General features: G+C 44.0%; 5 protein-coding genes and 1 non-coding gene across 8 annotated transcripts; 2 read left to right on the forward strand and 4 right to left on the reverse strand.

The window, feature by feature from the left end:
- The first annotated feature begins 48,499 nt into the window (after nucleotides 1-48,499).
- Nucleotides 48,500-54,732, forward strand: NANOS1 (nanos C2HC-type zinc finger 1). The gene is made up of 2 exons (XM_005520891.3): nucleotides 48,500-49,473; nucleotides 50,006-54,732. The coding sequence occupies exon 1, from the start codon at nucleotides 48,572-48,574 to the stop codon at nucleotides 49,346-49,348; it is 777 nt and encodes a 258-aa protein (XP_005520948.1). The 5' UTR covers nucleotides 48,500-48,571; the 3' UTR covers nucleotides 49,349-49,473; nucleotides 50,006-54,732.
- A 1,241-nt stretch (nucleotides 54,733-55,973) lies between these two features.
- EIF3A (eukaryotic translation initiation factor 3 subunit A) lies at nucleotides 55,974-84,505 on the reverse strand. Its single transcript, XM_005520786.3, has 22 exons — nucleotides 84,361-84,505; nucleotides 80,588-80,778; nucleotides 80,209-80,345; nucleotides 78,144-78,307; nucleotides 76,886-77,085; nucleotides 76,182-76,390; nucleotides 75,516-75,687; nucleotides 74,846-74,950; nucleotides 73,978-74,076; nucleotides 73,140-73,256; nucleotides 72,596-72,781; nucleotides 70,186-70,533; nucleotides 69,834-69,938; nucleotides 67,982-68,095; nucleotides 67,591-67,713; nucleotides 66,694-66,847; nucleotides 65,568-65,752; nucleotides 63,774-63,862; nucleotides 60,546-61,333; nucleotides 59,097-59,271; nucleotides 58,501-58,670; nucleotides 55,974-57,233 (listed from the first exon to the last, which is right to left on the reverse strand). The coding sequence occupies exons 1-22, from the start codon at nucleotides 84,407-84,409 to the stop codon at nucleotides 56,992-56,994; spliced, it is 4,122 nt and encodes a 1,373-aa protein (XP_005520843.2). The 5' UTR covers nucleotides 84,410-84,505; the 3' UTR covers nucleotides 55,974-56,991.
- LOC148183805 (small nucleolar RNA SNORA19) lies at nucleotides 73,495-73,627 on the reverse strand. Its single transcript, XR_015773311.1, has one exon. It is a non-coding gene; the product is annotated as a small nucleolar RNA SNORA19 (small nucleolar RNA).
- A 2,136-nt stretch (nucleotides 84,506-86,641) lies between the features above and the next one.
- DENND10 (DENN domain containing 10) lies at nucleotides 86,642-97,620 on the forward strand. Its single transcript, XM_005520787.3, has 9 exons — nucleotides 86,642-86,716; nucleotides 87,228-87,424; nucleotides 88,527-88,606; nucleotides 90,098-90,246; nucleotides 90,428-90,539; nucleotides 90,937-91,037; nucleotides 92,114-92,221; nucleotides 92,775-92,869; nucleotides 93,535-97,620. Exons 1-9 carry the CDS (start codon nucleotides 86,671-86,673, stop codon nucleotides 93,709-93,711), a joined length of 1,065 nt encoding a protein of 354 aa, XP_005520844.1. The 5' UTR covers nucleotides 86,642-86,670; the 3' UTR covers nucleotides 93,712-97,620.
- Nucleotides 97,621-97,794: 174 nt separating this feature from the next.
- Nucleotides 97,795-110,267, reverse strand: SFXN4 (sideroflexin 4). Of its 3 annotated transcripts, XR_001331323.2 has the most exons (15): nucleotides 110,158-110,267; nucleotides 110,002-110,067; nucleotides 109,164-109,238; nucleotides 108,800-108,826; nucleotides 108,653-108,707; nucleotides 107,861-107,886; nucleotides 106,379-106,429; nucleotides 106,228-106,293; nucleotides 106,047-106,115; nucleotides 104,724-104,814; nucleotides 103,385-103,500; nucleotides 102,604-102,689; nucleotides 101,397-101,511; nucleotides 99,884-100,213; nucleotides 97,795-99,803 (listed from the first exon to the last, which is right to left on the reverse strand). XR_001331323.2 is itself a non-coding variant. In XM_014250150.2 (14 exons), the coding sequence occupies exons 1-14, from the start codon at nucleotides 110,194-110,196 to the stop codon at nucleotides 100,136-100,138; spliced, it is 960 nt and encodes a 319-aa protein (XP_014105625.1). In that variant the 5' UTR covers nucleotides 110,197-110,267; the 3' UTR covers nucleotides 99,848-100,135. The 3 variants fall into 3 exon arrangements, 2 of the variants coding, with proteins under 2 accessions (XP_014105625.1, XP_087915706.1); XM_014250150.2 differs by lacking the exon at nucleotides 97,795-99,803 and having other exon boundaries at nucleotides 99,848-100,213; XM_088059580.1 differs by lacking the exons at nucleotides 97,795-99,803; nucleotides 101,397-101,511 and having other exon boundaries at nucleotides 99,848-100,213.
- Nucleotides 110,268-111,533: 1,266 nt separating this feature from the next.
- Nucleotides 111,534-116,808, reverse strand: PRDX3 (peroxiredoxin 3). Its single transcript, XM_005520789.3, has 7 exons — nucleotides 116,754-116,808; nucleotides 116,590-116,665; nucleotides 116,365-116,506; nucleotides 115,500-115,635; nucleotides 113,220-113,323; nucleotides 112,242-112,407; nucleotides 111,534-111,731 (listed from the first exon to the last, which is right to left on the reverse strand). Exons 1-7 carry the CDS (start codon nucleotides 116,787-116,789, stop codon nucleotides 111,678-111,680), a joined length of 714 nt encoding a protein of 237 aa, XP_005520846.1. The 5' UTR covers nucleotides 116,790-116,808; the 3' UTR covers nucleotides 111,534-111,677.
- Between the last annotated feature and the right edge of the window lie 5,088 nt (nucleotides 116,809-121,896).

Here is a 121,896-nt window from a genome sequence, read left to right on the forward strand (position 1 = left end):
TACTCTTAATGAAGGACAGATGTGAATGCAGCTCATATGAAAGTGGTCTCAAGAGACACACGCAGCGAGCTAAACAACAGACTAAACTTAGTGCGTGGGCTTGTGGCTTTGTGTTTCTCTCAGCTGTGAGTCATTGTGTGGGGTACAAAACTGCCTTCCTCCCCCAAAATATCAAGGAAAGTAAGCAATGGCTCACGCTACAGTAGGAGAGGCTCTTCACAGCAGGGGCCAGAGCTGTGTCACTCACAGGGAGCCTGAAGTCTTGGCAGCATCGCAGCCAAATCTGTCAATGCCATTTCACACAGGCCATTGAGCAACCAGCAGAAGAAATTCATTTTCAGCCAGTCTTGATCCAGTGAGGTTCAGATAAGAAATAGGATAAAGATCCTTTCAATTCAAGGTCACCTACCTCTTTTCTCTTGGGTTCTTTGAAAGCTCCTTTCCAATCTCCTCCCTTGCACAGCACGGGTCCTTCCCCTGGGGTGATGTGATGTGAGACTGCTGCCTGGGGACTTGGGTGCAGCACCCAGGAAGGCTGCCAGCTGGACAAGGCAAGCAAGCACCTCTTGCAGATGAGCAATGAGTCCAAGCAAGCCATTCTTCTGCACAAATTTGGAAGTTTGAGTGTTGGAGCACGCACGCTAAACACTTCCCAGAAGATTTAACACATTTGCATTGGCAAAGGTTCAGTGATTCAGCTCAGGACTCCTGACCCTCACAAGCAGGCACATCAGGTACCCTGGGCTGTGCTACCTGAGCATGTCCCAGTGGAGCAGGAGCTGCTACACTGCTCTGACTCAGGCACTGCAGCCGTTTTGCAGCAGGAGCATTAAAAAAAAATAAGGTACTGAATAGTCAGCTCAAAGAGAAGGCAAGTCAGAAACCCTGAATATGATTCCTTGGCTTTGATCAGGAGATGGTTTTCACCTGTAGGTGCTTGTCTCCATCAAGGAAAACAAGTTCCTTCATACCTGCTCCAGGATGTGATGCATAAACAGGAGGAGGCAGCCACCAGGGAGAGGTAAGAAATACACACATATGCAGATTGACAGCAGTTTTCTTCATGTTACTGCATAAAAACTATTGTTCACTATGGGACAGTGCAAAAACCCAGCCCCTTGTGTGTCCTCCCTGAACCAGCAGTTAATAATGCAGTGCAAGGAGTCAGGAAAGTCCCAGGTGCCATGACCAAGGCTCAGCTGGAGAGAGTCCCAGTCACACAGTGCAGCAGAAGGACTGAGTCTTGTCCAAAGTCTTGCAAGACCAGCCAGGATGGGCTTCGTACCCAGACCAGGCATTTTCTTAGATAGTTTTGGTACTAATTTCCACTAATTTCCCCCAGCCCATACCCATGAGAAGCACCAGACACTCCTCCACTGTCTCTCACTGAGTATTATCAGCATTTTTTGGATTTACAGAGGCTGCATGGGCAGAGCAGAAGCTTGAGACGAATCACAGCACTTAACCACCCTGTCCCCTAAAAGGCTTTCTGAAATATCTGCTGCTGCTTGAAGAACCTGAATACACAGGATAGGCAAGACCCCAGCACACAATGACCTGCTTTAAATGTCTCTTTGCCTTTGGGAAAAACACAGTGAGGCTTTTGAGAATGAATTATAGAAGGTAAAACTTCTAAAGGAAGATCAATAGTTGGACATCCTTTCCATTACAAAACCATACTGACATTTTTGACATGTGCCTGTATCTCTTTTGTCAATGGAGCTGTAAGTGAGGCTCATGAGAGAGGGTTGAGGGGGATTTTGTGCTGCCCTCAACCTAATATTTTTATGAACATTGCTTTTCATTTCTGACTGCACTGCGAATCCATTATGGCTAAAGAAAGCAGTCCTAAAACACAATTAAGTGATGGAGTCATGAGGTTGTAGCCTTGCAGCTATGAAGCAATGACCTCAGCACAAGAAATAGATAGAAGATAACACTAATCCCTATTGAAGAGGGAAGCTGGGAAATAATGCTTTTTAAATCATTTAAATCTGCAGCACGCTGAGCCAAGGGTGCATGAGGCTGGAGGAGAGCTGATGTAACGGTGCCAATGGATTTCTCTGCTCCCTGGGGCTGAAGAGGCACCCTGCTAGCAGGACACTGGAGAGATGGATGAGCACTGTGTGTCTCAACAAGCACACAAACACACACAGCTTTTGGTCTCATCGTCCAGGGACTGGAGGGGATTTCTGCTGGGGGCCTCCCTGCTGACACAGAGCAGCCTGCTTCTCACAGAGCAGGCACAGCTTTGTGCTCAGGATGGCACAGCTCCAAAGAGATGCTTTATTAAAAAGTTTTTCCCAAGCCTTTACTCCTACCCACATCCTCAGTGCCTGTTTAGTGCTACAGGGGAGCTCGGAGCCCCCCACCAGCTCTCAAGAGCCTTCTGCACACAAGTTACAGCGCAAGATCATCGAGGGCACTTTTCTGGCAGGTTCTTCTCCCTCCCTTCACCCAATTTCAAAGCTTTTGAACAAGTGCAAAGCTTTTGCCTTTGAGAAGTCAGTGGGAAAAAACCCGATGCCACCTGAGGGAGGAAGAGATGTCAGAGGAGAAGCAGCAGAGCAGGGCAAGGTCTCTGCTCACCACAGGTCTGCTGGCAGCCCGAGATTGTGAGGCACAGCTGGGAGGAGAAGTGCCACTGCATAATCACTCAAAGCAGCAGTGTTTCTTTTAGAGGCATTCAGATGCCTGGGCATCCCACTGAGTCTCCAAATAAATAATATTTGATTGTGACAAGTGCCTGGAATGCTTCTGAATGCAGCAAGAAAATAATGCACTGACATTATGAAAATATTAGAGAGGCACAAGTAAGTCCTACTCATCCTATGAAGAACCACAAAAAAAATAAAAAAAATAAAATAAAAAGTACCCAAAAGCCCACACAATTGATTAAATAAAATATCCTCACCAGCATTAACAATCATAAAAAACACTATTCTGGCAAGGCTCAAGCTACCTGCAGAGAATTCACTTTTCTTCTGACAAGAAGCTCAAGGAATAAAAATGGCATCCATCCCTCTTTCTATGCTCTATGCTCTGTTTCTATCCCTATGCTCTGTTCTGCTCCATATGGTGCTGCCTGATAGTAAATGAGAAATTAAAAACATTAGCACCAGCCTCTGCCCTCTCCTCCCCCACTGCTTTCCCCCTGCAGTGGCTGCACAAAATGTGCTGGCCCAAGCTGGAGACAAAACCATTTAACTGCTGAGCTCTGGAGTCACACTCTCTTGTCTCCCTAGTTCATAGATGCCAGTTTTGCCAAGCACCGACTGTGAATTATTTCATTATGTTAAGTCTGAATTATTTCATCTTGGAAAATAACACTATTGACAGACTGAAACTCTCCCCATGGATTATTTCCTTATTTATTTAAAACAGAAAATAAAGATACAGAGACAATCATAAATTAAAACTACAAGCTCTGAGTGTAAGATGTAACATTATATCCCGGTCCTTCCAAAAAAGAATTTGTAGAGACATATTCTTGTTTAAAAAAAAATCAGAACTAAATTTTCCAAGTAAATTCTAGTCACAATCTGCAACTGGCACTTTGCTTTCTGTTTCAGATCCCTTCAAAATCATCTTCAGCATGTGCAGTCATCTCCTTCACAAAAATACTGTAAAACACGATGAAAACATATTTTTTTTTTAATAATACTTGGGAGCAATTGAATGAGAAGCCCAAGAGTTGGGGGAAGCAGTCAGCAGGCACTGAATGGGGTTTTTTACTATTCCTATAGCAGGCAGGGCAGAGGCAGGAGCAGGTGCCAGGTGGCTTGGAGGAAGCTGTCCCTCCCCATCACACTCTGTAGGGTCAAGGTCAAACAGAGGGAGAGGAGGTCACGGTGAAATGGGCACGGTGAACGTGACAAATCACTCATCACCACGTGCAAACACATGATCCCTGGAGATTAACCTTGCAGAAGAGCCATTATAATCATCCCATCTTTGTGGGCATCACAGCCTTTTGCAAAGGTTTGAGGCTGAGGGTAATTAAGCTTTGTTATCAGGCCACCACAACAGGCTTGGCTCTCATAGCCCGGGAGCCTGGGGACATAGAGACCTTGTCCATCACAAAAGTTGTGCTGTGTTTTCAGCAGGAGCTTTCAAGAAATGCTGATTCAATTGCTGCACCAATCTTTCCCTGTTTGTCCATTAATCTGAAGCAGCAGCAGGGCAAATCCTGGTACCTGGCCATTGAGGTTCAGGCTGCCCTTCAGGGTCCCTGTGCAAGGTTTGGGACATAGTTATTGTCACCCTCCACACCAAAATGTTCCAAACAAGGGGATAAGGCCATAAAGTCCCTCGAGCAGAGCTCACTCAAAAGGCCTGGAGAAATGTGCAAAGGAAAGAGTTACAACAGAATGCAATTTTTCATCCATTCTGTGAGAAGAAGCTTGCTTCGAATTAAATAAAAAACAAACACTGATAACTGCCAAAGCTGCCTCAGACTTCTTAACACATCAACAAAATCTATGTCTACAATTCATTTTGCACACTCCAGCCCTGCACAAGCCAAGTGCAGGGAAAGCTGCCTCCTAAAAAGTGACACTGGCTTCATCACTTCACAAAACCAGTACAACCTGAGCAATCACCACTCCTCCCACTCTACTCCCTCCTACAGCAGCCGTGGCAGATATTTCCCATGAAAGAATCATGGAGAACAAGATGCATGGAGTTTGCAAACTGGGGAATAAAAGAGGTGACAGTAGCTTATAAATGCAGGGGACTGGAGAGAATAAATTCATGGATGAAAGTGAGAAGAAGCCTGAAACTGGAAAAATCCGTGCTGAGCATGAAGGAACTCTAGTCAATGCAGAGAACTACAAGGCAAACCATTTACCTGGAGAACCTGACTAGATATGCACAAATAAAACAAAAAACCCCAATAACAAATGAAAAGACACTTGAAGGGAAATAATTCCCTTTCTGAATAGAAGTTTGTTTGTAATAAACTCCAATATTCACTCAATCTCTTACAAAAGGCAGGGACTCCTGCCTAGTCAGAAAAAGAAGCAGAGCCTAGATCAGAAAGTGAGCCCTACCCAGTAAAGCTTTGGACAGAACAGCTTTCAACTACCTGCCACACCAAGGATTTTTAAATTAAACATATTTTTGTCATAAAGACTAAAAGAGAAATCTAGGAACAGGAGAATGCTCCTTCTCACTCCTCAGGTGTCTCTCCAGCTGGAAGGATAAGGTCACATCATGCAGCAGATTCAGGTGGAAACACCCAGGTACCTCCCCTGGGGGAAGGGAGCTTTCAGTCCTCTGGTGGGAAGCCCCAGAAATGAACCTGGGGGTTCTTCGAGGGTCTGTGATGGTTTAGGACCCCTCCCAAACCATGACAGGAGAGCTGAGCCAGTTCTGCCCCTGGGAATGAAGGGATGAGCACCTCAGGTCGAGGTGTGAATGTGACTTTCCCCAGGGAGGTGCAGCAAAGGACAACTGGCATGATAAAAATCTTCTTTTCTGGCCCAAAACCCGGCTTGTCTCCACTGGGGATGGGTGTTCACCCCCTCTGTCCCACGGGCATCACCAGCACACACCCAAAACCTCACCTCCTGCCCACAAATGGCCATTGAGTCACTAACCATCACCATCCCAGTCTCTCTGGGGTACATCCCAACTCTACTTCCCACCCCACCTTCCAGCACAGGGGAATGCAGCCAATAAAACCAGAGCCAAAACCAGAGATGAGATATTCTTCCTGGGGGGAGGAGGGGAGAAAATCATCTGTGGGTTGAAGCTAGGCTGGAAAAAAAAAAGCGTAATTCCTTTGGATCTGCAATGCTATTCCTTCCAGACAGCTGTTTGCCAGCTCAGATGTGTGATGTACCCACCAACCTAAGCTTTTGTGATGTGCTGAAATTAAAGTGTTACAAGCAGAGCCTGTGCAAACCTGACACACACAGGAAGGCAGGCAGACCCCATCCCTCCCAAATCCAGGCACTGAGCCCTGCCATGGCCTGAGCTCCAGAAGCACTGGCAGATGTCCCCAGGGCTTTCCCAGGCCTTTGAGGCTGTCCAGTCAAGTGTAGATGCTGTCTGTGAGCCCCAGCATTGCTTTGGCTTCTCTGTTTGCAGGGTTCTGTGGACTTGGGGCCCAGTGCTAATGCAGCACAGGGCTGGAACAGCTCTAAGGGAAGCTTAAGATCAGGATAAACAACTTATTACGGGTAATGATTTTCTCAGTATTTCAACCAATGCAGTGCCAGTCACCCAAAGGCAGGGCTGTGAGGCTCGACATTAGCACAGGCATAACACAAAGTGCTTTTCAAGGTCTGTCTTCCTGCTAATACAGTATTGCATAATACAGTATCATAAAAATTGTCTGAATGGCAGTTCAACAAGCCAGGACTTTGTTCACAGATCTACCGTGTTACTGATGCATGTGAGGTCAAGAAGTACAAATAGAGCAGATAATTAGAAGGGAAGTGTGTGGTGCTGAGCAAACACCTCAGGCATGGGAAGATTTTCTGCCCTGAAAAGGTAGAGAAGTTGCATTTACAAAACTACCTCGTGTTGGTTTGAGCATTCATGAAAAAACCGAGGACTTGCAGATTTACAAATACAAGGTTATCAGCCTGTAGCATTGCAGTTCCTCCTCTAGGGCTCTTTATACACCTGAAAGACCAAACTCACCAGTGGCATAACACAATGCAGGCAGCCCTTAGCAGAGCTGTCCCCTTCTTTCCTAGGAAAATGAGATATCAGGGACAACCCTTGGAGACTAACAGATCACATTCATTGCTAGAAGAAATGAAGAGAAATGCTTTGCAGCAAGCAGAGCTGTGCACAGCTTCCACCAGCAGAAAACATCAGCCTTTGTTTTACCCCCTGGAAAGCAGAGCATGGATACCTCCCACTTGGAAAAACCCCATTGACCTGTCTGCTGGGAGAAAAATCCTTACTTTGGCACAGAAGCAAAACATCAAAAGCTTTTCATTCAGCTTGCCTCAGCCATGAGTTCTGCTGGCTTCTGTGTCATTTCAAGATCCGGTTAAATTTTGTTACACTTCCCCTCAAAAGCAGCTGCCCACCTGTTTTGGGTGCACCTTTGTGAGTGAGGGTGTGGTAGACAAACAGTGCATTTCTGCTGGTAAGAGACCCTGTCCTGTGACATCAGCAGTGTTCAGAGGCTGCAGAAGACACACAATCCACATAACTCACCTGGTCAGAGGGGTAAAGCTATGCCATTGACAGAACCCCTACATAAACACGCAGCTGGTAATATCATTATGTCCTGAGGGAAAAAAGATTGATAGTCCTGGTGATTTTACTGTGCAATAACCACAGAAGCTGTCTTTGTCCACGTTGTTCTCTAATCCTTTCCTGAAACATTACTAAATACCCTTGCTCACAAAGGTGAGCTCTCCAAGTTAATAACACGTCACAGAAAGAACAAGCTGAAACCTCTATGTTCAGCTGGAAGCTGTAACCCTTTTGCTCACTAATGAAGCTGCAGACACCAGAGATATTTTTAGGATGCCTGCAAAACTCGTTACAATCCACAACGAAAAGTTCAGCTACAATAGGAAGACAGAGAATGTTACAGAAAAATAAAAAGTAAAATATTTCCCAGTGCTATTAAAATAGCCAAACAGTCAACACAAAAAGCCTTACCTGACATAAGGCAAAAAATTAAACAAATATTCTTCAGTGTTGTAATACCTGGAACAAAATTTATTAGCAAATTAAAATTAATTCTGCTCCAGGCATTAGGATACACTATCAGTTACTCCCTTACCCTCCACCCCCTGGGAAATATTTCCCTATTGCTGTCAGTCAACTGCTTGAATGCTTGGAGTTTACCAGCTGCATAACATATATTGATTTTTGATGAATGACATCTCTCTCTGGGCCATTACGGTTTTGTTTTCAAACCTTATTTAATTGTTCGCCTATTTTTCAGTGAAATAAATGCAAAGTGTTTATTCTCCAAAGGCTGTAAACAGAGATCTCAGGTCTAGTTTCTATGACAACCTCACTTGATACAGCAAACCTAGATTATCTCTAATGACAGACATGAAGTTTAAATTGCACATTCTGCACAAACAGTGCACTGTTGACCTTTTATTGAAAAATGGAATACAGTGTGATTAGCATAATGTGTTATGTGAAAGGAAAAATTGTGGAATAATGCAGATTGTACTTTAATCATAACTACAGTGCTAATCTCTAGCAAACTGTTTGCCAGAACATGAAGCTTTAAGAATTAGGATTTTTCCCAGGCACCATTTTCTAATTCTGTTAGATAGTAACGCTACCACATTAAATAGTTATCAGATAACACTTGCTGCTCCTGCTATTTCTCTCCCATTGCAGTTTTTAACAGGGGAGTAAAAGTGGATAAGCTTATGCAGAAATACGATACAAAAATTCCAGCTATGAGAACTATTTTTAAACCTCCTGAAGGCATTTTTTTGCTTCATGCTTACAAATTCATTTGGAAGTGAGAGCCAAAAGACATAGCCCTTTCTGTCGGGTGCTGTCTTCCAAAACCTGCATGTTTTCCTAGGAGGGAAATTTGCATGTATGTTAGTGAATAAATCCCAGCTCATCCACAGAGACAGAAGCTGCAGGAGACACTCTGCTTTGCAAGAGCAGAGATGGAAAACATCTTGCCTTCATATTCAGCAAGTTTTGGCAGGCTTTGATTTTGCCAGCTTCGATTTGTTGTTGCTCACAGAAATGTTTGCAGCAGTTTACAAAATGTGAATTCTTTGGGGAGTTTGCTGCATGAATTGAGGGTCCCCCTGGAGCTGAAGGAGTCACATGCTGCTGTAAGGGGACAGCAGGCTGTTCAATCTGTCCTTCCCTCTGTAGAATACTTTTATTTCTTTTAAACTTTCATGAAACAATAGGACACATTTCTATTTACTGAATGATATGTCAGCTCACTAGTATTCAGCATAATCAGTGAACAGTCTCCAGACAGTGAACAGTCTGGAGACAACCAAGCAAGCAAACAAAACCCTAATTAATATAAAAATACAGATTTAGATGGTAAAACTGAGAGGTTAATGAATTGGGAATGAGGCAGAGAAACTTTCATCTCTGCAGTACCCAAAAGAAATGCCAAGTTATTATTGTTTTCTTCCCTGCATTTATAGAAAAAAAAAATCAAAATGGCAAATACAGAGGAAAAATTTTGAGGTAGATCTCCCTTGTGTAGTACAAAGCGTTGGATTATTCAAGGCTGGTCACAAACACTGAAGAGTCACAGGCACTCAGCTACCACCCCTTTTTCTTCCAGAGGATGATATTCAGCAAATAGATCTTATTAGCATCACATCAAGGTGGTCTCTTCATCCTCCCTATTCAGCAAACAAGCTAAAAATTATATTCAGGTGCTTGACTACAGAGCAATGCCATTAGAGAAAACCTATTCCCTCATTTCTCTCTCACTCTAATGGATTTATGCCCTTAATCCTGTCAGCTGAGTTGTTTTTAACCAGCAGTTAAGGCAGCAGCAATAATAAAGGATTTTTTTTTAGTCCAGGCAACCCCCAGTGCACTTCTGTTTTATGCAGCTATTCCCCACCACTGCTATTCTCTGCATATCAAGAAAACTCTGGTTTTCAGTGTTTTCCATTTGGCACTTGAACATTTTTCTTAACAAGCATTTTCTTCCACTACAGCAACTGACAGGAAGGAATCAATTAATTTAAAAGGCATCTACTTGCTTCCACATGGAATTTTTACACTTGTAAATGTAATCCTGTCATTTGATATATCAGATAGCAAACTGTGTGTTTGGGAAGATGATGTGTCCCACGCTTAGGTATTTTTAAACCCTTCAACGCTGCCCAAACTTGTCCAGTGAAATTTAAACTTCACTGCCTCATGTGATGGCAAAGAACATTTTTGGTGCTGCTCACCTTGTGGGTTGTGGGATAGAGACTGTATTGACCATACCTGCACAGCCATTCAAAGGTGATCACACATTTTATAAATCCTAAAAAAAAAAAAAAATCAAGGTAAATATTGACAAAAAATTGGCAGCAGAAGCCAACATGTCTGAAGAGTTATGCTGCAGGCAGCCTCCCTGCCTACTGCTATGCCTAAACACAAATAAATTAGTGCTGTAAAAGACATTGTAAATCATAAACCCATTTAAAGCTCTCACCACTAGCCTCTCTGTCAGACAAGTACATACCCTGGATGTTTGCTTCCACAGGTCAAAAGAAGGAAAATACTTCATTTTTCTGGTATATGCCTTCAATTTCCCTTGTAATACTTTTAGTTAGGACACTGACCAATTTTGGTACCTCCAGTTAATTCTTCTCTGTTTCACAGTTCCTTCAGGCACAGTTTGCATAGCTCTAGTCACTTGTACAAATATTTAAAACCAGCAAGACAAACCAAGCATAACAAAACCAGAAATAAAGCAACTCCCACAGAAGCTAATGTTTACCCAAAAGGGAGCATGAAATATCCACACCTCCCTCCAGAGAGCCTTTTCTGCCTTGCTAATGTGGGACCTGATGGTGCTGTGGGCAATAAGGACCAAAGAGACAAAGTCCTGGCAGCTTCTGCATTCCCACCTTGGATCCTCTGTTTTAGAGCCTTCCCAAGGATATTCCGTGACCCTGGAAGGGCTGCAGCTCCTGCAGGCTGGGTGCAGGTGCAGAATTAGAGATGGTGAAGGTGAATTTGTCAGTCTCACAGTCTCACACTCATCATACAGAAGAGTCTGGACAGCAGACACAGACACTGTCGTCCTCCCCATGGGGCTGAGGTGGTCAGGAATTGCCATCCCCCTCTGCTGTCCCATGTTTTTAACAAAGCTGGGATATGGCTACCCTGGCAAAGTGGATGAAACAGTTCAACTGGGCAAGAAAAAAATTGCCAACAAACCTAATTAAATTTTGCCACCAAAGTAAAGCAGGCTGTTAGGAACACAGAAAATTCATGCTGGCTGCTACAATCACCTTCCTGCAGTAAGTAAACGTCTCCTACAAAAAGTCAGACAGCTGAAAGACCGTTTGTTTTGCAATGAACTTTTAGCCCCATAGCTCAGCCAAGCATCCACTTTTTCTTTTTTTTCCCTCTGAAACATAACCAGCTCTGCGAGATGCCAGACAGCTAGGAGAGCACTCCAGGCTGGAAACAAAAAGATACTATTGTCTTGGGACTGCCAGAGTCACTGTTCCCACCTATACTCATCCCACCACTTCTGTAAGGCTGACAAAACAGTCACAGAGAGCTCTTCCACTCACAGCTGCTTCACAAGGCTGCAAATCCGAGCTGGAGGTGGAATAAGTGGCAGAAGTGAAGCATAACACGTTCAGTTGCTGCTGTAAAGACCAGAATCAGGAGTCCCAAGGAGATGTAAGAATCCAAAGCACATTTACCCAGATATTTATATAGACACAGGTAGCTCGTTCTGCAGCTGGAACTGGTTTGCCATTCGCTTAGAAATATTTCCAGTCCTCCCCAGCACAGGAAGAGGAGATATCCAAAGGGCCACCAAACCTTTAGCTCCCAGCCATGAGTATCTGAGAGACCCCCCCTTGCAATCCCTGTGAGCACAGGGAACAGTGCTGGCTCTCAGATGGCACCCAAATGTTTTCTGGAGCTCCAAAATAAAACATCCTGCAATTCAAGTTCTGTAGTTAATGTATGCTGTTGCTCTACTGATCAATCAGGATGCTGTGCTGTCTACCTTTAAGTTCTTCGACCCAAGTACAAACTAGATTCGTGTAAGTAAAAATCAGCTTGATGTATACAGTTGTATTTTTTAAAAGTGACTTCTAATTTTAAATCTAATTTTAAATTGCAGAGTGTGGCCAAGGGATGGTCAGCCTGGACAGCCCACTAATTTTTTCTAATTTTATTCATAAAAAAAGGCTTCTACCCTTCACAACAGCTTCTGCTTCCCCCATTTGTTGGCACGTTTTTCAAATACTCTTTTAATGGGTAAGGACTGTCCAAGACCTCCAGCATTTATCATTGCATCCTCTGAGATGAGAGTGTTGGATCAAGGGATGTTGGGAAACCAGTGTCCCATCTATGGAGGAGAATCTTAGCCAGGTCAAGAGAAGCATGAGGGTAAGGTCTCTCAAAAAATTAAATAAATTCTTCAAATCTTTTTCTGCTCTATCTTTCTCATTTTCCAGCAGGGTAATGAGTTGACACAACACCATAAATGAGTGAACAGACAGAGCAGTCCCCAGCAGGGTGATGTCGTGTAGTTAGGGTGGCTCCCAGTTGTGCTGGATTCCTGCTCTATTGATGGATCATAGAAGGACTTGAGAATTATATCATTATTCAGAGCCTGTGAAAAACAAGATGAGAGTCAAGCTGCCAGGCATGATAGGAATGTTAGGCAAAGGTGTCTGTAAACTTCTGCTGACCCCTTACACCAACTAGGTCGAGAGCTCTTCTATTAATGCTAATGCTTTTCATATTAGTGCTCACATAAAGAAATCCTGCTGACTGCTGGGGTCAGGGAGGTCACAAGATGCCTTGACCACATCAGCAATACACTGATGATTGTTTCTGACATGACCCTACAGCTAATGAAGGGCCATTTGTGGGAGAATTGCTTTTCACACAGAAAGAGGTCAGTGATGAAGGTATAAAACACATCTGGAGCAGGACAGGCTGCTGTTTGCGTGATGCAGTAATGACAGAGATCTCCACCCCACTGAGACACGGTGTGCCTATGCCAGTGACACGTGGCCCTGGGTTCCTTCTTCCCATACTCCTGTCACTTAATTTTCCCTTGCACAAAGCACTGCTCCCACTCCTTGCTGCTAAATGACCAACACCCCTCTATTTATGACTCCTCCCATCAAGTTCTTCACCTGTAAAATTGGACTTTTTGAAGCCCAGGTCAATACTACAGCTCAGCATTTCTCAGCCAAGTACACATCCTGCATGTTTTTCCTCTGGGGCCCTGTCCAGAGGCTTTTCAAAGGATAAAAGGCTCAGGTGCACCCCAGGACAGGGATGGCAGCAGCAGGAAGGACAAAGGGCTCACCAAGTAGTCCCAACCTGTTGTATCGCTGTGTAATCCTGTGCTAGGCAGCATTTCACTTCCCTTGGTAGAAATCTCTTCCTGTGCTTGCCTGGGCATGAATCTATCACAGAAGAGCAGTCTGGAGAGGGCTTTAGGAGGTCATCCAGAAAGGGACTCTGGCTCTCGTGACAGATGTCTCTAACCTATTCTAAAAACACTCTCTGAAGATGCCCAGGAAGCTGGGCCTGAGAAGCCACCCTTTGTGCCACTGTAAATCAAGATATCCTCTATTACTGTGTCTTTGCAGGATCTCAGGAACATCCTTCATTTCATGTAAATTATCCTGTTTTGTGATAGCCTGGAGGTTCTCTTCCCTAACAGATAACACCTTATCTGTTTACAAAAGACCTTCACAGACCTGCATGTTTAATTTGTTAGTGAATAATGGCTTCATTACAGAATAGGAGGGGCTAAATGTATTAATGAGGGATTGCAGAATTATGGGGAGTTTAATAATTTTCACACTGAGGAGAACAAGTTGCTATAATAATGTATGAGTATATAGGTACTACATGATTATGAGGAGGAAGGGATTGCTTGCAAACCTACAGAACCAACCAAGGAGAAAATCTAGAGATCATAAACAAGAAATAGTCATGCTGAGAAATTTCCCTTCATCACCTTGAAAAGGACCTGCTGGGAGAAAAGAATTCCATGTTATGAAAATGTCAAGATGTCAGATATTCCTTTTCATCCCTCAGAGCAGGGTGAGACCATGTCTTTCTCAGCAAGCCTTTTCTGTTGGATCTGTTGTTCTTTGCACAAATCTGGTATCATATCCAGCAAAGAACAGCAGGCTCAGGATTTCCACCCTACCAGAGACCTGCAAAACCTTGGGTTCTTCTGTGGGAGCTGTTTTTCTCTGTGGTCCAGGAGGAATATGCAATAAAAAACTCTTTCTAAAATTAAAAAAAAAAACAAAAAACAACCTTTTCCACAGAAGGTTTTAACTTTCATGAGCCATTGCTCTCCAGCACAAATACATTTAGTCAACATTCCCAGCTGCATCATTAGCTTCCCACTCAGGTGGGAAGGAGGGGGAATGAGGCAAGGGTTCACAGCTGTATTACTGCTGCTGGTAGGGTTGCCATGGAAAACAGAACTCCAAAATGCAGCAGAGGACAAAGAATTTGAGGCCAGCGTTCAATCTCAGCACGTTTCCCTGGTCTCTCTCATGAGGTCACTTTTCCTTCACAGTACAAGTGGCAGAACTTCCTCCTGCAAACATCTACAGCTCAGCCCACAGCAGGAATGGGGTCAGTCAAGAGGACACAGACCCTTCCTCTTCAGGAAAACCAGCTGCAGCTGACAAAGTGCAAAAGTTTTTAACAAGAGCTGAGCTGCTGCCTCAGCCTAGGGCTGGCACATTAAAAACAGGGGGCCACGTGTCCAAAAGCTTATCTGTTTCATTCAGCTGTATCAGAAAGACATATCTCTCCTTACAGCTCCCCCCATGGAAATGGGAGTCATTTATCAAGAAGGACTTTTCCCTGAGCTACCTTGACCTTTTCTATTTGGTGCTGCTTTTTCACTGTGATTTTTACACATTTAGGGGAGAGTCACACAGACTAATTTTGAATGCATCATAAGCTTACATGCCCTGTATTATAATGGGACCACAAATGCAGAGAGATGTTGGAGCCCTCCAGTGAGATGCTACTGCTATATCTTATGTATTTCTTCTATACATGGATTAAATATGGAGTTAAGTGGATTTACAATTATTTCAGTGTTGTTACAACACACACCAGTATGTATACTTGAAGCAAGTTCATAAAACTTAAAATTATACATATTTTTAAGCAGTCCTAATAGCACCATTTGATGTGGTAATTATTGATATTGGCTTCCTGTAGGAAAAGCACTCAAACAACCAGCTAATTTCACACGTAAAACAGCTGTCACATGGTAATGGCATTAAAAGTCACTAAGCTAATCTACATTCAAAGCCATGCCATAGAGGTGAAAGGCCCTGTAGCCAATTATTACTCCTCTGAGCCAGACAGTCCCCAAACACAAACAACATATGCAGATCCATCCCTCCTTGTCTTTAATTAGACCCTGCCTACCCTCTGTAGCAGCAGGAGTAGAAGTGAGAAGGGCACATGTTAGGCAGTGGGGAGATAATCACAAAGAGATCCCAACACGCTCTGACTGGCGTGCCCTGCATGTTGTACACAGGAGCTAAACCCTGCACCAAGAGACAAAGGTTGTAGTGTCCACACTGCAAAACATCTGATTTTCATGGAGCTAAGAAATCAATGACATCCTCTGCAGAACCTCCCAAGTCTCTTTTTCTAGCTGCAATGACCGTGTCACTGACAGATTAATGATTATTGTTCTTTCTGGTGGTTGTGGGTACACAAGGAATACAGGTTAGCACCCATTGCTTACAATGAAATAGCTTTAAAAACATCACTGGCACAATCTGGCACAGCTTGGGTGAATCTGGTGAATCTACCAAAGTTGCAGTGATTGTGAAATTGGGCAAAAGCTAATTAAAAAAAGGTCCAAAGAAAGGTGCCAGAGCAGCCAAACTATCTTAGAGACTTTTCAGCCAAAAAAAATCTCACCTGGCTGTTGTTGTGGGTTCTGACCTGGAGGACTCCCATGCCCATATCTCTCCTTACTCCCTGCAGGGCTTCCCTGGCTCTGATTCCAGCCTTTCTGGTAGAGGTGGTACAAGTCTGCTTCTGGTTCCAGGAAGAAAGAAGATTTTCTGAAGCTTCCCTAAGAAGCCACTCTGCCACCGAAGGGAGGGAGGCTTGCCCTTGTGTCAGGTGAATCCCCACCATCCCAGCTGCTCCCCACACTCCCTGTCTGGCAGAACCAGGTTTCTGGCATGGAATTGATACAACCTGCTGAAGAGTGTGGCTGAGAGATGCCCAGCCTGGACAGCCCAGTAACCCAGTGCAGGTGTGGCCACAGCAGCACAGGGATTGATCCCCTGAGTATTTACTTCCCAATCCCAGAAAGCAGCTCTAGAAAAGAAACAACCCCCTGCAACCAGCAGACAAGAAGCTCAAGATCAAGCCAAGACACTTGAGTCATACACAGGGATTCTCAGAGAAATCACTGTCCCTCTTTGCAGTACACTGACTTCACCACTGTACTCAGAAACAGATTAAATATTTCAGTTCTGAACTTTGAGGGCAGAAAATTCAACCACCAGCAGAAAGAAAAGGGATTGTAGCATAAATAAACATAGCTGCACCCACAAACTTCAAATAATCTCTTACTTTTATACACTGCAAGTCAGAATTTAGGCATTTTTTTTTCTGTTTTCACTGATCTGCATGAACCTTAGTATGGATTTTAAAAATAAATGGCAGCTTAAGAGTTTCCAAAACAATGCTGTGAATTTCACTGTCAATGAGTCAAGGATGACCAATACCTAAGGAATAAGCAGCAGGAGCAGGATTCTGCCTTTTCCCTCAAAAACAAATGAAGAAGATCTCAGAGCAGAGAGGAACAGAGTGCAGGGAGCAGGAAGGGAGGGTCTGACACCGTGCCCTCAGAGCTATGGCTCAGACTGATGAATTATCTCTGCTTGGTTAAATCTCTGGCATTGCTAATCAGACAAGAAGCATAAAATGGAAGGTTCATTAGCAAGATCATAAAAGAGTCAGACTGACAAAGATCATTCGACTTGGCGATAGGAAGGTCAGCTACAGGAATCGAAAAATCACTTTATTTAGGTTTGACCAGAAGCAACTCAGAGTCCAGAAGAGACCTGCACTGGGATTCTGTGCAATGGTCTGCTTTATTTCTGGAACATAAACAGGGAAACATTTCCTCTGACAGTGGATAAGCTGGATTTTCTTTAATCAACATCATGCTGGCCCAGGGTGAGCTGGACAGTATCAGCTTCCCCCCAGGACTGAGTCATTTACCTCCACCCAGACCCAAACTGCTCCTCTGTAGGAAACACTTCCAGCACAAGTCACAAGATGGTCTCAGAAGCAGAATTTGCTAATTGTGTCAAATTACATGTGAAGGGTTTACAATATGGATCACTGCCCACTTGGGATTTAAAGGAGATTGCTAAAGTAATTTTGAGATTTCAGGATAATTCAGAAACTCTGTTCCCAGAGGTAACTAAATGCTCTTCTTATTACTACTACAGCCATGCTGCACTGGGGGTTGGATTTTGTTTCTTCAGGGGTAGAAGCAAGAGGAGGTGAAATGGTGGTGGTTTTTCTTATAATTGGAAGGGAAGAAAAACCTAGAATGTGTATATTCTCCATATTTAGCCTGGTTTTCTAAAGAAATATTGAATAATAAGGTTTTATATGGATCCTTTTCACTTTTGAGATCACTACTTTATTTCAATCACATTTGGGAGACAAAAAAAAAAAGACAAAAGATTCATACACATCTCATGGACATGAATCATGAATCAGGTAAAAAGAAATTTTTGCTGCCCCTGGGGAAAATGTTACAACCTGAGCTCAGTTAGGAAGACTGCAAAACCAGGAAAAATTCCACTGAGGCCTTTGTAAGCCTTGAATAAACCCCACAAGAGACACAGTTTGTGCTCAGTTTCCTGCAGTGGCAGGAAATTCAGTCACAGCCTTGACACATTCAAAAAACTTCTCCTAGTCCAACACCTCTACCTGGAGCTGCTCCATCAGTCAGAGCAGCCAACTTCCAGCAAGAATTTTCCTTTCCAAAGAAATAGGCCAGCCAGAGTGGACAGAGGCAATTAAGACAGAAAATTTAATATATTTGGCATTGTTTCTATACAAGTCAGCAGTCAAGAAAAAGTCACAAGTCAAGGTTTTCCTGCCTCAGACCTGAACCTTGCTTATGCCACTCTCCCCTAGGACTGAACTGTGTTGAGTTCCATTTTTTTTCCCCTTGAAAAACCAGCACTTTCCCTACCCTACACAAGCAATTGTTACAGTGCACATCAGGAAGGAAGCATTAAATAAATGTGGATGGTTTCTAAGCACCCTGCTCCATGCAGGATTAACTTGTTCAGGATACATTTTGGAGAATGGTCCTTTATGTTTATCGATGTCAAATCTAAATTGCAGTGGGGAGAAGTATCCTGACCACAAAAGAGCTCGACAGCTTTACAGCTAGGACACATAACACAATAACCATTTAGCCAGATTAAAGCATACTGAGAGCTGCAGCAAATATTGTTTAGAGCACATAAAAACTGCTTTAATATTTAAATGTATCCCATGGCTGGGTTCTTTAGATTTGCTAGATTCACTGGGGCTGCACAGCTATTAGCTTCTACATTTCATCTTCAATTCCTCTTCACAGTAGGAGAAACATAAAAATGAGGGTCACTGCTTGGTCATTTCATTACCCCTGGCAGAGAAATGTGCTTTGCACAAATGAGGAAATATTTCAGATGTAGATTGTTGTAATGTTGGTGTGACAAAACCAGAGTTAAAAAAAAAAAACAACTATATTATAATGGTTATTTTGTAGAATAACATTAAAATAATATGCAGTGTAGCAGTGGTTCCCCTATCAAAGAGCCTGGTGTATGTCATTGTCATCATTTAAAAGGTCCATTAGCAAGAACCCTGGAAATGTATGGCTCAAGGTCACACCAAACTAAATGAGACTGAGCAGTAATTCAAAAACATTAAACTGTTTCTGATTAGAAATCTAATAAATAAATTCTCAGTACATACACGCACACACACACAAATCTTAGCAGCAAACTCATCTGCAACTCTTCCTTTATTCCTGCGAAAACAGAAGCTCAGGGAAAGAAATTTATAATCTGCTTAAAGCCAGAAATGGATTGGATAAAATATCACTTGGGGAAATGTGTGACTTCATGCCACGAGCACGGATCAGGCGGCACAAACTGTTTAGCCACGGGCACCCCGTGACCCAAACACAAACAGCGCCTTTGCCCAAAAAGCAGCAGCCACAAGAGAGTGAAAGATGGGCAAGAGGCAGGCAGGGAACAGGGGCTGAGCAGGCACAGAGCCCCCCCGTGCCTCTCTGCCTGGGGACAGCTCCTGTGGCCACGGGATCACCACAGTCCCGAGGAGGAGATCTAGTGCAGAAGAAACAGGAACACAGTCTTACTTACTAATGACAAACTGGGAGGGAAAAATAGTTATCTTACTAACCCTGAGATCTATTTGTGTTATTTAAAGCATAGCATTTAATCTAAATTCTAAATATCTGCATAAAAGAAGCTTGATTTTCAGTCGTATTCTTCTCCCCGAAAGAATCAGTGTGAGGTGCATTTCTCTGCTTTACCAAATATAAATTTAGATGAGAATGCAACATCCAAGAGAATCACTCCTGGCACTGAATGAGAAATTTAACTGACATGAAAATCTCAGCATTATTTACTGCAAGGCTGTTCCTCTACAGCAATCTGGACTGGCCCTGAGCTCACCCTTAGATCCTCACAGTGGTCATGTCACTGGAGGATCAGGGAACATATCTTATGATGATCCTACCAAGAATTCCTGTGTATAAGAATCACTAAAGTTGGGCATGTTCAGCACAATCAAAGTCACAAAAATGTGGGAACAGTAATTTAGGTGGTTTTGAGGATAAATATTTTAGGATATTTAGGATTTTAGGATATTATGCCAAAAGGTTCCCTTATGAGCAATAAATTTTAGAATAGCCTCCAATGCAGAGTATTAGGATCTAAAGACCGAATCCCAGCTGAATATTAACAAGCACAGGAAATCTTTTCCTTATTGTCTTATTGTTTCTGCTTGAAAACCATTCTCCTAAACCTCCTGGTTTAGTATCACTCACTTTCATAAGCCTTATAAAAATACCACAAATGGAAACAAGATTCCCTAACACAGAATTACAGAACTGTGATGGAAACACGTGATGAAACACAAATGCAATCAATCACAGAAACTGATTCTTGGGAGGAAAAAAATGCAGACAGGGTACTCCACTGCCATTCCTGTAAATGGAATTCAGCTTCCAGGTAACTTACATATCTCACTGACAGAATGTTTTATTGATGTCACGGTGTTCTTGTATTTTATTTCCTAGCCGGGCGTGGGTGCAAGGGAAAATGCCTTTGCAGGCAACTGTGCTAACACTTCACATCTGGCTGTGCTCAACAGCTGTTTGAAGGCTGTCAGTGCTGGGAGAACAGCGGCACACCTCTCTGCAGCTTTAATCCGTGGCAGGAGCTGGATGCACATCCAACAAATGATAAGTTACATATGAGGAAAAATATTACTCTGTTAGCAGTTAAGTCACAGCCCTGCAATGAGTAAATTGCAAAGCAATGCAGCGTTGTCTAATGACTATCAGTTGGCCAAAAAGAGCTCAGGGATATGTAGCACATGCAGAAATAAAAGGCCATATATCTTGATTTAGATAAGTTGAAAGCATTTCCTCTGATATGGCTTTGTAGTTTTCCACCAGAACCTTTCATCCAGGCAGCCCCCAGCTCCTCTGCACACAGTAGCACAGCTCCTACACACAAAGCCCCTCTGCTCGGTGGCTCACTCCATCAGGGCTCACATCTTGCCTGCAAACAGGATGTGATTCAAAAGTGACATAATGCACACTCATCCCAGTCTCCCAATAATCCCCTTTCACCACTTGTGGAAATGCTTGGTCAATAAAACGTAATGACATTACAGCAGTAAAGTCATTTTCAAGTTAAGTGCCTGGCTCTCTGTCCCTGGGACCCCACCAACAGCCAGGTTCCAATCCAGCTTGCAAACAAAGGCTTCAATTTTGCAAATGATCTCATTTACTAGGGGTCAATCCAGATTCCATTTGAATCAATGTGAGCCTCCTGTCTGTAAAGGTAGTTGGACCAGACTCCACAAATGTAGGACCCCTCCTTTCACTCACACTCCCTAAATCCTTCCTTTGCAGGATTTGTCAGGTGCCTCACGGTGCCAACTCCTCCTGTGTCACAGAGGCCCCAAGCAATCAGGACATGCTCTGGCAGCCTCCAAGGCTGGTCTCAGAGCAAGCTGCACCCTGGGCAAGGGGGCTGTCCACCAGCTGCTTTTGCTGGTGGTACCCAGCTGGTCCAGCCCCAAATTTAGACACCAAGGAGACACAGCCTGACACCCACAGTGGTACCTGCAAGGCTGGAGGTGGTGTTCCCCAGAGAGATTCAGCTGCATGACCTGTCCTGTTTCACTCATGTCTAAACTCCTTCCTCCCCCCATGCACCAAGGCAAAGCCCCACACCATGGGGCAGGGAAGGGACGAGTGACAGAGCCCAGCCCAGCACCCCAACACCAGAGAGCAGAGCAGGCAGAGCCAGCAGCTCTGTGAGAGCACATCTCACGTGGGATGTGAACATCTCAGCAGGGAAACTGCTCCATGGCTGCCACCATCTTTTCCCCAGTTAGGAAAGGGATGCCAGCAGCTAAAGAGCAAGCTTTTAAAGGAAAACATTTCCAGGCTTGGATCTGACAGAGTTTCCTGGAACAGTAGAGAAAAGTGCTATTATTTATGAGATGGTCAAAATGCTACCTTCAAAACACCAAGTGTCCTTTTCATTCCTTACAAAAACATCTCTTGCTCAGATTTGGAATTGCTGTTGAATTCTCTCCCTTGTAAAGAAAGAAATACTACTGAAAATGAATAACCAACATCAGAGCTGAGGAGGGGAAGGAGGACTCCCCCAAGAAGTGAGAGGAGCAGCAGAAGGTGGCTGAAGGGGAATGAAATCAGGTAGCCCCAAAGTAGGTGGCTCTGGGAATGGGAAAGGGGTGCATAGCCTCTCCCACAAACCACCAAAACTCTTACAAGCAGCCACCCAGAATTTTCTAACAGCAGCCTGACATGGCCCCAGCCTTTCTATTCATCTACCCAAATCCACAAGCCCTCCAGCACCCCCAGAAAGCCACCTGGCAGGAAATGAAGGTAATTGGAGGCTCCCATCCATGCTCTCTGTGGCTCTGCAGGCTCCAGCAGACACCAACACGCACTGCTGGGCTTGCACGGTGCCACCACAGGCTGCTCGTGGCTATCAACACAGAGCACAAGCCCCACAGCACAGGAGCAAGCCCAGGGCTCCACTTCGCCAGGCACAAACATCTCATGGGTATTTCAGGTGTTTCTAATCCCTCCTGTTCTGTAGGAAGTGTTAGATCATTTCTGTCAACACACTCCCACGCTTTCAGGCAGAGGCTTGTGGGGAAATTAATTTATTTTTTGTTTATTCTTCTCTCTTCAATCCTAATTGCGATCGTGTCACTCTGACTTGGAAATCTGAGGGGCTCCCATGGAGACCAGACATTCCCCATCCCCATTTCCCATTTTATCAGTCCCACACACAGAGCTGTCCCCTCCCAGGGACCCACCAGGCAGGGAGCACCAGGGAGCTTTCCACTGAACGTGTGAGGAGCCCCCAGAGCAGAGCTTTGGGCTGGAACAGAGACAATTCCTAAAACCCCAGAGCAGAGAGGCAGTGACTTAATGACAGTTCAGCCCATGAATCCAGAATAGCAACTTGTTTGTTGTCTGAAGCTGGAATCCACTTTGTGTGATGACAGATAGCTTAGGAGAAGCAGATCCTGCCTGCCAAGAGAACTTCAAAAAGGACAAGGGGAATGCAAAAATCTGGCTAGAAACCAAATGCTTTGCTAAACCTAGATAACACACTGTTTACCAACAGCAAACTAGATTAGGGGAGGGAAAAAAAGGATTTATGCAAATGTTCCTAATTTAATAATTATGATCAGATATGGCTTTGTTTCTTCCATGTAATTTGTGTAATACAAATAAAGTACAAGGGCTCTCTTCCCCTATAGGAAATGAGAATTATTAAACATTGCATCGAAAAGCAAAGGAATGTGTTTATTGACATGAAAAATGATCCTGCGGATACAAAAGCTTTTGTATGATAATTGCTAAATGTCAGTGCAATTTAGAAAGTGGTTGCAGAAGGAAAGAATTCCTTTCCAAAACAGAAGTGGCTTCTCCTCATCCACCATCCTGATTCAAGGCTGCATCTTGAAAGTATTTATGGCTGTATTTTGATGGGTGACATTGGGTTAGAACCCAAAAACATCCTCACTTCATATTGATGTGGTTACTTGCTAGGAGGCATAAAGGAAGTGAAGGATTTCCTCCCAGTTTTATTACTGAATGCTCAAAATGTTTCCTGGGGTAAACAGCACTAAAGCCATCTGGTTTTTTTGGTTTTTTTTTCTTTTTGGAAACAAAAGGAGAACAACGGTAGCAACCAGCAAATGGAAAAACACAGAACTAGAGCAGTGCTGTGAAAAAGGCCTTGCTCTGAAAGGGAAGGTGAGCAGCCACAGGTGTCTGGGGATGATAGATACACTCAGCATCACTGAAAGCCTCTGCAGGTGCTGTCCCTGGTCTTCTGTCCTGCTCCACAGAGGAGAAATACAAAATGTGTGATTCAGCTGCCAGGTAGTTAGAGGTGCTTCAGTAAATTAAACTTTGGACTGGAAAATGAAGGAGCTTCTTAACATCTTTAATTACAGCCTGTTGATTTACTGCTCTGGGTGGGGAAACAAAGCAACAAACCTTTGCAGTCCTGATGGAGAAAGACAGACAAAGAAAACTTACCATGCATTCATGAGCATGTTTGCAGAAGGAAATAAATACACTCTATCCAAAACCTGTTTGTGAGCCATGCAAACCCTTCGAGGTGCAGAGCAGCCACCAGCAGAACCAGTAGCTGAGTCAAAAAACCAAACCAAAGCTGAGGCAAAAAAACAGGACATGTTTCACCATGATAAAACAACAGAACCTGCAGAACACCCCGTGGGGTTCTGCCTCATCCAGCATCTCCTGGAGAACCTCTGGCTGTAAAACTTCAGGACACTTTAGCCAACACAGAGGAAAGGTTGATGTGTCAGGGGATGCGTGCCAAGCCATCCCTTCCATGTGCAAAACCTTTCTCTGCCAAGCCAGAGCCAGCCATGGTCATGGAGAACTCTCCTAAGTCTCTCCTCAAAAGATGCCATTTGCACAGCTCTGCAAAAGTGTTGCTCACAGCTACAGACAATCCATGGCTTTCCCAGGAGGAAATCATACAGTTTAATGATTTACCTGGTAAGCTGGGCTTATTCATAAAACATTTATTAATTCCAGTTATAGAGCAAGGGACAAGGTGATGCCAACAGCCGTGCAAGTCTGCATGGGAACAAAGTGCCTCTGGAAGCAGGTCTGCAGCTGCAGTCACACAGCTCCCCTGCCACTGCTGGGGGCTGCACTGGTGCTTCTCCATCAGTCTCAGTGGATTCAGGCAGAAAAACCACAGACAACCCTTGGATCTCTGCTGTCTTATAAGAAACTGCAAAACTTAGAGGATGAAGAAAACTGCCACTAAAACAATTTAAAGGCTGGGGAGGAGGAACTGCTTCCAGTGAGAAATTTGATGGACAGTATTTATTGAGCTTATCAAAGAGAAGGCCAAAGGTGACTTGATTACAGGGTATTAAGCACCTCCATGGAGAGAAAATACCAGCCATAAAGGGCTCTTTAATCTAGCAGGGAAAGGCTTAATAAGAACCCATGGCTGGAAGCTAAGGCAAGACAGCTTCAAATAGCAAATACAGGGGAGATTTTTAACGGCAACAGCAAGCTGGCAAAGGATGCAGTGGATTCCTCAGTCCATCCTGAAAAATGCTGCACAGCTGCCTTCATTCCCAGCAAGGAAGCACTGCTGAGATCCTGCCCCTGCACACAGCAGAGCTGGAGCCATGGGAGGTGCTGGAAAGAGAGAGGGATTGACCTCCCACACCCACCTTGTGAGAGAGCACCTGGCTCTGCACCATGGCCAGGTGAGGTGTGTGCAGCAAGGAGCAGCTACTTCTACACAAGAGGAAAAATTCATTGCAGCTGTTTAACAGATAAATTTGAAGTCAGCCTTCATCAAAAAGAATTCAAGTTTACTGTAACTGATTTTGGCATTCCACCTGCAGAGCAAGATTGGAGGAATATTCAAAGAAGATTAAAATACAGTTTTGGCTACTGCTTTGTAAAGCATTTGGTATCCTAGTCATGTTTGGGATTCTTCCTCCTGCCTGACTAATTACTTCTATTTCCTGTTTTCTTTGAAATTGCTACTATGTTCTGCATTGCTGGAATCTGAAATATTGTTTCATGGAACATGATTGTATTTGTGCATACCACAGACTCCAGAAATGCCAATTTCCTTTTTGAGCTACAGCTCTTGAAAAAATATTTCCCATCTCCAACAAATATCAACGCCTCTCCCCCAAGAAAAGCATGAAAACTTCAAACCCATATAAAACTGTTTATCCAGTAAAACAAAAAAAAAAAAAACAGTGATATAAATTTTATTTCTCTATTTGCCTCACTGCCTGTCTTATCTGCACTCAGACAATTTGGTGAAAACAAATTTTTCTGGTCATTCATTAATTCATTTAATTTCAAAACATGTTAATTTGCTTCAGCTGAAAGAAAAGTCTTCTAATTAAAGCAAAAAACAAGGAAATTGTGGAATTTTCCTAACATTACCACTGATTAAGAGATGATCCCACTATCACATAGGTGATTTCTATTTTACTGAAAAAAAAAATCAAAAAGGTTATAATATTCAATTCCGGGAAATTCACCTTTTTTGCTTTCACATCTACAAAGGAATGCAGCATCAGCTGATGGGAAACCACAACCAGAAACCAAACTCTTAGTTATATTTTCTTGAACAGTAACTTAAGGCCTTTTTTTGGTGTAAAAATCTGTGATTCTGCAAGTAAACTCCCACTGAAATTCCACTTTTTAGGTACTTGCCTTTCCCCAGCCAGTGTCAGGCTGCAGCCTGCACGTGTCTTGTATAATCTTTGTCTCCTCCTCCTATTCAGGATGGTTCTCTGCTGTCTTGCTTTTGTGTCCTTCTCCCCACACACCACTCCTACTCTCACCATTAATGGTTGATAAATAGCTAATGAGTGGCTTGGACATTAGGGCCTCCCTTTCCATCTGGGCTACATGCTATTTTACAGGCCCTGCTAAATCTTTATTAGATTTGGGTGCACATTATTGATTTAGGTAGATGAGGTCGTTGTAACCTCATCTCAAAGAGAAAGGAAGCAGGAGAAGCCAAATGAAATTCAGCTGTTGTTTTCTGTAGCACTGCAAATCGATAGGAGAGAAAAAGTCAAAACAAAAAAAAGTCGTAACTGGACCTTAAACTAAATGCAATGGTCTTACAGGCACTTGGAAACAAAGAACTGAGGCTATAAAAGTTAAGAGTTTTTCCCATTTTTAGCACTACAGAATAGGTGGTAGGTTCTAGTGAAGAGACAACCTTAATAAAATACCAGGCTGTTCCTAGGGCAAAGTGACATCTATTTCTAGAAGAAGAACACTTTACCTAAGACACAGTGATGGCTTAACAAAAGGGCATCTTTTGGTTAAGTTATTTTTACCCCTGTTAAATGCCCCTATCAGCACCTGCAGCTCTAATAAAAGAAGAGCTCAGGCTTTACACTAAGCACTTTTGAGCATCCTGTCAGAGGTAACTTAAGCACAGAAATCCTGCAGAAAGTCTGGCATTCAGGGCTGGTCCCTCTGAAAGATTTCAACCAGACTGTTACCACTTATAATCCTATGGATGTGAACATCAAGCATTCAGAAGACCTTCCATAAATACATTAAAAAGGAGCCTGGAGGCACTTTAGGAAAGAAATCCTAGCACAGATGTGTACAAGGGTTGTGTAAAGCCCATTCCATACACGGGGCAAGGTGAAGCAGGGTGGAGGAGAGCACTGACACAGCTGCTGAGTTCCTGGAGACTCACTGGTGCCTGTGTGCATCTTCCTCCTCTTGCCAGCAGCGGTGTCAGGCCAGCCCTGTCCTCCCCAGCTCCAGCAGACAGCTCACAGCTGCCAGTTCAAAGCAGATGATCCCATGCTGAGCACCTGCCCCTGAGACAGAGGTGCCAGCTCCAGATCAGCCAGATCAGCGTCCCCTCAGCCCTCCCCATCTGGCCCCACCAGGGCCTCTCTCTCCATTCTCTGTTTTGGAGAATGCCACCCAGGGTGGCAAATTCCACCAGGCAGCAGAGCACTTAGCCAAACTCACAAAGGACTTGTGTATTGTATGCCTAATCCATGGGCATTTTGGGAATCCCATCCTAAAGCCACATACCAAATCACACAAAAGCCATTTTCACCTGGACACGGGGGTGTTGTTCCCTCCTAATGCACCTTGACATCCTGCCAGGCTGGGCCCAAATCACAGTTCTTTGATCCCCTCATTCTAAAGGAATATGAAATTCAAGGCTGCTGGTTGTATCCAGGAGCTGTCGAGTTCCACTAATCTCCCTGCCTTTCACATGGCACCCAGCTGGTGTTTACCTCTGCAGCCACATTCTGGCGCGGAATTCCAAAGTCAGGGAGCACGGAGCTGCCGTGACACACAGACACCTGCACACAGACAGATCCTGCAGGACTGTGTCCAGTTTATGCCCAGGTCTGTGCAAACCCCTCTGTCCTATTTAGCAGGTGGATTTGGCTACCTGGCAGAATTCCAGGTTGGCAGCACAGCTCTCTCCCTGCTTGGAGACCGGGCAACTCAGCAAGATCCAAACTCTTTATTCAACCCTGTGCTTCACCTGATATTATCAGTGGTGATGTGAGTGCTCATTTTCCTCCTGCCCACTAATGACCAGCATTAAACACTCACCAGTGTGTGATTACAGTCACACAGGAGTCTCTCTCTCTCTGTTTTCTGGCAACAGAAACCAGGACAGAGCACAATATATTCCATTTTACTGCACCTGTGACCAGCTCCTAACCAGGCACTGCAACCTCACCGCCCACCAAGCACAGGTGCATCTCCAACACTTTGCTTCAAACCACCCTGAGAACACATTTGATTTCTAAGACACTGGAGAAGAACTTGGAGAATTTTCAAGTCATCCACATCTCCAGGCACTTCTGCAAGCGATGCTGAGTGCACCAGCTGGGCTGTTTTGGAGGTCACACCATAGGACCCCTGCTATGCTGCAGAGCACTAAATGCAATCCTGTCCAGCAGTGAACACTCATAAGAAAATGTGACCATATCTATCCAAAATGCAATTGAGAAACTACTGCCACAGGGGCAGCACATCACAGCCTTCATTTACCACTTTGGGCTTTCACACACTAAAAAGGTCAAAACATCCCTTCACCAAACCAATGTGAGTGAAAAGCTGTGTGTTTCTATCTGGTGTCAGGGATCACTAACCTCTCTCCAACTTCATCCAGATGTGCAGAGTTCCTAATTTTTCTCATCTTCCTGAGACCAGAAAGGTCCTTGGATCAAAACCACAAATTCCAGCAGCCACCACCACAGCTGAATGTGCAAGCCACACATGCAGTGACTGTGTGTGAGTTTCATGCCCCTGTGATTGTTCATTTTCTAGATAAAAAGACAAGGAGAAGCTGTAAAGTGAAAGGTTTTTTGTTTGACCCAGTAAGGGTTTCATGCACTCTCCACTCCCCCACTCCAACTTAAACCCAATTCTCTCTTGTTGGACTTTGCTGCTGCTACAGCCAGAATTTCCTTTTTGCCTCATTAGCCAGAGCAGTGTCTAGTTTTAAAGCTTTGCTAACACTTCCTTCCTTCTCCACATCCATAATGCTCCATCAGACATCATCATGGTTCAGTGAGAAAATAATAAAGAAAAATGTACATTTGACAGTTTGCTGAAACTGCTTGCTCTGCTGGTCTCAATTCTGCTTTTTGTTAATTCCTGGAACACTTCTGCCAGGCAATACCTACTCTGCAGGAGGAAGCAGCAGTCCTGGAATCACAGAATCCCAGGTCTGCTTCCACACAGCATCAGAGGCAGATGCTGAAGTGGACCTGGCGGTTCTGGTGCTTGGAGTTCACACTGGCCATGTCTCTGCCCCATTTTACCTGATTTACCTGAACATGTGCATGAATACGGAGCTCAGGGCTCCTCAGACACTGAGCAGCATCTGTGGCAGGGAGACACAAGCTGTGAAAAGAGCCAAAACACCCCACATGCTTGGGAAGAAATACAACATGTAGTTAACCAACAATGTACACAGCTTATTCCCTCCCCACCACCACACATCCAAAGAAATCCTTGAGTCAACGCTGCCAAAACAGCGGTGACATTTCAAAGTAGCCACATGCAGATTAAGCAGCACTTTTGCTGGCTCCAAAAGAGTCAACACAAGCTGATCTCACAGCCCCAGACACACCAGGCCTTCTGCTGCCATTTATGTGGCCACAAAGAGAGATCAGAGTCTTACGTTCTCATCCTTCAGCACTCAGCGCCAGGGCTGGCTCCTTGCTTGGCCAGGACTCAAAACCAACATTGTCTGCAGCACACTCAGAACTTGTGGCCACCTGGGCTGTGGTGCATCACTGGCTCTCGCTCAGAAGTGCTCCCTACACTTACAAGCTGGGGTAAATGAGGGATCACAACAAAACAGACACCAGTAGGTCAACCTTAATTCAGAAATTGTGCTCTGTATTCCCAGCCACCACCAGCAGACACCTCGTCCTTCGGTGTACAGGCACTTTTCAACCTGCAGACCAAGAACCCCGGGGAATCCTGAGATAATTCTACAAAGGGTAATTAAGAAAAGTGAGTCTGTTGTTAATGGACTTAAATTAGCTCTATGGGGATCCACATACTGAAAAGTTTTTTTATTAAGGAAAAAAAAAAAGGTTTACGTGGACATTCAGGTAAATGAGGTAAAATGGATCAGAGACACGGCCAGTGTGAACTCCAAGCACCAGAATTCGTGGTTTCTGTTGCCAGAAAACAGAGAACCAAAATCAAACAGCAAAAGATCACTGCACTGAGCCGTAAGCAGAAGAAAACTTCTTTCCTAAAAGTGATGTTCACAAAATTGAAAACAAGCTAACCTGGAGACAGCTCTCATAACACAATGTCACTGATCAAATATTACAACAGGCTCGCTCTGAAGAGAAGCCCCTTGCCTTGCCACATGTGCCCAGTCCTCTCTAAACTTCATTAAAGTCTAGTAAAAAATAAATAAGATAAATATCATTTGCATGTATTAAACGAATTAGAAGAGCTTGCCAGATGGGGAGCTCTCCTCCAGCAGGGCCCTTGTTTTCCAGGGGAGAGAAGCACTGGCACTGCCCAGCTGTTTGGGGCCTGTGATGTTCCCACTCCTAGAGAACCATCGCCCCTGGCTTCTCCCTGTAATTAGTTCGTGCTAATACCCTTGGCTGGGCCGTGGAAAAGTCACATTCTGGAAGATCACCCTCTCCAACAGCTGCACTCAGGAGACAAAACGTCACCACTCCAAGCTGTCAGCCAATTCATCTCCAGCGAAAGTCAACCGGGCCATAAACTGCGAGTTCTTTATCTCAGGACAGCAGACTGAGCCGGGCTTTAATTGCTGAGCTATGCTAATGAGCCTTGTTTGTGACACGAGGTGCTTCACGGTGGCTCTGTGTGAGAACACGTCCCTGTCAGCCCCCCGAGGATGCACACAATCAGCCTCAAGCAGTCAGGGTACAGAAGAGAAATCATGTAAGGGTCCCCTCAGCACGGCACCTTATCAAAGGCATCATTAACATCTGCTCGTGGAGTGGCAGGAGCCTCTCCTGGGTCAGCTCCCTTCGGCTCCCTCCTGTTCTTTCCTCCCTTCACAGTTTCATTTTCCCGAAATTGGGAGTTCTGTAAACATCGCTGTCAAATCATCTGCAGGGGAACAAAATGATAGTGAGAATTTAGTGTTTCCTCACAGATAGGAGCTGTGTCTGGTTTTAAAAGGAATTAAAACAAATCATGCCCGGGGAAAAGCAAACAGACAAAAGAATATCAGCTGAAGTCTTTCTTGCTGACTTCTTGCGTCAAGCTCCACTTCAGCCTGGATTTCACTTTCTTCTTTTGGCTTAGGGGCTGCAGTAATGAAAACAGTTATTTTAACATTCATATTTTGGAAAATAGTCAGAGAATCACAGAATGGTGTGGGCTGGGAGGGATCATGTAATTTCAACCCCACTGCCATGGGTATGGAACCTTCTGCTAGATCAGATTACTGAGAGCCTGGTCTTCAGTGCCTCCAGGGATGGGGATTCCACAGCCTCCCTGCACAAAATAATAGCTCAGGTGGACACAAGGCTACAGATTTCCTTGTCCACATATCAAATGCTGTTTCTTTTGCCCCATTAATGATGAGGCTTGCTTGCCACAGAAAGCCCAAACCACATTTCCATGGCTAAGGCCATCAACATCTTTAAAAATCATCAGTGTTTAAATGTGGCATTATTATTCCTATGGCAGTACCCAGGGAGGTTCACAGGCATCGCAGACCCCGTGTGCCAGACACTCTGCAAACATCCATTTCCCCAGCCTCTGAGATCTTTTAACCTGGGGGCCCAACCTTGCACACACTTGAGTAACCACCAGCGTCTCATGGCCCTACAGAAATCAACACAACTGATGAATGGAATGAAATCAGTAATTACCCATGTGCTTAATTATTTGCAGAACTGGGGGCTAAGTGCTTCATTTTTAGCTTTACGCTTGAAAATATTGGTTCTAATCTAGTGTGCCTCACTTTGCACTCAATCCCACAAGGAACAGCGCGGTCTGGCCTAATTAAGCAAAAGCACTTAACGAAGGGTTTAATTTTAGGCATGTGAACAAACCCATTGACTGCACATTGTATGTTGGCTCAACCCCTTGCAGGGTGGGAGCCTTCAGCCCAGGTGTTAGGGAGACATAACTGAGGGAAGCATGACCCAAACCCCAAAGCTGTCCAGAACCACGTGCTCAGGGCTTTGGACACCCCAGGGCTCCCCTGGCTCATGTGCTCAGGGTGTTGGACACCCCAGGGCTCCCCTGGCTCGTGTGCTCAGGGTTTTGGACACCCCAGGGCTCCCCTGGCTGCTGCCCAGCAGTGTGGTGGCTGAGGCTGGAGCCCTGGCATGGTTCAGGATCCACCAGTGTGTCCCCTGCTCCCATCCTGGGTGGCATCCAAGTCTGCCCATGCTAGGGGGTGCACAGAGGCAGTGCTGGGATTTAAAGAGAAGCTGCAAATGTTCTCTGTAATTAACTGGCTGGAAGCCTTCATGCTCTAAAGCACATCCCTCATTTAACACTGGCCACAGCTCCCACTGTGCAGCAGAGAAGCAGCCGAGCCCCGCTGCAGCACGGCTGTCCCCGGGGGCTGGAGCAGAGTGGACATCCCTCACTGCCAGCCTGGGAGAGGTCAGGGATGGGGACTTGCAGCCAGACCTCTCTGCACCTCTGCTTCCACCTCCTCTTTTTACCAGTCAGAGGAGTACCTGGAATGGGGCACGTGCATGAGGAGACCCAGCTCTTCCCAGGCCTGGGCTGCCTGGGACAAAGCCTTCAACCAGGGCTTGCTTCTTACAAGCCCTAATTTTAGGCCCTTTAGGACACAAAATAATGATAACACGCTCCCTGGAAAAAAAATCCCCTTGGGCCTGTGTAAAATTAGCAGTGTGCTGACTGTCCCACTTTCACTCCCGCTATGTGGGGCAGCCTGGCTTATTAATACACTGGACTCATTTCAAGATCCTTTGCTTTCCCCCTTGCAAAGGGAGCCTGGAGAAAGCCAGGCTGCTTCTCCCAGCAGAGCCAGAGGTGCCCCTCTTACCCTGCCAGACAAAGCCTCCTGCACACCACCTGGGAAGGTAGCAGGAGAGGACAGGGCAAGGCAGAGGAGCTGCAGGCTGCCCTGGCGTTGCAGGGGAGGAAGAGGAGGGATGTGCCCTTTGCTGGCACTAGAGAACCCCCAACAACGAGGGTGGAGCACATTTTGAACTCTCCAAGGGGGAGAAGATAAACCACAAGTGCTCTCCAGCCTCCAGAGCCTCTGGCAGCAGCCTGGCAAGGCAGCAGGGACTTCAGTGCCACTCCTGGAAGGAGCTGTCTTGTCCTCCACACACAGAAACACATACCCTCCCTTGGAAACAAAGCACAGCTTAACAGGAAAACTTCTCCAAGGTGGCATCATCACCATAATTCAGTATTAGTGTAAAAGACAGCCTCTGCCCAGGAGCTCAGAGGAGATCGGTCCCTGGAGCCCTGTTGTCTGCCCAGGTGAAAACCTCCAGACAGGACTCACCTGGGTAAGGGAATTTCAGAGCTGCTGTGAGATTTCTTCCAGTGTAGAAGAAAATCCCAGGTAAACTGCAGTGTGCAGGGAGAAACCTGGGGAAAAGAGAAAAGGAGAGCTGACCCCCAGACACATCTACATTTAAGGAGAGGGAATCTCAGCTAAAAGAATGAAGTTTTCAGAAATAAGGTTTTTCATGATGTCACACAGTCTGTTCTTTCACTCCAAACTATGATCTGCTCCAACACTGTTTTATGTCACACTGTTCACAGTGACTGTTTTGACACTCCAATCCTGAGCCAGCTTCCCTGTTAAATACTGATTTAACCTCAGCTCAGACAAAACCTCAGAAATTAGTACAACATTTGATTCAGATATGGAGCACAACAACGTATGAAGAGAGAGAGGAAAGGAAAGATCTGGGGGGAAATGATGCTATGTACCTTAAACAAGAGGAGTGTATAAACTGTCCTTGCCCCACACAGCCTCAAGAGCTAAGCCTACGAATCAAATACATTTCAGTAAACAAAAATCTACTGGAATGGCACTGTTTTGCCCTGTGTAGGATTTTCTTTCCTCCCATGGGGACAGCAAGTTGTGTTGCTTGTTTTTGTTTTTCCCTTTCTACGAGGTACATTATTCCATTTAAGTGCTTGTGTGTGTTTATTAATAGAGAAAAAATGAGTGAACGAGGAGCTGCTCTGGGGAGGCTGACAGCCTGCACTGGGGCAATGAATCAGAGGAACAAATCCATTTAGGAAAATGCTCATTTTAAGAAAAATTCCTTTCACATTTGAGTTATTTTCCTCCACACCCCAAACATAATCAGACCCAGCTACATGACAGTCCTACAACACCATGTAAACACCCCAGGCAGGACCCTCCAGCTGCATCTCCTGATGTTGTGCTAAAAAACAATCAGAAAGTGACCAACAGCAGCTCACACTTGCTGGGAAGCAATGAATGATCACTAGAAACGTTTGGAAAACATCCCTCACCCAGTGAGACCCGAGTTGGGCTGTGGAGGAGCCCCGTAAGACTGGCACCATCACAGCTGCTGCTGCCATGTGGTGGATGGAAGACACAAAACCTGAGATGATTCTGGCCCTCCACCATGTATCCTGTACCCACAGGTGAGCCCCAGGGCTGCAAAGACCTCCTGGGCTGGTGGGGAAGGCCCACAGCTGCTTGCAGAGGCACAGGTGACATCACCTCGCTCCGGAGCTGGGAGACCATCCTGTGCTCACTGCTGCTGACAAACCCAGAGGAGAGACCTGACAAAATGCACACACCAAACCAGACACAAATGTGGGCACAATTCCCAAAGCAGTGGAAAAGCAGAGCTGGCCTTGGAAAGGGAGTCAGAAGAAAGTGAAGCACACGGGGAAGACGTGCCAGCAAAGGTCACCAGAGAGGGAAAACACACTTTGTTCACTTGCTAATGAAAGGTGTTTAGTAATGTGAGAAGAAATATTGCCAGACCAGCTCATCACTTATCCCAGCCCCCCCAGTTCTGGCAGTGACACCTGAACTCCTGCTACCTGGGGACCGCAGAGCTCCCTGAGGACGCCAAAGAGCTCGTGCACTTTATTCATTTACTCTTTCCAAAGGACATTGTTATTTACTTGCTGTCAGTATCTGTGCTCCGCAGTTTCAGCTCTCCCTTGGCTTTGCTAAAATATTTTCCCAGCCAGTGAAATCCAGCAGAGCCAGGACAGTCTCTGCTGTGGCCGTATCCCCGGGCAAACCGCAGCACCAAAGCCCGCTGTTTACAGTATCGTCGTTCCCATGCGCACTCAAACGAGATTAGCTGATTTCAGACAGTTCCTAATGAAAGCTGAGTTTTACCATGCCAGCATTTGCCTTTCCAGCCTGAAAACACACGGCTGGAAGGCTGGCCTGGCGTTCAGGCTGCAGCATGTGACTCTTTAATGAGGGAGGTCTCTGAACTGCAGGACTAATGCACACGGGTGCAAAAGCAGCTCCCCGACGTGACCCGCTTCACTGGAGTGGAAGGATCTTTTCTTTTTTTTTCTCATGATTAAGGCCCACTATGGGGAAACAAACCTATTCTTGGCTCTTTCACAGCCCTAGCAGGTGATTATGAACAAATTCTATAACTGTGTTCTACCTCAGGAGTACCCTACCACAATAACGAGATAAAAGTGCCCTTTCTCACAGGAGGATGCAGCAGGTTCAGGCATTAGCGGGATGAATGCCACAGCAATGCTTGTAAAATGTAAAGACTAAAATTGGAGCAAGCCCTGCAGTGTTGGCTTTGAAAGCCTGCGTGGAATAGCTGGATCACAGTGGTCTTCTGGATGTCTGAGCAACACCTGCAGCAAATGTGGCTTCACTGCTTCCCTCCTCCCTGCCATCCTACCCAACAGCAGCCTGCTTGGAAAACACCGGGAAGGAGAAGCCAGCCAGCACAGCACCTGCTACATGGCTGGGTGTCAATAAGCATTTTGTGCCCACACAGGGCACCAAGGGACAGGTTTTCCCTCACTCACTCCCACCTTCAGGTACCACACTGCTGGCTGGGCAGAGGGCAGCTTGCTCCTGAGCTTCCCCCACCTTTGTCACTAAGGAGGAATAAAGACAATGAGGTACTCAGGCACCAACATGGCAGGAAAAGTGTCTTTTTTCCCATTTTTAGTTGAAGATTTGCATACTTATGCCTACAGATGTTACAGCTAGGCCTGAAGGTGCTGCATTGCCCAGAGGCTGAAGGCAGTCCCTGCAGCAAGAGGGATTTCCTCAGACCCTGGCAGGTGGAGGCAGTGCCAAACCCCTCCAGTCCAGGAATGAGGAATGCCAGGCACTGCTCAATCTCCTGGACATTCCCAACAGCCTGCACCACCCTTCTCTAATTCACTTCTGAAAGAAACAGAGAAATTACATTTTCTATCTGCTTTTGCAGGTGAAAGTCACAAAGAAACAAGAGAAAGTGAGTGGCTAACTAGAAAACAGTCAAGCTGCCCCCAGCCCTTGTGCAGACTGTGTCTGTGTCAGTGAAACCCACGTAAAGCCAGCTCTGCCCAGTTCACACAGCTCCACAGCTGATGTCACAGAGTACCAATGTAACTTCTGTGGAAAAGCTTTTGCTGTTCCCCTATCATCCTGATTCAGAAATATTGTCCTATCTGCTTTAAATTGCTCCATACTGGTGGGGTTTTTCTGGCTTATTGCTACATCTCTCTCCTCCCTGTTTATACACATTATCTCCTGGCTTTCTGCAGAGTGAGTAAAAGCCAACCCAGATTTTCATATTTCACACTTCTTTTTTAATTTTCCTTTTTTTTCCCTAAATCACTCCAGGACTCCCACTGTCCTGGGATTAGCCCAGCTTTTTTTTTTTTTCCTTTCATTTTGCAGCCACAGAACACAAATATTATGGTTACATAAAAAAACAGGGCTTTGCATTGCTAAGAGCCATGGGAAGGGAGAAGGGCAGAGTTTGGCCACTGCCACAGTCACAGCCAGTGCTGCCAACGTGCTCCAAACCAAAAAGCTGCTTTGCAAAGACATAAAAATCAATGATACGAAAAAGTGCTGTATTGAAGCATCTTTAAAATCCAACCCACGATCTTTTTTCTCATTATGAAGAATATTTTACAAAAAAAACCCTTCAAGTAGGTGCAGCTGCCTGCATCCAGTGAGCAAGAAGTATCAAGCCTGCCCTCAGACAGCATTTCAGGCAACATTTAATAAAATCCCAAAGATTTGAGTGCTGTTTGCCACACCACCAGAGTTACCAGGAATAGATGTAAACATTTAGATTTAAACATCTCTGTCCTGTTTAAAAAAATCTTATTTTTTATGCTGGAAGCGTGGTTGTGTTTTGCCTGGTACAAATCTGAAAGGAAATGGGGAGAGGAGGGGGATGGAGTGAGGCAGTAAAAAACAGAACAAAAACCAGCACCACCACCCTGACAGTCCAGCATGGGTTATGGATTTACACATTAAAATATTAGCATGGTGTCTCTGGCAAAACTCATTCATGGTGAGTCAAAGACACCATGACCACGTTTGTTTAAGTCCCAGAATTCAAGAACAATTCTCTTTATTTCTACTTGTTTCATTTCATAGTAACTTTGACCCCCAAATACCACTCTTATTTCAAAGCATGTTGAACATCTCCGAATTCCGGTGTTGTGGTGTTTTGAGACATTGCTGAAAAACAACACAGCAGCTCTGTCTGCTGCCTTAAAAAGAAGGAATTCTGGCAATTTTTAAAACTCCATTAATAAGAAGCAACCCTGTTGTGGGAAGGATTTCACCTCTCCCTTCATCTGCAGATGAATGAAGCCCTCTCTTGTTCCTGTTCCCCCTTTTAAAGGACTGCCATCACAGCAGCATTTCTCCACACCACAGCCACAACCAAAATAAATGCTTAAATGAAACCATCTGGACTCTGCACGGGTGGATTTATGTTGTGAGGCTCTCATGAGAGGCAGCAAAACATATCTAGAGATGGGTGAAACCTGGCACGCGTCAAAATAAAACAGCGACATTTTAAAAAAAATTTCTCACGGTTTCTGGGAAAAAGAAATCAGAAATGGTAAAATGAGAGGGTTTAGATGTTTTATTACAACAAGGCCAAGACAACTCGAGCTTTACAGCTCTGATGGCTACAGTTGCTGAAACAGCACTAAGGAGCATTTTGAGCTAACCATAATATTTTAAAGCTGTTGCTCAAATACTGATGAATTCCACGTATTTGAAACACTTCCATTTCAGTAAAAGCTTACAAGTACACTTTTCAAAGGGTACATTTTGCTTCCAATACACAAGTTAATACATATCTAGGCTCTCAGGAGCATCATTTATTTAAAGAAAAATCCAGCCAAATCACAGCACAGGTCATTTTTTTATTATCATTGCTATTTATCACCTTATATAAAATCAGTTCAAAAATCAGTGGCTTTTCAGTAGTGTGCACTTTCAATTTTTATAAACTCTGGGTGTTAAACTTAGAGAAAAGTTGTCCATTAGTTTAAGACATGATGAATACAAATGTTTATTTGTATTCTATTTACTTCAAAAGGGAAAAGCACTCATGTTCATCCAGAAAGCTACAATAATTTGGTACCAGGAAAAAACTGCTGAGGAAACCAAAGATGAACCCTCCAGAAATTTGAATGGTAGAGGAATGTTCTCACAATTGAACATACTTATGAATAGATATTTTTGCTTTTGTCAGCTGCTCTTTTTGCCTGAGTAACAAAAGTGGAATATGTTCTCACTATGGCTCTTTGTGTCTCAATCATCTCAATAAAACCATTATTAGAAATGAATAAATAAGAATAAAACTAGCAGGAGTCTTTTGATTAATTTCAGTGGAAACAGGATATAAAGAGTTTGTCTTTTTAAAGGGTCAGGATCTGCATTTACATTTGTGCTTGTACCTTTATATCTTCTAAGTGGCCTATACCATCAATTGTTCTGCCTATTTAGAAAATGAGATTTAAATATTTCAAAATCAGTTTTTCTCTGTATCTCATCTCTACATTCTCAATGTCCTCACCTCTGCTCTTACTATCAGGTCCTTAAAGCAATGCCTTTTCTGGTCTCCTTCCCCAGCAGTAAAATTTCTTCATCACCACTCTTGTCCACCACTAGCAAGTATGTCCTTGGCAATCTGCATTCCAGCAAAGGTTTGAAATGCAAACATATCCATTTCTCCCTCTAAAGCTGGCTCTGTCTTTGGAAACCTTGTTTTTCCTGTGGAAGTTTCATAAACAAAATTCCATGACACTGAATTATACCTTACTTTAGTTAGTCTGCTACTGGAATGGACTAAAATAACCACTTTTTCATTTCTCCAGCTGCCCGAGGGCTGCAGTAAGACAAGAGTGCCTAAACTTGAAGTGTCCAAGGCCAGGTTGGAAATTGAAGTGTCCAAGGCCAGGTTGGACAGGGCTTAGAGCAATCTGGGATAGTGGGAGGTGTCCCTGCCCATGGCTGGGGGGTGGAATGGGATGAGCCCTAAGGTCCCTCCCAACCCAAACCTTTCTGTGACTGTGTCCACAGCGAGCCTGTGTGTGAGCTGGCTCGGTGCCTGTTCACTTCAGGGTGCTGAAGTGTGTTCACACATGTCCTGACACTGCCACAAAATGCTGCACTCAACCTTACAGACTGAGGAGCAGCACAGAACTGAGCTGGTGCACGGGGCAGGACCTGGAAACCGGCTGACAGAGCTCCAAGTGAGACTGGAAACAAGGAACCCTCACCCAGGAGTTTCCAAGAAGCTCCATGGTGATCTATTCTCAGCTGGGTAACATCCTTCCTGGAAGAAAACATGAAATCATCCTCTAATAAAGCTGCAGATGACACAGCAGAGAGGTAACTGGGGGAGAGGATTTCTCACTGCCAAGGACCTGGCTGTGGAGAGGCAAGGGAGTCCCAGGCACCTGAGTGGGGTAGGATGGAATTCCCCAGCTCCATGGGGAACACAGAGGAGGCAGAGCTTTGTTCTGGGGCTCAGAGATGCTCAGACAGGTTTGGGATGGTGGTGGCTCCTCAGCTGAGCTCACAGACGGAGGCAGGGCTCCTATGGTGAGGACACTGAGCTCCTTCCCTGGATCTGCTGGATCTCAGAGCTTTGGCAGTGCCTGGCAGAGCCCAGGGGCTGCTCCCTCTCCCCTCTGGGGTGCCAGCCCTGGGCACAGCCAGCAGGGCAGCCCTGGGTGAGCCTGGCTGCTGCCGAGCACCGTCCCCACGGGGCAGGGACATGCTGTCCTTCCCTCTGCCCTGCCTCCCCAGGGCCCTGCTGGGATTTAAAAATATCCTTTCCCTGACTCTTAGCAAAGACACAAATCTTCTGCTTTGCAGTTTAACTCCTAGGGCAGCCCATGATACAAATGTTGGGAAGCTACAGGCCTAACAGGCCGTTTGGACACCGAAGACATAAGAATTCCAAAGGCTTTGCATGGAATTTCAGATTGTATCTTTATTTTTTAAAAGATAAGGGGAGGCTGTGCAGGGAAATACAACCCTTCAGAATCCATCCACTACAGCCTAGTGTCAGAAATGAAATGCTGAGCTAGAGGAACCTTGGTCTGAACCTATTTTTATGCTCCTCTTCAGTTGTACACAACATCTGAGGGTTGTACTGCAGCAAAGGATGCAAATCTTCCTGTGCTCCTGGTATTACTGGTGCAATTCCCACTGGAGGGTCACATTAAATTTAGAGCCCACAATTCATAAAGGAAGCTGACAAGCTGCAGAGAGCTCAGAAAGGAAAATGAAGGATGGAAAACCAGCATTTACAGCTGCAGCAGCTTGATCTATTTAGCTTGTGAAGAGAGGAGTTTAGGGGATGACTTGGTTAAAGACTCAGAGCTCACAAGGAGAATTAAATGTTGAGATCAGGGTCCTCAATTAGCACAGGAAAACCTTGACACTGAAAACAGGCAAGTCCTGACTGGAAACACGAGGCACATGTTTACCAGTGTAAATAATGAATTTATTACCAAAGCCAGAGCTGAAGCAGACAGGATGACTCTTCATTACAGGGCTTCTTAATAACATTTGAAGGCTTTTTTCCTGAAAAGACATGTTGAAATTCAAACAAGCACAAACAGAACCAGCCTTGTGACCTGTATTAACCAAGGCAGCAAACAGTAATGCTTCCCTTTTTTCACATTCACAGCCTTCTCTCCCTTCCACCAGCAGTCCTGACAGTAATTCCAAGTGTGTAACAGCTGAGAGCATAATTCTGATCACAGATCCTCCTGGCAGATCTGCTCTGTGTTTGTGCAAGCACCAAGTAGATCCCATCTCTCTGCCAGGAGTCACCTGCACAAACCTTGAGCCATAAAACAGCACCGTAGTGACACTGCTGCTCCCTCCTCGCTGCCTGAAGCCAGGGGCCAGCACACAATCCACCTGCTCACTCCCCTCCTCCTGGCGCCCAGCAGCAGCAGAGAATCCTTTGACATACCCTGCTCCAAGCAATTCCAGCCAGCCCTCAGTTATCCACCCTGCATTTCCCCAATATCCAATGTCCACTGCCCTCGCTGTGTGTAAATCCTCTCCTCTGTGTCCTATCCAACAGGATCATGGAGAACAGATTATTCCCCTCTTTTGAAGGCGTTTAAGACCATTTTCATGCCTCACTAAAGTCTCCTCCTGACTCGACAGCACCAATTCTTTCTCCCTTTCCTGAGCTCTCATTCATTTTTGCCGCTGGACTCCTTCCAAGTGCAGCTCCTCCTGCTCCCAACACACCCCCAAAACCCCACCTGGGGCATCAGGCCCTCCACAAACACTCCCCAAAACCCCAAGCTCTGTCACGTGTTCCTGGGAGCAGAACTTGGCCCTCTTTTAATCCCATTGCACTTATCAGCCATATAATGCTCTGCACATTATCGCCCCAATTATAGAGGGTTGTAGGTGATAATGAGATTGAACTGGATATATTCCAGCAAAGCACATTCTAGGTTTTGCTAACTTCATTAACCAAGAAAAGCTGGTTAATGGCTGAAAAGTGCAATGATGCACATAATCACACCAGTTGCTTTGCTACTACAATTATATTATTAAGATGGATCTTTGAGGAACAATTTTCATGTATAATTAGTGGGTTATCCCTTCAGGAGGAAAAAAGAAAAAAAAGTAATTCAAAAGCACCCAAAGGTTTGAGCAAAATAGTTTTTACTGAAAACACAAATGAAGTCATGTTCTCAGGTCAGATTCTGAATGGGATTTATGAGAAAACAGGAGTGCAAGAGTTTATAAACTTACCACAGGCTTTCTGAGGATGTGAAATGCCAAAGCTGCAATCCACTGACACTCACTGGGAGCACCCAATCCCAGTGGTGTCCATGGGGATCCAGGCTGTGACTTCTGAGAAGACAACAGCTCTCAGAATGTATCAGAAATGTAAAACATTTCAACTAATTCAAAATTATTTACTGGTGTTTTAATGACTGCTGTATCCTTCAGTTGTTTATTTTCTTGGACATCACTCTTCTTCCCAATAGAGACAATTTCAGTTTCAGATTAAGAAAGCCAGCACCACCAAGCAGGCAGGACAATGAAGGACCCTCTGGTTACTCCTTTTACCAAATAACAAAACAGAAAACAAGTGTGAATTTTCACAGCAATTTCAAATTCAAGGCTGATTTTCTTTTCTCTCTGAATTGCTTTTCTCTTTCAGCTAAATTGTGCTTATCAGCTTGACAGAAAATGCAACGACTGTTTTTCGCTAGGAAATTTTTACAAATTTAACTGAGTTGTCAGGAGAAATGCTATTATCCTCACCATGTGAAATTAATATATCAGGAACTTATCTACTGTCTAGCATGTGTGCATGACATTTATACGGATCATTGCAACTAATACATATATATCTCTTCTGCTTGGTAAAATTTCACACAATAAAAAGTCTTCAGAACTGAATTTGTGATTGTCTAAAAGTCCTTGAATTTGGCTGGCTCTGCCAAGGAGCTTAGCAGGAGACTTTGCTGGATTTAATCAGCCAGACAGACCTCAGAAATTCTGCTGGAATTCTTGTTGCTATTAGAAATATGTACTAGCATTTGCTAATTCAGTTCAGAACCGATTCGGAAACTAAAAGCAATAAATCTTCATGCAAGCATTGAGCTCCATCAAGGATATTCTGGAGCAGTGATTTTTGGAGAGGAGGAATACATAAAGGAATGTAGAGTGTCTAGCCAAAATTTTATTTGAAATACTCTTTTCAGTGAATCCAGAAAGCTCTGATTTTTTCCAAATGCACTGAATTGGCCTTCCACTTCCATGATCCTGCACAGGAGACAAGAAAGCAGGGGCAGCAGGAGATGAAATCTGTGCACAAACCCTTGGCCAGCCTCTCTAAGTAAGGAGTTTCATCACTGATATTAAACAGGAGTTTAATCTGCACTGTGAGTCACCAGGACATCTTTCTGTGCCTTAAGAGCTCCATGGTCTCCTGAAATCTAACAAAAACTGCTGACTTTGAGGAAAACTGCAGGTACTGTGGCAAGGCCTGCTGTGATAAGCACATACTTACTGTTTGCTGGACTGGGGTTTCATTTATTATTACCTGGAGTTAAAGGAAAGAGTGAAATGACATTACCTGCAGGTGATGCCAACTAACACTCCAAAATTCGACGTGTGAAACCTCCAAAATACCCCCAAGAGGCACAAACCTGGACAGCTGCTGGGGCAGACTCTGACAGAGGCACATGAGAGCGACCTGCCAGCCACAAAAAGCTCCAAAGATGAACCCCTGGCTGCAGAGGAGTCCAGCAGGCTGGGATTTTAACCTCAGCATTTCCAAATGCACAGACCAGCTCACAGGGTGGTGCCAGCAGAGCCCTGGCCACAGCTGAGCAGCTCAGCTTGGATCAGAGAGCTCCTGCTCCCCAAATACTTGAGCTGGAGGTCACAGAATCACAGAATGGCTTGGGCTGGAAGGGACTTTAAATCTCATTCCAACCCTCCTGCCACAGGCAGGGACACTTTGCACCAGAGCAGGTTGCTCAGAGCTTCATGCAGCCTGACCTTGGACACTTCCAGGGATATCCAGAGATATTCAGTAATATAGACCTGATTTAATTAATACAAAATTGTAAAATTAACACACTGCCCATGCCATTACAGGCTTACAGGATGGTTGCAAAAGAACCTGGTTCTTCATTTCAACATGAGTCTGATTTCCTGTAAAGGGAAATCACATCTGACATTTAGGAACTGAAGTGCTTATAGCATTTATTACATTTCCCTGATACATTAATAAAATGCATAAACACAAAGAAAAGCAACCAAATCTACCTTTCACTTTTCATAAAAGCCATTTGATTTTCTCATAAACAGTACAAATGAATTTCTATGCCACTTTGACATCCCTCTCCATAAGTCAATATATCTTCAGGACAAATATGGTTCTGTTGATAATCATTTGGCTCTTGGCTTTATTTGTGTTCTGCAGTAGTTTGGATGGGCAAGTCTAAACCCTGGCTGGTTGTCTATGACCTTTGCATTCTCCTTTAAATTCCATGCATTTGCAAGAGATGATGGAAGAGCTGATAGTGTCGACTGTTTATCAGCCACGATAACTAGATTAGATACATTTCTGATTGTAAAAATAGTCTTGTAATGGATTTTTATTTTTTTTTATAGCTACTATTTCCAACACCTTCAGCAGTGCTCTGAAGATTTTTAAAAGTCTGTGTCCAGGAAGCACTTTGTCTCCTTCAGCTGACAAACTTTTTTGGGGGGAGAGGAAATTCAGTTTCTCTTCTCTCTGCACTGTCAGTTCCCAGAGCATGAAGTCTCCTCTCCTCCTCCTTGCTGTCAGCCCTGGAGAGGGCTCAGCTGTCCCCTCCAGCCCCCACACCCCACCCTGAGCCCTCCTACAGCTACAGCCAGGCTGATGCTGTCACGTCACAGTCTGGGCTCTGCTCAAAGCTCAGCTTCAGCTGCTCTTGCTTCAAGGTGCCATTGCTGGAGATAAAACAAAATAGGGGAAGTGATGGCATTTTGCTGGAAATTCGAGCACTCGACACTCAAGCAGAGCCATGTTTAGGTTGCCCATATAACTTTCTGCTGTGATGAGCACATTACTTACTTGATGACAATGGTGTATTCTTGGAAGAACCTTTTATTTTCTGCTCTCAGCTCTTTCCAGTTGCCTGCATGCTACGAGGTGGAGCAGCAGTTCTTACAGAGCTGGCTAATGCTGCGTGCTGTTCTGCACTTTCAGTGGCTGAATCAAATTGAGAGACAGCTAAAAATGCATCATATTTTTATATCAGCTCTGTTTGCCTGGGTAAACATTTGCTGCAGTTACCTGAGGACTGTCATGTAACTCTAAAATGAGTGATCTGGACAGTCACTCCTGCCCCCAGTGCAGTGAAAGTTGTGCTCTACACCCTGAATAAGTTTGGTACTCTGTTAAAGAAACCCCTGATGTGTTTGGTTATGCTGAAATAGCCCCCTGGGAGCAGCACAGATCAGGAGAAGGTGAAACCACCAGTGCCTCCTTCACAGTCAGATTTCCACCCTGAAGGATCAGCTGCTTCCACACAACAAAAGCAAAAGCACACCTCCAAAGAAAGGTTCCCAAAACCAAAGTTATGTTTTGCAGCTGGCTTTTACATCCCTAATCCTCCATCCCAGGGAACTTTTTGCCAGTAAAAAGGAGTTAGGATGATTTCTTTATCCTTCTTACCAACATTGTCATGCCAGCTCAGGCTCTCCTTCTCCTGGAGTCTGGGAGACACCGTGCCTGGGATCCCCCACCTTCCCCACACCATTGACAAGGAGCAGAGGCTTCCTCCCCTGCCCCACCACAAGCCCTCGTGCACCCCTCCCTTTTGAGAAGAGAAACACCAGAGAAAGTTCTTCTCCCACAGGCACCTCCAGCATCAGTGTGGGGCCTCTGGGCAGACCCCAGGCTGCAACTCTACTTCCAAGACTTGTGTTTGTATCCTTCACTGAAACCTAACTCACCCATGTCAGTCCCACCAGCTGCTTCCAATCTTCTGAACAGGATTGCTCTGTGCCATAAACTTCAGCTTTCCAAACACAAGCATCATCTGTTAAGCCAAAAGCTTTAGACAGGATTCCTGAACACTAGGCTGAGAGTCCAAGCAGCACAGGGCATATCTTCCCTGTGTCAGCAGACACCTCATGTATTTTTAGTGCTGTCAGAAACAAACCACTCCTTGATATTCCAGAGGGGGGAAAAAAGTCTTCTAGAAGTGGTGGTGAAGCTAATATTTTAAAAGACCCTTCCGAGAACTTGCCATCCTCCTGGGGGAGCTTGTCAACATCTCCCACGTTAAATGAAAGCCACTTTAAAATCCACAGGGGTTTTAAAGAAAAGCTGGAACATATCAAAGCTGCTGGGATGGCAAGCTTCATAACGTGCACAATACATCAACACTTAGAGGCAGTAAATCCTCCCCAGCCTCAGGGGAGCTCACAGCCCCCCAGAGTAAGCCTTTCCTAATGTATCTCTCAAATGAACTGCTAATCTCCTCTATAAACTTGACAGCTGTCCTGCATGCACTCAAACCCCTCTGTGCTTAAATCCTTCTATCGTTCTTGTTAAGTCACTCGTTAGATCATTTTTGCTTTAATACATAGAAAGAAATCTTTCCTCCAACCCCAAACAAAGGCCTCACTCACCTGCAGTTGGCACGTCCACAGATTTCATACATTTGTGTGTGTGTGTGAGTGCATTCCCAGGAGTAATCTTGGACTTTACAAATTCCTGTGGCCAGTGGGAGCTCCCACACCAGTTCCCCCCAAGCAGATTTCTCAGACCCCAGCAGATCTGATGGCTTCCTGTGTTCAGACCAGCTCGAATTTCTGACACAGTTTCTCGTTGCTCTGAGGGAGCAGAAAACTTTCCCCTTGGCTGGGCAGAGCTTGGCCCGTGGTGTTGAATTCCCAGTGCCAACAGCTATTTGTCACTTCTGCTCCAGATGAGAGTTTGCCAGGGTTGCTGTGCAGCCTTGCCACAAGAACTCACATGAGACACCACCAAGACAGCTGTGGTCTTACACTGCCCAAGTCCTGACAAGGATTGCCTAAAGGGTATTTTGGCAGTCAGAAATAATCCCGACTCCCAGCTGTGGACAGAGCAGTAGTTTTTCATGCAGTTCTCAGTGTTTCATAAGAACATTTCAAAGCACACCAAAACACTGATCCTTCCTAGAAGCACCTACTTGTCCATTAGTTCTCCTTGACCACATATTTTGTTTACTGCTTGAAACTGGTGCAGGGTTTCACCAAGACATTGATTCATTCAGTGTCAGTGAGATTCCCTGCTCTTGCACCAGCACTGTGACTGGGTGATCCCAGTCAGCTGGCATGGGGTTGGTGCAAGTCTGACGATGCCTGACAGCTCTGCAGGGACCTGAGTGGAGCTGTTCAGTATTTGCTCAACACCTGGAACATGCAGGTCTGTGGGCAAAAGTCTGGAAGAACTTTTTCTGGAAGAAAAGGAAAGCAATGAAATAACTCCTGCAACATACCTCAAACATTTGGATTGCCAAGGCATGTGAGCCCTGCTGAGCTGTTGGTCAAATAGAGGATGCTGTTACTGCAGTGCTGGTGACAGGTGTCTATCCTTCACAATATTTTCCCAGTGAGGATACTTTTTATGCTGCTCCAGGGTCTCCATCACTCCCTGAATTGGCAGTGAGGGGAACAGGGCCATTTTCCTCTCTGCCTGTAGCTACGTGCACTGCTACAGCAGTGATATGAAATTATTCACTCTGCCTCTTAAAATGTCTACAGAAGATGAGCTACAACAATTGCTCCAGGAAGTGATGCTCAGCCACTCTGATCACCCTGTGCCCTGTCACCCATCTGTTACCTCTGCCATTCCCTGCTGGCTCCAGTGCCAGTCAGGCCCTGAAACACTCTGCTGAAGAGGGCAAAGGTCTGTCCCATAACTGCACCTCAGAGAGGAGCTCTGGGCTGAGCCTGACACCCCGTAACTGTGAAATATCCCTGTGGTCACCCAGAGCAGAACCGTGTCCCACACAAGCACGGAACAGGACTTCCTTTGCCGATGTTTTCAGTACTGGAATGAGTCTCACTTTCCAGCCGGAGAATTCATGCTCTGAAACACTGCTTCCAGCCAGCTCTACTCCCTGCAGCCGTGCTTGCTGCTCCCCGGCCCGTGAAACACCCACTTCCCAGGCACTTCATGCGGATCCAGACTCGCTGTGCCGGGAGGCGGCCCCTGGGGAGGTGTTCCTGATACCTGAGCTCATGGAACCTGCCCATCTCAGATGCAAACAAAACACATTGGAAAGCTGCTCTACCTGCCAGAGGAGCATCTGTTAGACTGACAAATCAGGGCCGTGCACAGGGGAGACACATTTACTTCTGACAGAACTCCACCCACCCTGCTCAGCCCAGCAGCTCTCACCAAGGGCTAGAAATCAATGGGATCTCTGCATTATCAACTCCTCTTGCCGAAATTGGAAGGCACCTTCTGCCCTCCGTGAGCTTACAAGGCTCGTTGGAGCCTCTTCCCGCTCGTACCGCACTAAACTTGTTGTGTCCCCGCATCGCTCTGCTGCGGGGGGACACTCCTCCCTGCCAGTGCCGGGATGCTCGGGGCGGCACCGCTCCTCCCCGCCGGGCCTCTGCCTTGTCGGGTCCGGCTCACACGGGCTGCTCCCGGATCATCCTGCGGCTCCGCTGCCGCTCCCCATTCCGGTCCCGGTCCGGATTCTGATCCCGATCCCGGTCCCGGTCCATATCCTGGTCTCGGTCCCGGTCCCGGTCCCGCCGCACCTGCGGGACCGGAGCGCGCCCCGACCGCGGCCGAGCCACGCCCCCGCCGCCGCTCAGCCAATGAGCGCGAGGGGCTTTAGCCGACAGCCAATGGGAGCGCGGCGGCCGCGCCCCCGCCCCCTACTTGAGGCGCTCCGCGCGGCCCCGCGCTCGCAGAGGCGGCGGGAGCGGGAGCGGCCCCGGAGCGGACGGTGCGCCCGGCGCTGCCCCGCACCGCGCTCGAGGGAGGGGCCGCTCCCATGGAGGCATTCCCGGGCACCAAGCTGGAGCAGCACCGGCACCTCCCGCCCGTGGAGTGCCTGCCGGGCGCCCGCTACGCCGGCCGGAGCCACAGCGCCTGCGGGAACGTCTTCAACTCCTGGAACGACTACCTGGGGCTGGCCACGCTCATCACCAAGGCTGTCCGGCCCGGCAAGAGCTTCGGCGCCGAGCCCCCCTCGGTGGTGGTGGCGGCCGCCGTGCCGCCGGCCGAGGAGGAGGAGGAAGAGGAGGAGGAGGAGGAAGAGGCGGCGGGGCCGTACTTCGAAGGCGCGCTGGACTTGCACGACCTGGACCTGTGCGGGCATCACCATCACCACCACCACGGCGAGGGGCTGCTGGAGGAGCGCTTCGCCGACTTCAGCCCCTTTCCCGGGCGCGGCGGCCCCGCCGCCGTGGTGTTCGACTGCTCGGGAGAGCACCCGGGCCGGGAGGGCTCTGCCCACGCCTGGGGCGGTGTGGTGGTGGCGGGGCGGCTGCCGGCGCACCCGCGGGCCGCTTCCCGCCTGCTCAAGCCCGAGCTGCAGGTCTGCGTCTTCTGCCGGAACAACAAGGAGGCGGTGGCCCTCTACACCACGCACATCCTCAAGGGACCCGACGGCCGCGTCCTGTGCCCGGTGCTACGGCGCTACACCTGCCCCCTCTGCGGCGCCAGCGGCGACAATGCCCACACCATCAAGTACTGTCCCCTCTCCAAAGTGCCGGCGGCCCGGCAGCTCCGGCACGCCCGGACCGCCCTGGGCAGGAAGGGCCGCTAGCGGCCGGGACCCCCGGGCCTCGCCCCGTGCCCCCCACGCTGACACTGCCCCGGCCCCGCTGGAACGCGCGGAGCCCGCGCCGGGCCCGGGGACTGCGAGGCGGAGATGCGCTGTGTTTGTTTATTGTAAGAAAAAATATATCTATATGTGATTTTTACGGAGACGCCGAGATCTGACTGGGTGGATGTGCGCCCGGGGGGGGGTCCCAGGGTTAGAGCCACGGCCGGGGAGGTGGCGGGGGTCCCCGATGGCCGCCGCTTCTGCCGCCCGGCTCTGCCCGTCCCGAGCGCTCCGTGCCGGCGGGGCATCGCCCGGGAGAGCTGCTCTTCGCTGCCAGTTGATAGCACGGCATTTAATTAGGGTACCACACTCCGCCTTTCGGCTCTTGAAGCAAACATCCGAGCGATTTCCTTTGCCGGTTTCAAAACCGGTGAGCAAATCGCGATGGAACCTGTCCCCTCGGTAATTAACAGCTGCTGCCCGAAATCGCAGCATCCGTGCGGTCACCGTTCCTCTCGTGGGCACCGATGGCTCGGGGGGTCCCCGTGTCGAATACTCAGCTTTAGGGAAAGTCTGAGAGGAGAAAACATCCGAGTGCGTGTTTGAAAACGTGATGACTCTGTGCCAGAGTGCAAACGGAGCTCTCTCTGCTGACAGGAAGGCGGTAAGAATGGCAATCGAGAAAGCTTTGTGGCATCTGTGTTTGTGGTGGAGAACGGGGGAAGCCTGATGGAAAGAGACCTGGACAAAGCAGAAGACTGTGACCGTACGAGATTGGAAGAGAGGGAGGTTGTTTATTTTCAAGAGTTCAGAGAATGTGGCTTTAACTCTTTGCAAGTGAAACAGATCTACCCATGTGGATAACAAATATCCTTAACACTACAGGGACTGTAAAAAGCACAAGAGTTAGGCTGAAGTCCTGGACCGCTCTGGGTGGCGGCAGTTCCTTGGTACTGAGTATCAGCCAGGGCTATATCACTTCTAATCCCCAAGAGAAAAGAAATTACTTTTGTTTGTTTTGGGGCATTTTTTTGTGGTTTTGGGTTTTTTTTTAGCCAGAAGTAGGACAAGAAGCAGCAGCAGTTTGGAGTTTAAGAGTACTCTGGAGCAGAAAGATGGGTGCTGGAGTTTTCAGTGCAGAGGGTCACACTGCTGTGTGGCTTCACCAACACCTGGGGTGTGGAGGGATGCTCAGTCCACAGGGGCTGCCCTGACAAGAGCAGGGAGGTGAAGAGAGGCTTGTGGAGGAACTGCTGGGACATCACCAGGAGGATGAGAAGGGAGATGGTTCCTGACAGAAAAGGGGAACTAGGAAAGCGAGGAGTAATCCACACTTGTGTGGTTTCCTTTTGAAAAGCTGCTCAGAAGGGGTCAGGAGAGCAGGACAGTCAAGAATGGAGTCAAAACGTGTGGGATGGGCTGAGGACCCAGGGTTCATTATTCATCATTGCTGTTGACTCCCAGCCACAGCAATTAGGAGGGAGAAAGTGGTTTTGTGTGGAAGTGTTCCCTTAAATCTCCATCAGATGGCTCCAAAGATGGTGTCAGATCTAATTACCAAATGCAGTGGGGTTTGCATTAAACAATACTCAGTGGCTGCAGCTGTCCTTGTGCCAGCCTTGTGCTCAATACATTACATTTTGTCTCTTGCCCTTTGGGGAGTGCACCCCAGGCTCTTTTAAGCTGTTAAAGTTAGATGTGTTTGGTTTTGTGATTCCTGGTCCACATAGGTTTAATCTGTGTCCACCACACATTAGAATTGAGCTCAAGTGTGATGCTGTGGGAAGAGTTTTCTTCTGTACTTTTGTTACCTACTTGTGGGAAGTTTGAAGATCCTTATATACATTTTAATGCAGTTGACTGTTACTGGACACAAAAGCAAGAAAGATCAAAGAAAATCTGTCTCGGGTGTTTTCTGAGGGTTAACTGGCCGGGCTGGATTGGAGGTGTTTGCCATGTCCCTGCCCCACCTCTCTGGTCTTTACATTAAGCTGCTGAGCAGTACCAGCCCTATAGCAACACCTGGAAATCCCTCAGGATAACGGCAGATCCTGTGTCTTGGATGGCACTGGCCTTCTGCAGAGCCTGTGCAAGAGGAAAACGTGTATCCACAGCCTGTGCTGCTGCCTGCTGCTGCTGGTTCTGCTCTCCAAGTACCTGCAGCCTTGCTCTGGAAAGGCCAAGAGCTGCCTGTCCTCTCTGCTACTCAGCTTTAGGCATCTCATCAAAGGCTTAACAGGTAAAGTGGAAGAGTAACAGCTTCAAGACTAGTTGGGGGTGGGGAGGTAAAAAAGAACAAGCAACAAACCTCAGACTATTGCAGAAAGATGACAGGATTCAGCAGAAGACAGCCTGACAGCAAGGCTCTTCAGTTACTTTATGTAATCATTCAACAGGACAATTTACCCTTTAAAGACTCACAAGTGAGTCTAACAAAGACTAAACCTTAAAGGATTTTTTGATTGTTTTTTTTTTTAGTAAGCTCCTGTGATTTCTGGCGCACCAGCACACTCCTCGTGGCACTGAGCGAGCAGAAACATTCTTGTTCTTGGTCACTCTGAAAAGGTTATTACAATAGACAGTGTTTGTGTTGCTACTTTGACTCCTTAAATACAGGCAACCATTCGCATTAGTAATTTAAATTCTAGGAACAGCAAAGTGCTTAATCTGAAAGCAGCCCAGGTTAGAGCTGTATTATGCTCCACAGAAGAGGTCTATGAAAAATGAGATACTATTTTCACTCTTCTAGAGACATCTGCAAATCAAAATATTATGGTCACCTGTTCAAACCTGTGTATGTAAGTCATGGAATCTTTTCTATAGTGATAGTGTGGCAAAAGGAGTGAACACAACAGTGGATAATCATCCTCAGCTGGTGCTAGTCTTGGCAAAAAACAGGCTACTTCTAATTAGAAACTACTTTCAGATATACAGGTAACTTGATTCAGCTGAAGTCAGGTAAGTCTGTGCCCATCTTTAGTGGAAATTCTATTTGGGCAGGTTGCTGTCAGTCTGCTGACCAGTGCCTCAGGTAGATGCCATAGGGCCAAACCACAGTGGCTAGAAAATGTTTTTTCTTTTTTTACACTGCCAGTTTGACCCACCAGATATATAGATTAATTTTTACTGGAGATGAGTTGCTAAGAGTTGCATGGGGAAGAAGGTATAATTCTAAAATGCCTGTTGTCTGGACAAAACAAGTGATACACTAAAAATGGAAGGAGGTTTAGCAAAGCCTCCTGCCCAAGAAAGGGCTAACAGAGCTTAAAGTGCAGCAAGGGAGGTTTTGATTAGCAAAATGCAGTGGAATAGTTTTTTACAATTTCCATCCTACTGTAATTAAATGCATTAATTATGTTAAAGAGGAGGACCAGACAAAGTGTAGAGCATTTTAGCTCCAGCTGGTACTGCCATGGCAAAAAAGGAAGAATTGGGTGTTTTTGTTACACTGCTTGAGTACCTACTTCTTACAGTGCTGCAGTAAAACCACAGGATGGGCACTAGTGCCTGAATTACAGGTAAATTTTGGATCTTGCATTTCACTGACCTAATGCCTTCCCTTTGTAGGCTGACACCATTCAGCAGTACCCTTTAGGCACAGGAAGAAAACTTGCTTACACACAGCAGTTCCTGCCAATGACAGCAGCCCAAGGACAGTAAAACAACAAAGATATGTTTCATTTACAGCAAGACAAGCTTTCCAGTACTCTCACTGTCTGAGGTGCCTCCTGGCTGCCCACCAGCCCACCCCAACATCCTCGTGGCCTCTCTGAGGTCACCAAAGTCACCACATGCCCTGGGCTCCAGTTGTGGCTGTGCCCAGTCAGGACTGTCACCACTGCACCCAGCCAGTTCTCATAAATATGGATTTTGTAAAAAATTATTAGTTATTATAGGTAAAGCACTCTAGAGAAAGCTTAAATATAATGTCAATTATGCCCTCCTGCTGAGTACCCTGATGACCCTCATCCTGCCTGTGGGTTGGGTCAGTGTCTGGACTGCTCCTGGAGCAGGAAAGAAACAGCACTTTTCATAGCTGACACTGCCTTGCTGGAGATTTGGTTTAATCCAGCAACATTTGCATCCATTCAAACAGCAGCAGCCTTAAGTTCTCCCTTCTAAATACAGCCTGTGACAGTTTGGATTCTTCTAAGGTACGCTGAAAATTTTAGCTGTTTAATGGAACATGACTCAAGGCAAAGATTGACAAAGAACTCATTTGGCTTCATCAATATTTTCAGGAAACCAAATTTTGTGCTCATGTTTAGTGATGGCAGGAGATGGAGGTTTGAGCTGTTGGATTTGGTCAGCAGAGGTTTTTGATCACTGTCAGTATAGTGTCTAAACAGATGAAGCAATAAAGCAAACACACTGACATGTCTGCAAAGCTCTCATCTCCCCAGCCTCTTCTCAAGCTGCCCAGCCCTGAGAATGGTACACTACAACATTATCACAATTTCAAATAATGTGAATTAAATGCACACACCAGGAAAGAGCTTTAGCTGGCGCAGGGATGACTAACACTCATCCCTGTGTGAAAGTGTCTTTGTGTGGATACAATTAAAACTATGTAACTGAAGGGATTATCAATATTTACATATTAAAAGGCTGGAGAAAGGCAAATTTTGTGCCTGTTGTTGATAGAAGGCTGAAAGGACCATCTGAGAAGGCACAGGCCAGATGGCATCACTTCAGTCCCTGGGAAAATCAGAGGAAGTCCCTTCAGAAGATCTTTTTGGGGACATGCAGAAGACAACTGGGAACAGCAAGAATGGAATTACTGAGGGTAAACCATGTCTGGCTCACCTGCCTTCTATAATAAAGTATCTTTGTGGATGAGGGAAGGAGCACTGGATGTTCTTCATCTCAACTTTAACAAGGCTTTCAGCACTGTCTCACACAATATTCTTGCACCCAGCTCAGGATGTTACAGCCCACATAGGGGGCAGAAAAACTGTCTGGATGTCCAGGCTCAGCACTGTGGGCTGGAACCATCCTCTAGGCCCTGGAGATGGCCACAGGAAGACATTCAAGTGGGAATTCCAGCCCACACCTGGGACTGGGACAGGATGGACAGGAGCCTGCTGAATTCAAGCAGGAGCAGGGCAGGGGCCTGACCAGCCAAGGAAAGCTGGGGGCTCAAATACCTCTGGGCCCTGGCAGGGGAAAAGGGTGAGCAAGGCCAGCAGATGCCAGGCTGAGCTGGCACTGAACAGTTTGGGCCTGGACCCCAGCCTCCAGCAGGAAAGCATCCCCCTCAGCTCAGCTCATCTTTCCTGTGTGCTCTTTGGGGTTCCATTCCCCCCATACAGGGACTTGGCCAAGTTGGAGTTGAGTTGAGCAGAGAACCAAGACAATGTTCAGGGGCTGGAGCACACGCCTGGGAGGGAAGGTTCAGGGGCCAGGGCTTGTTCTGGAAAAGGGAAGGGGTTTAGGGGAGATCTCAGAGCAGCCACCCATTTCCTGCTAGGAAGTTATCCGGGAAATTCCAGCTTTCCACAGTAGCACACAGCAAGCAGACAGACACAGAGTAGAAGCTAAAAGAAAGAGGTTCAAACTTTTTGAGGGCCACAAAAATAACCAGAGAGCTGGAGTAGATCTCCTTTTCCTGAGAGCTGGGGTTTTTCAGCCTGGAGAACAGAAGTTTCCACAGAACCCTAGTTGTGCCTTTGAAGGGGAGGCTGTAAGAAGGATGGAGACAGATTTTTTGGCACATTTTGTTGTGATAGGAAAAGGGGTAATGGTTTTAAACTGAAGGATGGTTGATTCAGATTAGATACAAGAGGTTTTTTTAACAATGAAGGTGGAAAACACTGGCACAGATTGCCCAGAGAAAGGGTGGATGCCCTATCCCTGGAAACATTCAAGCTCTGAGCAATGTGATCTAGCTGATGTCCCTACTCATTGCAGCTGAGGGTTGGACTGGATGGCCTTTGAGGTCCCCTTCAAGCCAAACCATTCTGTGATGCTGTTTTTTCAGTCTGGAGCCAGTCAAGCATTGGATGAGGCTTCCCAGAACAGCTGTGCAGCCCACAGCCCTAGAAGTCTTCAAAAGAAAGCACACTGGACAAACAGTGGACAAACACAGTTCTAAGTAACACAGGAATTGCACAGCCAGCAGTGAAGCGAGTTCCTGGGTCCCCACAGCACTGACACTGTGACAGAATGCAAGGACAGCAGGAGGTGGCTGAAGAACAGCAACACCCCCTACTCCAGATCCAGCTGCTGTTCTCTAGTTCCATCCTTCTGGGGACTGTATAAGAAACAAAAAATACAGTATTTTATGCTCGGAAAACACTACTTCTCTGAAGGAGTCCTGTGACTCAACCAGCAATGACATGACAGGATCCAAAGACACAAGCCCTGAGAAGATGGCTCTGAGAGCAAGTTTTTCCCAAGAAAACTACTGGCCCTGGCTAACCCAGAAGAGGACAGGAAAAGGACAAGAAGAATATTACAACTTCTGTTCACACACCAGGTTTCTCAGGAAGAAACTAGCCCAGGTGTTCTTACCTTCTTCAGCTGGTACAGAACAGGTCTGAGAACAGAAAAGAGTTGTTCAAAAACTGTTCTGCATGAACACATGGTGCAGGACTCACTAAAAAAATCCAGACACTGCAGTAGCTAATTCCTTAAGTTGTTTATTTATCATTGAAGAAACACACAGCAGCAAGTTCTGTGTTGGCTTCAGTGTGACCAGATCGTTCCTTGTTGTTACTGCACCCCAGCTTTGAAGTCAACACAGCCATTACTACAAATCACTTTTTTGGAAAGGGAAAGAATTGACCCTGAAGACAAAGAATTGGGGGGAAAGTTGAACAATTTCTCCAAAACCACACATTTTAAATATGACAATATTTATAAATCCTTGAAAGGCATGAATTATCCAGTAATGGAAAAAGCAATTGTGATACTGGCAACAGAAAGTACATAGCCATATGCTTACCAAAACACTGAAATTGTAAATGCTGCAAGTTTGATTTGTAGACTGCAGCAGTGTGTACATTACTGGAACAGTGACTGCAAAGTGGCCTCAGAGGCATTATGGATTCAAGTAAATCTACAGAAAATATCCCAGTGTAGCTAATTCACAATGTTTATTGTATTCAATTCAAATTTTAACAACATACTGAATTTAGATAGTGATAAAATATCTCAGAAACCGCCTGCCCTCCAAGATACCTAGGTAAAAGAGGGCTTTTCTAGTTTATGGCTAATTTCTTTTAGCTCTGTTTTTTCAATAATTCCACTGTGTGAACAGAGCTGTTTTCAAAGGCATGTCCTGTGACAATAATATCCCATTCCAAACTAAGAAAGACTAAAAATAAAAAGGGCAGCCTGTTTTGTGGTGCGAGAGAGAAGCTGTACTGAAAACAGCTGTTGGGCTTGCTTCTTTTTATTTTAGCAACAAATGACCCATGAAATAAGCATCATTTGAAATTTCAAAAACTGGCATTCAATTTCCAACCTTCTGCTGTGAGTTTTGTGCATGATCAATCTATATGAGTAAGTAATTCATGCTTTCATGTTACCTCAAAACATTGGTTAAAGAATTCCAATTCAGAATGTTTATAAGCACAAATATAATCTGTGGATTCGATCAAATCAAAGCTAAAACACTGGTTAAACTCTGTGATTCCCACTTAACGTCGTACGGTGGTCCACCCTTCTTCATCTGTCTCGTTTTTAGTGCGGCGTACGGGCTCACGCTCCTTCTCTGTTTTCCAGGATCCTTTCTCCTTTTCCCCATCCCTTTCCCGCTCTTTGGAAGCTGCTGAGGGAGCAGAAGCTGGAGGAGCAGCAGGAGCAGGGGCTGACCGCCGCACCGGTTCCCGTTCCTCCCCGCGCTCTTCCCTCCTGTCGTCAGCGCGTCGCCACGAGCTCGCTACGGCGCAGGAAGAAAGAAAAACAACTCAGTCGTGTTCCAGCAGCAGCAGCAAGAGTTCAAACAAACAGCCCCGACCCTGGCAGTGGGATTTACTGATCCTCAGCCCTGCCAACAGGGAATACAATGACAATGGCCAAACACACGTTTTCATTTCATAGGGAAGTGACAGCAGAACTACTCAAACCGTTTGGGATTGTGGTGAGCAAGCCCAGTGTCATCTTTCAAACACAGTAACTGCAATAAGAATGTTCTACTGATGTACATGGCTTTATGGTGCAAAAATATATTCTTGTATTAGCAGAATTAAAATCGTGAAAGCATCTCCTTAGAAATAACTGAACCCTGAAAACAGAAAAATCCTGACTTAAAAACATCTGTGGAAAATGTTTAGGTGTTTGCTGTTATTAAAAGACAGGAAATTGCTCTTCAGCCTACTGGAACCAGAGGTAAAATGGTACTGAATTACATGACTCCACTGGTAACAGCATCCACCACCCTTTACTGTATGAAAAACTGTTCATTTCCACCAAAAAGGATGCCAAGAGTTCTACCCCAGCTGTGTCTGAACCAAGCTGTGGCAGATGTCAAGAAGTCAACTCCCAAAACTTCTTGATACATTAAAAAAAAAATCTCCACACTGAAAACACTGCTTTTCTGTCAGCAGCACTCCTGTGTTTGATCCTATGCTCTGTTCCAGCCTGCTCCCCAAGTGCAGGAACACCCACATTTAGGTCAGAGACAAAATGAGATTCTCAAGGTAAGAATGCCAGAACTGGAAGATGTGGTAATCCCCCCAGGCTAAATGGATTTGCTGTTACTGTATTTTTAGAACATAGCAAAGGATTAATAAATATCCAAAATTAATACCATTAATAGTGTGAAACCCTCATTCAGAAATATTTCCATCACATTTTAATGGGTTTAAGGAAATTACTTTTTTGATGTCTGTCTTGACAAAATAAAAACAAGGACTACATACACCCAGAACACAATCCTACAAGAAGTGCATACTTGAAATGTTATCCTCCTGCTATAGATGGGAAATGCTACTAGGATGGAAAAGAACACAGCTACAAGTATTTAAGATTCCCTGAAGAATTCTCAATTATGCCAAAGATGCTTTGTATTATTTTGTTTATGGAAAGGCAGTTTAAATCCAGGCTGAAAATATAACCTATTTCCATGTGACCCCCTCCCAGCAGTGTCAGGAACAGGGAGGCTCTGTGTTGGATGTAGGAATTTAGGGACACTGAAAGGAACCTACGCTCTTCCCGCTCGGATCGGAGGGGTGGCCCTCTCCTGAGGGGCGGCTCCCTGTCATCACCACGTCGATCTCTCATGTCACGACCACCTCTGTCCCACTCCTCACGACGACTTGAATCTCTCCAGCTCGAAGTTTCCTCAGCTGGCCCTCTCCTCCAACCGCCGTCATCCCTTTGGCAATGCAAAACATAAAACTAAACGTTAACATTTTTACCTTTGCTATGGAAAGGAGCAGTAATAAATCACAACACAGATATTTACAGGCCCAGTGGGTGGCTATTTAACATATTTCCAAAATTGGTTTTGTTTTTCTGGAGCCTAAAATGGAATTCTCTTGATAACAGGTTAAAAAGAAAAATTTAAAAGCATTTTAAGCCTCTTGGAATTCCTCCTGTAAACAGATAACATCATCCTAAAAATAACAAACCAAAAAGGCCCCGAAATGCCCCTATATCCATTTGCTGTCCTTAAGTGCTTAGTTTCACAAATCAACCCTTGTTCTTTTCACTCAGAAATTCCACATTATTTCTGCATCAGCAGGGCCCTTTTGTTTCTCAGCAGAAACATTCTAGAAGTACTTAAACAGAGAAGTCAGACCTGGGACGCCTGAAACGATCGTCTCGATCAAAATCTCTCTCCCTGTCGAATTCCCGCTCCTTCTCATTTTCATCCCGATCTTTGTCTCGATCCCATTCACGGTCTGCTGAAGGTCTGGAGTCTCGGGGAGGGCCCCAGCTATCCTCACGAGCCTTCTCTCGTTCTCTCCACCCCCCTGTAAGAAAGAAACACAAAGGAGTTTGTGACTGACCTCTGATCTCTCTTGTAGACAAAGAACCCTTTACTTCCGTCCCAGAAACTGGCTCTTCGAGTTCTGAAGTCTGAAGATCCAACTCAAGATGTTTGTAGGAAGTTTGCACATGGGAGCCACAGAGCTCTGAGCAAACTGCTAAATGTAAAGCCAGTAATGCACACCTCATGTCAGGTGTCCAGCAGAGCTGGCTGCACCCTGCAGTTTTCAGCCACGAACCACAAGGGTCCGGTGCAAAACAAGTGCAAGAAGAAACAAAGAGCGTAGCTCAGACAGCAGATTCCTTTGTGAAAATCCACAAGTAAGGAGATTTTAAGCAAAAAGATTTTTAAGGAACTTATTGCTTTTTAAAGCACTACTTTAAAATGGGACTTTTGTTACCATCCACTTAACAGTGCACTCTGCAATACTGCTCAGTTATTTATGAATGGGAGGTTCTTTATTATGTAGCCTGCTTTGGCTTTAAATAGGAAAAACTGGAGTGCAAGTTTTGATACATTATTAGTTTAGATTCTAAAGGATTGGATTACAGAATTAGTGCCTATGAAAGTTGACACGGTGCCTGCCAATACGTAAGTGAAAAGAACTTACGTACTGTTCCTGTAGAACAGGAAATCAAAATCATATCTAACATTCAAATGTCATCAACAGCTCTGAAAAGAATCAGCAACAGCTCTAGACACCACCAGTGACACTTAAGAATAAAAATACAGAATAGAAATACAATAGGATAATTCAGATTTTAAGAGACCTCAGAAGGTCATCTAATCGAAGCTCTGCTCTAAGCAGGACTTTCAGGAAGGGTTAAAAACAAAAAAGGAATGTTAAAATTATCTCTGTACACATAGAAAGGGCTTATCAAAACCAGACCCACTTGAATGAGGTATCAAAATCCTCCTTTAGAAGGAGATTAACTTCAGACACATGGAAGGGGTAGGGAGAGTCCAAGGTGTGCTAATCTAGTGAGAATGCTCCCAGCAGAGCACTCAACTTGCACACAGGGAGGCGACCAATGTTAAGTGTGTGACTATCACGTATTTTTCACACAAGCAATTTTAATTCAACCAAATTGAAAGGTTCAATTATACCAAGCAGAGGAATGTCCACATTAACCAAATTAATCTAGATGTTTTCCGAGTCGATTCTCCCATCTCTGGCACCAAGTATGTTACATCTGCTATCTACAAGGATAGATACACACGCTTTGGAGGGAGGATTATTATATTACTGTGTTTTACCTGGTTTACCAAACGGTCTCCAAGGACCTGGCCTTGAGTCTTCACTTCCACGCCACGGGCCCCTGTCATCATCTCTTCTGGAGAGCCTGTCATCGTCTGCGTTCCGCCAGGGTCCCCTGTCATCATCCCGCCGGGGCCCTCTGTCGTCATCCAGCCCACGCCGGGGCCCCCTGTCATCATCTGCAGCGCGCCAGCTGCCCCTGTCGTCATCCAGCCCGCGCCTGGGGGGCCTGTCCTCATCCAGAGCCCGGCGGGGCGGCCGGTCGTCATCCAGCCCGCGCCGGGGCCCTCTGTCGTCATCCGCCGCGCGCCAGCTGCCTCTGTCGTCGTCCAAGCCGCGCCGGGGGGGCCTGTCATCATCCAGGGCACGTCTGGGTGGTCTGTCATCATCCAGGGCACGTCTGGGGGGCCTGTCATCATCCAGGGCACGTCTGGGTGGTCTGTCGTCATCCAGGGCACGTCTGGGGGGCCTGTCGTCATCCAGGGCACGTCTGGGACCCCTGTCATCATCTGCAGCTCGCCAGCTTCCTCTGTCATCATCCAAACCACGCCGGGGTGGCCTGTCCTCATCCAAGCCACGTCTGGGGGGCCTGTCCTCTTCCCCTTCTCGCCTCGGAGGCCTGTCCTCATCCCCTTCCCGCCTAGGTGGCCTGTCCTCTGCTGATTCTGGAGGACGCTCCTTCTCATCTGCAGGAGCACGCCTGGGCACATCATCCCCTCGCCGAGGCAGATCATCCCCGCGTCGGAAAGGTCTCTCATCGTCTCTTGGATCTCCTCGACGCCAGTCTCTGTAAAACCACAGGAAACGAGTGAAAAGTGGAAGGTGACACTCAGGAAAGCGTTGAGGAAAGTTGAGGAAGCTTTACCTCAACAGCATCAAACCCCTCTAAGCCATTTCTGACTGCACCCACTTGGTGAGTGGTTCCAAACACAAAGTGTGCAGTTTCAAAATGCACCTTTTAATGCCTTTCATTGCTACAGGAAAGCGGTAGGTCACTGTGCCTACAGCTTCAGTAAAGACTGAGCAGTTCATCTCCTTCAAAACTACAGTTTGGACAGTCCCCTGTTGGTTATCTGCTGCAACATCACATAGAAGAGGGTTGGCTTCTACACCAAGCCTAATTTGGCAAACTTGACCTAAGTCTGAAAGAATCAATATTGAAAAACCCCACAATCAATTAACTCTCCAAGCACGTGGCAGCCCTACACACCATTAAGTCTGCCTACAGGATTTTACACATACATTTAGACCAAAAACGCTGTTTTTGTCACCAAGTTAATTTCTTTATTTCAGGAAATTAACCTTCCTCAGCAATAAAAAAAAAAAAAAGACACAAGAAAGAGAACATCATAGGAACGTATTGGTACCTGCTTCTTGGCAGGAGAAGAGATGCTGCACTGGGGGTCGCATCTCATGGATTTTAAAAAAATAAAACCCAAGCCAAAACACAACAAAAAGAACACCCCAAGGTTCAGAAATCCACTAGGCTACTAAATAAAATGTAAAAAAAAACCCAAAAAACCACAGCAATGATTTGCTCCAAAACAGCAGATGTAGGAGTTGAAGAGGTGGAGAACAAAGAGACAACAGTTGGTGGCAGCTCAGAGTCTCAAGAACTTTGAGGAATTGCAAGCAGTGCATTTCCTGGGTTTGGAAGAATAAGGGAGAATGCAATTATCATTGATCTGTGAAGTAAAAATCAAGATATGGAGATTGTTAATTTCCACTTAGACTCAAATTGGATAATCTTCCCCTTTGAAAAATCTGATTATTTTACCATAAAAACATGTACAAGAATGGCTATAATGTTTATCAGATGAAAAAAATATTTAATTCACTCAGATACTGTCTCAGGGTCTTAGAATTTTTAAATCTAACTTTAAACTACTGCTTTTAAACTACCTCTAATCTATCTCTAGTAAAGTTGAAAGAAATGACTAAGACAAGCTGTATCACTGTGGGAAAAAAAAATCCATTGAAGCATACAAATAAGTGCATTAAACACTTCACAAAATCACAGAATGGTCTGGGTTGGAAGGGAACTTGAAGATCATCTCATTCCACCCCTTGCCATGGGCAGCAACATCTTCCACTATCCCAGGTTGCTCCAAGGCCTGTCCAACCTGGCCTGGAACACTTCCAGGGATGGGGCATCACAACTTATGCAATATGTGAGTAGTGAAAGGCTCCACCCAGCAGTTTCATCCAATTGTTAAGAGTCTGCAGTTCATGAGAAAATGGATCACTAAAAGCAACACAGCTTTTAAGGAAAGATGGAATTCTATTTTGTTTATAAAGAGATCACACCCTTCTAAAACACTTTAAGAAATTACTAGAGAGAGAAAGAGTCAATAAATTTGCTTCCACTGGAGACAGAGTAAGCAGTAATGGATTTAAATTGCTGTACTAGAAATTAGGGTTAGACACTTACAAAAATCCATCTACCTCCAAGGCTAATTAAGCAATAAAACATACTGCCAATTGGAATCAGCAGTGTTATCTCCATCAGCACAGGCTTTTAAGAACAACTAGATGTACTCCATCAGAAATATTTTTAGCTACAGTTCATCCTGACGTGGAGCAGAAAAACAGACAAATGTTAAAAATCTTGTTTTCTACAACTGTATAAACAGTTTTCATTATTGGTGAACATCTCCAAAAGAGATGTAAACAAGTGTGGATTTCTTTTCATTTTTAAAGTTCAAAGTACATTCATAATATTCTTCCTTCAGAAATCTATCCCTCCCTGTTCAACAGTTCTTCAGAACTTTGTTTAATTTATGGCATGTGTTTTCTGCTCTGTGACTTACTCTGGAACTTGCGTAGTTACTGTCAGTTTTCTAAATAGAAAATCTCAGAATTTCATCATCCAGGAACACTGCATTTGTTTGTCATCCTTTCCCCTTCTGTACTTACAGAACTGACACCAATGTTTGAATGGGAGAGGAACTGTTAATTTAAAAAGGAATCCAAGGAAGCGAGTTGTTTATCACACACAGAAGGTGTCTGCTTGCCTTCACATATCTAAGCCAAATAAACTAGGAATGTTATCTGAGCATGGTTCCAAGATAAAACCACTCTCTCATTATGAGATCCTTACAAAGCAACTTTTTAACAGAAGGTAATTTTCAGAGATTTAAAGAGATATTACTCAGTGCAGCAGCAACAAAATGGGAGCCTCCACACTTTGATCCCAATATAACTGGGGCTTATTAACCCCTGATTACCTCTCCACTGGTGCTCGACGCCATTCCGATTCCGGCTCACCACCTCTTCTCCAGGAGCTTTCGGACTCCCTGTCACCCCAACGAGACTCCTGCGTGTCAAGAGAAATTAGAAACATTCTCTTTGAATTCTTTAAGATTTTCAACATATAACTTACCTTTGAGCATGCTATGCCATTAAAAACTCACTTGTCACACTGCAGAACACTGAACTATCAGGAGTTTGAATAACTCAAGTATGGTTTTAACTGACTTTATTGTTTCTTTTAACTGACTTTATTGCTGCAGTTAAAACAAAAACATGGTTTCCTTTGTGCCACATACATTACCAGTTGGGCAGGATATATGCAAATACACAAAAGAGTTTACAAGAAGTGTATGAACAATTGAACAACAGCTACAGTCAGCCACAGCCACTACCTGTTGATGCAAAAGAGATGTTCTAACAGTTTCCCTTTTCCTGGGGGCTTATGACAACAGGAATGAACTTAAGTAATTATTTGTTTTTGTGCTTCCTGATCTCATCAAGAAATGTACCTGAATACACTGAAATCTCTCTGTGGCAAGGACTATTTTGTTCCTAATACCTCAGTGCACAGAAGAGGTGAGGTACTAGTGAAAACAGGTTGCAGGGCAGAGCAATAATCAATCTGTATTTTTTAAAAATAAAATGTCTCTCTCCATTGCCAGAAAAACCATTTAAACAGGTTCTTATGCCTTAATTCCACCACATGAAACTAGTTAGCTAAACCATCCAAAATACCCGATTTCACATAATCACACAACCTCTTTCTAGGAAGGGTATTTCAGTCCTAAACCCCTCTTTGAAAAGTCTTTTTATGTGTCAATATGGCTTAACCAAGATCTTGCATATCCCCTACTCTGTCTCCTTAAATTCTTTTGAAATTACCCCAAATAACAACGGTGAGCAAAGAATCCCAAAACTGCAAATGGAATTTCTGGAGTGGTAAAGGTATCTCTCTCTCAGAACCTGAGCCAGCTTTTCCAAATCATCAAGTGTCCACAGATAGGAGACCTCTTATGTGTAAAATACCCATCATGATTATTTACTTGACAGACTATCAAAACAATTTATACAAGCTGATAACTTATCTTCATGGTGTTACTCAATGAAATATGTACTAAACAAAGAGAAAGGCTGTGGTGGATGAAACTTAAAATTACTTCTCTTGAATGGTAAGTTCTGAAAAAGTGGAAGTGTAGAAGGCTTATGTTACATTCTTTTAAACCACTAAACATTTCCAAGTAACTCGTTGTTTTGTGTCCTGTTGGATTGGGATAGTGAATTCTCCCAATCCAAGTTTTATTTGTAAACACGAAGTTGCACATACCTCTTGGTTTTATGTTATTACATATTTCTTATATAATACAAAACTATGCTTTTATGTTTAATCTGTGAGGGATTTTCCTTCAATATCTACTTGAATTTCTGACTTTTGCATGAGTCACTGCACTTGTTTCCAAGTTTTCCATCTTTTTGTATTAAAGAAATGTTGTCCAATATTCATGTTAGTCTTTATTAATTTAGTTTATAAACGGCTTGAAGATCTTAGTTTCCAAGTAGTTTCTTTATTTCATTGCTAAACTAGAGATTCCAGATCCTGACAGTGAGCTGAAACTAAGTGACAGTAATTTAACTATCAAATTAGTTGCTCACATTATAACTTAATAAATAAATAAACAAAAAAAAACTATCACTCTGCAATGCTACCACCTTCTTTCAAATGATCTACAGAAGAAGGAGTAGTCAGAAAGAAACCTGCAGGTATTACCCACCTTCCTTGAAAATGGGTCATCCAGACCTCTCCTTTCCTCTTCCCGGCGGCGCTCTCTTTCCTCTATCTCCATTTCTCTTTGACGTTTTTTCTTCTCCAGTTCCTCCAGTTTTTTGACTCTCTCCTGGTACTCCCGCTGCTCCTGCTCGCGTTTCTCGCGCTCAATGCGCTCCTTCTCCTCACGCTCTGCATCGTTGGAAACACAGAGAACTAATTACCAACACAAATTCCATTACTTTGCTGTATCCACAGAAGAGTTACACAATACAATCTCTCCCCTTGGACTCAATAAAAAATAAACATTTAAAAATATAAGCATTTCATATGATGTGTTTAGCTAACCACAGAAGCTGTTTTCTGCAAGTCTTCTAACTCAAAAGTAATAGGAAAAGGCCCCTAATACATCCATTAATGAGACATCTTGAGCAGCTAGCAAGAAAGAAAAAGTTCCAATACCTGTATGCTAATTCAATGTACAGACCATAACTGTAGTGACTAAAGTATCAGTAATTACCTCAAATATGGTAGAGGATCCCTTCCTTAGAAAAAGTCAAACAAAAAAATCAGCTAACAGTGTAAGAAATTTAATATTCATGACTGCTTCAGTATCATTTTTTTAAATACTGCATTATGATGAACTCTGATACCTAAAAGCTTCATCTTCCAATTGACAAACAGGGCAGAAATTCATTCTGCAGTTTCCCAACCACCTCTTCTCCTCTAAAGCCCTGAAACAGGCTATTAGGGCTATCAGACAAAACAATTCACAAAGAAAGGTGTGTGAGTCGCTTACAATTTTGGAGCTCTTGATCTGACACCAGTGTTGCCTTTCTTTTCTCTTTAAGACATGCACAAACAAATGGCCAGGACTCCAACTATAGGCTAAAATCAAGGACTCATTTTTTCATTAGCCTCCCTTATTTTATCTCCTCCTTCACTCATGTCTAGCAGCTACAAAGCTTTGCCTTCCTGTCTATGCTGCACAGGTAAGCAAGGAAGGTACAACAACTGGAAGTCGAGAAGACTTCCTCCAAACTCATCAAACAGGAAAACCAGACATTAGCTCTGCTACAAAATGGAAAGGCTCGAGGATGCAAAGGATGAAATAGTGACATTCTCAATCACACCTTTAAGCAGCTGCTCTTCCCGTAGCCTTTGCTCCTCCTCCTCCTTCTCCCTGTAGTAAGTGATGCGCCTCTCCTCTTTGCGCTGCTTCTTGCGCTCCTCCAGACGGTTCCGCCTCTCCTCTGCCAACCGCTCCTGGAACTGCTTGAGTTTATCCTGAAATACCAACAATACACCTCAGAACACCACAGCTGTAATCTCTAAGAGCTGGGCATTTAACACAAACTGCTAAATAAAGCTACACAGAAACATCAACAAACTGCAGCATATTAATTTTGCTCCACTGAAATATAACTTGTTCACCATTTCAGTCTCTTCTGCACTTAATTCTGTGATAGACAATGCCCTCCCACATAGAAGAAAGACAATCAAATATCATGCACAGTATTAGTCCTTTATCTGCTTTTTCAGAAAAGGAATTGCCTAAATATTATCTGTACCTAAAACATATTACCCAAAATTATCCCTGTTATTGCAAAGAATCATATGCAGTTACTAATTTATATTATATAACATAAAAGCTCTTCTGCTTTCTTTTTGGTGAAGCCAGCTTTTACTGTAACACAGCCAAATACTCAAAGCTATAAACAGGCAGATACAGATGCCTGCCTATATGACACCCAGTGATCCCTTACTAATAGCTGTACTGAAATAAACAATTTACCCCTCTTACATTTTCCATATAAGCTACTCCAGAAACTGTCAAAAATTTTAAGTGATACTACCTTGGGACAAGTATTAGAAATTTAATTTAAGAGTCAAAGCAGAAAATGAGCAATTCCATAGTTCTGAACCATTTCAAATACTAATTTGTTTCTAGTTTCCTGAAGAATCCCTGGGTCAGTTTTAGTTCCTCACTTTAGGAGTGTACTTTGTTAGCAATGCCAAATCTTATGTACCTCGTAAACTGTTCGTCGTGATGCTTTCAGCCTGGCTTCAAATAAATCTCTATCCTCCAACATCCTGGAGAGTCTGCTCTTGTGCTCAAGGGCTTTCTCACGCTCCAGCTGCAGGGTGGTGATCTGAAAACAGAAAATATACAAAGTATGATTTTACTATACATTCGGATTTAATCTACACCAGCCATTAGAAGGAGAAATTTTCTCTTCCCCTTTCAGAGCAAAGACAGAAGAAACTGCTGTCCACTAAAACAGTGAAATCACAAAGCTAACATTTCAATCTTTTTTCTTTTTTGGAAAGAGCTGGGAGAAAAAAAAAAAACAAAGTGCAAACCCCACTATTTTTTATGCATTGCTAATGCACTTTATCAACTGAACAAAAAATTCTTACCCTTTCTTCTTCCTGTTGCTCCCACAGCTCCATATCACGCACTCTTTGTTCCTCATAGGCAGTCTTTATTAAAGGAATTTCTTCCAAGCGCTTCGCTCTTTCGAAGTAGTCAATCTGGGTAAAGATAACACATCTTTAACACACACATAAACCCCTGATTCCTGGAGACTTCTCCAATACATCTGATATATTATGGTGAAATAGCAACAAACACACTGGACCATCCAAACTCAACCTAACCAAGAACCTGCCTCTACCACTGGCAACTAAGTGCACTGCCAGGCAAGGATGCAGGAATGGAGACAGGCACATCACCATTCTCTCTCAGCATCATCCATTTTCAGATCCCAGCATTTTCTGTGTTGGAAGTATTTTTATATTTTAAACATTAGTAGATTTCCTCTCTTGTCCTTCTGAACCCAAAGCTTTTTATATACAACAATGTACTTTGAAAAGAACTCCTGTGTGTCTGTGGCTCACAGCATGAAGGTCCAATTTCTACCTACAAACAGCTCTGAACATGGCTCCTGCTGGCTTCATTTGATGCTTCTCACTCCATTACCCCTTGCAGGCAGAGCAAGGACAACTGCTTCCATCATCAGCTCTTACAACAGGTACACTCTCACAGACTGGCACCACATCCTCTCTCTAGAAATTTGTCAGACAGAGGGGTATATTATTTTACAAAAGACATTTCTCCCACAGAAGCCAATCCGCATCATTGATAATTCTTGTTGGCCTCCTGTCAAACTTCCAGTTCAGCTGCATCCTTTTAGACATAAAGAGACCAGAACTGCAGACAGTGCTCAAAATGCAGAAGAATCAAGTTCTCACTGCTAACAAAGAATGTTAAGTTTGAAGCCCATCATTTAATACGCAAAGCCAAAGACTGAGGGATTCTTTTCCCTGCTTTCTCTATATAAAGTTTTAAAATAAATCTAACCAGAACATAATTCAAAGACTTTCTTTTGTCACACTACTAAGTTAGAGTTTTTTGAGAAGAACTTTGTAAAAAGCTTTTTTTTTAAATCCAGCTTAGCTACACCCATCAGCTCTATCTTAGTCATATGTTTGCTTTGACAGCTTTAAAGAACTATAACAGGAAGCCTTTGCAAACATTCATTTTATAGGAGCTGTGCTGACTCTTCCAGGTAGATTATATTCACTCAGGTGACTACTAATTGTACTCTTAATGAGTTTTCTGCTCCTCTGTCCAGTATAAGCAACAGCTTTACATGCCTTCAGTGTCAAAGATCCTCACTGGAACCTTTCTAACTAACATGCCATTTTCTACTTGCCCTTTTTCTTCAATCCACCTGTCACCAACTGTACCATAGAACCTCTGTTTCATTCCTGAATGCAGCAGGAAGTCCTGGATGAGTTTCATCTTGCCCAGGCCATGTGTTTCTATTTAATATGACACATTTCTCACACCTTTATAGCTACCCTTTCAGACAGACCCTTTTCTGCCATCTAGGAGGACTCTAGCAGGGGAGTTTCCTCTTTCAGTGAGGACTAACACCATTAATTAATTTTGATTCTCCATAATGGTCCCTCCTTCTCTGAACATTTAACACATTCCAAACATTTTTTAATTATAAGACTTCCCAAGTAAGACTCAGTTCACATCCAGCTTAAGTGTCCTTTTTCAAATCAACTCCATTAATTAGAACAGATTTTTGCACAGAAACCAGAGACCCAATCGGTATATAACACATTCACCTTTCTTCAATTTCAGATAGTAACATTTTCAACAGCAGTATTATATATGTGTGTATGCACATACATGTATCAACACAGATCACAGTCACTAAAAAATTGTATGGACATTTTTACCCTTCCTACTTTGTACCTTTTTCTCCTGATTCTTCAGTCGCTCCTGAAGTTCCTTCTTTTCTTTTTCCAGCTGTTCCACTTGTTTAGCCATAATAAAGTCAGGATCCAATTCTTCAAGATCCTACAACCAAGTAAAGTTATCAATATAAAAAGGAGAAAAAAGTCCCACAAAAGGCAGTCTTTATTTCCCCAGGTAAAAAAGATCTTATCCAAACCCAGAACTGAAGTTTACTTACATTGTCTCATTTTTAAGAGAGGCTGCTTGTAAGACCAGTTGCAGTACAAATCCCCAAAATTCAGGTAACCCAGCAATGTAACACTGAAAACATAACAAAATAACTTCCCATTGCAACAAATAAATCCCCTACCTCAATATCAATATCTTTAAATGCTTTGGCTCCCAGTTCAGTCTTCTTAATCTGCTCCAAGCGCTCCCGAACAGTTTTCTTTTTGATCTGCTCATGCTCCTGCAGGATCCGCTCCTTCTCCCTCTCCTTTGCCTCCTGGCGCAGCCTCTCTTCCTCGGCTTTCCGGACTTTTTGCAATTCTGCTTCCCGTTGTTCCAGCTCCTCCTTTTCACGCTGGATGTTCAAACTTTCCAGGCGCTCCTTTCTCTCCTCTATGGTTTGACGGCGTGCAAGGATACGCTGATGCTCCTTCCTGGAATTTTTCAGGAAGGCGGTGACTGCCAGCTGATGTTGTTCTTCCTTCTCTTGCTGGATTTAATTTGAGAATAAGACAATGATGTAAACAGTCCCTCTTAAAAAGGCAGTAAGCAAATCAAATGATTCTCAAGGAAAATGCAAAGTTAATTCTATTCTCCAAACTTGCCAACCGAATGTAAATACAGCTGAAGTTGCAAATCTAGTCACATATCCAAGTGGCATCCGAGGCAGTACCAACTGCCCAGAATCATGTGCACATGGAGAAAGTTCTCTGTAAGACAGTATTCTTCAACATGGTTTGGGTACAAAATATTGTACACCCAGATGTTACTGATATTGAAATCTTTAACTGCAATGGGCCAATCTTGTTTGTCTCTGTATGTGTTTGCAAGCATATCACCACATATGTACTGTATTTTACCAGAGCTGCTTTGTTCTTTTAAAGTTTTGTTATTTTCCAAACACTAATAGAAGAAAAAAGTATCCTGACACAAAACACAATCTTGTGAGACGATTAAAAAATAAGTCAATTTAAACATTGTATTTAAAACCATTTTCATTACCTTATAAAAAAAACACTAGGCTTCTAGACACTAGAAACATAAACTGTTCTTTAAGCAGTTTTCCCACCCCCTAGCATTTCCCAGAGCACCCCCACAGTTCTCTGCGGACATTGATGCTGTACACATGAGGAGGTGTCACTGTGCCAGCTCAGGCCCATTTCCAGGAGTCCAGCCAAACACTGCAGCCCAAATCAGCTCCCCACACTCCCCCAGCCATGCTACCCCTGAAATGTGAGCACCTGCAGGGATATTTTTAGCAACCTGTCACTTCTAGGGCATTCAGCAAAAACACTGAAACATCCGTACTTTGCTGCAGATCTGCACACATTTAAAGCTAAATGGAGGTGCCAGAAACACAAAAATAAAAAGATTTAGACCCATTTAACGATTTTGTGAATTATTAGAAATGTGACAAATTAAAAGCTTTTAAACACTTGACAAAAGTGGAAAATTTTGACCTGTTCAATAAAGGAAAAAAGGGTATCAACTTGCTCTGTAGCTTCTCTAACCACACAGATTGATATTAACTTTGATACTGTTCCCCAATTTTACAAGTGTAATGACCACTAATGAGTTAAATGAGGAGGATTTATGTCTTACACAATTACTAACTGCACTAACATGTCAAGTGCAAGACTCACTGCCATTTCTATCCATGGATGTATACTTAAAGCACATTTTTTCTTTCAAATTGACAATCCAATACCAATCACTAATCAAATCTTTTTAAGAGGAAAACCTATACAGAAATAAAACTGCTAATATATGTTCAAGCTAACATAAGGAAGTGAGCATTAGATGTCAGTTCTACTTTCTGCATTTAGATTTTAATAATATTACTTAATATTTCAACCTGTAGAGAACCTAACATGGACATGTTGCTATCAGCCCTTTTTCCCTATGGAACAAATATCTGACGTGTTAGCTATGAAATCCTTCATAAACCTAAAACAAATGAAAAAATTACCACTGATACAGTAAAAAAGTGAAGGTTTAACTTGCCACGACCAAAGCATGCTGGAAATCTGAGACTGATTTACACCTTGCTGCTACAGAGCTCTGCAAAACCTGAAATGTGAGTCTGACCTTGAAGCCAAGAGCCCCAGAGAGGAGGAAAAGAGACAAGTCAGCTACTGAGCTGCGGGATGTTTTATTCTATAAAGCTACATTCCAGCTTTTTCACAACAGCAGTTTCTCCAGGAAGAATAAATGAAGCAGGCTCTTGGATTTTCAAAAATGCATGCAAAATTATAAACAAATTCTAGTTCTGTAGGCTCATTTATGGGACAGTTACCATTTATTACATCCTAAACCTGGTATTTGCAAGACTGGAAACTTGAAACTCAGGCCTCTTGTGTACATTTTGCTGTATTTTAGTTATGCCCAGAAACTAACTAGTTGACTGCTTTTAAGAATGACTTCTTAAAAAGAAAAGTGACTACCACTAAGCTGAAAAAAAAAAGAATGCAAAACATACATCTAATCTGAGAAAACACGTTCATTAAAATATGAGCTTTGTCAACATTCTCGTAAGACTTTAAATGACTTACCATTAAGTGAGGAGGCTTAATAACTGCAAGAGCCTTAGCCAGAGCTGAGGACATGGCAGTCAGTTGGTTTCTGATCTGCTCAGAAGGCATGCTCTGCAGCTGAGGGCCCAGTGGAGCATCCTCTCTAGTACAGTAATTCAAATCTGAACCAAAACTCAGTGTCCTGGTTGTGTGATCAAGGCGAACCTTTGCAAAAACAGAAAAAAAGGAAGAAAAAGGATTGTATTTTTATTGAACAATTCTCTCTGTTGCTTTGCCTATGGCCACCATGAGTCAACAGGGGCTCTAAGCAGAAATTACTTGAAAAAAAGTTTTGCTATACCACTCTGTGAGAAATGCCAAATTAGTAGGAGAAAAATAGCACTGCCAATGAAGATCTTTTTTATTTCTATGGTTCAGACAAAAAACAAACCCCAACAACTAAGTCAGTGGAAGAGGCCAAACTTTCAGTGATTCAATGAAATGAGCACCAAAAGACAAATCACTCTTGCCTCTTCCATGAGCCCAGATATCACTTCACACCAAGTCTTTCTACAGCACTCACTTGTAAGTCACAATGCCGGGCTGCATCCACAATACAACGCTCCAGCTGGAAAGCATCCACAAAAGGAACCAGGGTACACAGACGAGCAAACTCAATGCTTTGATAAATCTGGGCCACCTGAATGTGAACAAAAACTTTAGGTATTTTTCCTCAATAAAAAGAAATCAGAAGTTGTTGTATAGGCCTTGAAGTTAACTTGCTAAATTGTCAACAAATGAATATACACGTACTAATGCATATATATATACACAAATACTATATATATATATATATATATATATATATGCATGCAAATACTGTTTGAGGATTTTATTTCTGTACTGTATTCAGATTAAACCCCATTCCTGAATAGCTGCTTTGTATGAAGGAGACTGGCAGCAGTAACTACATCCAGCTATGCTGCTAATTAGCCTTCAACTATTTCTTTAGCACACCAGAAATAACACTGCTCATCACTGGTAACGAAAGCAGGTCAATGAAATGTGCGTTTTATAAAAAACTTAGATACAAATTAAAAGAAAAAAAAAAAAAAAGAAACCAAAAACCAAAATTAAATACTCCCCTCCCCAACCTTATTCCGAAGTTTTAAGAAACTTGGTACATAATGGAGAAAATCTTGACAAGAGACTACACCACTGTACCCCACTATCAAGTACAGCTACTATAGCTGTATTTAAATTATGCAAACTGAAGATATAGGTTACATCTTAGAAATACGTATTTGAAAATCAGTCTTCTACTTGATAGAAGGAAAAATTATTTCAGCATTAAAGTTTCCACCTTAATCTTCCTCCAAAGCATACTCTAACTTAGGAACATACATTATCTTTACTCATACCTGCTGCAGAAGGCGAAGGATGGTGTTGTTTTGCAGGTGAGGAATGTACAGCTGCAGTTCAGGTTCCTTTTCAGCTTGGTCCTTCACCCAGTTCAGAACCTATCAAAAGTCTGAAAAGTTACTCTATCTGCGTTGACCTGTACAAACTTCACCATTAAAGTAACATTTCTGGTTTACAGCTCTTAAAACAAGAGCACTTCTGTCCAAATACTGCTTTACTAAGTGCATCCTTTGATCAGAACACTTACAGTTACAAAGGAGAGCTGACAGTTTTTGTATGAAGGCGACTGACAGTACTGGCAACATTTACCACACTGCTAATTTACCTTCAAGCTCTTTTTAGCACCTCAAATATCTTTGTTCCCACTATCAGAGAAAAAGAACATTATGTGCTTCATCAACTGCAGAATTTACACTAACCTAATCAACAGCTTTCACATTATTCTAACACTCTACCTTTTAATAGTAAAACCAGTCATTGGTTTATCTTTCCACTTAACACACAACCCACTTGCCAGCATATGCCCACGTGTGCAGTCTTCTTATTTTGCACCTTTAAACAAAATTAACTCAGTATCATCTCCACTAACAAAACCTTCTGATACATTCCCAAAACTCTGCACCTTCATGGAGCCCTATGAATAGCACCCAAAAGACCTGAGTGAATTTTCATTCTATTTCAATAACCCGGCTTACTCTATCAGATGTCATACACATATCATGGTAACGGAACTTCACCAAATCAAGGTTACTATTGAAAAATCTGGCAATAGAAAAAGCTAGTTGATATTTACCACAAATCAATATGGAAATAACAGACTATTAGTCAAGACCAATTACTACACACACAAAGCTACAAAAAACTTACCTTGCTGACACGGGCACTCAACTTGAGCGGGTGAAAGTCTACTTCAAGCCAATTGTAAAGTTCTTTCACTTCTGGCACTACATATTGCACTACATTGAACCTGACCTACAGTCAACAAAAAAAATCCAAAGATCTCAACGTTGATACAGTATTAACCAATAGTTAATGCTTTAAGAATTTCACATTCAACAAGTTAAAGAGGCAACAAATGTGGTTTTTAATACAGGAGACTATGTATTTTTCATTATATTAACTGCAGTGACAGTAATTCTACACTACATCACTTAAATGTAGTTAAAAATGGAAAAGTAGACAAAACCAAACAAGCTAAACAGACTGGAGTACCATTATCAGCCATTTCTATGACAGAAACCTACTACACAAACATAGACCCACATCCAAACTAAAACCACACATCTCTGCTCATGATTACATTTCTGAAGCCTAAAATTGTGGGTTTGAGGTAGACTGGACAGCTGCGGCAGGAAGAATTAATTAAGATTGTAAAATGAGCTTTGAACCTAAATTTTAGATGTGAGTGCAAACAACTGAAAGAAATTCAAACATTCTCTGAAAATACCCATTGCTTAAAACCTAATTGCTAAGCACAGTGCTCTAGAGGAACAGGGCTCAGTGTTAGGAAGCTGCTCACCTGAACCCCAGTACTCACCATGTCATTGATGAGGCTGGCCCGTGTAGGGGGGGCCTGCAGCCCCAGCAGGGTGGCCAGGCGCCGCTGTTTCTCCACGATGATTCCATCCATATCCAGGAGACGAGCAATATCAGTTCTCTCTGGAGTTATTGGAATGGACAGGGTGGCCAAAAGGACTCGAGTGGACATCCTGGTGATGAAGGATGCAAGAGATGAACTGCTAGACAGCACTTACTAATTCCTGCTCATGTATGTGCCAGTTCAAGAGAGGAACAAGGAGCATCCGTGATGCAAAACTGAGTAAAAACACCCGAAATAACAGGAGACAGCAACTACACCACGAGAGGAAATTGTGAAATCTTGCGAAGAAGATACCACCACTCAGAAAAGAAAAAAGAAAACAAACTCCCAGATATTTATTTATTGACTTGCATATCTTCTCAGGCAGTAAAGAGAAGGAAACTTAACTAAGGTGATGCTAATGTTTAAAATACTTACACTGCAGCTTTGTAAAACATCCTCCTTGCTCTAGATTTCTTTTGAGGCAATTAGTACTGGCCAATTTAGACAGAGCTGCTCATAGCCATACATGTCATCTGCTTCTTTTGGGGTACAATTTAGTCTATTTTTGAACCTAGGGGGTTAAAAACAAATTCTAAGATCACAGCAAGTATCTTTCCCCACCTCTGCATCTCCTCTTGTGTGAGATTCTTTCGCATTTCTCTTGATAAGTGATAAAGTCGGTGAAGGGTGGATGCATGAAAAAGAGCATTTCCTGATTTCCAGAAGACAGTTGAAACTTTGTGATAGTAATTTGCCATCAGCTGTGGTTTGGGGGGCTTCTTAGACAGTGCAAATAGTCCATGAATATCTTCTACTGCTTTGAAAGCTTCCTAAAAAACCCCAAAACAACCAAATACACTACTGTTAGTAAGTTTTTTGTAACACCCCAAAAAAAGAAAAATACAAATTTATTAAAGGTTGTAAGACTATAAAATATTTAATACTACTGAAAGCTGTGATCTTCAGTTTTTTCAGCTACATGAAATTAAATACTTCTTTCCTAATAAATTATTTGGACATACTCCATTAACTATCTGCTTAAAATATGGCACTTCTGAAAACTTGTTTCATTCAGATTTTCAAGCTACAAATCAAGAAGGGAAAAAAACAACCAAACAAAAAATCTCTGAAAGTTCTACCAGCAAAGCTTGAAGTGCTATGCAGGAACACCAGACTAAGCATTTAATATCCTAGATACTAAAACTTTACTCTTTAGCTCTTATCCTTTTTCTTCACTTTGCTCCATGTCCCATGAGACATGAACAGCGTGGAGCAAATCTTGGGAAGGCAGGAGACCAAGCGTGATGGGGAGCCCTGCTGCATACCTGCCACAGCTCCATGCTGATAGCACTGTCCAGCTGCACCAGCCTGGTCTCCAGGTGCATGGACTGGCTGTCAGGGTTGTTGAGGTTGATAGCTGTGCTTTGGTTGTGGTGCCGCTGGATCTGCCCCAGGTGCATCCGCAGGTTATCGCAGAGCTTGCGGAACTCCGCTTTCCGCGTGTACTGCAGGCAGAACTTGAAAGCTGCAAAAAGGAATAATGTCAATTAAAAATGTTCACTAATGGTGACTTCATGGTAGTTCTCAATGGGATTCAAATATGTAAATCAGTACACTTAGAGAGTCTTCATTTGCAGTCAAAAGACATCTCAAACATGATACAATCTGTCTGTCACACATAATGAGTAAGTGACAATGCAGAGCATTTTCATCTTGACCCCAAAAGGTGAAGATGTTTCTACATAATTAAGCTTAAAGAGCAAAGGGAATACTTTAAGTCTCTTTAAAAATGTTCTAATTTATGCAGTGATTCCAGCTTTTAGTTTGAACTAAGAGCACACAAAATCCTGTGAATGGCACAAATTCAGGTTTTGGCTTTGTAAAATGTGGGGGGAAAATTCCCAAGGCATCTAAATATGGTAAAGTCAAATGAGGCTTTCAAATGTCTGGAAATGATAGACAAAACCCCTGTCATTAATTCCACAGTTCTCAAAAACCAGACCTTGTTCTGGCTTCTGGAAATAAGCACAATACAAGTGCAAGAAAGAGGTCAAGAAGAGGGGATGGGTTGTAGAGGGGAATCAAGACCACCCAAAACCCTGGAAGCCCTCCAACCCATTTCCAGAAAGGTCCAGAAGAAGAGACAGAGCAGGAGAACTGATTTGCATACCAAGTGAGAAACTTATCTATAAAAAGGTCAAGCCCAGGTGTGTGTACACCCCCAGGACCCTGGGCACCCCCATTAGCTGGATCCACACTGGAGTGAAGACTGGCGATTTCTCTCTTTTTTCCTCCCATTCTTTCTCTCTAAGCTTCTCTTTAATTCAACCCTCTCTCCCCTTCCATGCTATCCCTTTATCCAAAACCCACTGCCATGTGCTTATACTGGGAGGTCAGGGACTAACACGCTGATTTTCATGCCAAGTGTGTCATTTTCTACTAAAACTTTTTAAGCTTTTGAGGACCCTCTGATTCTTGTTGATCCTTTTGACCACAAGCATCTACAAATCTTGGATGCTCCCCTCCCCTAAAGGGGACACACACCACATCATTATAGTTCAAGTTTCCATCTTTTGCACCTACCTTGCTGTGCAATGTCATGGTACAGGCGTTCTACTCGAGAATTATTTCGGAGAAGATCCAAACACTGTCTGTAGGATTCCCACAAAAATTTAACCCAGGGTGTCAAAAGCAGGCGGTCAGTACGATCCTGAGTGTCTTCTCCACTTACAGCACTCAAAAGAACGCTTTAGTCAGGGCAGCAGGATAAAGAAAGAGAAAAAAGAGAAGTGATTTATTCCCTACAATTCTCATAAATTTTTATGTCTGTCTTTATACCTGTCTTACCAGGTTCTAAGACAAAACTGGACAAATCTGAACAGCTAATTGCTGCTGAATGGTCTATTGCTTATTTTCCAACTGGTCCCTCAGACCAGTTTCCCTTTTCCTTTAAAGGATGTAGATAATTATTTCAAACTTTTACATTTCAAACTTTGGCCGATAATTATTTCAAACTTTTACATTTCAAACTTTGGCCACTGCATATACAGCTGACATCTCTAAGCTCCAGAGGTAAGACATCAGCAGCTTGTATCCTTCCAAGGAAACTAACTCCAGGATTTTCACCTTCCCTTTCCTAGCAGGGAGCTGTGTCCTGTACCTCTGTTAGAGTCAAGTATCAGTGTCAATGCAGACACTTTAGTACTTGCTGACACTTCCCTTTTAGTCACCAGCACTGCTGCCAGAGTTCACTTTGTGTTGACATGTGACACAAGCACTGTGTTATGATCTGCACACGTCAGAAACCAGAATACTCACATTAACATTTCAAATCCTTTACAAATTCTGACATGAAAAAGATGCTTAAATACATCAGAAGTAAGAGACGATGATCTTGCATGTAGAACTTCATTGCCTCATCACAGGAATATAAGACAGGTGAAAGCATTCCCAAGACACTGAGACCAATTCAGTGCTCTGTCCCAAAAGATCCCTTTCTGCTGAAAAATCCACTCAACGTATTAAACTTACATAATTCATCTTCCCTAAGCCTTCATTTTTAAAATTTTTTTTAAACTGTTTTTAATAGAAAGTCTCAACTCTTATAACTCTTTCCTGCTACACCACTTCCAGTTCTAATTTGCATCCTTGGGTGCTACATACACTATTAAACATGACATGTCACCACTGCCTCCTCTAACAGATCAAGAGGTGAATCCAATAAGAAAGCAGGAGAACTCTAGAAAACAGGACCTAAAAAACACTAAGGAAATTGTGCTTGTTTAGATGAGAAGTGTGATGGAAAAGATCCATTCTCTAGTCCTCTGTTATAGAAAGGAGAACAAGGAAAAGAGAGGTCAGTCAATCTTCACTGTTTAACTATTAGTGGATTCCTCTGTAACAATTTCAGGCACTGGAAATAACACGAATGGCACTGCCCCCTTATTGAAGACACGTCTGTCACCTTTTTTTTTTCATAACCAATTTCTAGACTAGAGAATTTAGCTGTTAACATGTAAATAGAGCCTTCTACTCCAGGTCCTTATGAGTATTATTTGACTACTACAACACTATTCCTACACAAGACAAATATTCAGTAATTTCTTCTAATTTTTTTATAATTTCTAATCACCATTCTAAGTTCTCATTACTCATCCTACTAATTCTCTCTTGAATGTACTTTTCATGGCATTTCTTCTATTATCACTTAACCAAGCAAGTATAAAGTAACATTTCTTTTGTTTGTACATGCATAATGTACAGAAGAAACAGCGGCTATCACATACAGGAACTAAATTGGTTTGATATAATTAACAGCATTTCTAAATCAACCAGTAATGAGCAGTTTACCATACTAAACTCTCCAATACCTCTACAGAGGCAGATCTGAGCAGACACTGGAAAGTGGTGACCCAACTCCCAGAACCACTCCCACTACACCTAGATTTTCTATTCCTTACTACCTGCTTTCTTTACTCAGACTTAGAATTTCATTCAATGTAAAATTCCTGCTTTCATCCCTACCTTTAAAACCTCTAGAACACCACTAGTATTCCATTTCAAGTCTACCACATTTATATCTCAGCTTTGTGAATGAAAATAAGGATACTTTCTGTGAACTGCTACATTTTAAAGACAGGCTGCACACCTTTCTGGAGTCTGAATGTTATCCAAGTCTTCTATGTCCAGTACCATCTGCTGGGATTCTTCCTTAGCTGCTTCTGTTTTTTCTTCAGCTAATTTTAAATAGGCTCGAACAACATCCTCCAAAGATTTGATGTTAACCTACACCAAAGGCAAAAAAATGGAAAGATGTTTCCACTCACAATAGGCAACAAATCTTTTAAAATGTAACTGCTACAAACCCAAGAACATCTAAAAGGCAGATTAATCCTAATTCCTGAGAAATCAATTACTTTTAGATTATATCAGCTGACAAATATAAATAAGTACATATAGCTTATATAAATAAATAATTTATAGCTGACAGGCTATAAATAAGTACAATCAAAAATCAAAAGCCATACCTGCTGGCAAATATTCTTGTACTGGTACAGTCCTTCTTTTGCCAGGTGACTCTTGCGCAGATCCACGCAGAGTTCCAAGTACTTCAGCATAATTGGCTCGTGGATTTTCTGCCATGTTCGGTGTTTTTTACTTTTCATAACATCATAGAGAACATCAAGGGCAGGCTGCTTTTTGCCAACCTCAAGAAATTCTGAAAGTAAAATCCCAATTAGCAAAAAGAGTTGCACACCAGAAGATGCATGTTTTATACTTAATACAGGAAACATTCAGAATTTAATCAACTCTACCCAAAGTGCATTGATGGTTTGATTTACTTGGCCAGATCAAAAACATTGGCAACTCAGTGCCAGTCATTCAATGACATAACTGGCAAACAAATGTAGACCAGTAAATTTACATGGGAATTTCAGAATAGTAGAAAGGTCTCTCCATCCATCCAGGCATGACTGAGCACTTCCATAGACATGACTGTGTATGAATGCACACATCCAGTTTTAACCATCCTCGATTCACCAAGGACAAGGAATACCCACCAGGAGGCTTGTGGGTACAAGGCCTTGGCTACCTACCAAGGACATTTAACAAGGTGTAAAACATACCATGAATGTGACTGAAAGAGAAAGTCCTGCTCTCAGGTGGAGGACGGAAAAAAACTTCACACAGCAAAGCTGTTTATCTGTTGGTTTTAACTCATGAGTGGTTTAGCACTTCAGTTTAAAGAAGTTACATCAAAAGCTGCTGCAGTTCAGTTGAAGGGTCACTTTTTAAATCAGCCTTGCTGCTGAAACCAGTGCCCCATTTAATCATCCATAAGCAGCTGCTGTTATTAACAGGAGCTCTCAGCAACTCCCACCTCTGATACCCCACACATTCTGCCTCGCACGAAACACAGCAAACCACCCACTGGAAACACTGAGGCAGTGACCCACATACACACAGACCCTACTCTGAATGTACTCTGCACTGCAGAACAGCAGGAGAAATTAACACAGAATGGGGAGCAAACAGGTTTAAAAGATAAGGGAGGTCAAGTACAGCCTATTCTTAAAGGCTGTGGGGTAGAGTCAGTACTTCCCATGAAGTACTCTGGAAAGCACTCCAATCCTAAAGAAATAATGGCAGAAACTATTAAAGTAGGAGCCTGGTCCAGGGGCTCAGACATGAGACATAGCTTACAAGTTATGGAATCTCAAATTTGAAGTTAAACATGGCAGAAGGTTTAGATTGAAAGCAGCAGAGTGGTTTTAATTTAAGGATCACAACAGCTCATATTCAGGGCTCAGTTTATGTAAATAATGAGCTGGTAGAAGATGAGCAAGTTCCTTTCTAGAGAAAGCACCATGATGCAACTGAAGATAATCAAAGTTACGGTGTGACAGTATCCAGCAGTACTTTACTTACAAAGGGAATTTTAACAAAGCTACCCTCCATCTCATAATTTACACTGTGATTCTATCTCAGAGCTGCTTTTGAGACAATTACTGTTCAGCTTTAGACTTCATTAATGAAAATAAACTTGAAAGACAAGTTTAATCCTGCAACAATGCCAGGGCACTCCAACCACAGCTCTCAGAGGTCGATAACCCACTGGACAAAGCACAAAATTAATATATGTTGTTTTGAAACTTTTAATTAATTCTGGCCAAGCAAGTTCCTACAAGTAAGTCAAATAATTAAGGCTAATTTAAGAGACACTTCAGTAAAAGCACAAAATGAACCTAAAGAATCAAATACAGCATACAACAGCATGCTTTACAGTAGGAACTGTAAGTTATGGAAACTCAGATCTGTAACATACAAACTGTAAAGCTAAGTCCATAAGTAGCTGTAAGAGCTACTTTATACTAGTTTTGTTCTTTTATACTACTTAAAATGCTAACAGGTATCCAGAGTAGCAACTGAAACTGAGTGGTCAAGAACCAGCTGATACACATGAACAAGTCACCTACTGCTAACCCAAAATCTTGAATTAAACTCAGGTTTCAAGAAAACATGTCATTACAAGAGGTGACAAAGATGTCATGTGCTTTACAGTATCTCTAATAGTGAGCAAGCTTAGTATCTGCAACAATAAAACACTCCTCAAAGTTGCATTAGATCCCTGACTACAAAGCAATGCCAAATATTAACAATAGCTGAGGGTTGGCCTTGACCTACATTTATCAACTATAAAAACGCTTTTCTTGCATATCTGTATATACTTAAAATCCTTCAAGCTCTTCATGTTTCCAAACATCACCTCTGTATGTTGAAGTCACTGAGAACATGAAGTGCTTCTAACACTCACTTGAGCCTTACCTGCAAAGCACACACTGAAACTCTGGAAACTGCACTGAATGTCCTCATTTGAAATGTCAATTTAACATGAAACTGCTTCCTGCAACACATAGTCTGCCTTAGGTATGACTTTCCACCCTTTATTATGCTTAGCTCTAGTAAGATTGAGCCCCCTGCAGTTTGTAAGACCTGACACTGCTTTTCAAGCTTTCCATTCAATCCACTGAAATTCAGGATTGCCAGCATCTGTCTGGAGAACACCCCCTTCAGTTCAACTCAACTCCATCACTTCAACACAGTTCAGCAGACTTGCAGCAGTATAAGAAATGTGAATTTAAATATAAGGAAAGCATCAATAACAAGCAGTTAAAGTCAATATTTCAGAAATGTGACTTGCACACCAAGTAACACTCTACCCAAGAATTTGCAAGTAAAAATAAAGTTTATATATTATGGTATGTGCATCTTTTTCAGTGAAAGGACTGATACAACACATCTTCATCCTTGAATGCTGACTGAAGCTGATTTTATCTGTCATCTTTTTATCATTGTGGGAAAGATTTTTACAATGAATTTTTGATTAAAAATCTTGAGGACATGCAGTACTTTCACATTTCTCGTTAAAATACTAAGTACTTGAATAATGCACAGTCCCCAGAGCACACAGCCTCTTCTGCTGCCATCTCAAGACCCGTACATCACCTGTAAATTGTGGATGTCTTTATGTGTCATCTTGCGATCAGCCCTGTGACAATGAGTGGTCTAAATGGTCTTGCTAAGGGGCTTAAAATAGGATACTATAAAAAACAGAAGCGTCAAAGCCATATGTTTGGCCCGAAATGAGCCAGCTGATAAATATAACCAGTCCAGCTTTTATGTGGCAGTCAGCAAGCGTCGGCTACAGCGCTGAATTAAACAACTCCCTTGGTCGGTCTTCCAGGGACAAACCAGTGCTATCAGCCCGCGCGGCAGTGAAGGAGTTTTACCATTTGCGTTCTGGCCGGAGTCACGTGAAGGACGGGATATAACACACGAAGCCCACAGGGGACAGAAGGGCCCGGGATCAGCCCGGGTTTGAGATCACCCCATCAGGGCAGCGCGGTCGGGCCCGCTCATGCCCAGCTCCGGCCGCCCCTGGCCGCCGGCGGACTCAAGCCCGCGGGATGAGGCCGTGCCAGCCCCGGCTCCCCCTTCGCCCGGAGGCGGCCGTGGGGCCCAGAGGAGCTGGAGGCGGGGCCGGGCCCTCTCCCCGCGCCCGCCGGGCCTCCCTCCCCTCCGCCATGCGGCGCGGCCGCGCCGGCCCGGCCCTTTCCCCGCGCCGGCGCCGCGCCGCCCGCTCCCTCCCGGGCGGCCTCCGCTCAGCGCCGGGGGATTCCGGGTGGGCTCTCCCGGGCGGGCCCGGCCGTGGAGTCCCGGGGCGGGCACGGCCGAGAGCAGGGTTGCGGCGCGGGAGGCGACCCGGCACCGCGTGTGTGTGGGCGCGGCCCGCACTGACCGTTCGCCCGCTTCAGGGCGTTCTCGGGCCGCTGGAAGTACACCGGCATGATGGCGGCGGCGGCGGCTCCTCACGGGGCGGCGGCGGCTCCGAGCTCCAGCCAGGCGGCACGCGCGGCCGGAAAGGGAGGGAGCGGCAGGGGAAGGGGAGGGAAAGGGGCCCGCGCGCGCCCTGACGGCAGCGGCGGAAGCGGAAACCCCGCCCGGCGCGCGCGCGACCCGCCGGGAGGGGAACCGGGAGCGGTCCGCGGCCGCCAGGCGGGACCGGGAGGGGAGCGGGACGGGGGCCAGGAGCGGGACCGGTTCCGGGTCGTGGGGGAATTGCGGAAGAAGCGGGAGGGGGATTGGGACCGGGACCCTGAGGGGATCGTGAGATGGGGACGTGGGGAGATCGGGACCGTGAGGCGGATCGGGATCGGGAGGGGATCGCGGGGCGAGCTCCACGAAGCCCTTTGTCCGCAGCCATAAACGGTATTGGGGGCACGGGGGATTTGTCGGGGGACGCGGTCGGGTGGTGCTGGGCCCCGTGAGTCCTGCGCCTGTCTCGCAGATTCTCTTATTAGCATTGTTCTTACTGTTCGTTCCTTTTCCATTGATGCTTCTAGTAAATCGTCTTTAGCCCAACCCGTGATCTTTACCTTTTTGTACCTCAAATTTTCCATCCTGTCGCAGGGGGACGTTGGGAGGGACGTGAGCGAGTGGTGCATAGTCTGGGGTGTTTCAGTGGAAGCCTTAAATTGGGGAATTCTATTCCTAAACCATGACAAACCTGTATTTTAGTATGGTCTGCTTTAAGGAAAGTCATGACTAAGATATTTATAGTACTGGTCAAGTGCTTTTCTTGTGTTCATAAAATTAATTTTGTTATAAATAAATCAATCAAATTTGATGTCTGTCGGGTGGCTACCTGAGGTGTGGGTGGCAGCTGTGCCCATGGCACCGGAGCCAGTGGTGACAGCCACTCATGGGGACTGCAGCTGCCCTCCCTGGTACTTCTTGCTGGAATTGCTATTGCACAGCCCACTCCATGGTTTTGGATCTCTGCAGTTCCTGAAAGCCCTCCGGGCTGGGATCAAGACGATTTTGTATCAGGAGCAGCTTTTATCTGTCTTGTCACGTCTCTTCCTATGTGGTAGTTGAGTATATTTAATGTGTGTGCTTCATGATGTGATGACAATCATATGGCAGGCTGCCCCTTAGGGTGTTCCCTAGCCAGGTCTCTCACAACTTCACATGTTTTTTTAGCAGCTTCTGATGCTCCTCTAGTTAATCCCAGTTATTTCAGAAGTTTCTTCTAATCAGAAGTTTCTTCTAAACAGTGTCATGGTATTCCTAGAATCATTTATGTTGGAAAAAACCCTTAAGATCATGGAGTCCAACGTTCAGGTGCCATTGTTCATCCAAACTTGCAAATGAGATCCTTACATTCTCAATAAACTTGCTGATGCATGGAGTTGCTCAGGAATAGCTGTTCTTCCATGACTTCCTGACACCACCCAGTCCCCCCTTGGGCACAAGCCAGCCTTTATCCAGGCTGTGTAGAAACACAGGGATGTCTGTGTTTTGGGTTACTCAGGGTACAGCTCCTGGCCCCGACTTCAGGAGGTGGTTGCAAGCAGGGCCACCCTTCTTTTGTGTAACATTTCACATGAACTCTGCCCCGTGACTTACAGAGGGCTGCAGAGATGATGACGGCACTGGAGCTCCTCAGCTTTGGGGAAAGGCTGAGAGAGCTGGGCCTGTTCAGCCTGGAGAGGAGACAACTGAGCGGGGATCTCATCCATGTCTGTCATTATCTGAAGGGAGGTGTCAGAGGATGGACCAGGCTCTGCTCGGTGGTGTCCAGCAATAGGACAGGAGGCAACAGGCACACACACGGAATTCCACCTGTATACGAGGAAGAACTATATTTTGCAGTAATCACGCACTGGGACACTGCCCACGGAGGGTCTGCGGTCTCCCTCACTGGAGATGTCCAAAAGCCGTCTGGACACGCTCCTGAGTTACCATGCTCTGGGGACCTGCTTGAGCACCGGCTGAGCTCCATGGTCCTTCCAGCCTGAACTGTGCTGTCATTCTGTGACGCAGACAACAGAAAAGACACGTTTTTCCCACAGTGTTTTCTCCGTTTTCCGCGTTGCCGCCGGAGAACTGGCGGGCGGGTCCCGGAGGAAGAAGGCGCCGGGAGCGCTCAGTAAATGGCGGGGGGGCGGGCCCGGGCCCGGCCGGCCGGGCGGAGCGGCGCCGTGAGGGCCGGGCGGGCCCCGGCGGGCGGAGCGGGGCCGGGCGGGCGGAAGGCGGCGGAGCGAAGATGGCAGAGCCGGAGGCGCAGCTGCTACGGGCCGTGGGGCTGATCGGTGAGGGCCGGGGGAGCCGGACCGGGCCGGGGCGGTACCGGGGCCCGGGGCGGTACCGGGGCCCGGCGCGCTGAGGCCGCGGGCTCGGGCGGTGCCCGGGCGGTGCCGGCTCTGCCTGTTGCAGAGCTAAGCCGTGCACAGCTCGGCCGAAGTGTCTGAAATTCGCGGCTTCCGAGGTTTGTGTTGCGAAATCAGAACTAGGGAAGAACATAAATAAGCCGGTCCGGGTGCTTGTTCCTCCATACCGTGCTCGTGTTGAATGTGCATTCAAACTTGGTGCTTCTTTGACCTCGTGAAGCAGGTCAAGAATGGAGATGTATTAATATTTTAAAAATGAAATTCGTATCAGAATTCCTGCCTTAAGGCTTAAACTGCAGTGGCAGAACTGGATGTCTAGGGTTAGAGTAAGGTGGAATTTTAATCTGATTCCAGGAAACAAACCTGATTAACCCATCAATTTACTTCCTTGCTGCTGTTTGGCATTCTCACAGTGAGCATCTTTCCACCATAGAAAAAGACACCAACGGAGATGCTTTGTGGGTTTGGTGTTATCCGTCCGTAACAGCTGAACTGAGGACTCTGTTGCTTCGAAAGTGCTGCCTTACAGATGAAAACAAATTGCTCCATACGTTTGTGTTTGGCCAGTATAAAAGGTCTTGGTTCTACATCACAACGGTAGAAGTTCAAGATTCTCCAGCTTTGAAAAAGGTATGACATGGCGGGGTCTCTCAGTAGAATGCAGGGAGGGCTTCTGCAGAACTTCCTCTGTGGGTTACAGCAGTCTTTTCCCATTGAGAGAAATGTGAGGAAGAGAAGGGATTCAAGGTGTTGTGTGCTCACAGATACAGCTTTGTCCAGATGCCCAGCTGGTCTATGTTTCGTTTGTCACCAAGACATGGAACTGCAGAATGATTGAGATATTCATTACCCAGTTCTTTGTGTTTACATACAAATGCTATTTCATGCTGCTGTTTGTAGTTAATTTGCATTTCAAGTTCAGCATTTTTTTCTCTCTACAAAGTTTGTTTCATAGTGTTCAGAATCTTGTTCCTATAGAACCTGCTGCCTTTTTTCCCCAAATGATAGTTATGTAGGAACTTCCTTTTCCACTGAGTTGATTACTGGAAGACAGCAAATACAGTTGTATCTTCTATCTTTTTCCTGTTATGAAATCATTAAACTGTTGGTTAAGTCTGTCCAGTTTTCATGTTTCATGCTATGTTGTTAAGTAGGAAGATAATGTGGTAATTTTGTATGCCCACAGCAGAATGTTGCTTGCCTTTCCTCAGTCCAAGTTTATATTTCCTATGAAGTAAAATAAAATTAAATGTCATAGTGCTGTCTTCAATAGTTGCAGTGGGAGACGCTCTTTCAGGAGGACACATGACCCTGATTGTTGTCTGCAGACTTTCAGTCTTGTACTGTCCCAGCATACAATCATTTGATTGAGGAAGTTAAGTAGTTCTGTTTGTGGGCCAGTTATCTGTGTATTTTTTCCAGTCTCTTTCTAAATATGTTGATGCTGTCTGCTTCCGCAGCCTCCTTTGGCAACAAATTCTGGACGTTTCCTCCCTGCTGTGGGGAAGAAAAATGTCTTTCTGTTTTTTAATAACTTCATGAGATTAGAGGAAATCAACTCTTGTTTGTAGGTTAAGCAGAAGATAGTCTGTAGTAGAGCTGAGTCACATCACAAATCCTCTGTCCAGGCCACTCCTGCAGTTAGGAACTTGGATCTTTGAAATAAAGTGACACTGTTTGTGTGGGGTCATTAGCTGAGCTCTGTGTGTTTCTGTGCCTGTGTCATGTGCAGGTGACCCACTTCTCCATTGTGCTGACTGCCCAAGACTTCAACCCAGAGAAGTATGCAGCCTTCACCAGGATCCTCTGTAGGTCTGTATAAAAGCTGGCCTTAGGTACTGCTGTGTGCATGCTTAGATCTTGCCAAAGCAAAAGGTTGAATTCATTGTGTTGCATTTGTTCAAACAAATTGCTCGAAACTCAGTCCTACAAATGAAATCAGATGATAAAAATCCTTGATTTGAGCTTGTTGTATACAGCAAGTGTTGAGTGAATGTCTGATGTTCATTGAGTTTTAATGTGTGTCTTCACCAGACACATACCACCACCACCCTCACACTCATTTTCTATGAGAATGTATTTTTAAAAAGTGTAAATGTTTGGGAAGATGTCAGTGGCTGGGCTCAAAGACTGACTCAAAGATGTGTATAGTGAATGACTTGCATCCCTGCACAACAGCTTCGTAAATGCTGCTTGCAGCTCCTCTGAGCTAAGCACAGCACCCAGGGATGGTTTTGCTTTTCCTATAGGGAAGTGAGAGCCCTCTTCCAATCAGAAAACCTAATTTCCTTGTCTTGTTTACTCACTTCCGTTCATGTCCCCATTCTCATGCCCTCTCTGCTTCTTATTTTGCTTTTCCTTCAGTTTCTGAGTTAGTTCAGTCCCAGTTCCTGATACCAAGAGTATTCCCTGAGATTTTGCAGCTAATTAGATGCAATTCTGAGGTTATTGTGCTCTTGGGACTTACTATATGTAATGCAGACTTGGGAATGTCTTCAGGCTTACCAATTCTGCAGGGCACTGAAAGACTGAGATATGATAGATGAAATACTTAGATTCACTGTGGATCACATTTCTGCTGATTTACCAGCTAATACTTCCTTTCAAATCTAGGATGGATTCTTCTAAGCATGATAATAATTGAGTTTCAAATGTGATGTAGCTTTGTGCTATAGCTGACATGGAAAATGTGTAGTTGACGGCTTCAGTGCTATTCCTGAAATATCTTAACCTGTAAAATAGGTTACAGTGTCTCTCTGCTTCCTGGAAGACAGCTGACAGTGCATGGGTTCTCTGCGTGCTTCTTCTGTGTAGTTTTGGGTTTTTAATGAGTATCAAGGACATGTTTATATTTTTTCTTTCATCATTTAGCAAAGAGTAGAGAAGAATGGCAAAAGATACCTGGATAAAAGATTAAAAGCTGTGTAGTCATAGTGTGCATGTAATAACAGGAGTTACTGTGGTAGTTGCTTTTTCATTAAGCAGACACCTTCCAAGTCTGCAAAGAATCCTTTGTCTGGACACCTGCCTACACCTTTGGGGTGTGTTTCTATCTTAGTCTGTGTTGCTTCATTCATAAAACAGAAAGCTGAAATAAAAATAGGGTTATTTTAAATTCTAAGACAGACATGTTCGTGTGCATGTTGGAAGATTTCTATTTTATTATTTAAAACCTCAGCCAAGTGTCCAGAACAAGAATTATTGCCAGAAATATTGCTATTTGGGATACTGATTTTTAATTTTTCATATATATATTGGTGCACTGATGCAGTTAAAATACCAGATTCTCTCCTTTTCACACAGAATCTACTTGAAGCATGGAAGTCCAGTTAAAATGATGGAGAGTTACATTGCAGTCCTTACAAAGGGCATCTGCCAAAGTGAGGAGAATGGATCCTTCCTCAGCAAGGACTTTGATGCTCGGAAGGCTTACCTTGCTGGCTCCATCAAAGGTTAATCTCTGCCAGTCTCTATTCTGATTTCTTGCTTACAGCCTAAAATACAATCTTATTTTCATGTATGCTTCAAGTAAGCTGTGCTGACACTGTTACCTGTGCTGTTATTATTAAGATTCTTCAAAAATATGATATCAGCATATGTATCTTCTAGCAAATAATTTCCCTTCTTTTCTAGATATAGTGTCTCAGTTTGGAATGGAAACAGTTATTTTATATACTGCGCTGATGTTAAAGAAGAGAATTGTAGTGTACCATCCTAGAATAGAAGCTATCCAGGAATTTACCAGGTACTTTATCAATTCCTTCTTTCCCACCCACCCCCAGAAGTCCACCAAATTTGGAACCTTCATTGAGAAAAAAGCCCGTATTTTAAGGAAAAAAAAAAATCTATCTTAAACCTGTTTATAGAAATTCTGCTGAATCCTTAAGGTTTAGCTGTATGTTGGCTCAACTCAGAAAAATTTAATGGTGGAATGAGTGATAAACTCTGCTTGCACTGGTAGCAGAAATCTCTCCAGTTCATGTACATAAATATATATAAAATATATATATTTACACATATACCCCCTCAAATGAGACCTAGTGATAATTGTTCTTTTTCATGGCATACAATTTTTACTGTGTAGCTTTAGTAAGTGTAAGTAAAAATCCACTGTGTCTCAAGTTGCACCATAATCTCCCCAGGACTTTGCCTGCTTTAGTGTGGCATCGACAAGACTGGTCAATTCTTCATTCATATGTGCATCTAAATGAGGAGGAACTGGAAGCCTTAAAAGCTTGTACAGGTACTGGTAATATATTAATCAAAAATACCAGGAAAATTCAATTTCATCTTCTCTTGCTGCAAAGTTCTGCACCAGGGAATTTTGGAGGGAAAAAAGGGTTATTTTGCTATTAATGCTACTGATCAAAGTTAAACATCATTTCCTCTGGAAAGGGCAAACCAACTAAACAAGTATGTGGGAAGATAATTAGTTAATCTGGTGGCTTTGGGTGGATCCACATCAGTCTGTCTCTAATCACAGATGCAAAGCAGCCTTGAGACTTTTTTGATGCTTTCATTGGAGGGATTGAAAGTCTTCCTGTTTCAGAGAAGCAGCTCATTTAGATAAGCTATTTTTCCCAGCTTCTACACATCACTAGTAATGGAATGTTTTTTTATAATTCCTAACTTTGAAGTCCCAGACTTCTATTTTGATGTCAGTGAAATCTTAGGCTCCTAAGCACAGGTAAACTTTACCTGTTGGAGTTTGGTCTGTGTGACACAGTGCTATGTATGCATAGTGCTTAATGCATAATCCAGGCCCTTGCTTTATGCAGAGGTTACTGTGACACATCATGTGGCCATTAATAGGCTTCTTTATGTAGAATATGAGCAGGAAGACTACTCACCTTCAACATTTCTACAGCTCACTAAGCATCTTCCACGGAGAAAAACTGCTCCAAGTTTGCTCACCTGACATGCTATAAATAAGAAAATCTGCTGGGTTTATTCCTCTGTTCCAGTCTAATACTGACTTTGTGACAAGAGGCCCCAGAGTGGAGATTTTTGTAATGAGACAGTTGCAAATGAGTAATTTTAGTAGGAAGGAAGAGGAAGAGAGTTTTAAAATTTCAGATTGGTAACTTGGTGATATTGCTGTAGTGTTAGCAGTTAATCCATGCTCAAGGCAGTTTTAGAAGTCAATTTTTAAGCTCCTTGGAAATGACACATCTGCTGAACACTTGTTGAATGATTATATCGAGAACAACCTCCTGTGTCTAGTGGATATTGTGTCAAATACTCTTAGAACAGACTTTAGGACTGTGATTTTTGATTTTATTTATGAAGAACCTAATCTTGCTCAATTCCGTGCTCTAGGTTACATCGCTGGATTTACAGACTCTGAAGTGAGCAGTAGATCAGACCTCTATGACGTGTATGTGAATTTGGCAGACAGTGAAATTACAGTTTCACCTGTAGTAAAAGGTTGGTTGCTGTTTATATTTTGGATTTAGAGGCAGTTTATTCCAGAGTTGACAGTAATTGCTCAACCTTGCTGTAGGTCAAACAATCTTGATCCTTCTTCCATCCAGATTTTGAAAAGTCAGTATGTAAATTTCTGTCTTCATTTTATTGCCACCCTGGAAGACTGCTTAAAGTTGGAATTTGGAAAGCTGTGCTTTGTTTTCCAACAAATGCACAACTGAGATTTCATAACATCCATATTAGACATGGAAGAGACTTCCAGCTGAATGGAGAGGTTTTACATGAATTTTTAGAAAAACATATCACTAAATACTTGACGACTGGGCATTATTTGAAAGAAATCCTTTTGTGTTGCTTATCATCTTGCTGCTCCTTATCACTGTTTTGGGCCACTTCAGAGGTACTGGCTGTTGATACAAGATTATTGCCTTTACCAACAGATTTCAAATGGCAGTCATGAAAAGATTCCTCAGTTTGGTGTGTTATTCATATGCATTTCTAGGTGTCACAAAAACGTGATTTTATGTGTGGTTTTGTTTTTTTTCTTACACAGAGGCAATGACAATGGGAAAACTTCACAAAGAAATTGGACAACTAATTGTTCAATCTGCAGAAGATCCAGATAAATCAGACAGCCAAGTCATTAAGGTTAATATTTTATTTTTAAATCTAATTAACTTCTATTGCTAAATCTTGGCAGAAGGAGGGAGTAGGAGGAGGAGTGTTACTGAGAATCAGTCTCTTCTACCTTCTGCCTTTTTAAAAATGAGCATTTTTATTCATCATGCAGGTTTTTAAGGATAACTTACTTGATTTATATTATCTCTTGAGTAACTAACTACATTGCTGAAGAAAGTTCAGAATTTGTATTGATTGTAAGATTGATTTCCCAGTTTTATTCCACAAAGCATGGATTTTCCTCAATGCTTTGTCATTAGTATTACCAATACCTTGAAAAGGTCCTGCTGAATATGGCTTCTTAGCTATAAAACCTGATTTTTATGATGATGGCATTTTATCACTCCCTCCACCATCTAATACTAGACATTTCACAACTGAGTGACTTAGTCACAGAACTCAGTAGGGTCAGGAGAGGAGTGGTTGTGCATCCTTTATCCAATATGGCATGAGAGCAGGCTGAAGAACTATTACAAGGTTACCTTAAAATAAATGGGGTTTTTATTTTAAATGAGCTATTTATCATTATTTCCTTTTATTTGTTCTGTATTGATTGTTTTTTATCTTAAGTGTATATGAAAACCTTTTAATACATAATACTATATTCATGGTTGTTTGTTTTTCTGTTCCTTAAGGACATTTCTCTGAAGACAAAAGAAATCTTGGCTACTTTAGCCTCACTTACTGAAGTTTCTGATGGCAATGAAAAACCAACCCTTAATGCTGAGGCCCTGAAACAAAAGCGATTTCCACCAGCCACAGAAAACTTCCTTTTTCATTTAGCAGCTGCTGAACAAATGCTCAAAATCTGATTTTGATGCACTGCAGTGTTATGGACCAATTCTGAAAAAGTTGTCTCTGCCACCCAGATAGGTATACCTGGTATTTTATGTGAAAAACTAAAGGTGTGAGTCAATGTCCTAGTTACCATGATGTAATGCAGAATATTGGAGCTTGACTGGGAACATATGGAGACATATTTGGGAACATTCCTGGTGTTATTATCTCCCCCCAACTATTAAAAGTGTACCTATGGCTCCTGTATTTCACACCACAAAGTGAATGGATGTATAAGTAGCACAGGCCAGTGTGTCCAGGCTGTGGCAGATATCAGTGTAGTGGCTGTTTGTCCTGCACATCTCAGAGGCTGGACAGCTCTGACTTGTCTGTTTGGGGTCTGGAACACGGCTGCTGTGAACCCAGCACAGCTGGGTTGTGCTGATCTCTGCACAGGGACACCCTGAACATGCAGCTGCTCTGAGTGCTCCTGCTGGGCTTCCAGGGATGTCAGCCTGTCAGATGCTGCTCTTGCTCTGGACTGCCTGATACCTGGAAATCCCAAATAAATGGACAAGTTCTCTCTTTCTACTTGAAAGTGTCTAGGTGTGAATAAAGGATGTCTGAGAAAATCTGATGTGGTAGCCTTAGTATGAAAAGGAAGGGATATTTTGAAGCTCAGGTGTGAGTTGAGCACCTCTTTTGGACTCTTGCCTTAGAGGTTTCCCCCCTTTCACTCCATCCCATCTCTCTGATGGAGGGATAAGACACAGGATTACTGTGCTTGAAGTGGGGCTTCCTAGGGGGTTCGTGGACAAGTGCTGCCTTACAGCTGGAGTCATCTAAGAAGTTGTTGGGGCTCTCAGCTGAGAAGAGACCTGGCCATTCATTCCTGATGCATGTGAGAGAAAGATGAGTCAAAGCCTTATGCACCAGGAATGCTCAAATGGCCAGCTGCCACAGCTAGAGCAGCAGCTTCATGAATGGCTGGAGCTGTAACACAGGTACTGTCTGATGGTGCTCTGTGTAAATTAAATCTAGATGGGAACTTCTGAAGTCATAGTGAAAACTGAGAAAGAGTTTAGAGAAAATTAAAATTTACCTGCTTGTTTGGTTGCACAGCCATAACTCAAGAGTGGTTTTTTTGTTTGTTTTTTTTTTTGAGGGGGGGGTGGGTTTGGTTTTTTTTTTTGTTTTATTTTTTAACTGAGCAGCCTGAAACTAACTGCTTTACAATCTTCTGAGAAGAATTTAGAGTCTGTAAGGAAATGCTCTGAGCCAAACAATCTGTATTTGTTCAGAAACGTCCACAACAAATCAGTCAATTCTGCAGTAGCACTTTGTTAAAAGAAAAAATAGCCTTTTTCCTGGCCTTTGTACAGATATGTTGTAGCATGTGGTTTTACATAGAGATTTTATACTTACGATTAAAACTTTAGTAACCAATATTTATATTGTTAAATAATTGGATGTTTGCTATTCTGAAACTGGTAGAGCTTATCAATAACTATGTGCAAGCAATATTGGTTGGAAAAAGAGGTGTCCTTTTGCTATGTATGATACCTTAAGGGAATCTATTTTAGAATGTGATTAAGGAATGTGGCATCTGTGTATACATTAGGTGGTTATTACAGTCAGGAAATGAAAGTGCTTCAGAACAATCCCCTATTTTCAGGGGTTTAAAATTCTGCTTTAAACTTAGTCTGAAGTCTGAACACAGTAGCATGTAATTTTTTTTTTTAACTTCTGAGAAAAATATTGCAACTGCCTTTGTTTCCCTGTAAGTGCTCCACAGCTTTTTTCCCCATTTGCTCATTAATGGTTTTTGTTAATGGTTCTTTAATATTGCTGCTTCTATTTTGGGACCTATAGAACAGTTGGATTAGAAGAGCTGCAAAACTGTGCTGAAAATTCTATCCAGGACCTACTTTAAAGTCCACTGAAATGGAATTCTTTCACCAAGGAAAACCTGAATCTGCTTCAGCCAGCTTGTCTTAACACCAGAGTGTAACTGAGAAGAAATTCCCATCGTTTCTTATTAACAAACTGCCTTAAAGCATATCTAGAGACAACCACACAAAGCAGAGGAGCTCAGCTGCAAACTAAACCTTGAATGCCTGCTTTGATTTCTGTTCTGGAAATGTTTCAGTTGAAAATTTCAGTGTTGTATTAGATCTCCTGACGTTTGTGCAACACAGATGAAATACAATTTTGCACTTAGGGAACTGGACTCATAGCATGCTTATGCCTATTAAAAAATTCCTGAACAGTCTACCCTTTAATTTATGTAAATTTATTATTGAATAGTTGTGGCCATAGAGCCAGAGGCCTTAGCTCTTAATTTTGCAATACTGGGATTGAGCTATGGTTTGGTCTTTAGGTTGGAAATGTTCAAATGCTTCTGTCATTGCTGATTTTTATCAGCACTGTACAAGATTTATTGGCCCCCCTCAGTTTCAGTGTGTTCAAAGGATTGTCTTAATGTTCTTGCATTTTCTTAATGACTTTTGACACTGTTTCCTTTCAAAAATGTTTGAAATAAAATAGAAAAAAATGCAAGGTCTGGACAGGAAAATATTTCTACTTCTTTCTCACTTCCCTTTCCCCAGGAGGCACACAGGCAGACTCTGGGTGCAGTTGCTCTTCTGCAGTCAGATGACATCCTTTCTTCCTCCTAGAAGCAAAGGCCGTTTAAAATGGAATTTTTATTCATACATTTTCACCTTACTACCTTTCTGTTCTTGGAGAAATACAAAATGGTGAGTGGCTCCTGTGCCATATCATCTCCATTATGTCTGCAGAAATTAGAAGTTAAAGAGTGAACAGGGCAGAGGCTTGCAAAGGGGAGCAGGATTAACACTCAGTCCCTGCAGTTGAGATTTTGCTGAGTAAATTGGGTTACTTACTTTACTGCTTTCATCCCCGAGGTTTTAGTTCCTGGTATGAGCTGCCCTGCCCTGTTTACCCTGCAGGCAAATGGGTGAAGGGGGAAATGTTCAATGGAGAGTAGTGTAATGCTTTGTAACCTGAAAACTTGTAAAACTTGACACGGGACATGAGACAGAATCCTTCTTAAACGTCCTGGCTGCTTCTGCATTTAGCCTCTGACTGCTCCTGAAATGGCTGCTGAGGGTTTGTTAATCGTGGTGTGTGAGATGTCAGTTGAAGCAGCTCCATTCCTCGATAAAAAACAAGCCATAAAGCTCAGTGGAGGGAGTTCCCAGCTGTCTCATCGTGCCTTACACCCTTCCCCAGGCAGCTGGCTCCTGGAGTTTGAGTCAGAGCATCTCTGGGCAGGTGAAGTCATTCCTTGGAGCTGCTGAGTGATGTGGGATGGGAGGACACTCCAAAGCCTGGGGAACAGCTCCTTCCTGAGTGACACTGCAGCACGTGGTGTTTGCTGTCTGACAGGGAAGGAGCTGCAGTGCAGGACTCCCTCCCTGCCTTCATCCTTCCTTCCTCCACCCCCAGCCTGTGGAGAAAAGGGAAAAGCAGCATGGCTGTGTTACAGGCCTGGGGGTAAAGCAAGGAAGCAGCTCCAGCTGAGAAAGGCTTTGATCTCAGTATTTCTTAACATGGGAGTGGCTGACTGTTTTTTAAGCTACATGAAAGGAGCCTGAAAGCCTCACTGGATTTTCCTACATTTCAAGATGAGAAGCTGAGTGGGTGAGGCACAGCATCTTGTGCTGTATTAAGACTTCTGTTTTCTTGAAGCTGAAAGCTTCCATCTGTTGTCATTCACCACAACTTAAACTGGTTCCACCACTAATGCACTGTCATTTAATACAAGAGCCAGCTAAGGCAGGAGACAGACCTGCCTTGGGCTGGTATGTGGTTAATCTACCCCACATTACAAAGGGCAAGGCTTCCTCTTCCCAGGTCCCACAAACATGAGGCTTTGCTGCTTGTCCCAGTCTTGTTCCCTGGACTACAGTTCCTTGTACCTCTGGACTACCGGCTGTCTGGTCCTGCCAGTTCTCATCTCAAGGACTGGTTCAAGGCTGAGGATGCCACGGCCCTTTTAGCAATGTATTTTCCTTGCCCTGATTTGGGAAGCAGCTGAATCGACCAGGCTGATAAATGGCAGGCACCTGCCCTCCTCTTCTGGAGAATTCTGGTTAGGGCAATAGAAACAATGGGGAAACGGGTATCTGATAATCCTGAAGGAGCTGAGTTTAATATGGCAAATTTCAACTCAAGAATTCAGTAAGGAGCTGGTGGAGTTTGAGAAGGGGCAGCTGTAAAAACAGAAACTATTACCAGACCTATTCCAGAAGCCTTACTCACGGAGTTGTAATGACATCAATTTGATTAAAACATCCAGGTGTGCTGCCAGTGAATTTATAGCTTGTCTAGTTACCATGACAATCCAAAGTTCACCAATATATTCTCTTCTATTTGCTGTCTTTGCTCTACTCTTAGGTTTGGAGTTTTTTTCACTTGTTCCCATTGTGGTTCATGTAACTAGCATTTACTTTAGCCATTCTTAAATTATGTTTAAAAAAGGAGTGGGGAGAGGTGCAGATCTTCACTGTAGTGCCAGTTACTGTTTATGGAGAGTGGAATCAGACCCCTTCTGGATTTGCCCTTGGTATGTGACTGAAATAGGAACAGAGAAACATGTTTAGCTAATTTCACTCAGGATGTTATCTGTGCCTCTGCTATTAAAGGCTTGGAAGAAGACAAACACTTCACCCAGAGAGGCAGGCTGAGGCTTAAGCCTATTCCAACTGACCCTGTGGTAGAATAATGGAATGGTTTGGTTTGGAAGTGACCCTAAAGATCATCTAGTTCTAACCTCCCACCATGAGCAGATGACATTTGGCTCAGCAGACCTTTTGGTCTGACACAACACAATTATCTTCTTGACCCCAATGACATTTTACCATGTTCTGAAGAACATCACCCACAGAGGCTGAGTGAGCCTGCAGAGTTCAATAGGTGTAAACAATCCTTTACCTATAAAAATTCACTACAGTTCTCCAGTGGAGTACTGCAAACTCTGCCAATTACAGACAGTATCCATATGGTCTTCCTGGAACAGCTTTACAGCATGTTCCCCTCCAGTTCCAGGTCCTTAGGATGTGCTGCTGCTCCTTTCTCCTCTTCCCTTGTCTGACCTTTCCCTCCAGTAAGTTGTTAGAGGAAGGCTCAAAAAAGGCAGAACTCAAAGAAATTAAATTCAATCCCCAACTTCCTGCTTTTGTTCAGTGCCAAAAGCACAGCAGGGATCTCTTCTTGCAAGAGCCCAGGACTGCTATTTTTCCTTACTTTGCTCTATGCTGCTCTCTTCCTGTAGGATGGATTGGATTGGGCAACCATTTTTTTCCTCACACTGTGAAAAGAAATCCAATCCTCCAGCAAATGCAGAGCAGTGAACTGCATGATGTGCCCTAAGGAAGTTAAATTATGGCACACTTTGGAGGCTGCACTTGTGCTAATCACTTTCACATAAATAATTTTCCATTATTTAATGCATTTCCATCCTTGTCACATAGCCTTAGCAGCACCACACATAACCACAGGCAGGGGCTGTAGGAGAGGTGGCTCAAAAATCACTGAAGATGTTGTCACAATCACAGGGTGTCCTATAAGCTCTTTCTGCAGCCCTTCCCAGACAGCTGAGGGTCCCTGAATAATTTCACAGGATCAGCAAAATGTATCACCTCGCTGATCAACACACCAAAATAATGCTACATATCAAAAGAGCTTGCTTTCTTTCTTTGGATAACCACAGCCAACCTTCAAAAGTGGAATTCCTCGTTGTCCCCCGCAAGGTCAGAAAGCCATGGGATCTCCTCATGATTTCAGTGTAAAAAAACAAGCTCTAAAGCTCAAGGGCCATCAGGCCTCACAACTACTTCAAGGATGTTTAGAAAGCCAGGAACTAATTGGTAATCAAGTCTGACACCCATTTCCTGAACACTTTTTAGACAACTAAATTAAACCAATATTCCATTGCCATCAGGGTTGCTTTGTCCAATATAACTTCAAGGGCTGCCTCAGTCACGTCTCATCCTCAAAATGAGCATTGGTAGATCACTGAAAACATCAAAGTGTTCTGATAAGAACCAGCTGGACTTTACCCACAGGAGTACTGATGTCAAAGCCTTCACCAGCTGGGTTCCTGGAAAGAAGCACACCAAAAGTTGCAGCAGCAGAACAAACCTATGTACTCAACAGTCATTTAATTAAGAAATCAATCACCTGAGGAAGCACAGAACACAGGTTGTGACAAAGGCTGTGTTATAGTGATTTTCTAGTACTTTTCAGCTTCAGGTGCCACCAGGCTGGGCTGGCAAAGCCATGTTGCAAAGTTCTGCCTCTTTACAGGCCACACCATCATTCACAGGATCTGGCACCTTTGCCACCACAGAATCACAATTCAGCCACAAATGCCAGTGCTGCAATCAGAATTCACTTGGATCACAGCACACATCTATATCTAAAAGCCAGGCTCTAGATTCCCCTGTTGTAGAAGAACTCTGTTTCTTCTGTAGATGACAGAATTTCTGGTTCAAGGTCTGCTCGCTTTATCTGCAATGTAAGAAAAAAGGGAATCAGCACCACCACGGACTGGTAAATGGATGTTAAATCCTTGTTACTGCATTGCACTTTGCACAAATTCAAGAACTGCATTCAGCATTTGGGACTTGAGGCTCTTTGTTTATCTGGGGATTTGAGGATTTTTTTGTTGTTGTTGTTTGGGTTTTTTTGGGTTTTTTTGCTCCTCCAACATTTTCTATATGTGCATACATATGGGAAGAAATACCTGTTATTTGAAAATAGTGGCATTATCTTTGTTCACTATAGAACCACAGAATCATTTAGGTGTGGAAAGACCTTTAAGATCACCAAATCCTGCTGTAAATATATTTGGATGACACACAGGAGAACTTCTGCTGTGGGCTGAGCCATTGGGAAGCCCAAAGGGTGTCAGCCATCCCTAATCTCAGTACATAATTCCTCAAAAGTCCCCTCATTTATGTTCAGTTTGCTTTGCTGTCATAAGAGATTAAGAAATCTAAAAAAAAAAAAAAAACAAAAAAAACAACAACAACTAAAATGCCAGAAAGTTTAGGCAAATAAAAGAAACCACTGAAAACTGCAAGAGCCCAGTCTGTGATTTGCTAAGAATATTCACAGAGAGGAAACAAACGCAGAGAGGCTCCCCTCTCATTTGTCCTTTTCCAAAGCCCAAGGTTCAGGAGCTACATCCTCCATTAAAAACCTGCCAGGAAGCCATTCTTTCCCAGGGAACAGATTACACTTCCCAGTTCAGCAAGGCAGGGTGAAGAGATGTCACATGTGAGCAGGTTTACCTCTCCAGTGAGCTCATGCTGACTTTGAAAAATAAATTCTCATCTACATCTTTCCTTTCTCCTGCAGGACTGAATGCAGTGCTGGAAGAGCCTTGGCTTAAATCTTCAACATACTTCTCCTGACCTTGCTTGCTTCCGACTGTTGTGGAAGTCTGATAAATCTACACTGAGAAGTGTAAATATAAATAACACCCAATGCAACTCAGACCTCAAAAGTCCTGTGAGCCTCTGCCTGGTACATGGGCCTTCACAAGCAGCCCCTCTGCTGCCCCATTTCCGATGTACCACATTAATCCTGTTGATTTTTTTATATGTGGCTTTCAGACTGCTGGCCATAATTCTGAAAGGCTTATTTAATGTCACAATAATCTTAAACCAATTCCTCTGAAAGGACTTACCTCCCCACACTGTGGGAACATACTAAATGAGGCTGGCAGCATCCCTGCTAGGACTGACATAATCACAAACATCCTCACTGAACCCAAAGCACGAGGATTTTTAACGAATCTTGCTCTGTCCAAGACATTGAAAAAAGTCAGTATATTGAAAATTAGCCTGACAGTGACACAAAGAGCATTAGCTACTATTTTACTGGTTGAAATTATACTGAAATTAGTAATAATCTAGGCTTATGGTTCCTAAAGATGTTTCCTTACTTCATTTCCTATGTTCTTACTCTTAACTTCCTGTGCTTTCCCTTTGTTTTGTGCTTGCCTGCAGTATTTTCCAAGCCCAGACTGTCAAGATTAGGAAAACAAGCAGCAAGATCAAAGTGACAAAAGAAAAGAAAGTAGTGCTTTAAAGTGGCTCAGTTCCTTGATTAAGATTTTTCTTGCATTACCCTCTTTCCTTACACACTTAGTTCCTGTGGGCAGCCCTATTTTGCCTTGTGCAAAAATTTATCACTTGACATATAGATTTAAAATTTTGTTTTACATCTGCATTTGTCTTCTGGTAACAGGAGTCCCTTAAACTGACAGGAAATCAATTCAGGCAATGTCAAACGACCTGACAGAGATGATCCCTATCTGTACTATATACATGACAAAGATCATGACCAAAAGCTCAGGGCAGGCTAAGAATCCCCTCATAAAGCATACAATGTATTCTTCCTAGGATACAGGGATTTAAAATGTTGAAAAGCAAGAACATGTTTTACAATAGGTGGAAACCTATCTGGAAGTTGGGATCTGGCTTTAGTTGCAAATTCAAGTTCCACATTACCTCTTCAAAAATACAAACCTAATCTAAGTGCTGTGAACAACCTTGATATAGGCATTGAAACTCAAATTTTAAGTTAGGTAACTGGAGGGAGGTAGGTGCTGGAAAACAGCCTGCCAGGAAAGCACAAACATATTTTCTGCATGGGAGCAGAGAGGAAAACCTCATTCCTGCAAACCCTTGGAGCATGGGTTCAGACATAACTAGATTCACTTAAGGATCTCAAAGAATCACAGCAGCTCAACAGCAACTTCCCACATCATCACTTTCTCCAAGGCAAGCAATACTGCAAACCCAAGGAAAAACCTGGCAAATGCTAACAGCCAGACTGAAAACCAGAGTACCACTGACCAGGCACCTCCAGCCTCTTGCAGTGCCTCTCACCTCTGCACACAGTACATGAGCACTTCTGGCAGGAAGAACGTTGTCCCAAACAAGACTCCTCTGGACAATGCAGTCTCCGTAACAGCCTTCAGGGAGACAGCAAAACAAGTGTTGTCAAAAGAGTGCTCTGGGCAGCTTCAAACACTGCCTTGCTTCTCTGAGTGCTTTTTTTGTCTTTCACTCTGGGGTTTAAAGCAATAAGGGATAACACCTATTAGAGGAATTATTTCTTAAATGGAAATTAAGAGGCAAATACTCCGCTTATGACAGAGAAATTCCTTAAATTCCTTAAAAGGAAGGTGAAACTACTGATGAGTTTTCCTGCCATGATCATAATTTTGCTAGGACTTGTTTTTCTAAGTTGTGCTGCATTTCAAACAATTGGTTATACCTTCTGGGCATCCTAACTAGCCTGTGTTAAATCTGAAGTTCTCTCTCCAGCTGTCCCCAAATCCTTATGCTCATGCAGTTGTTTCCACAATAAAGTGTCTTATCAGAAGATCCAAGAGTTTTATCTCCTTCTGGAGGTGACCAGAGAAAACAGAGATGTCTGTGCCAGTGTCTCTGGTCCTCAGTATATTGGTCTGGGGAGGCAGCCAACCCTTGATGACACAAAAGTTGTGGAACCTGGTTCCACAGACCTAATCAAAGCCTGCCCAAAGATTCAGCACCTGATGTGGGATTCATTATTCAAGATATCCCTATCTACTCTCAGCATCACATTCTGTTCTTAGCAGGGAATGAAAGGCAAGTCAAAAAAGTTCTCCATCCCCTCACCTACCTTCTCACCAGCCTTCTTAGACACTCCTATAACCTTGCCATTCCTGTCCATCACTTCTATCCCATTCTCAAATTCTGGGCTTCTCACCACCGCCACAGTAAATGCACTTGTCAAACCTGCAGGGTTAAAGGGGATTTTGCTTTAATAGATCCAAAAGGACTGCCTCAATAGTAACATTCATAATGATGTGATTTTACATTTCCAGTTCAGTAGTTCACAACTGAATAACCTGACAGCTTCAAGAGACACTGCCCCATGAAAATCTATTTGGGATCTGAATCTTTGTTTGAAACTTAGGAGAGACTGAAAGGCTTCAGTCCTAAAAAGTGCTTTGTCATTATGGATTCAGAGCTTTAAAATCATTTCTATCCAGCTCAAACTGTGAGTGCTTTGTCTTAAGAGAAAGTGGAGGGATTTCTGCTGTGGTTAGGTTTTGTCCTGCTCAGCATAAAATCCAGCACAGAAGACAAAATCCTGAAAGGAACAGAGTTTCAGAAAAGGCTGCATCCTGCATTGAAAGGAAGGCCATAGACTGTCAAACTGACCTTGCTTGAAATAAGAGATTGCTCTTTTTAATAGCTCTTGGTAGGGCTATTCAATAAAGACATCAGTGTACCAGAGGAAGCTTTGCAAATGCTGGACTACCATTAATTGATTACCCTCAGGCTTCCTTCTACATTTAAGAAAATGGAACATTTTACATTTAACAGCTGCTTCAAAGGAAGCAAGTGAGAAACCTCTAATGTAAGACCTCAGAAAGATCTGAGTAGGCATCTCACATAATTTGAAACAGAGGAGATGATGCATTTTAATTTTAGCAATTTTCCCTTAAGAAAGGCAAAAATTTTCTATAATGGCAATAGAAACACAATTAACGACATTAACCAGTTAAACTTGTCCTGGTGAAACTTCACCATGGCAGTAGAGTTGTCGCTGTAATGAACTGAGTCCCACTTTGCTTGCAAGATTAATAACACCCTGCTGGAACACATCTCACTTTCTGCACTCCCAGAGCGATGTCGCACTCTGGTGTCACAGACGTGCCACACCAGGTCATGGCAGTGCTGCTGTTACTGCCCTCCTGATCTGTCCTGATGCTTTCAGGTACGTGTACAAAGGGCACAAGAGTGCTCCGCAGCTCTGAAACTAAACCCAGCAAGAATCCAGTGAGGTTGGGGACTGTGCAGTGAGAGCTGTCTCCCACAGAAAGAAGGGGGCCAGCAAAGGCAGCCAGGGAAGAAACAGTGAGACCACAACTGTGCAAAAGCAAGAAAACTCTACAGTCAGATAGGCAAATGGCCCTCAGGCCAGCTGCACGATGCAGTTTGCTTCTACTCACCAAACAGAGGAGCAGGGAGAAGTTTTCTGACGACAAGTTGCATTAATGAGCTCTTCAGCACATAACGATTCATGAAGGCAAGAGGGAGAGCCTAAGGCATGAAGAGGAAACAGGCACCCTCCATTGAAAAAATGTGCAGCATTAAGAAAATAAATCTGTGACTTAGTAAGTAGTTAACATCTATGAAAATAAACAAATGCCTTGGTTTAACGTTCCAACAAAATATATGCCTACTCTAGTTAAAGAAGGTGCTTGTAACCACACTTTTAGATAAGATTTAAAAACATGGTAAATAAAGCATTCAACATTATTATATAGAGGACAGCAGCAGGGAGAATACAAAGACAGAAAAAATAAAATAATTACCTCTGACTTATATTCCTTGGAAATTTATCCAACTGCATTTTGTCACACATTCATCTCTCCCCCAAAACAGAAAATCTGGTTTGCTTCTGTATTTTTCCCGATTCTCTGCAGTTTCAGCCCAATTCTATATTCCCATAATATACTTGCAGGAAGTTTCATTTAGGAATAAAGGTCTAGGACACCAGCTGGTCCTCTAAGATTCCTTTGAAAGACAAAGGGAAGCACTCCCACAACGACCCATGGGCAGGGCTGCCTCCTCAGATTTCTGTAAGCCCCGAGCAACCCTAGCCAGCTGTTCTGACCTGCAGTGGGCAGAGGTGAAACCCCCTCTAAAAGAAGCAAAAACTATCACATTTTTCTGCCAGAAGCTTATGAAAATCACTTCATGTGGGGGGCAAGGAGAGGCATCACAGAGACATCTACACTTGTGATGAGAGTCATGATGAGCTCATTTTGATGTAGCAAACTCCAAAAACCATAAATTCCTATTCCAGCAGAGAGCACAGGGTGAGCTCCCTTCTGGAAGACTTATTTCCCTGCATCCAGTGCAGTATTTGCACGACTGCTGCTCCTGGGATCTGAGCAAACACTGTCTAGTACTTGCAGATCTCACCCCTTGTTTGGAGTTGGATCTCTTCCACAGCACCACATCAAAAATCAGCTACAACACCCCAGTGGCTCACTCTGTGCTTGTAAACACTGGCCAGCTTCTCTCACCACCTGTTTGCTAAGCTTGCAAAACAATAAAGAAAATGACACAAGAGGAAGCATCAGGGGAAGCCACATAAAATAATGGCTGACAGATAATCAGAAAGTATTCTGAACAGTTCTGTGGCAAGACATCAGAGTAGAGCACCAGAGCACAGTCCTGAAGGATATCTGGCACTGTGGTTACCTCAGTGCCTACTCCTTCTCTGGAGATCTTGTTAGGAAAGCAATCACTGAGCAAATACTTACACCAACACAGGCTGAATAGGAAATGGCTAACAAGCCAAGAAAGATCTGCTTTTGACGAAGTGAGTATTCCTAAGGACAGAAAAAACAAACTGCATAAGTATATTGTAAAACACTTGCAAATCAAGTTCAAAATGGCATTTGCACAACTAAGATGATAACAAAAATAAAAATCAACACTCACTTCAGCCTTTGGGGTGCCATTTCCATTTACCAGAGTGAATGCTGTGGTGTATGTGTGAAACACAAACTGCAGAAACAAGAGATTATAAGAAAAATTGAATTCAGGATTGAGACTAGGTGACCTGTAAAAGTAGAAAGTAAGAGGCAATTACCTGCCAAAATAAAGAATGCTTTGCCTGGCTCTGAACAGATGAAACAATGACCTAAGAGGAAAAATGCATAAGAAAATGAGGTTTGAAGAGTGTAGAGGTTTTTGGTGCAGGAGCACCAGTAGAACTGCTGGGGAACCACTGGCAGCAGTGTCAAAGGCTCCAGCTGTTGCCCAGAGCCATCAGCCTTGGTTCTAGGCTTTCACATTCTCTTGTTACAGAGGTGACATGCTCATTTTTCTATTCAATAGAAAGCACACAGACAGGTATAAAACACAGACAGATAGTGGTAAAACATTATGTGCAAGAATATTATAGCAAGATGCTTTCTTACCCAAAAGAAAAATGCATTTGTGCCTGTGAAGCTTAAATAGATGCAAATAAAATAACTAAGGTAGCAAAAGTCTAATTAAAGAAATGATTGAGAAAAAGATTGGTTTTGCTGGGGATATGAATACTAACTTAGATCTAAAACCAAAGATTTTAGGAGTTAATTCCCATCTTCTTCTCAAATTCAGACAGTGAATAAGAACTTCAGTTTTAATAAACCACAACCTTTCTTGAGGTATCAAGCTCAAGAGGTGGCACACTTTCAAAAAAACAGTCAATCAAGATATGAATACAAAATAGTGAATGAGAGAAAGGCTGAGAATCTCCAAAGCCTCAGAGAAGGATCAGTAATTCATTTAATATTAGTGGATCAACCATCTTATTATTAATGCAAACACTGACTCTAATCATATCTATGAGAGTGCATTAAACTGCAAATATAAAAAGAAGTATTTCTACTCATTTTATTTCTGCTATTAATGAATTTAACAGCCATCAAGACTTTCATTGTACTTTCTAGCAGTGCCACGTAGGCTCATGCTGTAACGTCTGTATGGAATGACATATCTCAGGATGTGCACTCATAGGCCAAGCCCAAACCCAAAGAATCTAAACAAACAAATATGCACATAATTACAGCTACAAATTTTATGAAACCACATGGTGCCATTTTCTGAGCACAATAACAAGAGTTTACTTCTATATATTTGATAATTTACTCACAACACCATTTCCTACTTGCAAATGCACCATCTACATAAGAAAAAAATCATATTCTGGATCTGAGACACAGAATGTAAGGCTCCAACTCCTTCCCACTGCAGTTCCAGATTTTTGAGGCTGAACAGACCAAACCCAGGCCTTGCTCTCATTGCTGAGTGATCTTACCTTGCATCAGAAAGCTGTCCTTCACACATGAACAATCTCTTGGAATGCTGCTTGAGAAGGGTAACTAACAGCTTTGGACTTCAGGAAGATTCTCTCAGGGCTTGATTTCCAGGTTACTCAGTGCTTCCCATAAAACAGGTATCTTTCAAACAGCTTGTGCTGAAGCTACAATAAAGCCCCAAAACTTCTATTCCCTCCCTCCAGCCTCTGGCTATGGAAAATGGAAGACTTGCTGGATGCACACTGGCATCTGTCATGATTACTCACCAAGGGAAGAGTTATGGGCATGAAAGCTAAAAAGAAAGAAAACTTTATTTCAGTAAAATTAACGTCTGTGAGTGAAGATGGATGGTCTCGAGCAGAAATTTCCCCTAACTTCTCCTGTCTACTTCCATCTCCAAGCAAAACACTGCCCACAAACCCCAGCATCACCATTAACTCCAACCCTAAGCTTTATCTCTCACTCCTCACTTAGGAAGCCACAATCCCAGATTTTACAGCCAAAAGGAGCCCTCACGAGCTCCCCTCACCAGAGCTGCTTGGAAAGCAAATAACTGAACACAACTTCAGCTCTCTGTTCAAAAAGAGAGGTGTCACAAAAGCTGCCACAGTTATGAGTGTTCACAGGAGATAATGAGTAAATAGCCTCAGTATGGTTATATCTCATTAACAACCTGTGCTGCCTAAAGAAAACCCTAAGCACACTTGATCTGTCACCAGAAAGTAAATTCATCCAGCAGCCACAGCCATCAAGGGAAATACTTAAATTACAGCAGACACTTAAATGTGGAGGGATTTGGGAACTCATTCTGCAGCAACAAGAAGCAGAGACTAATCAGTGTTTCTATCTACATGAGAAGATTATCCCAGGGAGAAATTCCTCAACAGGAGCATAGGAAAAAATAAATAAATTTTTAACACATATAACAATGCAACTAACAGAAGAGTCTGCTTGCTTTTCTATATGGAGAGTGTCACTGTGGTGTCACAGCAACTATTTACCAGGAGCTATTCCCCCTGATGCTTCAATCACACAAAATTTCACTTAAGGGAACCTACCAGGAGGTCTAAACAAAACAGGAATTATCTTGTCTGTATCAGGATGTATGCTGGACTTAAAAAGAAAAAAAAAAAAAGCAAATTAGAACATCTTTGCCATACTTGAATAAGGGAAAAATAATTAATCTAAATATTTTGTAAACTTACCAGGCTTAGTAAGAAGGCTTGTTTAGTCTACAACAGTTGGAAAATTAGGTTAGTAATTGAATTTCTTATGAGGCTGGGTAAAATCTTCTTTCTAAATTTATTCTATGTCTTTTTCTAATCACTTCCTTTTATACAAAGTATATATATTTCTACATCCCTTTAATTATATTTTCCTCTAAAATGTCTCTCCTGTTGAATATAAAGCACTCACATCCCATGGGCTGTGTAACACACTAAGCACACACTAAGGCAGAACAGAAGGTTAATTTTAAAAAGTTAAAACTAGTAGGTATTTTAAAACATAAAACAACAATTAAATATGGCTAAACACTTATGTTAAGACTTTAATTGCAGTCCAAAATACCTGATTATTCTGTATGGGCTCACTTAGGGTCTTCTCATTGTTTTGTATTAATAACCTGGTTCTTTGTATTTCATTCTGTATTTGAGAAAAAAAAAAAAAACAAAACAAACAAAACCCCCTCAGATTTCAATATTCTGGGTGCAACATATCAGCTATAAAACACTGCAAATACAAACCTAAAAGCTAATGACGCACCTGTTCCTCACCTGAGCAGTGAAAGCAAGGACACACCTAGACACAATGAATTCACAATCATAGAAACTTTTAAATTATTGGGATAATTCAACGGCTGGCACAGCAGCCATGGTCTGAGCAGGGCTGCTGAGATAGTTGTGCCTAGAAATGTCCCTTGGTTTGTATGATCAGATACAGAAGTGCATACACCTGTATTTCTGTTTATTGGAGAATTGTGGAACGCTTCGGGTTGGGAGGGACCTTGAATCCCACCCAGTGCCACCCCTGCCAGGGCAGGGACACCTTCCCAAACTCCATCCAACCCGGCCTTGGGCACTGCCAGCGATCCAGGGACAGCCACAGCTGCTCTGGGCACCTGTGCCAGGGCCTGCTCACCCGCACAGGGACAAATTTCTTTCTGCTATATCATCTAAACTTCCTCTCTGTCAGTTTAAAGCCATTCCCCCTTGTCCTATCACCCCGTGCCCTTGTCCAGAGCATCTCCCCAGCTCTCTTGCAGCCCCTTCAGGCACTAGAACATCATATTTGCTGCTAAATTCCTCATGTATTTCCTCTCCTCAGCAGCCCTACAATGACCCCGCTTCACAGCCCGGCAAATCCACAATCCCCTCGCTCACCTCGACCCTCCCCGCGCGGTACTCACGGTGGACTTGAGGAGCAGCAGCGGATCCAAGGCGTCCGACCAGAGGAGAAACCTCTGGAAGAAAGACTGAGGGAGACACGTTTGAGAGAGACGAGGAGTTATTTCGGACCGTGCCTAAGCGCGGCCCGTCCCCACACCGCGGCCCGCACTGCCCACCTGCCCCTCCGCCCTCCAGAAGCGCAGCTTGGCGTCCATGGAGCCGCGGCGCCGGAAGCGCGGCCGGGCCCGGTCCGCTGCCGCACGCTCCGCCCGGGCACGGAGCCGCCGCGCCGGGGCCCCGCTGCCGGCAGCGCATCGCGGGGGACGGGGCCCACCGCCTTTTCCCTTTCCAGCGGCCTCCCTGGGGAAGGCAAGGTCCTATGGCCTTTTCCTTGTCCAGCGGCCTCCCGCGGGAAGGCAGAGCCGGGGAGCCGAGCTGCGGACAGCGGAGGGAGAAGGCCAGGCCAGGTGAAGGTCGGGGTGTCGCGGCCCCGCAGGCACAGACCGGCCACTCGAGGTGCGGCAAAAAACAGGCTTATCGGGAAAAATTCCGCGGTTATATTTCACAAAACAACCAAACAGCGGGACTGAAAAGATTTGCAAGTAGTGGGACCTGGAGCAGAAGCAGGCACGGCACCACTTCAGGCTCATTTTTTTAATCGTTTGTTACATTGGAGCATTCATCCCCATTATAAAGCTAACTTAGGACTCGGCCACCTTGTGCTGCTTCTCTTACAGGGACAGAAGATTAAAAACAGAAACCCACTGAGTATTGTATTGATCTGTGCAGTCCCCCCACGACTTTGTGTCCAGGGGCAGCTGTGAACTGCTGTGAACAAAGGTGCGGGACAGAGCTCCCGAGGCAATGAACAAACACATCCAGTTCCTTCAAAATAGACAAACGGGGCTTAGGGGGAAAGGGAAAGAAAAGCAAAGCACCACACCTGCTGCTAGGCCACATTAAGATTATTTTATTATAGCTAGAGCGATGCTACATCAGTTTGAAGCAGTACAAGAGTCAAGCAAATTCAAGTGAAAGGAAACTTGCCATTAAACTCCAGTAAGTGCACTGTGGGGGTTCAAGTTTTTACCATCTACCAAACCAAAGTAAAGGTCATGCTTGTTAGTGCTCCTGAGTAGCTGCACTGCATCTTTTCTTTTTTTTTTCTTGAAATGGCACATATTTACATTCATTCTGTGTTTTAGTGCATTTACACACAAAACTAATGATTTTTAAATTATTTTTACTTGTTACATTCATCTCTTCCTCTGTAAAATTCATTAAAAACAAACCATGTATCAAAATTCTATCCTTTTATTTCTTCAAAATTTTTTTTCTTTTGGACAGAATTTTATGTTGTGTGAGAAAATTAAATGCAGGACATTTTCTGGTCCAAAATGAGTTAAAGGGAAAAGCCAGTGGAAGGCAATTGTAACTTGAGTACTTATCACATTCAGGAAGATGATTAATGGTCACAGAAATCCATGAAACTGAAGTTGCAGAAGACAGGGGGAAAGCCCTAGTTTTACCCTTTTAAAGCAAGACAAGGGAGTCAGTAAATATCTCAGCATTTAATTTCTTCTTAAACATGAGAAAATGAGAAATTTTATTTTAATTATTAATTTTTACAATCACAGCTGTTTTCCTAATGTCTTCAGTGGATAAAAGTAAGAGTTTTGTCCACATATTTGAGTGTTTATTTATGCACTTTTTCAAAATATTCTTTGGAACCTTCCGGGCTTGGTTTGATCTGTCAAAAAATAAAGTTTAGTTATTACTTGGTATAGATACAATAAAAAAATTACAATTTGACACTTTTTCCAAGAAAATCCATGCATACTTTGTAGAAACAGTAATCTAATTCTGTTTCTGTACTTGGTTGAAAGACAAAAGCCTAGATCACGCACAACTCCTACCTGAAAATTTTAAGTATAAACCACATTTTTCCTGTTAAATTATGATGTATTAAAGAAGTTAAAAAAATCTGAACTCAGTTAATACAGAGTCCAAGTCAAATCTAGAGTTTTGAACAGAACTTGCATCTCCTGAAAGGAAACCAGTAGCTTTCTTCACAGAAATCCCACACTTAGTATCAGTCAAACAAACTAAATTGGCCCAACCGGTAAAAGCTTTGTGTTTAAACAGGCCGAGATTCAGTCAAACACCTCACATCCGAGTGGATCCCAGCCCTTCAGACAAGCAGAATCAGGCCAGTGCCTATCTTTAGGAGGATTATATTTAGCACTGAGCAGGCACTCACCGTTGGGGAGTCTGGAGTCCAGTTAGCCGGGCACACCTCTCCGTGTGTCTCCACGAACTGGAAAGCCTTCACCAGGCGCAGCGTCTCCTCCACGCTGCGCCCCACGGGCAGGTCGTTAACACTCAGGTGCTTGATGACCCCGTTTGGGTCAATGATGAACAGACCTCTGCAATGGAGCAGGAGTTTAGGGAAGGCAAATCATGTTCCAAGGCCAAACACAAGGAACTGGATGCACAGTTTCAGCAAGGCTGTTACTCCTAGTTACATGCATCAGAAGCAGAACGACAGCATTTGGTATCTTGTTTGTTAGCAAAGTGATGCACTGCTATGTGAAATTACAAAGTATGCAGAGATTATTCAATCCAGGCAGACACAGCAAAGGGAGAACTCCATGTTCCACCTGTACTTCAAAACTGAAAGCTGGCATCCCAAAAGACATGGGTCTTTTTGGTCAAATCTGTAGGCACCGAGTGAAGAGCTGCTTGTGCATTATGCCACTGAATTAAATCCCGCTGCATACATGCACATGTGAAAACCCAAGTCCCAATCTTACCTTACTCATTTACTTAATCTATCAGTAAACAAATCAAAGAGTCAAAAGCTCCTGATCCAAAGAGATCAGGAACTAAAGGCCTCCAGAAGACTCCTACCCAATCCACTCAGGACTACTATGGAAAAAAGGTATCAGAAATTGCCCTTCAATGCTGCTCTTTTTCCTTAGTGATATGGAGCTCTCCCCATCTCTCAGAGCAGAAAAGCTGGCTTTTCCTTCACACACTTTCAGCCTGAAGCCTTACTCAGCTTCATGGCCAGAATGGCCAGTTGCCCTTTTCCTAGGGTGGGATCCAGCCACCCTACTGCAGCAGAAGAGATGTCACAGCCTTCACCTGACACCATTTCCCTGCGCGAGGGACAGTGGGCCATATGTTGGTGAGACTGGGTTGTGTCACAGCACAGCTACCTGCAGTTGAGCCTCACCTCAGTGCTATGCCAGGTCCTTCCAGCAGCACCCCATAATCACGGGAGATCTGTTTCGTGAGGTCCGACAGAATTGGAATATTCATTTTGCCCAAACCGCCGCTCTAGAGAACAGAGGAAGGTTTCACTTGGTTACAAAAAGCTCCATAGGATCATCCTTCCTGAGCTGCTGGATTCCCTGTTCTTCAGGGCACAGTAACAACAAAACACAACCACGGCATCTGCTCCATGAAAGGAACCAACTGTGTGTGGTGTTGCTTGGGTTTACTTTGTCTGTTTGTTTTAAAGTAGTCAAGAACAGTTTGTTTCTTCAGAAAGCTAAAATTTCTTTTGCACTGAGCATTTTAGAATTGCTTATTTTGGTGGTAAGAGGCTACCAATGACAACAGCCATAAATTTCCAGAAAAATTTCCTTTGTACCCTATTCAGGAGCTTTGAATAGAAGAATTTCTGCTGCATATTTGCGTGGTCAGAATTAAATAGGAGAACCATGGTGCAGAGGGAAGGGAAACAAACCTGTGAACAAACTTTGGAGCACATGTCTGATGAGGAACAATAGGGGAGCTGAGGATATTTAACCTGGAGAAAAGGAGGCTCAGGGGTGACCTTTATCACTCTCTACAACTACCTAAAAGTGGGTGTAGTCAGGTGGGAGTAAGCCTCCTCTCCCAGGTAACACAGGACAGGACAAGAGGAAATAGCCTCAAATTGCACCTGGCGAGGTCTATGTCAAATATTATCAAAAATTTCTTCACAGAAAGGATTGTCAGGTACTGGAACAGGCTTCCCAGGGCATGGGAAAAAAAACCATGTGGATGTGGCACTTGAAGACCTGGTTAATGGTGACCATGGTGATGGTGGTGGTGGTGAGTTGGATTTCATGATCCTAGAGGTCTTTTTGAACCTCAACAATTCTATGACTCCAAACACAATGCTCCTACCAGCACACTAGGTATGTCAGAGTTCTGCTGCTCTATTCAGTGCACGCATTTTTTTTAGTTTTGCCTCTCACAAATCAATTTAAATACTATTTGAAGAGTCAAACAAGATTTCTTTCAGTTCTGCCACATACTGAGTTTGCAAGAGAGATAAGCTCTCTAACCTTGAAACAAGGCTGGAGTTTGTTAGCTTTGCTATTCTTGGCATCATCAGTGAATCACTGTGTAACCTCAGCCACTCAGACCCTGATCCTGCAAACACTTGTCTGTAACAGAGTTCCCTACAGAGAGCTTTGAGCACAGATGTCAGAGAAACCAAGGCTTCACCTCTTCTGGGTGTCAGTTTCCTGCCTGTGCCACCATGGAATTATTTCCACCCTGTGGAAAGGGTGTTTTGAGTTGGGCTCCATGATCTTTATGGGTCCCTTCCAACCCAGAATAGCCTGTGCATCTGTAAAATACAATGTGCACCACTGACATACCCTGAACACCTTTGGGATAAAGCTGTGAAATCAGGCCAGTCACATTGCTGAGCTTTGAACAAAGCATGCAGAAAAGAAATACTCTTGACAGGCTCAGCCAAGGTGTATTAAATCCAGCAAACTCTCCTCCCTCCCCTGTGTGTTCCAGTGGTGCCCAGCCTGCAGCACTCCTGCACACTGTCCACACAGGCTGGGACTGATGGCACAGGCGCTTCTGCACCTTCCTGGGACACCTGTGGTTCTCTACAACTACCTAAACCAGGGAGATGCTTTATGTCGTCAAAAGCAGATGTTTTTAAATACATCTGAAAGAGGCTCCTCTCCAGTAAAAGGCTGTCTTCATCACTTTCCTTTCCTAAACGAAGTCAAAAACCTCCACTTGTACTGCAAGAAGAGAACCCTTTCTGTTAAAAAAGGTGAAAGTGGTGATTCTTCTGCTTCCATCCTGAAGCCACCGCTGTTGGGTGCTTGTTCACAGTAATGACTGAACAGCTGCTGCTCTTTTTCGGTGATAGTTTTTGTGCATTATCAGCTGTCACAGGCATCTTAGGACGGTGATAAGTAAACTGAACATTTGTCTTTTGAGATAAATGTACAAGGATACAATGTTATCAACAAGGCCATCATCATAGCAAAACAAGTTAAATACTCAAACCAAATAATTAAGAAAAAGAGAAAGAAAACAAAAGACAGAAGTCAGAATTATGTCATCAAATGTGAAAGTTGATTGCATATGACTTGAGGAACTCTATTAAAAATCAGCGTTGGCATAATTATTTATTCAACTCTTCTTCTCTGGAGCTCTTGGGAAAATAAACCAAACCAACAGAGAAAGCCCTAAAAAGATACTTGATTCGTACCTTCCGTGGTGTGTTTATCCAGGCCAGATGAGTAAAATGAGAGTCCACTGAAACAGCCACCACTTCACAGTTCACGTCACGAAATTCATTTGCTTTGTTGCTGAAAGCCACAATTTCAGTGGGGCAGACAAAGGTGCTGGTGGGAAGACAGATCAGGCTGTAATAATTCTGCTGTCTTCTCTAGAGAAGACTCTCATGTGTGTTTCTAGGCACAAATGCAGTAGAGTGTTTTCTTTAGACTGTTAATTTTAGCCATGTTCCCTGCTCAAGATTAGTTTCAGTCTCAAACCAACAGTCACAGCCACAGAGTTGGCACACCAGTTACCATCTCTGAATTTTAGACAAATTCATTACAAAGACGGAGGAACTGTCTTTGCTAGAGACTCTCTGGATAGAGTTTTTTGAAACTAGCAGAACGGTCTGCAGGTTAAATCCTTCTCCATGTGCCCACATGCACTAGGATGCTCTTGGCAATTCAAATCTTCTGGGCAAACTGACCCCCCATCCTGTCATGTTTTGCCATGTAGTTGCAGTTCTGTTTGCCTTGCTGCTTCAAGGACAGAGTGTCCAAGGCAGCTGCAAACTGCACAGCAATGCTCTCATCCCTGGGATCTGACTGTAACAGGAACCACAGCCAGCTCCTGATGCAGTCCCTGCAACTAAAAGATGCTTTTCAGACACCCTATCCACTGCTTTGACACACAATGGCCATGTGCTCCCAACCTTATCACTCACGCTCTAGAAACAGGCACATCTCCTGTGCAAGACTGGCCCAAATCGGGCAAAACCAGAACGACCTGCAGCGCTTGTGATGACCTTCAGCAGGGCAGAAGGCCCATAGGCAAGGGGAGAAACCCGCACTCACAAGTCCAGGGGGTAGAAGAAGAGAACCAGGTATTTCCCCTTGAAATCATTTAGGCTCAGCTCCTTGAACTCTCCGTTAACCACGGCCGTTCCCTTGAAGGACGGGGCGTGCTGGGTCACCGCCGCGGCGAACCGCGAGGAGCCTGCGGAGGGGAGAAAGCAGAGCTGCGGGCCGGGCCCGGGGGCGCTGCCGGGGCGCGTCCCCCGCCCGCCCTCCCGCACTTACCGAGGCTGAAGGGGCGGCAGGTGCAGGCCAGGGGCCGTGCCGTCCCCCTCCTCCCGGCGGCGGCAGCCACGGGTACCTGCGGGGAAAGGGAGGGACAGGGAGGGTGAGGGCGGCGGGGCCGGGCCGGGCCGGGCGGGCAGGCCCGCGGGCGGGCCCTCACTCACCGCGGCGCGGAGCAGCCTCCCCAGCGCGGCGGCCATGTCGAGCGGCGGGCGGAGCGGGGCGGGCCGCGGGGCGGGAACCCCAGAGGGGCGGTGAGGGACGCACGGAATTGCTGAATCGATCGCCTTGGGGAAGGCTTCTCGGACCGTGCAGTCAGACCTGTAGCCTTGGGAAAGGCTTCTCGTACCGTGCAGTCAGACCTGTGGCCGGACACCACCGGGTCAGGCAGACCGGGGCATCACAGGCGCGTTCAGTCTTTCCTTGAACATCTTCAGGGATGGTGACTGCACCGCCTCCCTGGGCAGCCCATTCCGATGTCTAATCACCCTTTCTGTGAAGCAATTCTTCCTAATGTCCAACCTAAACCTTCCCTGGCGCAGCTTGAGGCCATGTCCTCTTGTCTTTCCATTTGTTACCTGGGAGCAGAGCCCGGCCCCGACCTCTCTTGTCAGAGCTGTGGAGAGTGACACAACTGAGCCTCCCCCATCTCACCTGCTCCTCTCAGGACTTGTGCTCCAGACCTTTCTTCAGCTCCGTTCCCTTCTCTGGACCTGCTCCAGCTCCTCAATGTCCGTCCAGAACTGCGGGGCCCAGAATTGGACACAGCACTCGAGGTGCAGCCTCACCAGTGCCGTGTTCCCAGCGCTGTGCCCGGGCTGAGCCCGTGGGCTCCGGCATGGGTGGTGTTTGCTGTCTGCCGATACAGCCCGGCTTGTGATCAGAAACCTTCCACAAACACGCTTGCAATTGGCTCTCATTATGCTGAGCTCACTCGGATTATCATTACAGAATCACAGAAGATTCTTAGTTGGAAGGAATACACAAGGGTCATCAAAGTCCAGCTGCTGGCCCTGCACAGGACATCCCAAGAGTCACACTGTGTGCCTGTGGGCATTGTCCAAACCCTTCTGGAGCTCTGTCAGGCTGGGTGCTGTGCCCACTTCTGGGGAGCCCATTCCAGTGCCCAATTACCCTCTGTTTTTTTCTTAAATCTGGTGGTTTTTCTCATATACAACCTAAACCTCCCCTGACTCAACTTCAGATGGTTCCTCAGTTCCTGTCACGGATCACCACAGAGCAGTGTCTGTCCCTCCTCTTCCTCTCACAAATAAGTTGTACATTTCAATGTGTTGTCTCCTCAGTCTACTCCAGGTAAACAGAACAGGTGCCCTCAGCCACTCCTCATACAGCATCCCCTCAAGAACCTCCTCCACTTTCGCAGCTCCTAGCTTCTTTCTTTGTGTTCCCTCATCTAAACACTTAAACCAAGCTGAACCCAGTTTCTCTTCTGTGTTTTAGTAACTTCTGCTTTCATATATTTATAAATATTCACAACATTTCAGAAAGGACAGCTAGAGAAAAGTCTGGCTCTGCTAGCAGGATAAGCTCAGCCATCAGCATCATGAGGGTAAAGCCAAAGGCAGCCAGAGCAGTGTCAGCTACTCCTGGGATGAAATCAGTGAATGTCAAATCTATACTTCTGAATTTATTCCTGGTACTGATACATCTGCCTGGTCCAGTCACCTCTGTAATAGTGAAACCTCTGAGCCTTCAAAAGAGGGAGGATTGTGTTCAACCTGCCTGTTAGGGTTGATAATTATTTGGTATTAACTCGGTACTATGCCTAGGAATGGTTTGGGGCAGTATTAGTTGGTGTTGTCCAAAAGTGTGCTGAGACCTTTCTGGGCATTTAACATCATGGCAAATTTCAGTCCCTGGCAACTTGAATTTATTAATCCAGACATAGGCAATGACAGTGGGAAATGTGGCTCTGAAAAATTCTCACAAAAAAAGAATAATTCCTAGGAGAGTAGCCAGAATAATGTTACCTACTCAAAACATGAAAGTGGAAGCAAATAAACAATTTGTACATTAGAAAGTATGGCAGGTAGAGTGTGGGTGAGCTGTGCCCTAGTCTGCAACCTTGGATTAGGAGAGGGAAGGAGCGACTGTGACCAGGGCAGAAGTGTGGGAGGGTTTTGTGCCGCTTCTGAGGGCTGTAAGCGGAGTGAAGCTGAGCCTGGGACACCTGTGGAGCAGTGGCTGTAGGTGGAGAGCAGCAAAACCATCAGCCATTACCTGGGCTGATTCTTTTCAGAGCAGTGCAGGATGGCATGACTGTGTTCGTGTCTGAAACCTGGCACATGCCCTCGGGCACAGAGATGTGCTCACCCAGATGAGTGCCCTGGGGCTGGGCAGCAAATTGTGTGCCCAGGGGTGGCTGGGTTCCTTTCCCTCAGCAGTGGGAGCTGCATTGTGGCAGCCAGAAAAGAGCTGTTGCTCGGATTTCCTGAGGATGGCTGTCTCATCCACAGATGACTATTCACAAAACGTCTAAGTTGATGTATTCTAGACAAATGCCCTTCCCCCCATCCCCGGAAAGTTATATTTGTTTAAAACTCTTTGTTTAAACTCTTGGCTTGCAGGTGGGGAAATATTGCTCATGCTTTGTTATGGAGGCAGCATAATTCAGCTTCTCAGACCTCTGTGCAAAAGCTTGAACTACTGCTGTTTAATGGGGGATATTTTCCATTTTGCTTTTGGAAAATGAGCATCCCTGCAATCTGAAGATGGACCTTGTCACTGCCAAAGTGCACATGATTAAAGTTGTTCCTTTTTCCTCAGCTCTGGCTCTGGCACAGGCTAGAGCAGCTGCTAAACCTGGTTCTTATTGACATCCAAAGCTCAAAATCAATCTACCAAGTGATACCATATGCACATCTTTCTTCAAATCTTGTTGATTGTCTCCTTTGCTATCTTTAAGCCTGACTCAAATTGAGATGTGAAGTTGGTGAAAGACTCTCCAGGGATTTCAGCAGGCTTTAAGGAGAAGTTGATATAGAAGGTGCAGGGTAGTCCATCAGGCACTTGAACAGATAATGGGAGATGTGAATGTTCTTCTTGGTTAGGATATTTATCTGCCTGCTCCCATTTTGTGCCTCTCTTTTCTTATCTGGGAATAGTTAATTATGTCTTTCTGGTGAAAAACTAAAAGATCAGCTGATAAAAAATTCTAAATAACTCTTTTGTGTCATTCCCACTATTGTTTTGTGTTAAATTTTAAAGAGCTCTTTGAAAGATCATTGTTCACACAACAAAATTTTAGGGAAAAAGTAGCTGTTTCTCTCTAAACTTGGTGAGAGGGATAAGCAAATCTCAAATCAGAACTGCTGCTGTGGAACACTGAGTAGCAAATTCTGTGCAGAGTATGGGATACATATGTCTGCTTGTTTAAAAATAAAATCTGCTTATCTTCCAGAAGGTTATTCCATGAAATGCTGTAATAATCATTTCTCCTCTACCTCTAGGAAATGGATAACTGAAAAAGAGGCTGGGAAATGGAAAAAAACGACAGAGGCATAAACATTTTTATCTAAACCAAAGCAAAAAGTTTGGCTTAGGCAACATGATGCATCACCCCGTGACTGTTGGTAGATGGCAGCCTCTGTCCTTGCACACACGGGCGCTGAAAAATATTCCAGCTGCCTGCAAATGCTCTCACAGGCCTGTGTGCTCCCACCTGCTGATACCCAAGCTCAGCAGGAGGAGAAAGAATTTGCCCATTTGTAGCAATAAGTTTCAGAAGCAATTCCAAGCACAATCCAGTTTAGGGCTAATAATGAACGGGCTTTACGGCATTAATTAAGTATCAGAACGTGGATTTAGGAGATAGCTGTTGTTAGGGTATGTTTCCAATTGATAAGTACAGGCAAAAGCCTTTCTGACATCTGGTTCAGCAGGGTCTTATCCTTCTCTTTTGAGGCGGCCGTGCTGAGGCCGAGTGGTTTTTCTCTGGTGGCAGGATAAAACTGGGTGTGTTGCCGCTGTGTTTCTGGCTGGAGCTGTGTGAGCCCACCCTGCCGATGAGTCATCCTTCGAGTGGCTCAGAATATCACACTGTGCCTCGCTGCTTCCCTGTTCCTATTACACTGATGCATTTGGGTCTCGCTCGGTGTTGGCGTTTCATTTACAAACCTCGCTTTTCCCATAAAGATGGCTGCCAGCCCTGCTTTACCCTGATGTTCAGCGCTCTTAGGTTTTTAGGAGAATGACTCAGATGGAAATTTTAAAGCACATTTTTAAAGCACCTTAGAACATTTTTCAGAATATGAATTTTTTTTTTGGTAGCCTCTATTTTTTTTTCCTTCCAGTATTGGTTGTTTCTGCATATGATTCAGACTGAATTTTCATTTCTCTCCTAGCAAGTGTTGAATCAAGATATTTAGACCAGCAAAAGAGACCTGTGTTCCTTCCCTGCAGTCTTTCCCTGCCACCCTGTCCGAGTCCACATATTTCAGCACCATTTTACAAGAGCGAATAGAGTCAGATAAGCAGTGGAACAGATTTACATGTCTCCTGTTTCCTTCTCCCTCACTCACAGACAACCTGACTGTTCCAATAAATCAGGTGTGGACATAGCTTGAAATTCAAGGACTGTGTCACCACAAGAGAAAATGGATATAAATAAATCTACCTCTTCTTATTTTTTTTGTTGTTTTTGTGAACCAGTTGTTCCAGGTGACCTGAGAATGAAGATACTGACAGCTGTGAAGCAGTCATGAGGTAAGAGTCCAAATGCTGCAGTGGGTTTTGCAAAATCCAGCTGATGGACTTTCTGTGCAGTGGAACTTGCTCTGCCAGCATATGGGGAGCCACATCCATGAACGGGGCCATCCATCCCAGGCCTGTGTCATACATCAGGGGTTTAATCAGGCTTAAAAAGTGCAGGAGAAAAGAGAGATGCAGTGAGAACTAATCACCTGGATTTTGTTTTTCAAAGTAGTGCTAGGGAGTGCTAGTGAACACACCTCCTTCTATGTCCTAGTGCACCACAGTGAGTCAGATTTATTAGAAACAAGGGGAGGAGTTGTTAGTTAACATAAGAATATTGAAAAAAGCCTCTCCATTGCTCTCCCAATAAGCATGGAGTCAGAATCGCTGCTCTCCATATAGATGTGTAACTAAGACACACATATTATTGCAGACCCTCAGCAACCTGATAGCTGAGCTCAGATCTCCCCACTCCCTGCACTCAGCCACATTTATGTGGTTACCTCTGGTCCACTTCAATGCACAGCCATGCAGCTGAGCTGCAATAACTCCTGTGGCAGCAGCACACACGCTGCTGGCTGGCTGTCCCTGCTC

The sequence above is a fragment of the Pseudopodoces humilis genome, chromosome 9 (assembly GCF_049639895.1).
Source record: "Pseudopodoces humilis isolate 2021_Gansu_Grassland_sample_001 chromosome 9, ASM4963989v1, whole genome shotgun sequence".
Taxonomy (NCBI): Eukaryota; Metazoa; Chordata; class Aves; order Passeriformes; family Paridae; genus Pseudopodoces; species Pseudopodoces humilis.

Bases quoted from the DNA above. Each gene is read 5' to 3' on its own strand.
- EIF3A (XM_005520786.3), bottom strand. From the start codon at position 84,409: ATGCCGGTGTACTTCCAGCGGCCCGAGAACGCCCTGAAGCGGGCGAAC. The intron at 66,848-67,590 runs GTACATAAGATT...TTGGTATTTCAG, and splicing joins CACGACGAACAGTTTACGAG to GATAAACTCAAGCAGTTCCA. The intron at 63,863-65,567 runs GTGGGTAATACC...CTTGACACGCAG, and splicing joins ATGACCCATTTTCAAGGAAG to GAGTCTCGTTGGGGTGACAG.
- NANOS1 (XM_005520891.3), top strand. From the start codon at position 48,572: ATGGAGGCATTCCCGGGCACCAAGCTGGAGCAGCACCGGCACCTCCCG.
- PRDX3 (XM_005520789.3), bottom strand. From the start codon at position 116,789: ATGGCCGCCGCGCTGGGGAGGCTGCTCCGCGCCGCG. The intron at 116,507-116,589 runs GTAAGTGCGGGA...TCCCCTCCGCAG, and splicing joins CTGCCGCCCCTTCAGCCTCG to GCTCCTCGCGGTTCGCCGCG. The intron at 111,732-112,241 runs GTGAGTGCCTGC...ATTTTTTGACAG, and splicing joins GGACTCCAGACTCCCCAACG to ATCAAACCAAGCCCGGAAGG.
- DENND10 (XM_005520787.3), top strand. From the start codon at position 86,671: ATGGCAGAGCCGGAGGCGCAGCTGCTACGGGCCGTGGGGCTGATCG. The intron at 87,425-88,526 runs GTATGACATGGC...TGTCATGTGCAG, and splicing joins ATTCTCCAGCTTTGAAAAAG to GTGACCCACTTCTCCATTGT. The intron at 92,870-93,534 runs GTTAATATTTTA...CTGTTCCTTAAG, and splicing joins CAGACAGCCAAGTCATTAAG to GACATTTCTCTGAAGACAAA.
- SFXN4 (XM_014250150.2), bottom strand. From the start codon at position 110,196: ATGGACGCCAAGCTGCGCTTCTGGAGGGCGGAGGGGCAG. The intron at 107,887-108,652 runs GTAGGTTCCCTT...CTTTCTTTTTAG, and splicing joins TGTTTTGTTTAGACCTCCTG to CTTTCATGCCCATAACTCTT. The intron at 102,690-103,384 runs GTAGGTGAGGGG...GTCTCCCTGAAG, and splicing joins CTAAGAAGGCTGGTGAGAAG to GCTGTTACGGAGACTGCATT.